The following is a 144,179-nucleotide window of genomic DNA, read 5'->3' on the forward strand; positions in this document are numbered from 1 at the left end:
AGCCCCCCTATCTAGGGGGTTTGAGGGGGGAGGGTAGCCCCCCTCCATGGGGTTCAAACCTACATTTGGTATCAGAGCTATTTTGGCTTCAAGGGGATGCCTTTGTTGCTGAGGGGTTTTGCTCGGGCCTATGGTAGACCCTGTTCAGTGTGAGATCTGCAGGATCGATTCTGGTGGTGAAAGAAGATGGTGAGCAGTGGAAAGATAGAGATGGAGAAATTTAATGGTCAGAGTTTTGAGTTATGGAAACTCAAGATGGAGGATATGTTGGTGGATAAAGATCAGTGGATCGTAGTAGATCCGAGTACTAAACCAACAGGAGTGTCTGAGGAAGAATGGAAGAAGTTGGATCGGAAGGCAAAGAGAACAATATGATTATGTGTCTTAGATTCAATATTGTTGAATGTATCAGGGGAAGCTACGGTAAAGGCTTTGTGGGACAAGTTAGGGACTTTGTCTAAGTCTCTGGTGAATAAACTGTTCCTACGAAAAAAGTTGTATAACTTGAGGATGAAAGATGGAGACTCGGTAATAGAGCATTTGAATGCGTTTAATACTGTGGTAAGTGAGTTATCATCTATTGATATCAAAATTTCAGATGAAGATAAGTGCATTAGTTTTTTGTGTTATCTACTAGATTCATGGGATAGTTTGGTTATTGCAATAGGTAGCAATGCAACTGCCTTGTAGTTTGATGAGATAGTCTCATCCTTGCTGACGGAGGAGATGAGAAGGAAAAATATGGAGAGACAGAATGGTGATGCCTCATCTGTATGAGGACAGTCCCAGAACAGAAACAAAAATAAGTCATCGAGTGGGAGATCTAAATCTATAGGGAGATCTAAATCTCCAGGAAAACCTGTAAAGGTGGTGTGTTGGAAATGCGGAAAGGAAGGGCACTACAAAAGGGACTGTAAATCTAAAGCTCCTGACAAAGGAAAGGGATCTAATGATGCTCCTTCTGCAGAGGTAAAAACCACCTCAGATGAAGGTCGGGATGTGTACTTGGCTTCTTCAAGTACACATGTATATCATGAGGCATGGTTGATTGACTTAGGTGCATCCTTTCACTTCACTCCCCATAGAGAGTGGTTCTGTGAGTATGAGAAATATGATGGTGGTGATGTCTTCTTAGGGGATGATAGGAAGGTTAGAATTGTTGGTCGTGGAAAAGTAAAGTTGAAGTTGCAAGGTGGAAGGGTTAGAACACTTCCAGGTATGCTACATATTCCTTCATTGGCCAGAAATCGGATTTCTGTAAGCAAGCTCGATGATGCAGGTGTAAAAACAATGTTCGAGAAGAATACCTACAAGATGGTTTGTGGAGCACTGGTATTGATGTGGGGATTTTGGATTGTAACTCTGTACAAGCTGCAAGGTAGCACTGTTGTTGATGGGTGCAACAGTTCTATGGTTCCTGAAAGTGGAGCAGAAAATCTAGTGGCCTCTGGAGAGAAGACCATGCTATGGCATCAAAGGCTTGGACATTTTGGAGAGAAGGGCCTTAAAATACTTCATGGTAAAGGTACGGTAGAAGGTATGAGTAATAGCTCTCTGGATTTTGATTTCTGTGAAAATTGTGTATATGGGAAGCAGAATCGGGTGAGTTTCCCCTCTGGTGGTAAGAGGGTGAAATAGGTATTAGAGCTTGTGCACAGTGATGTGTTTGGACCTGTGAAGGTTCCATCACTGGGTAAGTCTGTGTACTATGTATCATTTATAGATGACTTCTCAAGGAATACATGGATATATTTCCTTAAGAAGAAATCTGAAGTCTTTGACAAGTTTAAAGAATTTAAGGCTCTAGTGGAAAACCAAATAGAGAAGAAGATAAAGGTGTCGAGGACAAATAACGGTGGATAGTTTTATAGTAAGGAATTTGAAGACATTTGTATGAACTGTGGTATAGCATGGAAAAACACTACTCCATATACACCTCAGAAAAATGGAGTTTCAGAAAGAATGAAAAAGACGTTGATGGAAAGGGCAATAAGCATGCTCAGTGGTGTCGGGTTAGGACAAGAATTCTAGGCAAAGGCGATGGAGACAGAATGTTACTTGCTCAACAAATCACCTTCATTAGCATTGGAGGATAAGACTCCACAAGAGGTATGGACTGGTAAGAAACCCTCTCTTTCACACCTGAGGGTATTTGGATGTGATGCATATGTACATGTTCCAAAGAAGAAATGAACCAAGTTGGATAGTAAATCTGAAAAGTGCATCTTTATTGGGTATAAGGATGGTTTAAGGGTTATAAGCTTCGGAACCCAGTAACAAGGAAGGTTGTGTACAATCAAGATGTGGTGTTCAGAGAGGTGAAAGATTTTATTAAACATGAAGTCCAACCAAAGGAACCTGAGAAGATATAGTTTTATCTAAAGGAGGAAGAATCATACTCTACAATAGAGGAGGAATCAGAAGATGAAGAGCCACAAACTCTGGGTGTGAGAAGATCAGTTCAGGAAAGAAGGAAGCGAAAAAGGTATAGTCCATTTTCTTTCTGTACAAATTTTGCTTTATCTATTACTAATGATGATCCTAGAACTGTGAAGGAAGCAGTAGATACAGAGGATGGAAAACTCTAGAAAGAGGCCATGGTTGATGAAATGGCATCTTTGCACAAAAATGAGGCTTGGGATCTGGTGGTGTTGTCGGCTAGAAGGAAACCCATTAGCAAAAAATGGGTGTTCAAGAAGAAGACAAATGCAAAAGGAAAGGTGGATAAATAAAAAGCTCGGTTGGTAGTAAAAGGTTATTCCCAGGTGCCGAGAATTTATTTTGGTGATATTTTCCTCCTATTTCCAAGGTAACTTCTATTAGATTACTTTTATCTGTTGTTGTTGCTTTTGATTTTGATGTAGAATAGATGGATGTGAAGACAACATTTCTTCACGGGGATCTGGAAGAGGAGATCTACATGAAGCAACCTGAAGGCTTTGCGGTGAAGGGCAAGAAAGAACTGGTATGCAAGTTAAAGAGGTCTATGTATGGGTTAAAACAATCACCAAGGATGTGGTACAAAAAATTTGATACATTTATACGGGGACTTGGCTTCACCAGAAGCAAAGCATATTATTGTGTGTATTTTAAATTAATTGGTGACCATGTTATTTATCTGGTTTTGTATGTGCATGATATGTTGCTGGTTGGAAATGACAAAGAAATTATCCAGGATTTGAAGACCCAATTGTCCTCCAAATTTGACATGAAAGATCTTGGTGTTGCAAACTATATTTTGGGCATGGAAATTAAAAGAGATCAGGCAAAGAGGAAGCTTTGGTTAAACCAAAGGAAGTATGTCAAGAAAATATCACAGAGATTTAATATGCAGGATAGTAAACCGGTGAAGGTTCCTATTCATGTAGGTGTAAAGTTATCTGCTGAACAGTGTCCCAAGACACAAGAAGAGGAAGAGGACATGCCCCGTGTTCCATATGCAAGTGCAGTCGGTAGCCTGATGTATGCAATGGTTTGTACAGGACCAGACATTGCACATGCAGTGGGAGTATTGACCAGGTTTATGTCAAAACCAGGGAAGAAGCACTAGACAGCAGTGAAGTGGGTTTTCAGGTATTTGCGAGGCACTAGTGATTATGGTTTGTGCTACCAAAGAAGACCAGGATTGGTCAGAGTGTTGGATATTCGTGGCTTTGTTGATGTAGACTAGGCTGGAGATCTGGATCAGAGAATATCTACAAGTGGCTATGTGTTTAACCTATTTGGAGGTGCAGTCATTTGGATGAGTAAGAAAGAATTAGTGACACTATCAACTACAGAGGTAGAATACATGGCAGCCACTCATGCAAGCAAGGAAGAAGTTTGGTTGTAGAGATTGTGTTCAAATATGGGGTTAGTACAGGGAGCTATAAGGTAGACTATGATAGCCAAAGTGCAATTTTCTTGGTAAAGAACCCTGTATGTCATTCAAAGACAAAGTAAATTGATGTTCAGTATCACTTTGTGAGGGATATGATAGAAGAGAAAAAGGTGTTGCTGGTAAAGGTGGACACTTTGAAGAATACTGCAGATGCATTGACAAAATCTATGAGCTCTGAGTAATTCTCCTGGTGTAGAGAAAAAATGGGCGTTTCAGGGTTGGAAAAATGACTAAGCTCTCGTGTGGCCCCCTGTGGAAAGAAAAAAACAAGTGGGAGAATGTTGGGTTGTGTTATATTCTTTCCACGACTAACCTACGTAGTGAACCGGGGGGTTAGAGGGGGGCTGGAGCCCCCCCTTCATTGCGCTGATTGCGCAACGGGGGGGTCACAGGGGGGCCATAGTCGCCCCTATTCGTGGGGTTTGAGGGGGGCAGGTAGCCCCCTTCTATGGGGTTTAAACCTACATTACGTAGCCCACTACCCAACTTTGACCAAAACTTTGACTAGCTATTTCTCCCTCATATGAAATCGGATTTGAGTGTCATTCATACTATTGGGATTAGGGTGACGAGCAATTTGATCTGGTTTTGTCTTGGGAGCATTCTGACCACTTTGAATTTTGACCCTTTCTTAGTCCTCTTGGACTTCTGTCTGTGTCTGGAACCACCTGGATAAATAAAACTCGCTTCTTTGGAGGCATAGACCCATCCTCTACACTTCTTCTATTGATCCAAACTAAGCTTATATATTTCAGCCTCTAGTAGTCTTTGAAATGCTTGCCTGAAACTTTAGATCTAGGCCAACAATACCCTAAATTTAAGGGTAATGCCAATCCTAACACCTCCATAATTAATTATTACACTCGGTATAAAATATTATAGTTCCTTAAACACCTTTTATTTTTTACAATAACTACCTTATTTCTATTGTCTTGTTCTCAAGAGATATAGTGAGGAAAATTAGAGCCTAAACAGTGCCTAGTGTAACCCTCACTCAAGAGTTCCAGGTCAATCTCTTACCACAATCATCTGCAAAGTGTTACATATCATGGAGAGTCCCATTGTCAAGATATTCATAAATAAGAAGGGGCTTCCCATGCTCTACAAAGTTACTATATTGCCCATACTACAACTTTGCTATATGGTCTAATAAGAAAGCTCTCTATCTTCAACCTTTGAGTTAAAAATCATGAAAGATGTCCAATTATAAATCACTCTATTGTTCCATTGTTCTATGACTATCTATTGTCATTCATCTCGATCAATCAAGATTACAATCACTTATTGCATTCACATGGTTTTCCTTAGCAGAATTGAGACAATGGAGTGTTCCAAAGTGCCCCTGGTTTCAACCTCCATAAGTGATTGAAGGGGTGGAGAGGAAAGTGCTACCCTGTTCGGAACTAGGGGGTTTAGTGCACCAACTAGCCTCTAAAGGATCTTCAATGCAAACTAAACATCAATTCCTATCCTCTAAAGTGGGCATTATACTCCAAAGCACCCAAGGCATAACTAAGGAGAAGCTCCAAAGTGGAAACTTAAAGGGTTTTCCCTTCCTTCAAAAGAAGCAGTAACTAATCTCAATGTAGACCAATAGGCTTTGATAAGCCAACGCCAACCCCATGTCACCATACAAGTGTTCACATTAGTGCTACAAAAATTATTCTAAAGTATTGCTTCCTACACCAGTTCCTAAGATGGATGCCCAAAGGGGTTTAAACCATACCAAGTTTTACACTTTCACAAGTCGGCCATGTTCCTATTAGTTTATATTTTGTATTGAAAAGATAGTCCCACTTTACTTGTTCAACACTGTCAAGAACAATTATAGGTAAACTCCATAAAATTTTCAACAAACTTATGGGTTAGGTTGGCCTTGCTAAAAATACTATCACACATGTATATATAATCTCATTTTCCTTTTTATTTCTTGATCTACTAAATAAAAAGGTCTGTTGCTTGCATAATTTTGTCCCAGACCTCCATATTAGAAATCATAGACAATAATCTTCTTAATTATTCATTTGTATGCACTTTAGGGTTCTTGTTGGTTACTATATTTTGATGGAGCAATCCTTGACAGCGTGCCTTTTACCACAGCGATGATTTGTTTGATAGCAAACTCCCTAGCAGTCTTACACCGGAAATATAAATGGTTGTTATATATTGCAACAAGAAGTATTAACATATGAAGATGTGGCAGACCCTAAATTTTGTACATTCAATCCATTAGTCAAATATGTTAATACTAGAGGGCTTGCTTAGAACCATATGTGACTTTCTCCCATCTTCACATTTTGAACCATAAACATCACTTCATTCTACAATCATAATCTTCCACCCTAAATAATAATATGTGTTGGGAACTCTTCAAGGGTTTCTCCTTCTAAATGGGAAGCCTCTTCAATCATTAATCAAAACATCAACCCGTCTTACGTCTCACTTTGCATGATAAGTTGCAGCCTTCACACTAGACTTGCTAAGAAATTTTGCTATCATTTTTGTCTCTTTTCTTGTGGGTGTGTATATGATACTTGGACCCGATCCTAGTATAGGGTGTTCCTCACCCGATACAGTTTCAAAAGACCCACTTTCTGGTTCTAAATGGTGGTATTCTTTGAAAACATATCCTTCAAATTCACCAAATGTCACACCAAAGTCTTCAGCTATATGCTCATTAGCCTCATCCTCAAGGTATTCGACTGTCATACTATGACCTTTACAAGTATCTCCTCCATCTTTTATTAAAAAGGTGTTTGCAATGATATCATCATCATCAGTCTCCTCTTCATCACTGTCTGATTCATTTGAGGATGTTTCATCTAAATCAAAATCAATTTCCCTTGCAGATTCCTAGTTCCTGTTTATAGAATCCTTTTGAAAATCAACTCTTGCTTTGATATTCTTTGACGGGGCTCCTCATCGAGTATAACTATCAATTATATCTTGAAAATCCACTTTATAAGATGATGGACAAGTGGTCTGGCTATGATGCATGGAGAACCTCAAATTTGGTCTAAAAAATGATGTCAGAACAATTTTTGTGTCTGGCTTCATGCCCAGAGAATTCATAATGTCTTCTCGAACACGATGTGTAGTTGTAGCAGTAAGTTCCATAATCAGTATATGATGCTTTACCAACTCAATGTTGCTTTCCTAGAATTTTTCTCTCAATACAGACAAGCACCTATAATCAGGTCGAAAATCATGACCCCATTTTGACACACAATGAACTTCGTCAATAGCAAAAAGAGTAATACCACGACTTTCTGCAAGCTTCTGTAATGACCCAATTACTCGTAGAAGTGTCTCTGGACAAACATAAATAATGCCATACATGCCTACCATAGCTCTATCCTCAATGCTTTTTTCAACTTGCCTTGAACCAAGGAAACAAGCAGAAAATCCATTTCTTTCCAGCTTCAAGCATTGATCATGCATAAGGCTGATTAATGGAGATACCACCACTACAACTTTCCCAGTCAATAATGCAGGAAGCTGGAAGCAAAGGGATTTGCTTGAGCTTGTTGCTGCAAGAACAAGGTAGTCTTGATGACATGCCCATGCCTTCAAAGCCTCTTTTTGAAAGCACTTCAATTCTTTATAGCCAAAGCGTTGTTGTAAAAGAGTTTCTGCTTTCTGTTCCCAATCCAGTTGTGTGTCTTGTAAAGGATCAATGTGTAAACTATTGCCACGGAATTCATCTTGAAACAAATGCAGTTGCCTAGTATCATTTCCAGCTACATAATTGGAGGATAAATTTTCACAACTGTCCATAGATCGAGACTCATTGTGTCTTCCAGTGGGTTTGAATTTCTTTATAATAAGAGAATGTTTTTTTTCATAAAAACCACTATGAGAGCCATCATTTTTTTCTTCGACGTCAAATTCTTCTCTAGAATGACTGTTGGGCAAATTATTTTGACCATTCTTCATACTATTCCAATCTCTCCTAGCAATAGCAGGATTGCCTGCCAAAATGAAATCTATGGCATCACTTATTGACTGCCCAACAACTTCTAATGCTTCCAATGCAGCACTGAATTCAAAACCCATAGAAATCAATTTAGAAAGCAACACATCCTTAGATAAAACGTTTTCCTGTTCCATGTCACAATGCTGCAAGTTTTCCATACCTACAAAGGTTTGGTCTGATTACACTTCCTAGGCTATGCATCACATGCAGCTCCAAGTATGGAATCGTGTAAAACGAAGAGTGAGATTTTTGTAGTGGAAGAAATTATGTCTACTTCCACTTCATCTGACTTTTTCATGCTCTTCATCTTAGTTTCCTGTCAATCGACAGAAGAGAGCTGGGGGTTTCAAGTCTTTAGGCATTCATTATCTCCAAGCCATAAGGGGTTTCTTTCAAAGCCTAATCTTATGCTATCCACCAATCCCTAACAAGGGTGCCTAGGGTTTCCTTCAAACCCTAGTATTCTTTTAAGTTTCTACCATATTTATTTTCTTCCATCAATGATGCCTTCATAGGGGTGATATTCATGATTTTTCTTCAGTCCACCTCTGATACCACGTTAAATTTATTAGGGCTAAAGTTGTTTTTTGCTTTGATAATTACATTACATATTTATTCACCCCATAACATTATCATATCAAATGCAATTATGTAGAAATAACAATATCATCAATAATGCAACGGGAATAAAATCGAAATAAAAGTAAGTACACATAGAAACACCAAGATTTGGTCTGAGACCAAGGAAAAACCCCACAAGGGGGAAAACCCATAATTCTTCTTCTTCGATAACATTTCATCGAAAGTCCAAAAGAGAGTATCAAAGTAAAAAATTTCGTAAGGCTTTTTCACAACTTTGTTTGTGAACAAGTTACATGGATAATGCAACTTCTATCAAAATTTCATCATATAGTTAACATGGGTTTCAAAATATAAATGGCACCATAGAACAACAATGTTTCCATATATATAATTGGGATACTAATGATGCCAATAAAGCTGAACATACAACCCTATTACTGAGTGATACCATATTGATAATACTACAACGATGTATAATGGTGGATTGTGCCAAAGAATGATTGGAATCACCCAGTCATATAACATAGAGATACCATTGCAAAACCATAAGGCCATATCATATGAATCACAGAGGAACTGAACCACACATGTTGCAGAGATACATTATATCGATCTCAGATATCATCAATTCGACACCATTCATTGGATAGACCGTAGATATTATATCCATCAAAGGGATACCATTCCAGACTATTCATCACATAGTTACTTAGATCACTGAAAAGAATTAGTATTGTATGCCATAGTGGAGAGCCAATTGTGAATCTTTCTGAGCTAGTGTCATCAATAAATAAATAAATATATATATATATATATATATATATATATATATATATATATATATATATAGCAATGCGAAGACGATATTGTGTGCTAAGCAAAGTTCTGAAATAAAATGCCAAGCGAAGTTCTGTTCTGAGATGCCACGCGATGTGATGTATAGAGACTATATCAAGGTGCCATCCATGTGATGCAATAGAGAAGCTCAATCCATGCAAAGGTAACGAGTAATATATTTATTAAGTGTGAGCCATGAACAAACAGAACCAAGTTGAACCATAGAGATATATTGAAATCGAATATGTATCAAACCTCTCGAGATAGATCTTCCATTTGTAGAGATAAAAGTGAGCCCAAATAAAAACAATGATGCCCAACTTAGTGCGATGTTAAGAGGCTATTACTCCCAACTTCCAAGCTCATTCCACCAGAGCAACCTTTTGTAATTCTAAAAAAATAACTCCTTTACTATGCTAGCTAGGTTAATCCAGATTATGGTAGTTGTGGCATGTACGTACACAAATATTTTTTTAAAAGGTTTTCTATGACCCTAGGTCAAAGAGGAAATGATCTTTCAAAGAATTGATGAACTTCTTTGATTTCGATGATCCTGAAAACCCTTTCAATTTGAGACTTATAAGAGGAAACATGGAGCCTTTAGTGGACTTGTATGGGCCTAAACTAGCCACTTTCAAAGGAAAATATAGTTGTTTACTTCTATATGAAATAGTATTTGTGTCAGGAGCCTTTGTTTTGGAGTACTAAGCTATATAACCTTTTGTTTGGCAAGCTTTGTAGATGCCATGTAGTTGGGAATCCTAGGTGATCCCATAAGGCTACCATCGTCTCTCATAGAAGATGTACTTGCTACACCATTACAAGAGTTGTATCTTGGTCTTTCTGACATCAAACCATTGTAATCACTCCTTCTTTTTTTCTCATCAACAAAATCTTTTACAGCATGGAGTATTTTGAAAGGGGGGTAAATGGATTAGATATTATGCGACCAATGTTGGCCAAATCTTCATTATGCTTCTTTAACTCTATATGTGAATTTTTTTGTCCAATCTCACCTGTAGTTTGAAGATTCATATTAGAATTTTCCTTCATGGTCATCATGTGGTTTTCCCATGGCCAGGTTTCCATCTAGCAATCTAACCAGCTCCATCCCTAGTGAGGCTTCTCAGAACCAATATCCATCAACTTGGTCTAGACTAATTTTGGAGGATTCTTCCATAACTGCAAAAATGCAAGATTCACCAAAATGTGTTAAAAAAATTGTTGAATTTGGCATATAAGCAGTTTCAAGCAGCAATTAAGCACATACATGATGAGAAAATCCATAGTTCAATTCCCTCTCTCTCTTAATAACAACCTCTATTATTCTTTATCGTCTAGCCTCAAATTCTTCCTTGGTTAGCATGTTGTTGTCCCAATATTTTTAATGATCAACTTTAGACTATTTAGAAACAACATTCTTTTAGTCTTTGACAAGTGCAAATGATGATTAGACAACAAGGTGACAACAAAGAAACATGCATTATTTACATTGAAACCAATTGAATTGCCTTAAGCAAAGAACTACAGATACACAAAAATTGTTTCTTTTGTTGGACTGAAACAATTAATGCTTTCAATGATAGAATGAAAGAATATATGAAACACTAAACTTTCAACATAACATGTTTGCCATAACATAAAATAAAGTATAGATCCCAGAAACTACAAAATTTCACACTCATTGTATAAAGGCTTTGACATTAAATCTATTTCTCCAGCCAAGAATGGTCATTCCTATGTAAAACGAATTTGATAGTTTATAAATATGTTATAATACAATCATCCAACATTGGAAACAATATATCACAGGTCAAAACAACCTCTACTCGACATAACTTAGTAGTATTTATAAGTAAATATAGTTATAACTGCTGACACCTCTGAGCATAGATGTCAATTTATATGTTTCAAAAATTATCTGCTTGTCCTTTCCCTTGGATAATTCTATTGGTGAAAGGCAGAATTATGATCCTTCTACAAGTCACCTACACAACATCATGTTGTTTAAATGAAACTTTACATCTTTGTAATGCTTTGTCTCACCTTCAACAAATGGGGAAGTTAGTTGCACATTGTAATCAAATAAAAAAAAATTTGTTAACTGGAAATGGTACACATTATTATCATGATCAGTGAAACTAAAACTAAGAAAATTGTAGCCCCAACTAAAAGGAATTTATTTTTTGCAAGAACTTGTTTCCAAGAGCATTGAATCCTCAGATATTGACTTCTCAAGATATGGTGATACCTTTTTTGAGGTCAGGATTTGTTCTTTTTGTTTAATATGATTCTATATTGGACTTATTACTACCTGCTTGGGTAATTGCAATGGATCCAATGTCTGTGATGATGTCTGAGTACTGTCTTTGAGGTTGGGTTTTATTTTTAGTTAGACATCCTTACCTTTTTGGCTATATGGTTCCATGCCCTTGCATGTTGGATTTTTTTGCACACATATCTTGATAGACTGTGTTATAAGTTGGAGAGCCCTAAAGTATAAGTTTGTTGACAAGGAGTTGCCTTCATATAGTACAAGTAAGCTATGGAACCAATGTGGCCCTTCTTCAAAGGTTTGGACGTGTTTTGAGTCTGTCAAGCCCTTTAAGAGTGAATTCATGATCATCTTGGTTTTTAGATCAATTTCTCGTTGTGGTTGGTGGAGTAGGTCCATATGGAAATAATCCATTTATAGTTTGATATCTAAAACAAAATCTACTCCAACATTTGCGAGTCTACCATGGTAGGGTTCCACCTTGTGCATCGGCCCTTCACACTTAATGCTGACGAGGAAGTGTTCAAAGAGCCCAAATTCTCAACCTATTTCTCATCAGGAATGTTTAGTGTGCTATAAGGATCAAGTATAAAATTTACACATTAATTTTTGAAATCTATTTAGCTAACAATATGTATTCCTTGGTATCCATTTTGGTGAAGTTTCCAAGGGAAGGGTATGTATTTCACCAAAGTCACGTAAGACTTGTACATTCACTTGAAATAGTCTACTTGAGAATATTAAAATATAGTGTAGCTTTGTTGGATTGATGGGGCCTGAACCAGGTTCAGAGTTAATTAGCCAAACAAATCCCTATACTACTAGCCCTTTTGACAACAACCCATGGAGAACAGACTGAGGTCTCACCCGAAGCAATATGAGGGGATGCTGGAACCAAGTTTCCGCACCCTTGAGATGTCTGAGGTGTCGCTTTAGTACAACTATGAACCATATTTGTGCAAGTCACTTTGCGAACTTTCCTAACCTGCAAGGCCTTCACGCCCTATTGTATTCGCCTTCGCGCAACCCTAACCAGGGGTTGTGGAGCTTTCACACTTCTGGAGTAGCGATCTACACTATTTCCCCAAGTTACACTGTGGATCTTACTTATCTTCTTATAACAGTTAGTTATCTTCACTTAAACATATACTTTATCTTATATTAACTTATTCAACATATTCATATAAGTTCGCGCAGCAAATAAACAGTAAACTTACAATTCATGCCCAATATACTTCAACACATAAAATAGGAAATGATACACATAAATAATGTAAAACTTCTCTTTATTAATGCTTCAATCGGTCATAAACTCAACCTGCCCTGCGCACTCAACTACAGGAGATTGCACACTCAGCAGCGGACTACTAAGCCTCTGTGCACTTAGCTGCAAAGCCTTCTCCTACTCTACGATCCAAAGACTCGACTTTCGACTTAGACTTAATGCTTCATCATTAGATCTTCTATCTTCTTCTACTTCTTCTTAGATTCTTTACACTTAGAGCCTCACTCTATTTATACAATCCCATGGTCTGCGAACCATGGGTAGTTCTCTCAAGCCGACATTACATTACGAAAATGAGGGCAGACAACCCTTTGACTCATTTACAATCTTTGTGCTCTACACCCCCACATTGTGGAGTATTTACGTTAGACTTAGTCAAAACTTGGGCTCTAAGCCCCAAAACTTGCCTTGGGGGATCTCGTGCCCAACAAGCCCCCAGCACAAACATCGTGACTCACCCTCAATTCAATATATCGGTGTGGATATCTTCACGTGGAGACCTCCCAACTCTACTCGGACCGCTGCGAGGTTGGCAATGCACTGAGTCGTTGCCTGTTGTATCTCTTAGATGCGCTGTTCGGAAATTGCAAAATTTCTTTCCTGCGTTTGCACCTACATCCCTTGCATCTTCACGAGCTTGCCTTCAATTGTTGCTGTGATGACAAAGGCCATCTAGCAGGCTTCTTCAATTACCTCTACCATCTTCCTATTCTGAGACATGACCTCATTGCGCTGCAAGCTCAACTGCTCCATGTTGATCCTCTGTTCACTCAACAACTATAGCACGCGGCTTTCCCTAGCCTGCAGTTCTGTAGTAATCCCATCCTATAGAACATAGAGCGTCTCCCTAGGGAGCGCAGCCATGCTAATCCCTATTCCTTTCAATGAATTGACCATAGGCTTCTCATCCTCATTCGCTGTAACCAGTGCCCCCTCTGGCAGCACTATTGTGTTGGTCATACGAGCGTGTAGCATTTCCTCGGTTGCGGATGTTCCTATTGCGAGGCTGGTTGAGAGAGTACGAGCCTGAGGAGTGCGCACTTGCAACTCCTAAATCTATGCTTGGAGGGCCCCCAACACAATCTGATTCTCCTCCACAAAGTTCTAGAGGGCCTCTCTGGTGACGTCACACACCGTCTCTCTTATATCGTGCAGATCCCCCTCAGTAAGGGTGATCGGGTCGATAGACATCTTAGATGCTTTTACCTTCTTGCGCGACCCCACCTACTCTCTCAGGTGCTAGAACTTCAATTGTGTCAATGTTGTCTATGGGTCAGTGCTACCCTCCTCTATCTCTATCTCCATCTCTTGCTCCTACTCAAGTGAAGGTGACTTCTGGCCCTCGTGCTCCATTTCTACTGCCTTTTGTGCTTCTGTTGTTATATTGCTATCTGAGCAGCGTCCCGTGCCTCCTACACCTTTGCTTCTACTGCCTCTTTTCTTCTCTTTTCTGCCAACTGTGCCATGCACAATTTTTCCTCCTCCTTCTTTTTCTACGCAGCAAATGTTTCCACCGCATAGATGTCTAGAGCACGCCATTTCAGCAGCCACATCTCAAGTACATCAAAGATCACATCATCTATGGCTATATATGGAAGTTTGTTCCACTTCTTTGCAGGGTCCTTGCACGCCCTGAGGTGGATGTGACGAAAGTCCACTTTAAACTCTACAAAACTTTGTAGGCTATTGAAGATAGTGGGTGATAACTGCGGCTTGTGGTTAATCCCCATCTTGATGTTCAAGTCCTAGCAACAGAACCATTTGTTGGCTTGATGGGGCCTGACCCAGGTTCGAAGTTAATTAGCCAGAAAAATCCTTGTACTACTGGCCCTTTCGGAAACAGCCCGCGGAGCGTGGACTGAGGTCTCACCCGAAGTAGTATGGGGGGATGCTGGAACCATGTTTCCACACCTTTGAGATGTTTGAGGTGTCACTTTAGTCCAACTATGAACCAACTTCGCACAGGTCACTTTGCACACTTTCTTGACCTGCGAGGCCTTTGCGCCTTGTTGTATTCACCTTCACGCAACCCTAACCAGGGGTTGTGGAGCTTTCATGTTGCTAGAGCAGTGATCTGTGCTATTTCCCCAAGTTACAATGTGGAACTTACTTATCTTCTTATAACAGTTAGTTATCTTCACGTAAACATATACTTTATCTTATATTCACTTATCCAACATATTCATATAAGTTCGCACAACAAATAAATAGTAACCTTACAATTCATGCCCAATATACTTCAATGCATAAAACAAGAAAGATACACAGAAATTATGTAAAAATTCTCTTTATTAATGTTCAATCGGTTACAGACTCAACCTGCCCTGTGCACTCAACTGCAAGGGTCTGCACACTCAGCTGCAGAATACTAGGTCTCTGTGCACTCAGCTGCAGAGCCTTCTCCTACTCTACGATCCAAAGGCTCGACTTTCCACTTACACTTAATGCTTCATAATTAGATCTTCTATCTTCTTCTACTTCTTCTTAGATTCTTTACACTTAGATCCTCACTCTATTTATACAATCCCATGGTCTGCGGACCATGGGTAGATCTCTCAAGCCGACATTACATTACAAAAATGAGGGCGGACAACCCTATGACTCATTTACAATCTTCACGCTCCACGCCCACACATCGCGGAGTCTTTACATTAGACTTAGTCAAAACATGGGCTCTAAGCCCCAAAACTTGCCTTGGGGGATCCCGTGCCCAACAAGCTTGCTTATAATATTTGAGGAAGATCCCTTTATCTAATTTAGTTTTGTCTTAGAATCTATTCCCATTTCAGTGAACATCTCTCTAAAGGATTTGAACCTCATTAAAGGATATGAAATATGCCCACATTACCATCAAACCAAACCCTATTAACATCAAGGATGATTATTTGGAATGGCATAAGATTGACTAGGCTTTCTTTTTTGTGGAAACGATAATATTGTGCCATATATGGGAATGTTACTCCATTTGGTTTGGGTGAGATTGCAGCTTTTGGATTATATTTTGCTGCCCCTAAGCTAAAGGAAATATACAGTGCAGCTCCTCGGGATATGGAAATATACAGTGCAGCTCCTTGGGGGTGTGTTTTTAAGAACTTCCAACCAAAAAAGCAAAATCTCAACTGTGATCCTGCCAGAATCTTTTGTATTTGGGTTATTATTGAGTTCAATACGCTTTTTTCGATCACCTTCATTAGGAAAGGGGTCACTCTAGGGGATGGTAGGATGGTCTGACAGTTTGGGAGAAGGTATCTAGAATGCTGTAGAAATTATTAGTCTTTAATTTTTGTTGAAATATCAAGGTTGTGCCACATAATGGGATGCTACACCTAAAACCATTTGATTTGGGAAAGATTTCCATTTTTGGATAAAATATATTTGCACCTAAGAGAGAGGAAGTATGCAATGCAACTCTATGAAATGTGTTTCTCGAAGAATTTCTATCCTCCAAAAATTTGAAACCCCGACTGAACTAATCTTCTGAGAATTGGTTATTTTTTACTTCAATTCTCTCGTTTCTCTCCCCTTCACTAGGAATAGGTTATTGTTGAAATAAATGCTCTCATTTCTCTCCCTTTCACTACAATTTTTTTTTTCTTTTTCTAAAGGTGGTTGGAGGATCTGATTGGGAAGAAGTATTTGGAATTCCATAAGGTTGATTGATCTTTTTCTTTCCACAAATTGGTGATGGCATGCTACAAAATAGGGATGTTACTCCTTTTGAGTTTTATGTAAGAATGCAGTTTGTAGATTATTGTGGTTACATTATTTTCAACTAAGATGTGTAGGGACCTATCCCATAAAAAAAATTCCATACCTGATGTTTTGGCACTTTGGGAATATGGGGAATACTAGGAAATGTCCTTGAATAACTGGGGAATTTATCAGGGACTTGTTGTCCATCTCCATGATGTCCAGGACAAATTACAAGGATGTTTTGGATAGATTTTGGGGATGTTCTTGGCAGATTTCAGAGATGTTTTTGGGAAGATCCATGAATATTTTGAGCATGTATCTTCAGTTTTGACATTAATGATTGGACATTATGAACAATTTTCCCATTTTTTTTTTTATATTACACTAGATCTAAATTTGCTATGCATGTTGCATCCCAAAACATTGGTTTTGTATGATGGGATTAAATTTGGGGTTATGGTGATTTAATTATTCTCCTTTTAGTGACAACATTACAGCAAGCAAAGTCTGCATGTTAAAAAAACAAGAAATGAAACATCTCAAAGGGTTGATCCTTTTGAATTTTTCTCTTGTTCTTATTTTTGAGGTCATCTCAACTCTTACATATTGTGCATGGGTTTTTAGGAGTCATTCGATACGATTTCTTCCATCATCCCAACCTCAAACATTGTGAAAATAATCAGATAATTGTGACTTGGATTGCAAATTAAATGTTTGAATGAATTTACTATTCAATTACCCTTATAATCTCAAAAATGAATTTAATCTCTTTACAGAACCAAGGTCTTTTGTACTATTTTTCAAGATAGTTGTAAGAATCCGCAGAACCTATTGAGGAGGAAATGCCTTTAAAGTTTTAAAATAATGACCTTTAACAAAAAATATGAGGAAGGTGTTATCACTTTAAAATTTCCCTAGAGTTGTTATCTTGTGTCAAAAGAAATATTAGAGGTAACCACAACCCTACTTTCGAGATTAGGATCTAGCCTTCCTAATGCTTAGAGAGGGCTCTCTCTTTATGATTTAACTTTGTTGAGTTAATTGATTTTAGGCTAGTTATTTGAGCTTTGATTAGGTTTTGATTTTGATTTGGTGGTGGAATCACTGACTTAGATGGATAGATGGATGTCCTTTACCATTGGGCTATGGGGTCAAATGCCAAGAAAATAGGACTAAATCAAGTTCTAAAGATAGTGTTTACAGGGTAAGGTAGCTGAGTAAATTCAGATATTTTAGGCTATAGGATGAAGTGGTTTTCAATTGAGGTCAATGAGTAGTTAAGGATTCCTCAAACCGGATAATGAGGGAAATGATAGAGATCAATCGAAACTAGGGAGCAATGAAGGATTCCCTACTCTGGATATCAGAAGAAAACATTAAAATGAATCAATGTTTAGGAAAAAGTGTACTTAAACAAATTCTATAATAATATTCCAGTTATTTCATTCAATTTAGATAACATGCAATTATGTGAAACACTTAAGTAGATAACAATTTGACAAACAATAAATACTTCACTGAAGTGGCCCAACACATGAATCTTGTAATGCAATGTCTTTATTACTCAGTCCAGTTTGCTGACTTGAAAAAATGGTACAATGAACCCTTAGGTTTTAGATCAATACAACTATATAAATGTTAAGCAATCCACCCTCTTTACTTCGAATTATGAAGTATTTATACAAAAACTTATTACAAAATATCCCAAACTTTTTTGGGAATTATTCAAGGAAAAAGAAAAATCTTCATGCAAGAAGATAGAGATAGATATGTAATTGTTGCAAGTTGTCCCTGTTTGTTTGGATCTGCTGTTAGATATTTTGTTGCTTTTTCTCCTTTGTTGTTGCTTTATGTTGGCTATCTCTTTACTTTGCCTTTTGACCGATACTCTTTCATATGATACTCTTTGACTTAGTTGAGCTGTAGCATTTCTTCCACTACTCTGTATCCACTGTTTACCTTGCATTTTCACAGTAATTCATTTAATTTTTCCCAAGTCTCTGTATCTGGTAATTTAATATTTACCATTCTTTTATAGACTTCATCATCTTCTGTGTATTTTGCAAAGGTGGGCTTGTTTACAAAAATATGTTTTACCTCATGCTGGAGGTAAAAGAGGTTCTCAAAAGTTTGGTAAAGAACCTTTCCTATAGGAATCCCTTTCATAGAGGAACTATTGGCTTGCTCCCTTGCTGCTTCTCTGATTTTCTTGTTATAGTATTCAAGTGGCATTAACCTATCATTTATTACCAATGGATTTAGCAGACCTTTCTGCCTCAAAGCATCAAATTTGACCATGAAACTGCCTATAGCTAGCTCCATGGTTTGACATTTGTCCTCAAGCTGCATCATTAAGTTCCTCTTGGTGATTACTTTCTTCACCTCTAGTATAGTGCCAATCCTGTCAGCTATGTCAAGCTCCTGCAATTCATATTTATTCTTTGAGTTAAGGAATTGGATTATTCTTGAGGCTTCTTCAGGCATATTTCCAAGTTCGGCCTTAATTCTTTGAATTGCTTCAGTAGCCTCTTTGACTAAATCATTTTGTTCAAAGATAACTTGTATAGATGGCCAAATATCATTGACAAAGTCAATGATATTGGCCCATAGTTGCTCCTTTACTTGGGAAAGTGGCTCCTTAAATGTTAATTCCTTTTCCAAGTTATTTATCCTCTCAGTCAACCTGTTTGACTTCTGTACTTCATTTTTATGCATAATTTGAGCCAGTTTCTTCTCATCATCTAGACTTATTATTTGTTCTTTAAGTCTATTTATTTCAATGGTCTGAATGGACATGTCCTCCATGGCTTTGACCAATTTACTTGCTTCATCACTTGGATGAGTTGCTGCTCTTGTTGAACTTGTTGCTAATGTAGTTTTTGTTGCAGCTGGAAGTGTTGTAGCTAGTGGAGATGTTGGGGCCAATGAAGCTGCCAAAGTTGAAGGGACTGTTGTAGTAACTGTAGGGATAGCAGTGGCAATAGCTGTCTCAAGGCTGGTTTGTTTCAGTTGTATTAAATTGTCCAATTCATTCTCCATTTCTTTCAATTGAGCATTTAATTGAAGAATGAGATCGATCATTTCCTCCTGCTGGGTTTTACTCTCTAGGACCTCCTTGGTCTGTGGATGTTCAGAAGGAGGCAACTTCAATTGTTTCTTCAAAGCATAAATATCCTCATTTTTCTTCTTTATTAGAGTTTTTGCAACCTTGATATCATTTGGATTATATCCAATTTCAATTACCAAGTCTTCCAGTGACTTGATTTTGTTATCCTTGGCCTGTGAGGATAACGTTTCTATCTTAAACTATATTGTGATGTTGTCCAGAGAGCTTTGAAGTTTTGGCACAGTCATTGCCTTGTTAGTCATTTTGGAGTAAATCATTTCACCCGCCTGCTTATGGAATTCAATTTGATCAATAGCGTGAACATCACTGGCCAAAACTTCAAACTCTGTCTTCCTATAGTTTGCCGATGATCTAGGCTGCTGGACTGTAGGTTGCATAAAGGTCATTTGCATTTTACCAGTTTTAATGTCAAAGGCTGACATTAATCTATTCTGATTGGCAGGTGTCTATTTGAAGTATTGGGCATATGTTTCAGCCTTTAATGCCTCATACCTCAACTTGATTTCTTTGTAGTTCTCTTTTATATCTTTCTCTTTATCCACTAGTTTGCTAGATGAAGAGACTTCAATACTAAGATGTTCTTCAATAATTTGAGTATTTGAGGTAGAAGGTTGATGAGTTTCCTATGAAACTATTGGACCTTTACTCTTTTCAACCATTGTTTCAGTGTCAATGATTTCAACTGTCTCAATTGTGTCCTCTTACTCAGTTACAGGATTAAGCTTGGGATTCTCCCTATAATTGATTTCAAACCTATCATTTGTAGTATCCATTCTAGAGCTAGAACCTTCTTCCCTAGTTCTTTTTAAAAATTTTGTCTTGCATGGATGGCATCTGTAGATTGGGACTAATACCCATATGTTCATGTAGGGTTGGAACCTATAGAAAGGAACTAGTATCTATTTGCTTTTCCACATCTATTAAGGTATTTTCCAACCACTTTAATTGGTTGGCATATCTTTCAATGTCTGGCATGTCCTCATGTATGAAAGGACTTAATTTGAATTTGAGCCTTAGTTTTTTTATGACTCCATTAGGGACATTCTGCCACATAAAACTGCTATTGAAGTCAATTTGTTGTAATATTTCCATCTTCCCTATTATTACAAATAAAAGGGCGCAATTGGTTTTTGATCTTGAACTGATTTTTCTTCCTAGCTGACAGAAAATTGATCTCATCTGAGTTTAAGATCTACTTGAAATACTCTAATTCAAATATCCTCATTGGGAGGTATTTGAGCAGCTTGTAGGGAGTGAGTTGGCATCCATATATCTTGATTTGAGTGTGGTCCTGGTATAGATACGAGTCTCCCACTCTACTATTTTTAGACAACTGTAAAACTCTCTTAATCTCATCATTTATCTTGGGTTGATTGCTACTAGTTATCATGTTTACAACTGGATGAACAAAGGAATCAATGAACTCTTTATAACTAAAAATATTGGAATATCTTTGGATCAATGGTGTCCAAAATATGATAGATCTTGGATGGCCCTTAGTGTCTAACTTTTGGATACTGACTGGAAACCTGTCTGACTAAAAATATAGGACATGTGAAACAATAATGAAGAATACTTGAATACTCTTTCATTCGGCAATCTGATAAACTACTCATGGATTCTATCTACCAAGAACCGAGCAAAGTTAAAATCTATAACTGGAGGATTGCCTAGGAAAAAAATAGAAAGGTAAGCAAGTATAACCTCATCTACATGATCATCAATGGTGTATCCTAGAATACAAGAGAGCATGGTTATAATTTGTTTAGCTCTCTCAGATAAAATGGTGGTAGCATATGGAGGACTATCTGTAGGAGTATGAGACTCTTCTATGATGAAAGTTTGAAAGCTTTGAGCTCTCTTAGGAAGGTCCAACTTTGTGTAGAGTTCAAGAAAGGCTTCAATGGAAAGTGGGGTCTCATTTGGGTTTGGATGGATCTACATCATTTGATTTATTGACGCTGCAGTAATGGTGAATAAAATCTTTTGGTCTAGAGAGACTATGGCTCTATGACTTGGGACATAGAAATCTTGGCAGAAGTGGATGATTTTTGGGAATAGGTATACCTATGGGAACAAGTATTTGGGCAAATTTAATTCCCATAGGTGAATTTCATCATTCTGGTTCAGGAATTTATCTTTAATCTAGCAGTGGAGTTTCAGTAGGTTGCTAGGGGAAACAGTGTCTTTAATTTGAAAATCTCTGTCAGCCAATGGGAGGTGGTCAATATCCAGGTGAGGGGTTTGCAGGGGTCTTACATCTAGAGTGCTATGGGAACCCATAATTTGGTTTATTCAACTGAATTACTTTCTCTCTAGCTTTAGGAGTAAGGTTAGAAGCTCTGGAACAGTGGGGAGGGTAATTACAGTCTGTAGAAAAGGGCTTTGATGCACATTAAGGTTTTCTTCAGTCTATCAAGGTTATTTAATTAATTTAAACAATTAACCTTTTGATAATTACTATGGCTTAAATTATAGGGTCGTTCTGGTTCTTTCAAGAATACCTGGAAAATGATGATTTGGTGTGCAGACAGGGTTCTGTGGTAGCAACAGACATTTTTGAGGCTTCAATTATGTATTTGTTGCTTTAGTTTGGTGTTTGCAGTGTGTTCTAGTTGCAAAAGGTGGTTAAAATGGTTGCGCAAAGGTTCAAGGTTTCAAAATTAGTTAACAGAGGTTTCTTGTAGAGAAAATGAGTGAAAAGAGTGAAAGGGGGGTTTTTCGTCTTTCTAACCAACAATAGTTACATTTTGGTGCAAGATTTGGTAAATGAATAGTGGGTAGTTTTCTTTTACGCGGGGAGGTGGTTTTATGCCATATTGCACCACTTTGGGTGGAGGGAGGTATTTTTCACAAGCACACGGTATAACTTGGTGCCACCATGTAGCGAAATAGTGCTCAGCCAAAACCGTGAATCTCGTGTGCTTTTGGACCTTTAACTGTCAAATGATGAAAGTGCACGATATCGATATGCACAGTTGGATATGGAGGTGGGATATCAGAGAGCTATCGCACGACAAAGTTGCACAGACGGAGTTGGGATGTGGTTGGTGGGGCCTAGGGATAAATGACACAATGGGTTTAATACTTTCTAAGGTTTAGTGAGGGTCAGAAAATTATAGTGGGGGTTTCAATATATAAAGCGAGAGTTTAGGAAATAACTTAGGATAAAGGGTTTAGTGGGTTCTTAAGGGGAAAAAGGGAAATTAATAAGGGGGGAATGTATTATTTGTGATGGGAATTGGTTTCACACTAGGGAAAGGGGTTTTGGTAAGGGGGGATGATTTTTAAAGGGTAATGTCTAGGGAAATATGTGAAACAAAGGGAAAAAAGCTCAAAATGAGGGAAAGGGTTTTTACAAGGGGAAATGAAGAAGGAAGGGGTACTTTGGAACCAAGAAGGGGATAACATTGAGGATGAAAAGTAATGAAGGGATAATGAGGGGAAATTAATAAACTAAGTGTGTGGGGGTTTAGTGAAATGAGGGGAAATTAGTAAACAATATTTAGTGAATGTCCTTTCTCTTTGACAATTCCTCCTGCACATGAAACATAGGATTAAGCATGATGTAAGTTCTTTTGACTTAGCAACCTTGTGCACTTGAAAAACTTATTCCACCTAGCATTTTCTCTTCATTCATTGTGTGCATTTGAGCTTGTTGACCCTTTATTTTTTTTCTTTGATAAGTAAACTATCTAATTCTAACCTTATAACTTCTAATGGCTCAGATTAAACTGATGAGATTATTATTATTCTCTACCTAACTACTGATCTTCCAAGATTAAACAATTTGGCTAGATCTTTCTTCTCTCTCTATCAACATGAAATTTAAAGCATGAACGAATCAAGATTAAACTATTTGACCATCATGGATTGTGGCATTTTTTTGACAAGCTACACACAATCTTATTTTACAAAGTAAAGTAAACAGTAGTGGAATTTGAATTTGCACACTTTCATGATCTATTATCATCTCTTTTTTGGGGTTCATATTTTTTACTTTTTTGATCCTTTTCTTTATTTTAGTCCTTTGATTATTCTTTTAGGACTTACCCTCTTTACATTTTTTATTTTTAATATGGGAAAACATTTTGCAGAAAGCAAAAGTATGTACAATATTACAAGACTAACCATAGCCAACTCAAAATTATGAATCCTATTATTATAGGACCCTAACAGTGGCTCCACATGGGGATGGCATTTCCTGGTGAAATGTCAAGAACTTTAAGATCAATATCCATTGAAACTTTGACTATGGTTGCCTTGTAACTGCTCCTTTGTGATCTACTTTATTCCTACATATGATGGTACACCTTTCAAAGCTCAGGGCCTTCTCTTTGGGCTTCAACCTCAAAGATTATCATTCAATCCAATCTAAACTTTGAAATGTTATGTACAATGAGCAGAGTAAAGAAATGAACTAATGTTAATCTAGGGACAAGTAATGCTTCAACATTCTACCATTGACTGGTCTACTTGGTAGATCTGTTCCATCTAACTGTCTCAAGAAAAATGCATTGTTACCTTTGTAACCATAAATGATATAAGGGACTTGCCATAGAAAAACAAATTCACCATGTTTACCATTTTCTTCTCTTCTAGAATCCCATTTGAGTACTTTATCACCTATGTAAAAATCATCAGCTTTGGTTTTCTTGTCAAAAATCTTTTTGATTTTATCCTGGATCACTTGTGATTTGACATAGACTTCTTTTATGGTTTGCTGCAAATGTATTGTTTGATTTATCCTCCTTTGGATATCATTGGACTCTACCCGCAGTTCTTGAATCATTTTCATCACTAGTACTCCTAAAGAGGATGGAAAAACAACATCCATTCCATATACTAGTTGATAAGGAGATGTACTAATGGACTTTTTGGTAGTTAGTATGTCTGCCCATAAGGCATTAACCAATTTTTTGTTCTAGGTCTTCTTATTGTCTTCTAGTAGTTTCTTGATGATATTAACAAGGCTTTTGTTTGAGGATTTTGCAAGTCCATTACCTTGAGGGTAATAGGTAGTGGAATGGCCAAGGGTAATGTGATATCTATTACAAAAGTATACCATTTTCTTGGATTTGAAAGAAACTACATTATCAGTAATGATCTTTTGTGGGCATCCAAGCCTATAAAGGATGTTGTTCTCAAGGAATGAAATGATGACAGAGTCTGTGGCTTGTTTAGAAAGGATGGCTTCTATCTGTTTAGTAAAGTAATCAGTGGCTATCAAAATCCATTTATGATAGGCTGAGGAGGATGGGTGAATTTCCCCAATGAAGTCCAAACCCCATTGTTGAAAAGGCATTTCTGTGGAGATGGGTTTGAGAGGTAATGGTAAGAGTTACTTTTTACCTTCAAATATTTGGCACTTGTGACAAGAGGTCACATATTTCTTGACTTCTGCAAAAAGGGTGTGCCAGTAAAACCCTACCCTTTAAATCTTATCAGCAGTTGTTTTCTAGTATAGGTGTCATCCACAATCTCCTCCATGAAATTCTTGCATAACTTTGTCAGCTTCATCTTTTAATAAACAATTCAATAAAATTCCACCATTATCTTTCCAAAATAAAGCATTGTCTATGATACAATATTTCATTGATTTCATTTTCAAAAATCTACCTTTAGTTCTAGATAAACCAAGAGGATCTTGTAGGTTTAGTAAAACAAATATGATATATGCATACCAAGGTGAATCTATGAAAGCTTCACTGATCTCTGGAGTCGCCATATCTTCCTGATCATCTAGGGCACCAATGAAATTTATATCTAAGGCTTGACAGTTCGATTCAGCCATGAGTTTAGCCAAACCTTTTCCTTTGATAAGCTTTGTAGGATTTATTTCAATGTCATATTCCAAAATGGTGGAAATCAATTTGCCTCTCTTTCCTTTTGGCCCATTCTCTGTTAAGATGTCCTTTACTACTGAATTTGGAACCTATGCAATGATGCATGAGTATAAGATGTACACTCTGAAATATTTAATAGCTTTCACTAAAGAAAGTGCTTATTTTTCCATTATGTCGTACTTAGTGTAGCATCTCTCAAAAATTTGCTGAAAAATGCAATAGGATGCTCATAACCTTGATCATTCTTTTGCAACAAGATTGTTGCAATAGTATGTTCTGTAGCAAAAGAAAAAATTATAAAATATTTTTTGAAATCAGGACTTATGAGGACTGGAGTTTTAGTAAGGGCTTCTTTGATTTCCTCAAAAGACTGTTTAGCCTCTACTGTCCACTTAAGTGTTGATATTTCTTTAACATGTTATTTAATTCTGTAATTAATTCTGCCAGGTTAGAAATGAATCTTCTAAGAAAAATTATTTTACCTAAAAATGATTGCAATTCTTTAATGTTCCTAGGATGACTAATGTTTAGAATTGCCTATATTATAGCTGGATATATTCTAATTCCATCTTTTTATATTACGTGTCCCAAGATTTTACCTTCTTCTAGCCCAAAGAGTGTCTTTTTGGAATTCAAGGAAATACCAAATTTTCTACATTTAATAAAAACTCTTCTTAGGTGATCTAGATGTTCATTATCTGATTTGGAAAACACTGTGATGTCATCTTTGTAAACAACTAGAAAGTCATGGATTCTTTTGCAAAATCTATGCCCATTACTCTTTGGATTGTTGCTCCAGCATTCATTAATCCAAAATGCATCTTTAAATACATGAAAGTACTCGAGGGAGTGGTAAATGCAGTCTTTACTTGATCTTCTGGTTGAACTAAGATTTGGTTGTATCTAGGGAATCCATCAAGCAATGAAATTTTGGATGACCCTACTATCCGCTAGAGAATGTGGTCCATTTTAGGGAGGGGGTAGTTATCTTTTAGTGGTACTTTGTTCAAGTTTATGAAATCAACATAGAGTCTAATTTATCATGTTTTCTTTCTTGTGGTGACTAAATTAGACACCCAATCTGAATATCTAATTGGTGCTATGATTTGTGCATCATACATCATTTTTACTTCTTTTTCAATTAATGGCATAAGAACTCGATTAATTCTCCTAAGCCTTTGTTTAAAGGGTTTCTAATCTTATTTGACGGGTATCTTATGTTGAATAATGCTGGTATCATAAAACTTGAGGTCTTCACAACTCCAGGCAAAGACATCTTGAAATTCTTTAAACAGACTTATGTATTTCAGCTTTTCATCTGGAGGTAATGCTTTGGATATTTTAATAAGCTTGGGTTTTTCTTCTGTTCCTATGTTACATTCTTTTATGTCTGATATTAAAGGCTCCATTTTGGTTTTCTGGCTACATCATTTGAATCAAACAAATCTTCTAATGGGACTAATCCCTTATGCAAAAAGTTTTTTTTAAGGTTTAAAATCTCAGAATCATCATTGATTATTTCTTCTATTTCTACTTTTTGTAAATTACCTATTTCTACTTTAGTGAATTTTGTGGGTTTATTTACATCTAAAGAATTTATATCTATCTCACTATTTATGATGTTATCTATTGTACAATTAGTATCTATGTTACATTTTTGGAATTGTCCCTCTGCATTCATAAAATCATAGATCTAAGAATCTTGTGAAAAAATCTGCCAATATTTTAGATTATCAAGTATAACAGGTCTGTGTCTTACTTCTGCAGTGTACTGGTGGTTGGGCTGAAAAGGTAATCTACAAGTGCTAGCAAAAGTAGCCAAACTATGAGTTTGCATGTTCTGTTTCCTAGGCATAGTAGCAAAATCGGTTTCAAGAAGTTCCTTAATCATATCTAGAACAATTTCTCTGTATTGGCTAAGTCTAGGATTATTCACAGAATACTCTTCTTTAATTTGATCAATTCTGAGTCTCCATTAATAGAAACTCTCTTGGGTCCAAGTTTTATTACAATTTGTAGTCCTAAGATTAAAGCTTTATACTCTACCATGTTGTTTGTGCATTTAAATTTTAATCTAAAGGCATGACCTTTAGAATGATTATTTTCCATGTTGTGAATCCAAACTCCTGCACCTGCTCCTAATCTGTTCACTGAACCATCAAAGTCTAAGTGCCACCTTGATTCATGAAATATGTTTTCACTATCAGGTGCTTTGTATTTTTCTTCTAGAGCCATGATTTCATTTTTTCCATTGTTTGAATTATACAAGATAAATGAGTCCATATCAGAATGCATGGAGTATATAGGGTAATTCTGTGGTTTTTCTAAACTACTTACCATGTATTTCATCAAGGTTTCTCTGTAAATATTTCTTTGCTGACCAAATACAGAGATGGTAGCATATGACATGTCTAACTATAGAGATCCCTGCAATTTTTCTCCCCATGAGCGAGATAACAACATTCCATACTTGGGTGGGATATCAACAACTACTATGTCCATAACAATACTCTTTACTGAGCACTGGACTAGAGTTATACACAAATCTTTAATCAAGCCAAGGCATTTGACTTAGCTATAATCAAAGGAAAACAGGTCCTTGTAGAGTCTGGTGATACCTAAATCTAATCTTTCCATGATTGCTTTAGGTATCAAGTTATGGGCTACCCCTAAATCTAGCATAGCATTATGTAAGATTTTATCATGAACATTTAAGCTAATGTAGAATGGAGGGATACCCCCTTGTTGATGTTTGCCATTTACTTATGGACCAAATAATAACTCAAGTTGATCATTGTTAAGGTTTACAACATCTTCGCCTTCACCTATGTTTAGTGTTTCAGCGATTTGTGCTTTGTATGATTCATTTTCCACCAGCTCTGTCAAAGGAACTAATATTTTCAATTTGGCTATCTCATTCTTTATGTTGAATGGCAATTGCGTTTTTCTTGATTGTATGAGATCTTCCTTAGCAAATGTGGTCTGTATACTTTTATCTTCTTTATCAACACTTGGCAACTAAGTTTGTGTACCAACAATTTTGTTTTGAATTTTCTTATTTGGAATAGTTTGAGTAACAGTTGAAGTTTGAGTTTCAGCTGAAGTTATGTCTACAATTTTTGGGCTGGAAGTCTCTTGAGTTCCTCTAGGGATAATTTGTAGAACTTTGGTCACAGGAGCTTCTGCTAATTTTTTAGTTTGGGTTTGCATTGATTTCTTAGTGGGAACTTTTGTATTCTTTTTTCTTCTAAGGCTATATTATTTATGAACTTCATAGATAGTAGATTCATAGCCTTGTTTGTAGTCAAAGGACTCTCCAGATTCTAATTGTAATTATTGTAACATGTACAATTCATGTTCTTCCTTAGTAAGAAAAACATCATCTTCGTTTTTAATCCCCAATAGGTTTATCTGGGTGTCCTCCTCTTCTTCATGGTTTTGTGAACCTTCAACATAATTTTCCTGGAAAGGTGTTCTAATCTGTTGATCAGGTATAACATCTCTTGTTTTTCTAGTATTAGGATTTTTCCTAAAGTTGGGTTTTCTTATTGGGGGTCCTTGTTGATTTTCCCACTGAGCTTTTCTTTCAATATTTTCTAATATGTCCACTATTCTTTCTACACTTTAGTTAAACTGTCTATCTTACCATCTGAAGTGGATGGTTCCTCTTTAATGGTAACTCTTTTCTCATTTCTCATCCTAGCTTTCGTAGATAATAAATTGACTTCTACACTAACAACATTACTTTGCATATGTTCCAATTTTTTAGGGTTTCTTTCTCTCAATTGGTAAGACATATCAGTGTCAAAACCATTAGGAAATTTGATTAGTGTTAAGTCTGGTGGAGGTTTGGTATTTGTAGGGATTTCATTATAGATACTGTTGAACCTAGTACAATAGTCCTGAATAGATTCATTAGGAGATCTTCTAATGTTTTCATATTCAAACAATATTTGTAAAGGGTTTTTCTTTCTTTCCCATCTATTGATAAACAATATATGGAAAGCAACTAAATCAATAATATGATTAGCAGGTAAACATTTAAACCATTTTTTGACATCTCCTGCTAGTGTTTAGGAAAATAACCTCATTTGCACATCAGACTCATTAATCTCATGTAACTCAAAATAATTAGTCATTTTATTCACATGTTGTTGGGTAGTATACTGACCAATAGCATCAAACAGAAGGATTTTAATATGGTAATATTGGGTCATGGCATGTAGTTGAGCTGGTAAGACCAAAAGTGCATATCTATCTGCCATGACTAAGGCTTTGGTTTGATTGGGGGGTAAAGTAGTGATGCTTGAAGAAGAACTTGAGATGGCTATAGATGAACTAGATGAAATTGAGATGTTTGGTTGGAGAGGAAGTTGAAGTATGAATGGTTTAAGGGAATGAAGTGTGGTGGATATTATAGGTGAGGTGGTAGCAAATGAAGCTATATTTACAGTTTTTGAAGACTGTGTAAAAATTTCAGGGGTAGCAATAGTTAGGGCAGCTAATTCAACTGATTGTTGAAGATAGGCTTCATTTATATGCCTTATCAAAGTTGAGGTTAAAGCTTATAGTTTGTCAAAAGTATCCAAAACATGTTGATCTAAATTAGGATGTATAGGAACCTTTTCTGATTCAATACATTGAATAAAATTGGGGTCTATTACAATATCATGAATTGAATTTTCAGATTTGGCATGAAACAAAGAAAGCTGAAATGATAAATCAAATTGAATATCCTCTAAACTTGATAACTCTTTAGGGAGTGAATTTGATTTAATTAACTGACTACTACTTCCTTGAGCTTCTACCTTTTTTGGTTTTCTTAAAATTTTGTCAGGATCATCAACTATTGTAGTAGGGTTTGGATCTAGATGTGCCCAGGTGTAGTGTGTCCTTTTGGAAGCCAGAATTTTAATTTTTTATTGAAACTTTTTAACAACTCTAAAATTGACTTCAAGTAAAGTGATTAGTTTTTAAGATTTTCTTTAAGGTTTATCAAACTGAGGACTATTTCCCCAGTATGGTCACCACTATGTTATCACTCTAAAATTTTCCTAGAGTTGTTATCTTCTATCAAAAGAAATATTAGAGGTAACCACAACCCTACTTTTGATATCAGGATCTAGCCTTCCTAATGCTCAGAGAGGGATCTCTCTTTATGATTTAAATTTGTTGAGTTAAGTGATTTTAGGCTAGTTATTTGTGCTTTGATTGGATTTTGATTTTGATTTGGTGGTGGAATCACTGATGTAGATGGATAGAGGGATGTCCTTTACCATTGGGCTATGGGGTCAAATGTCAAGAAAACAAGATTGAATCAAGTTCTAAAGATAGTGTTTACAGGGAAAGGTAGTTGAGTACATTCAAATCTTTTAGGCTGGAGGGTGAAGTGGTTTTCAATCGGGGTCAAGGAGAAGTTAAGGATTCCTCAAACCGGATAACGAAGGAAATGATAGAGGTCAATTGAAACTAGGGAGCAATGAAGGATTCCCTACTCTGGATATCAGAAGAAAAAATTAAAATGAATAATTGTTCATGATAGAGTGTACTTAAAAAAATTCTGTAATAATATTCAAGTTATTTCATTCAATTTAGATAACATGCAAGTATGTGAAACACTTAAGTAAATAACAATTTGACAAATAGAAAATACTTCATTGAAATGGCCCAACACATGAATCTTGTAATGCAATGTATTTATTACTCAGTCCAGTCTACTGACTTAAAAAAATGGTACAATGAACCCTTAGGTTTCAGATCAATAAAACTATAGAAATGTTAAACAATCCACCCTCTATACTTCGAATTATGAAGTATTTATACAAAAACTTATTACAAAATATCCCAAACTGTTTTGGGAATTATTCAAGGAAAAAGAAAAATCTTCATGCAAGAAGATAGAGACAAATATGTAACTGCTGCAAGATGTCCCTATTTATTTGGCTCTACTGTCAGGTCTTTTGTTGCTTTTTCTCCTTTTTTATTTCTTTACGTTGGCTGTCTTTTTACTTTTCCTTTTGACTGATATTCTTTCATCTGATACTCTTTGACTTAGCTGATCTGCTGCATTTCTCTCATTGCTTTGTATCCACTTTTTACCTTGCATTTTCATAGTAAATCATTTAATTTTTCCCAATTCTCTGTATCTGGTAATTTAATATTTACCATTATTTTGTAGACTTCATCAGCTTCTGTGTATTTTGAAAAGGTGGGATTGTTTACAAAAACATGTTTTACCTCATGCTGGAGGTAAAAGAGGTTCTCAAAAGTCTAGTAAATAACCTTTCCTGTAGGCATCCCTTTCATAGAGGAACTATTAGCTTTCTTCCTTGCCACTTCTCTAATTTTCTTGTTACAATATTCATGTGGCATTAACCTGCCATTTATTACCAATGGATTTGGCAGACTTTTCTGCCTCAAAGCATCAAATTTGACCATGAACCTACCTGTAGCTTGCTCCATGGTTTGGCATTTCTCCTCAAGCTGCATTATTAAGTTCCTCTTGGTGATTACTTTCTTCACCTCTAGTATATTGCTAGTCCTGTTAGCTATGTCAAGCTCCTGAAATTCATATTTATTCTTTGAGTTAAGGAATTGGATTATTCTTGAGGCTTCTTCTGGCATATTTCCAAGTTCGACCTTAAATATTTGAATTGCTTCACTAGGCTCTTCAACTGAATCATTTTGTTCAAAGATAACTTGTATAGATGGCCAAATATAATTGACAAAGTCAATGATATTGGCCCATAGCTTCTCTTTTTCTTAGGCAAGTGGCTCCTTCAATGTTAACTCCTTTTCCAAGTTCTTTATCCTCTCAATCAACCTTTTTGACTTATGTACTTCATTTTTATGCATACTTTGAGCCAGTTTCTTCTCATCCTCTAGAATTCTTATCTGTTCTTTAAGTCTATTTATTTCATTGGTCTGAATGGACATGTCCTCCATGGCTTTGACCAGTTTACTTGCTTCATCACTTGGATGAGTTGTTGTTGTTGTTGAACATGTTGTTGATGTAGTTGTTGCTGTAGTTGGAAGTGTTGTAGCTAGTGGAGTTGTTGGGGCCAATGAAGCTTCCAAAGTTGAAGGAACTAGTGTAGTAATTGTAGGGATAGCAGTGGCAGTAGTTGTCTCAAGGCTAGCTTGTTTCAGCTGTATTAAACTGTGCAATTCATTCTCCATTTCTTTCAATTGAGAATTTAATTGAAGAATGAGATCGATCATTTCCCCCTGCTGGGTTTGGCTCTCCAGGACCACTTTGGTCTATGGATGTTCAGAAGGAGGAAACTTCAGTTGTTTCTTCAAAGAAGAAATATCCTCATTTTTCTTCTTTATTAGTTTTTCTACAGCCTTGATATCATTTGGATTATATCCAATTTCAATTACCAAGTCTTCCAGTGACTTGATTCTGTTATCCTTGGCCTGTGATGATGCCTTTTCTAGCTTAAACTATGTTGTGATGTTGTCCAAAGGGCTTTGAAGTTTCTGCACATTCATTACTTTGTTAGTCATTGTGGAGTAAATCATTTCACTTTCCTACTTATGGAATTCAATTTGATCAATAGGGTGAACATCCCTGGCCAAAAATTCAAACTCTGTCTTCCTATAGTCTACTAACGATCTAGGCTGCTGGACTGTAGGCTGCATAAAGGTCATTTGCATTTTACCAATTTTAATGTCAAAGGCTGACATTAATATATTCTGATTGGTAGGTGTTTGTTTGAATTACTGGGCATATGTCTCAGCCTTTAATGCCTCATTCCTCAATTTGATTTCTTTGTACTTCTCTTTTATATCTTTCTCTTTATCCATTGGTTTGTTGGATGAAGAGACTTCAATACTAAGCTGTTTTTCAATAATTTGAGTATTTGAGGTAGAAGGTTGATGAGTTTACTCTGAAACTGCTGGAACTTTACTCTTTCCAACCATTGTCTCAATGTCAATGATTTCAACTGTCTCAATGGTGTCCTCTTGCTCAGTTACAGGATTAATCTTGGGCTTCTTCCCCTAAATGATTTCAAACCTATCATTTGTAGTATCCATTCCCAAGCTTGAACCTTCTTCCCTGCTTCTTTTTCCATTTTTGTCCTGCATGGCTGGAGTCTATATAATGGGACTAATACCCATTTGTTCCTGTAGGGTTGGAACCTACAAAAAGGAACTAGTATCTATCTACTTTTCCACATCTATTAAGGTATTTTCCACATCTATTAAAGTGTTTTCCAAGAACTCTAATTGGTTGGCATATATTTTAATGTATGGCCTGGGCTCATGTATGAAAGGACTTAATTTGAATTTGAGCCTTAGCTTGTTTATGACTCCATTAGGGTCATACTACCACATAAAACTACTATTTAAGTTCATTTGTTGTAAGATTTTCTTTGATTCTTGTCCAGCTTCCCTATTATTACAAATAAAAGGACCCAATTGGTTTTTGATCTTGAACTGAGTTTTCTTCCTAGCTGATAGAAAATTGATCTGCTTGAAATACTCTAATGCAAATATCCTCATGGGGAGGTATTTGGAAAGCTTGTAAGTAGTGAGTTGGCATCCATATATCTTGATTTTAGTGTGGTCTTGGTATAGATACCAGTATCCCACTCTACTATTTTTAGACAACTGTAAAACTCTCTTAATCTCATCATTGATCTTGGGTTGATTGCTACTAGTTAGCATGTTTACAACTGGATGAAAAAAGGAATCAATGAACTCTTTATAACTAAAAACAATGGAATATCTTTGGGTCAATGGTGTCCAAAAGATGACAAATCTTGGATGGCCCTTAGTGTCTAACTTTTGGATACTGACTGGAAACTTTTCTGAATGAAAATATAGGAACATGTGAAACAATACTAAAGAGTATTTGAATACTATTTCATTTGGCACTCTGATAAACTACTCATGGATTCTATTTGCCAAGAACTAAGCAAAGTTAAAAACTATAGCTAAAGGCTTGCCTAGGCAAAAAATAGAAAGCTAAGAAAGTATAGCCTCATCTACATGCTGATCAGTGGTGTATCCTAGAATACAAGAGAGCATGGTTATAATTTGTCTGGCTCTCTCAAAGAAAATGGTATCTATAGGAGTATGAGAATACTCTATGATGAAAGTCTGAAAGATTTGAGATCTCTTGGGAAGGTTCAACGTTGTGTAGAGTTCAAGAAAGGCTTCAATGGAAAGTGGGGTCTCATTTCGGTTTGGCTGGATCTACAGCATTTGATTCATTGACTATGCAGTAATGGTGAATAAAATATGTTGGTCATGAGAGACTATGGCTCTGTGACTTGGGAAATTGCAAGCTTGGTAGAAGTGGATGATTTATGGGAACAGGTATACATGTGGGAACAAGTATTTGGGAAAATTTGATTCCCATAGGTGAATTTCATCATTCTGGTTCATGAATTTATTTTTACTCCAACATTGGAGTTTCAGTATGTGGCTAGGGGAAACAATTTCTTTAATTTGAAAATCTTTTTCGGCCAATGGGAGGTGGTCAATATCCAGGTGAGGGGTTTGCAGGGGTCTTACATCCAGAGTGCTTTGGGAACCCATAATTTGGTTTATTCAATTGAATTACTTTTTTTACGGCTTTAGGAGTAAGGTTAGAAGCTCTAGAACAGTGGGGAGGGAAATTACAGTCGGTAGAGAAGGGTTTTTGGATGCATAGTAAGGTTTTCTTTAGTCTAGCAAGGTTCTTTAATTAATTTAATTAATTAATTGTTTGATAATTACTATGCATAGTTTAAATTACAGGGTCGTTTTGGTTCTTTCAAGAATACCTGTAAAATGACGATTTGGTGCGCATACAAGGTTTAATTGTAGCAGCAGAGATTTCTGAGGCTTTAGTTATGTATTTTCTACTTCAATTCGGTGTCTACAGCATGTTCTGGTTGCAAAAGGTGTCTAAAATCGTTGTGCAAAGGTTCAAGGTTTCAGAATTGGTTAAAAGAGGTTTTTTGCAGATAAAATGAGTGAAAAGAGTGAAAGGGGGACTTTTCGGCTTTTTAACAAACAATAGTTACATTTTGGCATGAGATTCGGTAAATGAACAATGGGTAGTTTTATTTTATGCGGGGAGGTGGTTTTATGCCATATCGCACTACTTTTGGGTGGAGGGCAGTATTTTTCATGAGCACGCGATATAACCTGGTGCCGCCATGTAGCGAAGCAGTGCTTGGCCAAAACTACGAATCTTGCATGCTTTTGGACCTTTAACTGTTAGATGATGAACTGCGTGATATGGCTATGTGCAGTTGGATCTGGAGGTGGGAGATCAGAGGGCTATCGCGCGATGAAGTTGCACGAACGGATTTGGGATGTGGTTGGTAGGGCCCGAGGTTAAATAACATAGTGGGTTTAATACTTTCTAAGGTTCAGAGAGGGTCAAGAAATTATAGTGGGGTTTTAAATATATAAAGTGGGACTTTAGGAAATAACTTAGGATAAAGGGTTTAGTGGGTTTTTAAGGGAAAAAGGGAAATTAATAAGGGAGGAATTTATTATTTGTGATGGGAATGGGTTTCACACTAGGGAAAGGGGTTTTGGGAAGGGAGAATGATTTTTAAAGGGTAATGTCTAGGGAAATGTGTGAAACAAAGGGAGATAGGTCAAAATGAGAGAAATGATTTTTACAAGGGGAAATGAAGAAGGAAGGGGTGATTTGGAACCAAGAAGGGGATAAAATTAGGGGATGAAAAGTAATGAAGGGATAATGAGGGGAAAATAATAAACTAATTATGTGGGGGTTTAGTGAAATGAGGGGAAATTAGTAAATAAGCTTTAGTGAATGTCCTTTCTCTTTGACAATTCCTCCTGCACACGAAACATAATATCAAGCATGATGAAATTTATTTTGACTTAGCAACCTTATGCACTTGCAAAACTTCTTCTACCTACCCTTTATTTACCCTAGCATTTTCTCTTCATTCATTGGGTGCATTTGAGCTTGTTGACCCTTCATTTATTTTTATTTGATAAGTAAACTATCTAATTCTAACCTTATAACTTCCAATGGCTCAGATTAAACTGATGAGTTCATTATTATTTTCTACCTAACTATTGATCTGCCAAGATTAAATAGTTTGGATAGATCTTTCTTCTCTATCTATCAACATGAAATTTAAAGCATGAACAAATCAAGATTAAACTATTTGACCATCATGGATCGTCACATTTTTTGACAAGTGTTGGCTTGTTGGGGCTTGACCCAGGTTCAGAAGTATTTTAGCCAAACAAAACCCGAAACTACCAGCCCTTTCGGCAATAGTCTGCGGAGCGCAGACTGAGGTCTCACCCGAGGTAGTATGGGAGGGTGTTGGAACCAGGTTTCCGCACCCTAGGGATGTTTGATGAGATCTGGAAAGGTCGTGAACTGATCCTACGCACCTATGCAGCTCCGTGCAATTGTCTAACCTTTGTGTATATTTGTACAGAGCGCGAACAGGTGCTATCTAGATACTCTAACCTTACTGTGCTATTCTTATAGATCTAACTTAATTTTGTGGGCCTAGTAATCTTTATCAATCATTCAACATTTATAACTAGTGCGCACAACCATAAACTGTAAAGAGATGCATAAACATATAACATAAGCATAAACATACATATCTGTGAAGAGATGCATGATATTTCAAAATCAACTTAGATTTTATTAACTTCTGTCCCCTTACAATCCCAACTCCACCCTACGCACACAGCTGCAGGGGTCCGCACACACAACTGTGGACTCTACCAGGCCTCTGCGCACACAACTGTAGAGCCTCCTTCTACTATTAGCACCCGAGACTCAGAATTACAAAATCAAAGCAAATATCACATTAAAAAACCCATAACCCTTAAGATCAAGACTAACCAAAAACTTCCTTCTACACTTAGAGCCTCACTCTATTTATACATTCCCAAGGTCCACGGACCATGGGTAAGTCGACACATTTTATATTAAATTACAATATTTTAGGGCGAACAACCCTAGAATCTCGCACTTCACTCCTACATTTCACAAGGTCTTACATTACTTTTGACCAACATTCGGGCTACAAGCCCCAAAAATCTGCTATGGGGGGATCAATTGCCCAACAGGCCCCCAACACAATCATCGTGACTCATCCCAAGTCACTCAGCTAGTATGGCGACCCTTGCACGAAATCCATTCAACAGTTCCTATATAGCGTGATGGTCCACAACTCACCATGTTGTCATTGTCTAGATTTTCTCCCTTTTTGCTTCAAAATTGTCTACATCTGACTCGATCCTCTATGGTGATGCCGGCCACTAGCACCTGTGTTTATAGTCCCACACCTCTGTCCGGCTCCTCGAGTTGCGCAGACTGTGCCTCGGTTGATTAGTTAGATAGTTGGCCCACCCGTGTAGGGCTTCAAGTGACTGCCATTTACTCTTCCTCGGAAGGGCTCCCCATTAAGTTTGACTAGTTGGACCGCACTACTGTCTGTGACCTCTTTTACCACATATGGTCCTAACCAATGCATTCTGAATTTTCTAGGAAAATTTTCAAACTTGCTATCATGCAACAACACTAAATCATTTATCTTGAACGTGTGCAACTTGATATGGCAATCTTGCCAAGTTTTTTTGCACTATTTCTGTACCTGCTGATGGAATCCCACCAAAAACTATTATTCCTCAAGTTCTTCCAATTGCACGAGTCTCTCTTCCAAGGCTTCACGGTCTAACATGATTGTCATCGCTGCAATCTGCAAACTAGGTACGATGTATTCCATTGGCATGACTACTTCCATGCCATAGACTAACCTGAATGGTATCTGACCCGTCAACTTCTTACATGTGGTCCTATATGCCCATAATACAACAGGTATGTGCAAGTCCCAGTCATTTCACTACGTGTTACATACTTTGGTCAGCGTAGTTTCTAGGATCTTGTTGAATGCTTCTACTGTCCCATTAGCTTGTGGATGGTATGGTGTACTTTGCTGATGATACACCTGGAACTCCTCGGTGAGTGCGGTGATAGTTTCATTTAGGAAGTGCATTCCGTGGTCACTCATTAAAATTTTCGGGCATCCAAACCTTGTCAATGCATTGTCGAACAAAAATTTCACTGTTGTGGTAGCCGTGCAATCCTTAACCGGTCGTGCTTCAGCCCATCGGGTCAGGTACCCTGTCACGGTGATGATGTAGCATGCACCTGTCTTCCACTGAGGTTTGATTGGCCCCACAAAGTATATCACCCATTTTTTGAATGGTTGTAGCATCATCTATGGATTGAGTGGCATCTCATCCCTTCGCGATGGTTTCCTAGTCCATTGATATACGTCGCAGGCCCGATAGTACGCTTTCGAATCTTGATGGGGGGTTGGCCACCATAGTCCAGCGCGAAGAATCTTATGTGTCGTCGCCTATCCTGCATAGTGTCCTTGTGCAGCCCCTCCATGTGCTTCAACGAGGATCTGCCCTCATTGAAATTCAGGTACATACCTTCATAATATCTCATCGTTTCCCATTTTGTAGAGGTGCCCCACGATGACAGAAAAATCCACCGTGCGTACCACTAATTCCTTCTTCTTCTGGACTGAATATCTCTGCGATGCAGTCCCTGTGGTTAAGAAATGGATTATATCTTTGAAGTGGTCATCTGCGACGCGCACTACATAGAGTTGTGTGTCAGGTAGTCCTTCCTCCAAATTTGTTGGCTCCTCGCTGTTCTCTATTTGTGATAGGTGACTTGGTTATGCATTTAGTCGTCCCGAATTCACGATGATCTCGAAGTCATATTCTTGAAATAGTAACAACCATCTTCATATGTGCCCCCCCAACACAAGCTTATTCACAAGATATTTCAACACAGAATGATCGGTATACATCTTGAAGTGCCCCACAAGTAGATAGTGGCATTACTTCTGAAGCACGTATACCATGATAAAGTCTTTGCGCTCAGTAGTAGAATAGCTCTTTTCTACTTTGGACAATCATCGACTTGCAAACGCAATCGGGTGATCCAGGCCTTCCATGCCTTCCTACATAAGTACAGTGCCCAACGCGATACATGACGCATAGACATGTACATGAAATTAAATGTCAAATTTTGGGAAGACCAAAATGGGAGCGGATGCCATTTTTTCCTTGAGAACATCCAAACTTTTCTTAAAATCATCATTCCAACAATATGTAGCATCCTTTTTCAATAATTGTTCCATTGGTGCTGTGATTTGTGCATAGCTCTTAATAAACTTCTTATAGTAACCAGTGTGCCCCAACATGGCGCGTAGTTGTTTGACACTTCGCGGTGCTTCCAAATTGAGAATAACAACAATCTTCGTAGGGTCTACCATCAAGCCCTATTTACAGACCATATGGCCGATCACATTTCCAAAGGGAACTAGGAAGGTGCACTTCTTAAGATTCAGCACAATCTGGTGTCGTCGGCAAGTATCCAGCATCAACCATAAACTCGCTATATGGTATTTACCTAACCCAAATATAGTTCAATCATCCAGATAGACCTCTAAGAACTTGTGGATGTATTCCTTGAATGTGACCACCACTATGCGCCAAAATATCACTAGCGCATTGTTTAGTCCAAAGGGCATAACGATGTATTGAAAACAACCCCATTTGGTTGTGAAGGTTGTCTTGCTCCTATCTTCCAGCGCAATCTTGATCTGATGGTACCCTAAGAAACCATCCGTGAATGAGTAAGTTTCCTGTCCGCCAACATTCTCCAACACTTCATCTACAAATGGTGTCAGGAATGGATCGTGAACACAACTGTCGTTAATCTTTCTGAGGTCTGCGCAATTCTAATTTCGCCCTTCTATTTTTTCTCTTGTACTACCATAGGACTCACCCAGTCTAATTCTTCCACTGGTTCAATAATTCCAGCTGCAAGCATTTTGTCTAATTCTTCACAGAACTTTTCTTTATACTTAGGATTCAAATGGTGAGGTCGTTGTTTAACTGGCTTCACATCCAGTTTTAGAGTGATATTCATCACCCCTAAGTCGCCAATGATCCCCTTTAAATTCTTGATTTTGGTCAGGAACGAATCTTGATATTCGCGGAGTAACTCAACAACCTTATCTACTGTCGCATCGTCCTAATAGTTCCCAAGCATTGCGTACTTCGACTCCGTGTCTGTACTCATGTTTACCTTCTTTGTCTTTAGTGGTGCAGTGATGTCGGGGTCCTCAATTGATGGTCCTCAAACTTCGTGACACCCTTCGATTTCTAGAATATTAATGTTTCAGGGGTCATCATCATCCTCCTCTACTTGTACATTATAACATTCTAGGGCATGGCTTAACTGGGTTGCCCATGCTGGTTGAACTTCTTCCTGTGGTTCCTATGGTATAGTGAAGATGGTGGCTTTCATAGCTTGCAGCGTGTCGTCAACAATATCTGGCATCGGTCCTCAAATGTGAATGTTAACAAGAATCCTTCGCGTAAAACATCCCATTTTCCCATACCATGTCAGAGTTCCGTCTCAGCATACCAATTCATGGGTATGACATCTAGCGTATGATAGAATAAGTGTTCCCATTCAGGCTGAGGCTCTTCTCCATAAGCCTTGGTCCATTTTGCGAGGTGTGTGCGCAGGTCATCGCATCCATTGTATTTATCTACTATCCATAGTTTTGGTTTCCCAAATCGTAGCCGCATCGTCCTCCTGTAGCCAAACCAGTTCTCAAAATTTCCTTGATTTATTCCCCACCAACATGCATGTGTCGCACGCAGCGCCCACTTCAATGCATCGAACCATTGTTGCTCCGGTACTATGCTTTAAAACTTTCTCAAGAATTCATCCACCACTATCAATCCATCATATGTCGGTAGATCTCGGTCTTGGGCTGTTATGCAACGTAGTGATTTAGTCATCATGTTGAAATTCAGCTTTGTCACTTCGTTCAACCGATTGTGCTAGCGTTTGTTTTCTTCGTTTGAATCTGAGGTGCAGGAACTTGTGCGCTCCCATGAGATTCTTCCATCTACAGTCCAATTCACCCAATCCTAATCATGTGTAGTTATCTTGTAGATACAATCCAGCTCATCGTCACTTCCATCGTCGTGGACAGGTTCAGTGTAGTGTGCTCCTTCAGCTGGATCTAGTGGAATGACTACGTGTAAATACATTTTCTCAAATATCATCTTCTGCTTCTTCAGGTTTATGACTCCATTCATATCAGTGGCCCAATTTATTCCTAGCAATGTGGGGTAATGGTTTCTGTCATCCACAATCTTGATCACCTCAAAGTCTTTCTGCGTGCTCGCACCTTCGACATCAACTGTCACCCCTTGCAACCTCCCCATGGGAAAGATATTTTGTTGGTTCACCATCCGTAATTGAATAGGGGACCACTGCAATGCGGTTCTGCCCATGCGTTCCCACATCTGCTTCGGTAACACATTTGTGTCTGAACCCAGGTCTAGGATTACCTGATCCATTTCATATTCACCAATCTGCGTCGTTAATCTCATCTCCCTCCCGGTGCGCAATGTATGATTTCCTAGTTTCCAAACTACGCGCAGTTCCCCTGATCCTGTGCACCTATTTATCAACTCATGTAGTCCTTTAACCACCTTATTATCGTGCAGCAGTTTCATGCATCTCTCTAAGAAGGTAGTAAGCATAGAAGGTGTTGGACACCTAATCCTAAATGGGTTGGTGTGGAAGTCAAATAGACAAAAGGAGTCCAAGAGACCTTGGGATGTGAAACCCAACAGTCAAACCATATACTATAAATGTATATCATTTGTTAATAAAAATGAATTCTCTTGTTTTATCCTTCAGATTATGTTGCTGCCCATGTGTGTTTAACATGGTATCAAAGCGGGCGAATTTTGACCCTGCTCCAATTTGAGCCTTGGTTTTGTCAGTTTTTCTCTATTGGCTCTATCCTACTTGCCAAAACTTGAGTGCTCTAATTGCCTGCATGACCTAATGCTCCACTAATTTGGCCTCTGTCAGAAACGCATTTTCTCATTTTTGGGCATTCTCTGCAATTTTCAACGCTCTTTCTTTGCAACGTCCACTGTTCGTCTGGCCATTTCATTAATTATAACCTCTATCCCTATTTTCTGTGCATTGAATGCTCTGCTATAATTATTGGTCTGACTGAACAGCGCCGGCTTGCTGCTGGGCAATCTACTGCAACTATACTGCGTACATTTTTATGGCCTTGTAACTGTTGAATTTAAAAGCCCTATCGAGCTATAATGACACTACGATATAAGCCAAAAACCCACGTGGTGCATTGAATGCTATATCTCCTCACCATTCACTATTTTCTGATCAAGGACTGTCGTTCTGATTTGTGGACTGAATTTGCCTTTACCTCCCGTTCAGTGCGATCATTTCTTTCGAGAATTTCAAGCGCGAGCTCAATGAAGCTATTATTTCTTCACCTATGCAACTCTCCTCGTTCACCCATGCTTGCTTTGACCCTATCCATTTTCTTGTAATTTATTTCTGCGTTGATATTCGCTTTGCTACTTCTGGTCGACCTATGAAATTTCTAATTTAGGCACAGGGCTTTCCATATTCTTTCCTTGTTTTGCACACGATTCTTGGGTGTAATCAAAGATATTAACCAGTCTCTCCATTGCCTGTTATTACCTTTCACTGAAGCAACATTACAAGGCAGCGGTTGATAGAATGGTGGAGGCTCGTTGGAATAGAGAGTGAAACAATGATCATTGTTGCATTGTTCATAAATTTTATGAATTATGAATTGATCATTGCTACTTTTGCAAGGAACCTGAACCTGAGTTGAATCATTCTATAAAGAGTTGAAGGTCTAAGGATTACAAAACAATTATTGCAAGACTCCTGGTGATAAGTGTCAACAGGGAATTGAAATCAAGTCTCGGAGGAGCAAGCCATGATCGAGGAAGAATTTTTGCCTCTTATATTGTAGCCCAACAAACATCCATGCCACCCATCTCTTGCAGTGGCCTCAACCCACCTATCGCGACCCTAGCTTTGGTGTAAAGATTACATACTTTGAAAATCTTGCATATGCTGTATGCAAGAACTCTCTCCATGCTAATATATATCACGCTGCTCCCTCCATGTATATATATGCTGCTCCATAATGTTGTCCTCGTATATATCACGTTCCTCCATATATATATACGCTGATCCGTTATTGTATTACGTAAAAGAATTTATTTTTGTCCCATATTTTTTTTAATGCTATCACTTCTCTTACTTTGTCCCTTTGCATTTGATCAACACATTTTCTATTGAATAATCTCTGCACTGGTCCTTTTACACTGAACCTCGTACTTTATATGCTACGTTAGTTCATATATAGCTGTACATGCGTCAAAATGCGTTGAAGCCATTGTCTGTCTTGTGAATATCGTTGAACAATGTGTTTGGATAATTCTGCTGATTGGACACATCACCACGTGATGCTCTTTGCCCTGATTCGCATCGCCGTGTTGTGTAATGAAATTATATAACACCACTCACTGCATCTGGTTGGAATTTTATGTCAAGTGGACTGTCAGTAATTAAATCCACTTAGCGCTCTAAAGCTGGTCTTACCTACAATGAAGTCTTGCTTTTAGTTGTGACTCTGTTTCTATTTCCATATCAATGATGTAATTATATGAGCCTGAGAGGTGAGAGAACCATCACCCACATAAAATGACTACAATGACGAAATCGGGCACGCAATATGGATCCTGCAGCAAGAGAGGTGGATTATAACTGGTGTTTTGCAAAAGGGTACACTAAGTTTTGTCATTCAGATTTTCAATTGTTGCATACTTGTTTTTTGTATTATATCGTTTGTTTTTGGCGTAGTCCATGGTTGTTTGAAGCGGGATATGCAGTCTCTCTTGGCTTCTAAAGGTGGTTTACATGATCCTAGCGGGCGTTGAAATGTCCATGGAGACCATGCTAGTTGTGCATTAAAATTTCTTCAAGAGATGTGCCAGATGGTCCATTGGAATGTTGCATTGAATGATGAGATGAGTTTTGGGCATGAGTGATTGATGAAGTCACTGATGAATGAAATTCAACAATATTGCATGGCTTTATTGAACATGGTCACTACTTCAGAAGAGGATGTGTTGGTTATACTGAGGTGTGGATATATGTTGAAGAGGTAGCTAATGCTGAAGCAAACTGTGAGTTAATGCCATCATAGACAGTGCATATATATATATATATATATATATATATATATATATATATATATATATATATATATATATATATATATATATATATAAGATTCTGTTTGTGTACTAGCTCTGCCCCTTATCTATTAAAATAGTTAAATCGCTGCTAGCATCTACAACATCATTGTGTAAATTCTGAACATGTATTTTAGTGAAGAGTGAAGAAATTTTCAATTGCTGCTGTCCCAGTGTGCCATTGTATTTAAAACTCATTATAGTGCATTGATTCCTTGATTTGACTGCTGCATAAGAGGTTGGTGGGTTGCATAAAGGCTGTGATTGTTTTGAAAAATAAAAGTAATCTTTTGTGGAGAAAAGTTTAGTCGGCTATATTATCAGAACATAGTGCTGGTCATTTTTATGTAATTGATTGTAATTGGTGCTTGCTAGTTGCACACTGATCATTTGCCACACATTTATGAAGGATATTGTTGTGTACTATGAGTAATATTAATTTTCTACATTGAGTAGTAGTTATGTTCAGTTTTTTAAGGTGTAATTATGACACTAAAAAAATTGGCCAGAATCAATGAAGTATTAGAGTTCCTCAAAACTCTCATATTGTCTACTACTCATGATACGTTAAAAATCAGAAAAGTTTCTCTCATAGACATTCAGGTCTGTCTACAAAATACACAAGATAAAATGAATTTTTTGCAGCTCAAATCTCAGCTACAACAAGAAGAATTAAAACAAAGGAGTCACTCTGAACATGTTTCTATTTAGAACATTGAGACTGCAACCCATCAGAAGCAAGTCAATTGTTACAGTTGGTTCAGATTTAGTACCCAATAAAGTAGCAGTTGTAGAAACTCAGTCTGCACTTCCCAAGCCCATCATCAGAAATTAGGAATAGCTTGTCCACAACAACCACAGAACTGATCTTGGATATGACAAGGACTTGTCCTTTCATATTCCGGACTACTCAAAGCCAATTCAATTTCAAACTGCTGGATTTCTTGAGGAATATTCATCTTCACCTATTCTTCATGACAGTTCACCTCTAGCTATTCCAGATTTAGCCCCTCTTCCACAGCAACGGCAACAACAACAAATTGTGAAATGCCAACACTGTGACCGAATTGGCCATCTAAAAGATCATTGTTTTGATCTTCATCCATGTAAGCACTATCACAAAACCACCCATTATTCACACAGATGCTTTAGAAACAAACATCCTGCAAGAACAAATGTTCTTCTTGGATGGATCGCTTCTTGGCAATGGGCATCAACAGCCAAGAAGATATTCCAATCACATGTCAGAACTTGTTTCAGAGTATTGAACAGTCTTGCAGTTGAGTTTTCTTCATCATCTCACCTTGTATCTGATAGGGGGGGAAATGATGGTCATCTACAAGCTTCAAAGCCACATCAAACGAGCCTGAGCCATAACCTGCCATACCAGATTTAGAGTTGTATCCAGAAACAAAGATTCCCCTGAGTAGGCCTTCAGTTGGTAATCTGGGACACTTCCTCTAGTAGAGGACATCAGCTTCTTGCCAGTTTCGGAAGAATTCCAGGAACAAAATTGAGAAAACTTCCTCTAGCAGAAGACTTCATCTTCTCTCAAGATTTGGAAGAGTTCCAGGAATTGCATTAAGCATTCTAGAGTTGTTGGTCATCCTTAAACCATCATAGGTTTAGACTTCCCTTTTTAGGTTGAAGTTCTCCCTTTTATACGGGGTGAGACCTCCCTTTTATGGTTGAAGGTTTCCCTCTTCAAAACAATAGGAGCACTTCCTCTAGCAGAAGACTTCTGCTTCTTGCCAGTTTTGGAAGAGTTCCGGGAAGTGCACTAAGCATTCCAATGTTGGTGGTCATCCTTAAACCACCACCCTTTATACCAACATTTCAGAGAGCACATTCAGCCTAGTGCTGCCATGCATTTTTGCACATTTTGTATTACAACTCTCTTCTTGGACTCATACATAACCCTTCAGATTAAGGGGGGAATGTTGGACACCTAATCCTCAATGGGTTAGTGTGGAAGCCGAATAGACAAAAGGATTCCAAGAGACTTTGGGATGTGAAACCCAACGGTCAAACCATGTACTATAAATGTATATCACTTGTTAATAAAAATGTATTCTCATGTTTTATCCTTCAGATTATGTTGTTGCCCATGTGTGTTTAACAGAAGGATCCATTCCTGGCTCTGGTTGATCCTTACTACCTGAAGTAGAGGCCTCTACAAAGCTCTTCTTAGCTTCCATAAACATCTCCTTTGTGCATTCCAAGTCAAACTTAGGTTCCTTTTTAGGAGCCTTGCGAACCCATGTATCTTCCTCAGGCTGCTTCCCCTTATCTTCCCTTGTGGTCATGCCACTTCTGGGCACCATATTCACATTTGGGTGTTCTTCGCGTGGTTCAGACCTCATCATTTGAATATTCTGTGTTGGAGTAGGCTGAAGTACCCCTTTATCGTGCATCTGTGTGATTAGCGTAGGAGAATCTACCATTTCATGATCAAACTACTCACAATATGAACAAGATAATCTCATTGGGTTGGTACAATCATGGGCATAGTGCCCTGGTCCTCTGCAATTGTAACAGATTAATTGTCCGTGGCCCCTTCCTGGCCGCATTCCTCCTCGTCCTCGACCTCGCCCTTGAAATCCAACATGTGCCATCCCCGCGGTTGGGCCAAGGTCTTGCATTTCCGTCTGCATTCTATATGCTAGGGTCCGCTCCATCATCAAATAATAGCTGTGACAAGTACACTCGTCGTGGCCCACTGATCTAAAAAAATTGCAAAACAGCTACTAGGAATTCTGTGTATACTTCTGTAACAAATGACAGTTGTCTGTCACGTGCTTTCCTCCCACCTGACAGATCGTGCACCAAAGAGCGGGTATCGTACTTGGCCCTACCTGTGCCTCTGTCTCAATGGAATTGGTCCCCCTCTTGCCAAGTAGTTTGCGAATACTAGACAGTGATCCTTATCGTGGCCTTGGCCTTTACATTTTATACACCACACTTCTTCGCGCACCTCTGGCCAGGGTGCCATATCCTACTTCAAGCTCTACATTTCTAGGCAAAGAATCTAAAGCTGTGCGTGGATCTGTCGAACTCCCAATCCCGGATCCTGTATCGGTGCTTCATGAAACCTTATTACCATTTCCAATGCTTCTACCTCAATTGAAAGCTTTTGTTGTGATAGTGTCGTCCTTAGGTGTGGTGTCAAAGACGCCACAAACCATGTGCAGTGTTGTGCATCCGTTATCATCATATTAGCATTGTGAATCATAGTCTTCAGTCTCTGATCCAGATCCTAGGGGGCCTTGCCTGGAAGCATAGCGATCTCTTTAAAGCTGATGATTGACTGTGTCTCTGATTTCGGCCAGCTAAATTCTTTGTTCAACACATCCTGGATCTCTATTATTCCTACATTTGGGTGATCATTCGAGTGCTTTATATACCATGTTAGCACACAATCTTGCAATGCACTCACCAATGTGGCCTTCTTAATGTTGTCATCCGTGACCCCTTGTGCTTCCCACACTGACTTTACCACGAACCAAAACTAGTCTGGATCCTCATTCCATACTCCTTTGAATACAGGTAGCTTCATTGCGCTCGCCATGCTGAATCGTGGGGGAGGGGGGTGGAGGTGGGGTGGGTGAAGATGGAGGTGAAGTAGGTGAAGTGGGTGATGGCATAAGTGGAGGTGATATCTGCGAAATGCGTTGTCTTATCAAATTTACTGCACTTCTCGGAGAAACCCAAGTGCGCTCTTCCTCGCTCTCTCACGAAGGTGAAATTAAAGGACTATTCCCTAATCCCTCGATCCCTTTGTAGATCTTTCTGCTTCGCATCGTTCCAACCATTAATTTATTTGCATAACCTGCTTTTCACATAACAACATCTTAATCCAGGTATTCAGGGATTTGATGTACCTACCTCATGGTCCCTTGAGAAAACGTCATTATGCTTCGCTATAGCTCACGGTTGTGTCTATCATGAACTCAGTGATAAACCCCCCTATTATTCGGTCGAGCCAATGGTCCACAGCCCGCGCGATCTTCTCTTCTGACGCCTCTAGTCTGCGCACTAACTCCAGAGTCCACACTATCATTTGATCAAGATTATACCTTCCATGGCTATCGGATAACCTCGTGATCCAATCATACAGCTCTGAAGAGAAGGACACAAAGAAAATCTCGTGGATTTCCATATATACGTAGCGATCCAACCACCTTTTCTCAGATATCTGCGGAGTTCTATTTTCCTGTGTCAAGAACTCGTGAAGCTTCTGATCCAACCACTCCTCAATTTCCTCGTAGGATTCCAATGTTCCGAAATCAGACATCCCTTAGGCAAATCCTGGTCCTGGCAATGGAACCATTTGTTGGCTTGTTGGGGTTAACCTAGGTTTAGAAGTGTTTTAGCCAAACAAATCCCGAAACTATTGGCCCTTTTGGCAACAATCCGCGGAGTGCAGATTGAGGTCTCACCCAAGGTAGTATGGGAGGGTGCTAGAACCAGGTTTCCACAACCTAGGGATGTCTTAATGAAATCTGGAAAGGTCGCAAACCGATCCTGCGTACCTATGCAGCTCCACGTAATTGTCTGACCTTCACGTAGCTCTGTACAGAGTGTGAAGGGGCGTTATCTAGATCCTCTAACCTTACTGTGCTATTATTATATATCTGACTTAATTTTGTGGACCTAGTAATCTTTATCAATCATTCAACATTTATAACCAGTGTGCACAACCATAAACTATAAAGAGATGCATAAACATATAACAAAAGCATAAACATACAGATTTGCAAATAGATGCACAATATTTCAGAATCAACTTAGCTTTTATTAACTTTTGTCTTGTTACAATCCCAACTCCGCCCTGCATACTCAGTTGTAGGGGTCCGCACACACAACTGCAGAGCCTCCTTCTACTATTACCACCCCAGACTCAAACTTACAAAATCAGAGCGAATATCGCATTCAAAAACCCATAACCCTTAAGATCAAGACTAACCAAAAAATTCCTTCTACACTTAGAGCCTTGCTTTATTTATAAATTCCCATGGTCCATGGACCATGGGTACGCCGACACATTCTCTATTAAATTACAATATTTTAGGGCTGACAACCCTAGACTCTCGTGCTTCGCGCCCGCATTCCGCGGGGTCTTACATTAATTTTGACAAACATTCGGGCTACAAGCCCCAAAAATCTACTATGGGGGGATCCGCTGCCTAACAACAAGCTGCACACAATCTTATTTTACAAAGTAAAGTAAAAAGTAGTGGCATTCGAATTTGCACACTTTCATGATCTATTCTTATCTCTTTTTTGGGGTTCATATTTTTTACTATTTTAATCTTTTTATTTATTTTAGTCCTTTGGTTATTCTCTTAGGACGTACCCTCTTTACATTTTTTATTTTTAATATGGAAAACATTTTTCAGAAAGCAAAAGTATGTACAATATTACAAGACTAACCATATCCAATTCAAAATTATGAATCCTATTATTATAGGGCCCAAACAAAAGGATATATATTTTCTTATGTAATCCTTAGAATCTGATACGATTTTGACCATAGTTATGGGATTTTGGTTTCTACATTTTCAAATCCACTCAAGATATGTTTCAGGTTTGGAAGTGTTGGAGATCCAGTCAAGATCTGTTTCTAGGAAAAATGTCCAGCGGTTAAATCCTTAAAAACCTTTTTCAAAATGTAACATAAAATATATAATAAAATTTAAAAAAGGCCAAGTATGGTGACCTAAAATCCTAATTTTTCTATCCCTCATCCAAAAATAGACAAATCCGAACCTTTCATTTCAGTCTACATTTCTAAATTTTGTGATATAGATTTGTAGTGAAACACATTTGAAATTGTGAATTTTCTATGTTTTTAATAAGTGTGGACACATGTTTTTAACACCGTTTTTTTGTATCTATATCTTAACTTGAAAAAAAATTGTTGTATCTATTTATTGTGTGTACAATTTCCCTTTATCTAGATCTTGAGTTTAAGAAATTTGGTGTATCGGTATCTGCATGTGTATATGTTTCTATGCAACTTAGATTTAGTACTTATCAAACATGGAGGTGATTTAAATAGTTATAACTTGTCATATTTCAAGAGAATAGGAATCTGTAATTGTAATTGTTAGTGTCTTGTGTATGTGTTGGAAAGCTTATCAATTTTTTGTGATGCAATTTGGACAAAAGAGACTTAAGTTTTGGGAATATGCAGCAGGTTTGAAAGAGTTAAAATGGTCAAATTTGCTACATGTAAGAGGTTGGTATTAAGAATTTGTTAGGAAACCAGCTGACAAAAAGATAGAAAAGATAGATCAACGCCTTAGAATTCAGCCTCTTTGAGGGGGAAACCTCCTTTACATTACACAAATGAACAATTCTTGGATGATACAAATGATTAAACCTCCCTTCTAAATATAGGAGTCTAAGGGGTCATAAAATAATCAAGCCGACATAACAGTAATAACATAAGGGCACAAAAATAACAATAGTGGGTTTCTATGGGGCATACTAATAACAATATGGGGACAATAGGGGCACAATAATAACAATAAGGGATACAATGACAATAGTAATGGGGGAATCAATAGTATTATAGGGGCCTAACATGCCCCTCTCCTTCCTAAAAGCGTTGTCCTCAATGCTTGAGTAGTTTTGGATGCTTATGTATAAAATTCTCATCCTCCCATGTGGAATCTTCAGCAAATAAGTTCTTCCACTTGATGAGATACTATGAAATTGATTGATATTGTAACTGTCGAGTTCTTTTTTCTGTGACTTCTTTTGGTTCCAATATGATTTTTCCTTCCTTTTCAAGTTCTGGAAATATTGTTTGAACTGGGAGCTTGTAACCTATAAGATTCTTCAAACATGAAACATGGAAAACTGGGTGCACTCGAGAAGCTGTAGGAAGCTCCAATTTGTATGCCATAGTACCAATCTTTTTCAACACCTTGTACAAACCATAATACCTTGATGATAATTTATTATCCTTCTTAGCTTGCTTGAGGGACATTTGTTTATATGGTTGTAGCCGTAGGAATACCCAATCACCTACATCAAAACTTCTTTCGTTGCGATGTTGATCTACCTGTTATTTCATTCTATTTTGCACCAATGTGAGGTTATCCTTTAAGAGTTGGAGAACTTGTTGTTGATGCTTGATGTGATGTTCCACTGCTTGAACCTTAGAATTTTCTCTTAAATATGATGTGATGGATGTGCATGATATCCATAAAGTGCCATAAATGGGGTCACTTTTGTTGCAGTATGGAAGGAAGTGTTATACCACCATTCAGCCAGAGGCAACCATTTGAGCCATTGTGTATGTTTATCATATACAAATAAACGAAGTTATCCTTCCAAACATTTGTTTACTATCTCATTTTTCCCATTAGATTGAGGATGATAAGATGAGCTATAAGCTAACTGAGTACAAAGACAAAAAAATAATTATGTCCAAAAATTTCCAGTGAAAATGGGATCTCTGTCGCTTACAATAATCTTTGGGTTTCCAGGTAGCTTTTGAATTATTTCCATAAATGCAGTAGAAACTATGTTGGCTTTAAATGGATGTGATAATGCACAAAAGTGTGCATACTTGGTAAGTCTGTCAACTACCACCATGATGACAATCTTTCCCTCGGACTTGGGGTAAACCTATGATAAGATCCATTGAAACCTCCTCCCAACATTGGCTTGGAATGGATAAAGGTTGTAATAGACTTGGGGTCTTAATTTTTTCAACTTTATTTTGTTGGAAAACCAAACATTCCACCACAAACTTTTGAATATCCAATTTAAGGCCATCCCAAAAAAAATCCTTCTTAACCTTGTGGTAAGTTTTTTAAAATCCTAAGTGCCCTCCTAATGTGCAATTCCATAAGAATATTTTGTTTGAGTTGGGAATTCTTACATAGGTATAAGCGATCTTTGTACCATAACGAATCATTTTTCCAGCTAAATGTATCAGATGTACTGGGATCTTGTTGTAACTTTCAAATGAGTGCCCATACTTCTTCGTCATTCTTCCATTCCTCCCTTGCTTCGTTTATCCAATCTATTTGGATAATAGAAATGGTGCACAACAATGCCTCCACATCCTCATCCTTTCTTGAGAGTGCATCTACCACAACATTTTGCTTCCCATTTTTGTAGATGATTTCAAAGTCATAACCCAACATCTTTGTGACCCATTTTTGTTGCTCTTCAGAGGATAATCTTTTTTCTAAAAATTATTTAAGACTATCATGATCCGTTTTTACCTTGAAGTGTCTTCCCATTAGGTAGGGTTGCCATTTCTTAAGTGCATGTAGTATTGCCAACATTTCCTTCTCATAAATAGCTTTGTGTAAATAATTTCCCTTGATTGGACGAGTTTCGAAAGAAATGGGTCTTTCATCTTGCATTAAAACAACACCAATTACATTTCCTGAAGCATCACATTCCACAATAAATGTTTTTTTGAAGTCCGGTGTAGCTAAGACCGGTGCTTGGCACATTGCCTCTTTAAGATGTTCGAAGGCCTTTGTTTCTTTTGGAGTCCATGAAAATGCATCTTTCTTCAATAATGTTGTTAGCGGTTCTACGATTCTCCCATAATTCTTAACAAACTTGCAATAATACCCTGTCAACCCGAGAAATCCTCGCAGATGCTTTATGGATGTGGGGATTTTCCATTCCTTAATGGCTTTAATTTTTCTAGTGTCTACATTAACACCTTCATGACATACAATATGACCCAAATATTCCACCTCTTGTACTCCAAAGAAACATTTGGAGCTTTTTTCGTATAATTGTTTCTCCTCCAATAGTTTGAGCACCTTGTCAACATGTTCAACATGATCCTTCCAAGACTTGTTGTAGATTAGTATATCATCAAAAAATACTAACACAAATTTTCTAAGGGTTTGAAAATGGAATTCATCAAACCTTGAAATGTAGAAGGTGTATTGGTAAGGCCAAAAGGCATGACCAAAAATTCATAATGACCCTCATGAGTTCTAAATGTTGTTTTCAGAATGTCTTCAGCATTCATTCTGATTTGATGATATCCTGAATGAAGATCCAACTTATTGAAGTAAATTGATCCATTCAATTCATCCAATATTTCATCAATGACAGGAATGGGAAATTTATCTTTAATAGTGAGCTTGTTGATCACACTATAATCCAGACACATAAGCCATGATCCGTCCTTCTTGTGCACCAATACTACTGGAGAAGAGAAAGAACTTTGACTAGCTTGAATTATACCAACCTCTAGCATTTCTACAACAATACGTTCAATTTCACTCTTTTGGGCATAGGGATATCTGTACAGCCTGATGCTTGGAAGAACACTTCCTGGAATCAAATGAATAGCATGATCATGATCACGAATAGGTGGGAGACCTTTGGGAGTCTCAAATACCTTGGAATGATTGTCCAAAACTTTTTGGATATCTGGAGAAATAGATGATTTCGATGTGGGAACCTCTAGCGAACATAATTGTGCAATTACACCTCATTGTTCCTTCTTTAGAAGCTTTGTTATACCGTTAGAGCTAATTATCTTTTCCGGTTTCCCTGAAATACCCCTTAATTCAACTTCCTTTCCTTCCGCACAAAATTTCATGAAATGTTCTTGAAAATTAAAAGTTGTATTACCCAAGGATTGTAGCCATTGGACTCCTAGTACAACATCAGCACCACCCATTGGAATGGAAAGCATTGGTCTATTCAATACATATTCTCCCATGGTTAGCTTGATATTATGGCACTTTCCAGAGAAATTTACGGTTCCTCCACTTGCAACCATCACTTGACACTCTGGTGCTGGATATAGGAAGCAATTCAATTCCTTTGCTATTTTACAATGAATAAAATTATGGGTACTTCTTGAATCAATCAACACTATTACCTTTTTCTTCATGATATGTCCTTCTATCTTGATAGTTTGAGGAGTGGTAATTCCAGCCAAGGCATTACAAGATATGGTCGGATTCATTTCCTTTTTATCTAGGGTTTGTTCCTGGAGTATATCCTCTTCTTTTGACATTTCTTGATCCTTTTATTTTTCCTCCTCACAATCTATGTAGAATAATTTCTTCTCAGCACACTTATGACCTTTAGTGTATTTTCTATCACAACTGTAACAAAGCCCTTTTTCTCTTTTTTCTTCTAATTGTTGTAGGTTGTGGAAGGCTAGCGGCAACAATACTTCCATCTTTATAGTTGTGAGTGGTAGGCTTCCTGGTCGCCATAATTTTGCTTTCCATTTTTCTTGCTAACCTAAATTCCTTCTTGTAGCAACTTATTCAAATTTATCTTCAATTCTTCCATCTTATCGTCCATGCCATTCATCTTAGGATCCATGCAATTCATCTTATCTTCCATGCCATCCATCTTAGCTTCCATTCCATCCATCTTAGCTTCCATATTAACTTGCATGCCATGCATATTAGCTTCCACGCCATTCATCTTGGCTTCATTTACCTTTAGTGAGAGTGAAATTTGTTGTACTTCGTCTTGTAATTTTGATATATCATGTTGCATTTCTTCCTCTTCTTCAAGAGTCATGCTAGAGATTTCATGTTGCTTACTAGCTATTTCCATTTTCTTTCTTTGGGGCATTAATTAATTCTAATAATTCTTCACTATTCCCTTTGAATTCCTTCAATGCAAAATTTATAAAAAACTACACACCTTGTTTTTTCACTTTGTAAGAGCTCGATATTGAATCTGTTGTATATCTGTCACTGCAGATATCTAATATCTTAAACCTTGTCTTGTGGTAGCCTTTTGAGTCCTCTATTTAACCCCGCAAGTATAATCAATATTGGATTCTCCAAGAAAGAGTTATGCCAAATCTCCCACGGTGACCTGATTATAAACTAGTTCAATATAGCAAACTTGTACGACGTGCCACATGTCACTGTTTCGACCTTAGTATCTGAAACAGATATACAAAAAACTACAGACCATCCTCTTTCTGCAAATGCTTAATAAATTTCAATCTGATTCTCAAAACGAAATTTATGAGGACTTTCCCCAGGTCACCTGTTTGGAATGTAATTCGGGAGTCTGCAAAAACCCTAACTTCCTCAGATCATATCTCCGCAAATATAGCAAGACAAACTCTGAAATTCGAACCTGAAGTTTAGAATGATTTCATCTCAAATGGGCTTTGTTGGTATCTTTTGAAACATCGTAGAAAAAAAGTTATAGCGAAAATACCAAAATGACCTATTTGGAGCAGCGAAACCCTAGAATCCAAAGCTCTGATACCAAATGTTAGGAAACCAACTCACAAAACGATAGAAAAGATATATCAACGCCTTAGAATTCAGCCTCTTCGAGGGGGAAACCTCCATTACATTACACAAATGAACAATTCTTGGATGATACAAATGACTAAACCTCCCTTCTATATATAGGAGTCTAAGGGGTCATAATATAATCAAGCCAACATAACAATAATAACATAAGGGCACAAAAATAACAGTAGTGTGTTTCTATGGGGCATACTAATAAAAATATGGGGACAATAGGGGCACGATAATAACAATAAGGGATACAATGACAATAGTAATTGGGGAATTACTAGTATTATAGGGGCCTAACAAAATTCAAAGCCAGGCACATGTTCTTGAGAGGGAATGTAATGACCTAGAAACTAAACTCTAGGAAGAAAAGAAAAGACATAACTCTACTTTGGTAGAATTAAAAAATATTGGAAGGGCAAGGTACATCCTCATATTTCATGCACTCTCATTTTATTCTACTCTAGTTATAATGATAAATATCTTATTGATATGTTATTATGGTCTCATAATGTAGAGTGAATAATGATTAACTTTGTTACTTTTTCTTTTAAGGATGGAATCATTGTTAAGCATATTTCTTCTTCCCTATCCTTTTAAGACACTGTAGGTGTGTTATTTCTTTCCAAAATGCTAAACATAATATTATTTTTATGTTCTTGTTCAACATTTTAATGCTACATTGTTCTTCTACTCTTATGTGCATGAAATTTGAAGGTATCAACTTTACCCAAACCAATGATTGTAGCAAGGGAAAGCAATGGTTCTATTGTTTCTAATGATGGAAGGGATAGGTTTTGTGTCAAGGAGTCATTATTTTTTTCTTCCAAGAAGAGTATGAGTTTCCTCTGAATGTTCATATTTAGAGTTGAATTGGTGTAGGTTATTTCCATAAAACGTTTTAGAGTGTTGGAAATGTGGCCCTTAAACTAGGGTTTAGAGGATTTACAACATTAGTTTGATGGCGAGGGCTTTGGGTTGGTTGATGACAGGTAAAGGCTTTTATTTGTGGCATGTCATGCTTTACCTCTTCCCCGGGCTTTGATTTGTGGCATGCCATACTTTCCCTCTTCCATGGCCCTCCTTTCTCAAAAGAGGCAGGTTGAGACATTTTTACCTCAATCTTGAATTATATGCTTACATTCTAAATATAGAGGTCCCAAACTAAATCTACATGTTTTGGTATTGGACTATAATTGATCATCAATTTAGCTATTAGTTGTTCAATATTTTTTTCTTTTTTGTAAAATTATAATAAGATATTAATGTTGATGTTCATTGATAGGTGGTCTTCGTTAGAGGTTGCACACAATCAGGTACCATAAAAATTGAAGAAGGGGATCAACATCATTATGCTATTTTGAATTTTGAACCTGCAAGAAAAAATATCTTGCCATTTGTTCTGAATATACAAAAGATACTTGACAAGAGCCCTTTCCTCATTAATAATATTGAAAAATTTATGCGAAGGTTTTTGCAGTTCCTTAAGCTTTTTGAGGACAATGAAAGGAAAAAACTTAAAATTTCTACTGCACTCACTCTCTCATAAATTATCTAAGCTTTCACTGAAAACCATTTTTGAACCATTTCTCAAAGACAACCTTGTCTCCAAGGGGATTGTGCTTTCATTCATCACATATTTTTTCAAGGAGTATCTAGATAAAAACAATCTTGATGATCTCATAGCATTGTTGAAGTGAGGGAAGATAGAATATAATCTTCTTAATTTGTTCTAAAGACAAAAACACACCACTGAAGATTTTGCAGAACACTTTAGGTGGGAAGACTATTTTGTTGGAACCAAACTCTCTACTTAAAGTCACATGTTTTTGTTGTCGATTGTTACTAACATATGTCTTTTTGACTTTTTGTGTGGAAGTAAGGAGGGTTTGGATTCTCTTGTCAAATATAATGAAAAGAAAATGTTTGATGTGAAATTGAAGGACATGAAGAGTGCATTAACAACTTTGATCACATAGAATGTTGATATTTCAGAAGTCATTGACTCTATAAAGCAGCACCATAAAGAGTCAACGTTACCTAATATTGAAGTAGTGTGTATCTTATGGGATGTTATTATGGATGTTGTAGTGGTATGGCAAAAACCAACAACAAAATTCAAATTTGGCATTGCATCAAGTTAGTATTTAATCTTTTTTGAACGTGTACTATCTTTTGTTTTTACCATATGTGTTATGCCTCATCATATCATTAACAATTTTATGGATTTTTACTGAATTTTGATAAGTATTTTCTTCTTGTTAAGTGTTTAATATGTTTACAACTTTTAGTCAATATTAGAATCTAATGGGAAAATGGGTCCATGGATAACTATTTTAAGGGTCATCCCCACGGCTTGCATTTTTCTACTTTTAAGAATCATGTTTTGTTACACACTTTGATCCTTTCATTGATGTGCATGAGAAAATAGAATGTTTCAATTTCATAGACAACATTTGTTAAAATATAATGCAATTGTGGATACTTTTTTTCTTGCTCTGGATATCATGTTTTTGCTTCTTGCACATGTTTGTTTTGTTTTATTGATGTATATATAAATATTTTTATCAAACTGTCAATTCAATAGATATTTTTTTTGGAAATTAATTACAGAATGTATACAGATGCAGTATTGAATCCTTCAACCTGTGTTTCCATGAAGGTTTCATTCAATGTAAAGAGTGTGTGTGTGTGTGTGTCTTTTCTTGGCCATAAATATGGTTACACTGGATTTTCTAACATATGATACATTTTTTAAAGTCTTTTGTTAATGTGTTTTCATTTTATCTCACATGGAATTCATGAGTCAATAATTTGTTCATGCTTGTGCTAGATTTGATGTTAATTCCATTTGCCACCAACGGTGCTACAAGGATCAAACTTAATAGTCAGAGCATGCATTTAATGTTAAGAACTATCTCCTTTTGTTTGAGGAAATTATTATCTTGCAATTGCATTATTTGTATGTAGTATGTGGGGATTAGTTATGCATCCAATGTTTGTATCCATGGATTTCCATCGAGCATGTACTTTTTTCCCATGGAAAATTTACTTGGGGAAATCCTTGAGGGGATTCCTCGCATTCTTGTGAATGGAAACCATGGTAAATAATGTTGGTGTATTGATCAGGAGCTCAGGACCAAGTGTCGTAAAATGGTCAAAAATGAAAGTGCTCAGAACTGATTGGAACCTGAACGACCGGAAAGTTCTCATACTCTCGATTCCGGCGCCGCAAACGGTTTGAAAAACGGTTGCCGTATGAGGAAGTTATGGCAAAAAGAAGAATTTGTCCATAACATTAGAAATTTGAATTTTTTTTAAAAAAATTAAAAAAAAATATTCCACGAAATATTCCTTTTTGGAAGCCAATCAAAAACTGCCACGTGGCCCCCAAATGACGTCAGCAAGCAATGGCGCATATAAAAATATTTTTGGCATCGGTCAGGTTTGAACACGGGACCTCCCGCAGACTAGGGAACATGCTTACCGTTGCGCCAACGCAGCCACATTTGACATGAGGGCGGCACAAAGTATTTTTGAAGTTTGAAAAACGTTTTGGGCGGGAAATGAAGGGGGCCAGCCCCTAAGCGCCAGCCCCCCACCATATGACCACAACCCGAAAACCGTGGGCTTAACCCAACCGCCAGCACACTAACCGTCGGGCATGCAATCCAAGGTAAATGGTCACATGTGCATTTAATATAACTACAGTTAAGTTGGCGGGATTCTTGGCGGACCGCCAAATTTGGCGGACCCGCCATAATTGGCGGACTTATCTAGACCTCCACTACAGTTAGCTGGAGTTTTTCTAGGGACAGACTGGAGAAACATTAAATGGCCATAACTTTGGCTAGGAAAGTCGGTTTTGGACGAATTTTTTTATTTATTTTGGGTCTCTTCGACCTTCTGAAGCCATTGGCACAGGTTTCACAGCCATCTGAGGTCATTTTCAGGTGTTTTAGCTTCGTGGAAGTTCCAAGAGCCACTAGGGCCAAATCAATTTGGGAGTTGCATTGGGAATTGTGCAGCTAGTGAATGTGGAATGAAGGTCATTCTTGAAGTTTTCCAACCTTCTGAATCCATTTCTACAGCTCGTTTTGCCTTCTGAGGCATTCTTCTCATTGTTTAGCTTCAGGGAAGCTTTCAGGGCCACCAGGGCCATTTCAATGCATGAGCTGTTTGGGGGCTATGTTCATACGTTTTTGGTGATTCAAAAGCCTATGTCTACTATTTTCGACCTTCTGAGTCTAATGGTAGAGGTTTCAGAACCAATTGAGGTCATCTTCACCTCGAAATTCTCCATTCAAGTGTAAAGGGCCACCAGGGCCAATTGGGGAAAGTACTGTATAAGGTACAAAATTCACTATTTAGTGTTTGGGAAAGAGCATGTTTGGCTAATTCCTATATTCTGATTTTGTATTTACAGTCAGATCTGTCCTTTGAGACACCCATATTCTTGTATTAGCCTTTGTAGCAATTTTAATACAAGAGGACAAGCCTAGTTGGAGAGGCTTGGTCCAGCAGATGTAGCCCAGGAGGGGGTGAACTGCTTTATCATTTTGATGTCTTTATTTGCTGAAGATGATATGCTGAACAAAACTGATATAAAGTATTAAACAACAAATAAATATAACTTGCATACACATAATCACTTATTCAGCTACAGAAAGTTACTTGTCTTATTCCGCAAGACCTTAACCTTCAAGTATGTGTATGTCAAAGACTTCTAAGTGTTTACTTTGTTATTTCTTTAGGCAGAGCCTGTAGAGGGCCAGGTAGCCTCTGGAACTCATCCTCTTTTTAGAGGTGACATGTCCGGTGAATGCCCCTACAGTCTATCTCTGTATAAGAAATAAGAAGTTTACACATTTTTAGAGGTCATTTGGAGTGTCTAGCTCACAGTTGAAATTATTGGAAATGGATACCTTGCACCCTTAAACAAGTACATTCCATTTTCAGATCATGTATATGTTGTATTCCTAATCTAGATGGAATTTGTGGGACTTGAACCCATGACTTCTCTGCCTTAAAGCTAGTTGATTTAAACCAATTGAGCTAACCCACTTGGTTACCATAATGTACTTATCAACTTTTGTGTGCAATATTTCTATTGATGGTTATCCATATGACATGGATATTTTCCTTTTGCATATAAAATGACATCGTTTGTTTTTTGGTTGGAATTTGGAATTCATTAGTTTTCTAGTTATTTTATTTCGAGTCTTAACAGTTTAGTTATTAGAAGTTTTGTACATGGTTTTTTTGGGAACTGTATGAATCTTACATATTTTACTAAAATGATTCTCTACATTGTTGAATTATCAGGTTAAGAAATGGGAAAAACGCCTTGACAATTTCTGTATAATTACAAAACTACAGTTGGAGATAATGTACAAGATTCAAATTCAATGTTATGAGGATGCTATACTCATGAAACTATTTCCTGAAATTGTGAGGTCTCTCTATGACGAGGAAGTTCTTGCTGAAGATACTATTCTAATGTGGTTTTTCAAAGGAAGTAACCCAAAGGCCAGGTATTAACAGCCTAACAATCTTTTATTCATTGTTTTTTTACCTTTTTGTTATGAGGAAATGCAATTAATTTAGGTTTAGACAAATTTTATTGTATGATTTAGAGAATTTTGAACTCTATTAAAATGAGAATTGAAATGCTTAATTAAGAAAATTTTGGGATTTCATAGAGATAATATTTTTCTTATAGTTTGAGTTTTGTGAGGGTGAAAATAAGATCTAATGTGATATTTGGCATTTTAGGCAAACCTTTGTGAAGTTGATGGAGTCTTTTGTGAAATGGTTGGAGGAATATTAAGAAGAAGAATAATGTGAATTTATATTAGAAGCCTAATTTTGACTACAATAGTTCAGGGGGGGGGTGCCGGGGAGAGGGGTTGGGAGGGGCGACCAGGATGTTGGTTGCAACTTTGATATATTGTGTTCAATTGGTTTATCAACTGCTTTACATAGGTAATAAGATTTATATTGTCAATTGATGAGATCCTAGTGCAGATATACTTTAATTGGATTATATTAGAATTTGCATCGCATATAAATTTACAATTCTTGTTTAATGTCTATAGTTTCCCATATGATTTGATTATCTTATAATTTAATTAAAGTTTTAGAATTTAGAATTTATAAAGTTTCAAAGTCTAATTATTTGAAGGGTGCTAGCTTAGTGGAAGAGCACTTGCTTTACAAGTAGGTGACTTGTGGTTCGATTCCATCATGCCCTAATATTTATGGGAAATGGTGATGATCGCTATCTATCCATATATATGTATCAACAATGACGGTGATTAAACGACCATCATCAAAAGTCATTTATATATATATGAAATGGTGATGATTAATAATTTAGCCATATATATGTATCAATAGTGAGGGTCATGAAAGGTCCATCATCATAAATCATTGTTGTAAATGTGGGATGCAAATTTGGGAACAAAAAAAGAAAAAAAAGGATGTAAGAAAAGACATAAATCAAGATGCATAATGGGACTAAAAAATGGTGAAACTAAGGATAGCACATTGGATGCCAAAAATGATGCATAATCATATGCAAATTCAGACTCAAACTTAGACATAAAATGAGATGCAAATGTGGATAGAAAATGTGGTAGAAAAATGATGCAAATTTGGATGTCGAAAATGATGTAAAATTAGACACAAACAAGATGCAAAATTGGATGAAAAACTGGACGTAAATAATGGTGCAAAATTGGACACATAATTAGACATAAAAAAGGTGCAAAAATGGGCATAAAAACTAGCTCAAAATTGGATGCAAATTGAGATGCAATGTCGTATGCAAAACTTGGTGCAGAAACAGATGAAAAAGTGGACATAAAAATGGCTCAAAATTGAATTTAATAGTAGACACAAAATGGGAAGAAAGTTTAGACAAAGCATATGGCTTAACATAGGATGAAAATATAGATGCAAATTTGGATGCTCAAAATTATATAAAATTTGATGCAGGAAATGGTGTTAAGAATGATGCAAAGTTGGATGCAGCAAATGATGAAAAATATGGTGCAAATTGGGATGTGAAAAAGGGAGACAAATCAAACGTAAAAGTGGATGTAAAAAATGGTCCAAAAAAGGATGCAAAATTTGGTGCTAAATTAAACTCAACACATGTTGTGAAGATAGGAAAAAAAGCTGGTGCAAAACTACGTACAAAATTAGAAGCAAAAACTAGTGTAAGACTAAACTTGGCACAAAATGAATGTATGGTGAAGTAAAATATAAGTGCAGACACGAACGAATTCCTCTAGCCCGATAATGGGTCTAGCCACAACAAATACATTCTATGGAAGATTTCCTTAGGTTAGAACCAAATAAGAGGGCCTACCTCTTAGTCCGCTTATCCTATTTGATGATGTCCTTGCTTTCTCGCTCTAGCTATCTCTCACTTCCTTCTTCAAACACCTGAAACAAGTAAACAACAGCAAACAACAAACATGATAATAGACAAATTATAAATCAACCTACTTAACAAGTCAAGAAACATTAAGCCATGAATGTATAATATGACAAAGCATGTAGGAAATCAATCGATAGTTGCATATATTAATATCAAAGAGAGATTACAACCATTTGTCTTAACATTGCAGTCCTCCTCTGACAAGACCAGGTTCCCACACACTTCTGCTAGCATTCCATGATGGCCTCAATCAACAATAGTTTTAAGGCTCTTCCCTTTAGGCTTCACTCCAAACCAAATCACACTTCTCCGTCACACAACTAGATAACTACAACTAGTAATAGCTTGTTGTCTACTTCAAACCAAAATAGCATAAGCACACCAACATCAAAACTAGCTTGTGCTTGGGAAGAAGGAGGTTTATATAAGAAAAAATGGATGGGAGATGGATCCTCTTCTCATGGGAGAAGGGCTTATCCCTTAAGGTAGTTCCATCATTATAGGGTAAAGGAGCCCAAGCTAACATCCTCGACCCCATCTGGCCAAACCATTTACCAGACTTCGACTACGAAGCTTCTAGAGCTCGAAGCTTTGGCTCCTAATTTAAAAAAATTTCCACAATAGGACTGGCGTGACTGGAACACAGCTCATTCGCTCCAGTCGGTGCGAGGAGTATTACTAATCTCTACTCATTTGCATGGGGGAGACAAAGGTCATTAGTGTCGGTCTTGTAAATTGGGAAAAACAGAAGTTTCAGGGGAAATGGTGCAAAAGTGAATTGATCTACTCATGAAGAGGGACACAATGGGAGTTTCTACATGAAGGAAAAGCATGCAAGGTTCACTATAGAGGTCCTCCAGGATAAAGGAACGGGGAGTACAGGGACAATGACAAAATGTTGTGTAACAAATGCCCCCTAAAGCATGGAGGTCGAGCTGGAGTGAGGGATGAAATGCTTTATAAATCAGTCCGGAGAACTGGTCTACCATCGGAAAACCTACAAGCAAGTACAAATACATATACATAAACTGAGATTTCTGTCAAATGATACATGAATCATGGCATGGACGCAACCATCCAAAAAATGATCATGTAAATGGATCCAGGTATGGGCACAACCATCCTTCAAAGAGGATCATAACGAAACCACGGTATGGTCACAGCCATCCAATAATGAGAAGGATCAAATATGTTAACTCATGGTCTGGTCGTGGCCATCCATCTGATAGAGATATGCATATCAACATAACCATGTCACATCACTTCTCAACTTGGACTTTTGTGATTTGAGTCCAGGGTCTTGCGCTTCAACACAACCCGATAAAATTACAAATTGCAACAGGTGAATAGATGTGTCGACATCGAACATGCTAGAAAGTCACTTGATTACCAGTCGATGATGTAAACTATTAACAAGCACAAGAGAAACCACCAATAATGAAAATGCTCCTCAAGGTACTATCAGCACAACCCACAAAATGTGAATAGAGGAACTGAAGTCAAACACCCATGAAATCAATCGATCGAAAGCCAATGATGTGCACTTATTGTTGAGTGCAAAGAACTTGCCATTATGGCATGCACACTCTAAGGTACTGGAAGGGAGTCTCTCGGTCAACTTCCCGGATAATGAGTTGAAGTCGATAGAAAGTGACCATGTCAAAGGAGGGCCATAATGAATCCCACATCATTGACGTAAGACGAGAGGATGCAAAATGATTTGGATAAGAATCAGAGGTAAGTGTAACTGTAGAAGGACAACTCTTGAACATATCGGCAACACAACTGAAAGTTTGGCAGCTTTTGGATCCATAGGATCAGTGGTCATGATGATGTGGTAGAGGTCAAATGGAAGGCAAAAATGAATGGCCCAACCCAGGGAGGTCAACGATATAAAGGAGGATATCCCAACCCGACACGAAGCAAAGAGTGTCATGTTCAAGAGTGAGCTGCCAACACAATTAATGAATTTCCAAATTTTCCCCCACCATTTCTGGCAAGTACGCCAATTATTTTTTAATTGTAAGCTTGAAGGGGATAACATCTGCTTTCACTGTAAGTTCATCCTTCGAATGAATCCGACCTAGTAAGTTAACAAGCCCTCGGAAGGAGAAGCTCATGTTCGTGAAGAGGGCAAATCTGATGTCATTTAATAGTTTAACGAGTCTAGCGAAGGTGTAACTCGATATCTTTTTCATGTTTAGAGAGTTTGAAAAAGACACATAAAAGAAAACCCCACATGGTCCCCTTTCGTATGTTTGTGTCTCTCGAGCCTGAAAAGGTAGAAAACAATACTTGAGAGAACCGCTTGACCATTTCAGTCAAGGAGTACCTTTTTTGTAAATAGTGCCTCCCAGCTCGAAGAATGGGTAAATTTATATTGGACGCACAACGTTTCGCATCCGTTAACAAGTTCAAAAAAATAAGGGCTCTTCCATCTTTTCGCTTTTAAAGGGTCGAAAAAGAGCTGAAATGTGACTCATCGTCATCGTTGAACATACATCACCTGTCACTGCATAGGTAAGGTAAAGTGTATTCTCGAGTCCTTGAGGCAAAATAGGTCAAAATATTTACAAAAAACATGATATTTTCATGAAAAAATGAATTAAAAGGGGAAAAGTAAATATATTTTTACCATTTACCATTTTACCTTTGCTGTGAAGAATTTTTACTCACTTTTGCCCTAATTGTTCCAGAGTATATTGTGGGAGATTCGGGAGGTCAATCGATGAGCCACTAGTTCTAAGTAATAGCCGAAGCCCTGAGCTCCGTTTTCATGTTCTTTATTTATGCTTTAGCCACTTTTTTAGATTTTTAAGGAGGTTTTTGAAAATCTTTTTCGCCCTCGGTCGGTGCGATTTCCAAGCGGGAATCACGCCAGCCGAGTGTGATTAACAAAGCCATCCACACGAATCAATGCAACTATTTTTAAAACAAATTTGCCAACACCGTGGATAGGGAAAAACCCTATTTTCTCAAAAATTGACCGTTGAAACTTAAATTTTATGTGCAAAGGATGATTATTGACTCAAATTAATGGCTTTTGCAGGAGAGAATCATTGAAAATGGTGCACTAGAAAGAATGGCAACATGAAGATGTTGAAACCTAGGCAATGAATGACCCAAATTTCCTGGAGGCTTTGAGGGCTTGCAGGCTCCTCAAATTCTTTCTTACGCCACTGATGTGGGCCCAACCTGAGTTGCTTTGGTACCTAATTAGTATTTGGGACATTAATTGAGAGATCTTTGTCTTTGGTGATCAGGAGCTGAAGTTGGAAACTTCAAATATATACTTCATCATTGGACTGTCCCGCAGAGGGGAGCTGGTGAATTTGTATGGGTCATGCTCGATTGGGGCAAGCATCTCTTCCTTTCTTGTCGAACACTACCTGGAGGCCCTGAAATCTAAGAGTGGGAAGATAGAGATTTCCAGTGTATGGGATCTGACACTGAGGGTGCTTCTGTTGACTATCAACAAAGTGGCAGGGTCCCAAGTGGAACATGAGACTAACAAGTCGAATTTCCTTTATGCTATTGACTGCACAGCTCCTACGACCTTCAACTGGGCAGAGGCCATGAAGATGAACATCAAGTGCCAGCTGTCCAAAGCTAATGTGGGGAATCTGAAGCAATTTAGCTTCGGATCAATGCTTGACCTTCTTCCTAAAACGAGTACCATTGTTCCAGTATCAACTAACTGAGGTAGATCCTCCTATGCCATGTGATCCACAGATGGCCCGTTGGAGCCATTTTATGCCCAGGATCACTAGGGGTCAGTACATGTCATACCGACCTGCATTATTTTCATGGCTATGATGACAGAAGATTATCGTGGAGGACTTGCCATATAGAAGCACTGATTTCCAAGGAGATCCAGACATGCCCTTACCAGATGGAGAGGACTTTGATGATGAAGGTAAAATACCAAAATTTTATATTTTGATATTTTTTTAATTGTTTTTGGTATATATGTACTTATAACATTTCTGTTTTTAATGCAGACGTTGGACCAGAGAGGCATGCTGGGATGTCCCCAATAGCTAGGCACATCCCCTACCCTATCGATGTTGTTTCTCCTTATCAAGAGGGGAGTATCAACGAGGAGGATATTGCGAGGAACCTTGAGGGGTTGACTCGTGGTATCCCCGAGTATGCTCGGGTTAGGAGACATTCCTCGTCAATACCAGAGATACGCGGTCGAAGTGTCAGAGCATATCTGCCAATTGTTGACTCGTGTTACACGAGTTGTATCATGCTACCATGATCACCATGTCGATTAGTTCCTAGGTCTTGTAGTTACATATTTTTTGAGGCCTGTGCGCCACAGATATATGAGGCCTGCGAGCCGCCGATGTTATTTTAGACACACGTATTATTTTTTGGGATTCTGATGTATCAAACATTATCACCATATATATATGTTGTATTTTACTGTCTACTATGGTACTCATGGTTTGTTTTAACTTTTACATGTTTCGTAAATGTCTGTCCAACACATGATTAGCTAATGCATCTGTTAATGTATTCATGCATCTAGGAATATGATGATATGTAATGTAATCAAAATGCCTTTCCAACAAGTGAATACGAAGATAAATTCTCAATATTTAAGGGTTTTTCACGAAAGATTTCCTGTTGAGTTGAAGAACAACAAGCTGTGAATCCAGGTTGACAACCAGTTCTCTGATTCCCAAAGCGATGACTTCTGACAATAGTTTGATGACTGCACTGTATTCAACAATGTTGTTGGTTGTGCGACCTAGGTAGATACCTTGAAGGTCAATCAACTCACCATTAGGGTCATAAATATCCCATGCCGCAGATGATAGGTTCCAGGTAATATGGCAAGCACCATCTGTCAAATGAACGTGAGGAGTCGTAGACATCTGGAAAGCAAGAAAATCATAGTAAACAGGAAAGCTATTTGAAAACTATCATACAAAACCATGTTGTACAAAAATGAATCACACACTAATGTACACAAGTAACCATGTAAGATGACCTAAGCATAGTACTCCTTGAGGTGGGAGTCCATGCTGGGGGTCGGGTAATCAATTAACACAGAAGGACACAAGAGTTTTACTGTTGTGGTGAGCACCAGTATTGCAGCAATAATGTTGCAACTGCTGGGGCTTCCTACTTTACTTTTATCAACCCAGTAGTTCGTAACAAACTTGGAAGTGACGGTGCTATATGAAAAAGTTCTAGTTCTTATTGTAAGCTATCACTTGGTCAGCTGGCGCAAGATCACTAGGAGCTCAAGCTAACTTCTATGGATTCCAGAAGAAGCTCTATATTGTTGGAAATAATACTGAGAGGGGGGGGTGAATCAGTATTATCTAGCAATTTAATAAATCTTCCTTATTTGATCTTTGAATTATTTTTGCATGTCAGTACCATAAAATAATGAGCATGAACAAAGACAACAGATAGTCACACCAAAGAACACAAGATGTAAGGTGGAAACCCAATGTGGGTGAAAACCACCTGCTGCAATATGTCTCTATCTTCTTTCAAATTAGAAACTCCTTTTACAATGATTTTGTACTGGTGCAGTCCTTTACCAGTACGCAGGCTGCAACCTGCAGAGAGCTACAACTCTCTCTCGTTTTCCAGTCTTCTCCTGGAAGAGAGCTACAACCCCCTACTTCTTTTCATAAAGCATCAAATGATCATCAAGTACATAACAGTTACAGTCCACTACAGTTATCAGATCAGTAATAACAGAACTAACCCAGAACACCTTATCAACAGAGAAATTCAATCAACAGAACATCTTAAGACAGAGACGCAGTTTTCCCTTCTAAGGACTGCGACCAGACGCAGTTAACCTTCTTCTCCCCTGTGTCCACACGCAGAGATCCTTCTGCTGCGCTGCGTGCCCACGCACTGTTCCTTCAACTGCACTGCGTCCTGTTGCTGCAGGGACGCACCCAGAAATACTATCGCGCCGCGTCTTTTTGCTCAGAGACGCACCTGATCCTTATTATTCTCCGCGTCCCCACGCAGTGCGCCTGTTACTGTACTGCGTCCCGGACGCACCTGAATCTAACTCTGCCCTGCATCCCCACGCAGGTCTCTTCTTACTGCACTGCGTCCCGGCGCACTTGCCTTTCACTGAACCTGCGTACCTTCGGGTATGAATGATTTCAAGACTTTAAGAGTAACCCAAACAGTCAGATCTACAGATCTGATCATGCGCCAAAGAGATCTCAGTCTTTCAGAAGATTCGCCTTTTTAGATCTAGACCAGATCTAGCCTCATAAGATATTCAACCAAAGACATGCTCAAACCAAATGATCTCCTTTGCTTTATATAGGCGAGCTCCTCCTCAAATCATGGAACAATACCACGAGCCGACACCATAATAACACAATACCGTCGGCTAGATACCAAGAGTAAAACACAAGAAACCCCCACGTGAGCTTTTCTCTGCCTTGAAATGTGTGCACTGGGTGGACGCACCTCCTGAATGGCTGGCCTGCGTCTCTGGACGCAGTCCCTGCAAGGTGTACCTGCGGGTACGCACCTTCTGAACTGATTTCCTGCGTCCTTCTTATTTTTCAATAAATTGAGAGCCTTGTCATGGGAGTTGCCATCAAGTACAACATCTGTAACATATAGCCATACCAGAGAACATAATGCCAACAATCTCCCCCTTTGGACTTGATGGCAACCTTACAATCTTCAGCTTCATTCTCCCCCTTTGACATCAAGGGCAAAGGGGTATGCTCCCCCTAAGATCATGCTCCCCCTGAAAAAGAACCAGATCTGTAACAAGGAACCATAATCCACCATGAAAGAGATAGAGACATATTGCAGCTATTTCCAAGATCTCCTTCTGACCATCCTCCATAATGCCAACAACGCATTATATGCTCCCCCTGAACCTGTACCATCAATCAGAAAAGATTCAACAATAAGATGATGCATCAATAACCCCCAGCTTTTGCCTGAGGTATTCAAAAGTGTCCCTGGGCAATGGTTTGGTGAGAATATCAGCAACTTGTTCCTTAGAAGGAACATACTCCAACTTGACCTTCTGTTCAAGCACTTGTTCCCGGAGAAAATGATACTTGATTGGTATGTGCTTGGTTTTTGAATGCATAACTGGATTCTTTGAGATGCTGATTGCACTTGTGTTATCACATAAGATGGGGATAGGTGGTGTACAAGTGATTTGAAAATCTTGCAAAGTCTTCATCATCCAAAGGAGTTGGGTGCAACAAGATGCAGCAGCAACATATTCCGCTTCAGCTGTAGACAAGGCAATTGAACTCTGTTTCTTGCTGAACCAAGATACCAGTCTAGAACCCATAAAGAACGCACCACCACTTGTGCTTTTCCTGTCATCCACACTTCCGGCCCAATCTGCATCTGTATAAGCATGAAGAGTAAGATCTGTATCTCTAGGATACCATAAGCCATAATTTTGAGTCCCTTGAAGATATTTGAAAATTCTCTTCACTGCCTGAAGATGAGTCTCCTTCGGATTTGCCTGAAATCTTCCAACTATTCCAACTGCATGCATGATGTCCGGTCGGGTACCTGTCAAATAAAGTAAACTTCCAATCATAGATCTGTAGGTTGGTTGATGTACTGCTGCAGATTCATCATTTGTACTGAGACTACATCCTGTGACCATGGGTGTACATACTGGTTTTGCATCTTCCATGCCATATTTCTTCAAAATCTGTTTGAGATACTTGGTTTGAGATAAAAAGATTCCTCCTTCCTTTTGTTGGATTTGCAAACCAAGGAAATATGTCAGTTCTCCTAGCAAGGACATTTCAAATTCTTTCTGCATGACCGAGGCAAAGCTTTGACTCATAGCTTCTTCATTGCTGCCAAAAATAATGTCATCTACATACACAACAAGTATTAGCAATTTGTCATTTTCAACTTTTATATAAAGATTGCTATCTGTTGAACCTTTTGAAAAACCTTGTTGATGAAGATATTTGTCCAAGCGGTAGTACCAAGCCCTTGGAGCTTGTTTGAGACCATAGAGGGCCTTTTTCAATCTGCATACAAGGTTTGGATCATTTCCAAGAATGAACCCATCTGGCTGTTCAATGTATACTTCTTCTTCCAAGTCTCCATTCAGAAAGGCTGATTTCATGTCCATTTGAAATACTTTGAAGTTTTGAAAACTTGAGAGAGCAAGAAACATTCGGATGGCCTCAAGTCTTGCAACAGGAGCAAAGGTTTCTTCAAAGTCTATTCCTTCTTGTTGCGCATACCCTTTACAAACAAGTCTGGCTGTATTTCTAATTACTTCTCCATTTTCATTCAATTTGTTTTTGAAGACCCATTTTGTCCCGATAACATTCTTATCTTTTGGTCTAGGAACCAGCTCCCAAGTGTTGTTCTTTTCGATCTGCTCAAGTTCTTCATCCATTGCTTTCACCCAACATTTATCTTTGCATGCGTCTTTCACATTTTGTGGTTCAGTTGAGGAGAGTAATGCTAAATAGCTTGAAGCTTCTGCAATTGTTCTTCGAGTTTGTACACCTGCTTCTTTCTGTCCCATAATCTGAGATTCTGGATGGTTCTTCTGAACATATCTGGATGGAGTCTTTTCTTCTATTCTTGTTTGCTCCTCTGGTTCTTCTTGAGGTTCTTCTTGAGATTCTTCTTCTTCATCATTCTGTCTTTGAGGGTAGCCTTCATCTTCTTCGATGTCTTCACGATGTACTTGCCTAGGAATGTATCCCTTCTCATCAACCACTACATCAATGCTGTCAACAATTCTGCCAAGTCTTTTATTGTAGCATTTGTATGCTTTGCTATATGGAGAATAACCAAGAAGAATGCCTTCATCTGCTCTAGGTTCAAGTTTGCCAAGTTGCTCATCAGTATTCTTGATATAGCATTTGCTCCCAAAGATTTTGAAGTGCTTTACCAAAGGAGTCCTACCATTCCAAAGCTCATGAGGAGTTTGAGTGCTGTTCACCCGGACATTCGTTTTGTTGAGAATAACAACCGCAGCATGTGCAGCTTCACCCCAGAAAGTAGCGGGAGTTCCTGATTCATCAAGCATAGCACGAGCCATTTGTTGGATTGTTCTGTTCATTCTTTCCACAACTCCATTTTGCTAGGGAGTTCTTGCGGTAGAGAATTCTCTTCTTATCCCATGTTCTTCACAGAAATCGAAAAATTCATTTGATGTAAATTCCCCACCTCTGTCGGATCTGAGGCACTTAATTTTGTGACCTGATTCATTTTCCACCAAGGCTTTGAAGGATTTGAATTTTTCGAATGCTTCATCTTTGTGCTTCATAAGTCCTAACCAGACAAACCTGGAGAAATCGTCAATGAATAATATCAAGTATTCTTCTCCTCGAGGTGTTCTTTTCCTGAAGGGACCGCATGTATCTGTATGTACTAGCTCAAGAGGCATGCTAGCTGATCCTTCTTTCTCTGGAAAGTTAGTTCTGGTTTGTTTTCCAAACTGACATGATTTGCATATGGTGTTGTCAGGAATTTTGATATCTGGAAGATCGCAAACTGCCTGATATTTGCACGCTTTCCTTATTTGTGAGAAGCTTAGATGTCCCAACCTTCGATGCCATAACCAGTGCTCTTCATCCTTGCTCAGATAGCATTGTTGTTGTCCTTCTTCAAATATGTACAGATTATTTGGAGTTCTTTTGCCTTTGAGCACTGTTTTACCCGTATCAAGATCACGAACAAGACATCCATTCGATCTGAATATAACCTCGGTTCTTTGATCACACATCTGGCTGACACTTAGAAGATTATGCTTCAATCCATCTACATACAAAACATTTCCAGCCTTGACCTTTTCTTTTAACTGAGAAATGCCTTTTCCTTTTATAGTTGCAGGAGTATCATTTCCAAAAGAGACTTTCTTTCCCTTTTCTAGAGCAGAATAAGATTCAAGTTTTTCTTTATCACCTGTCATATGCTTCGAACATCCACTGTCAATGTACCATAGATTTTCCTGTCCCTCTGCATAAAAAGCTATCCCGCATCTTTCTGTTTGAGGTTCCTTTATTCTCCATGTTTTGGTGCTTGAGGCTTGTTCCTTTTTCTGTTGAAACCTGCTCCTGCATTCAGAGTCTTCATGCCCAAAATTATTGCAAATAGAACATTCAACTTCATTTTCAAGAACCGAAAATTTGTTATAGGTCCTTTTTGTAATCCCTGTCATACTTCTTTGTTTTTGAGCTTCCCTAGTCATGATTGTTTTATATGCAACACATTGAGCTGCTTTGTGACCAAAGTTATGACAAGAAAAGCATTGTCCATTGAAGAAACTTCTGCGATTATCGAATCTACCAGCCAACTGATTGTAATTTCTATTTTCATCTATTCTTGAACCAAATTGAGAAGATTTTACCTGTGGCTGGTTCACCCTTAAGATGGATTGCCCCTGATAGTTTCTGTTTGTAATTCGTCCCTGCTTTCCCTGATGATCTTCATTGTTCTTTTGCTCATTTCTTCTTGCTGCATCAAGATAACTCTTAGAGGTGGATGCTTGAGAGGTTTCTCCATTGTAGCCCAGACCTGTCTTGTTTAGAGGAGACCACTGCACATTGATAATCTTATCCAAAGTTTCAGATCCTTTGACAAACTTAAGATTAATAGTTTTTGTTTTCTCAATCTCTTTTCTAAGACCAACAATTTCTCCTTCTAGTTTTTCAAGATGTTTTTCCTTTTCATCAATTTGAAATTGTAAAGTATCAATGATCACATTCTTTTCTTCTATACATCTCTTGAGTCTAGTAATTTCATCATAAAGGTTATCCACATCTATAGCATCCATATAATCATCATCTTCAAATGCCATTAACAACTTATATTCATTACCTCGTTCATCTTCATCACTGTTCGATAGACCATCACTATCTTCATGGGTGTAGTAGCTTTTCTTATTTGCACTTTGTTTCTTGTTCCATCTAGCAGGTTCCTTTCCTTTATCCTTATAAGGACATTTTGCAGCATAATGACCTACTCTTCCACAAGCAAAGCATTTAAAAGGTAACTTACCTCTGAATCTTCCAGAACCTCTTTGAATTTTTCTGACAAAATTTGATTCTTCTTCCTCTTCTTCTGGGACGTGGATTGCTTCATAATAATCTTCTTTACCTGATGCCTTGAAAGCAGCTTCTCTTCTGTCTGATGGACCTCCCTTTCTTATTTCATAAGCAGTTAGAATTCCATGTAGCTGAGACATGGTGAGAATTCGTAGATTTTCCTTTTCTTCTATAGCAGATACTTTAGATTCAAACTTGGGGGACAATGATCTTAGAACCTTTTCAACCACTATAGCCTCTCTTATTTCTTCACCCAATTTTTTCATACAATTAACAATCTCATCTACCCGAAGAAAATAGTTAGCCACACTTTCATCATTATACATCTTGAGAGTCTCATACTGAATCCTGAGAGTTTGAAGTTTAGCACGCTTTACCTGTTCATCTCCTTCATAGCTTGTGACAATTTTGTCCCATATCTCTTTTGCGGATTTGTAGTGCATTACCTTCATGAATTCCGTTTGGGATATACATCCTAACAGAGTACTGACTGCTTTTGCATTTGTTTCATACTTCTTTTTCTCAGCTGGATCTGTAGGAGTAGCTGAAGGAAAAGCGTAGCCTGTTTCAACAATGTCCCAAACTTCTGTACCAAGAGATTGAAGATATGCAGTAACTCTTACCTTCCAATAATTGAAGTTTGTCCCATCAAAAACCGGTGGCCTGATTGATGCTTCTCTCTCGTAGTTGCTCATGATGAACAATCTACCTTCAAGCGATCAAGCTTCTCTGAAGGACCTGCTCTGATACCAATTATTGGAAATAATACTGAGAGGGGGGGGTGAATCAATATTATCTAGCAATTTAATAAATCTTCCTTATTTGATCTTTGAATTATTTTTGCATGTCAGTACCATAAAATAATGAGCATGAACAAAGACAACAGATAGTCACACCAAAGAACACAAGATGTAAGGTGGAAACCCAATGTGGGTGAAAACCACCTGCTGCAATATGTCTCTATCTTCTTTCAAATTAGAAACTCCTTTTACAATGATTTTGTACTGGTGCAGTCCTTTACCAGTACGCAGGCTGCAACCTGCAGAGAGCTACAACTCTCTCTCGTTTTCCAGTCTTCTCCTGGAAGAGAGCTACAACCCCCTACTTCTTTTCATAAAGCATCAAATGATCATCAAGTACATAACAGTTACAGTCCACTACAGTTATCAGATCAGTAATAACAGAACTAACCCAGAACACCTTATCAACAGAGAAATTCAATCAACAGAACATCTTAAGACAGAGACGCAGTTTTCCCTTCTGAGGCCTGCGACCAGATGCAGTTAACCTTCTGCTCCCCTGCGTCCACACGCAGAGATCCTTCTGCTGCGCTGCGTGCCCACGCAATGTTCCTTCAACTGCACTGCGTCCTGTTGCTGCAGGGACGCACCCAGAAATACTATCACGCCGCGTCTTTTTGCTCAGAGACGCACCTGATCCTTATTATTCTCCGCGTCCCCACGCAGTGCGCCTGTTACTGTACTGCGTCCCGGACGCACCTGAATCTAACTCTGCCCTGCGTCCCCACACAGGTCTCTTCTTACTGCACTGCGTCCCGGCGCACTTGCCTTTCACTGAACCTGCGTACCTTCGGGTATGAATGATTTCAAGACTTTAAGAGTAACCCAAACAGTCAGATCTACAGATCTGATCATGCGCCAAAGAGATCTCAGTCTTTCAGAAGATTCGCCTTTTTAGATCTAGACCAGATCTAGCCTCATAAGATATTCAACCAAAGACATGCTCAAACCAAATGATCTCCTTTGCTTTATATAGGCAAGCTCCTCCTCAAATCATGGAACAATACCACGAGCCGACACCATAATAACACAATACCGTCGGCTAGATACCAAGAGTAAAACACAAGAAACCCCCACGTGAGCTTTTCTCTGCCTTGAAATGTGTGCACTGGGTGGACGCACCTCCTGAATGGTTGGCCTGCGTCTCTGGACGCGGTCCCTGCAAGGTGTACCTGCGGGTACGCACCTTCTGAACTGATTTCCTGCGTCCTTCTTATTTTTCAATAAATTGAGAACCTTGTCATGGGAGTTGCCATCAAGTACAACATCTGTAACATATAGCCATACCAGAGAACATATGCCAACATATATGTGATGGAAGAAAGGAAAGCTTACTCTACAGAGGCTACTCTACTTGCATAAACGAAAAGAAGGCTGAAATGTAAAGTGAACCTAGCAAACCCTACTTAACCAACTAATTCTACTTTTGCAGAAGAGAGATGAAAAACCATGAAATGAATTCCATTACCTACTCAGGAAGTGAACAACATCTACTCAAGCTATTTCTTGAAGAAAATGAGAAAAAAACATATTTTTAGATTTTTATGTATTTTTAGGTGAAATTATCATGCATGTAATTTATTTGTTTGTGAATGTGGCAGTGATTAGGTGGTGATGGAGGGAGACTTTGGGATTTTCAAAGGTGTAGGAAGGTGTGGATGGGTCCTAGGAGGCCTCTGATGGCCTTCTAGAGGCTTTTCCTACAATTGAAATTCAAAAGGAAGCCTACAATAAAATCTACAGGAGGATGCAGGGGATCTACAGGAGGTCTATAGGAGGATGCCGAGAGTCGTTTTGGAGGTTTTGAAGGTGGGAAAGTGGGTGGAAAGTGTAGCTGAAGGCTAGGATGATGTGTTAAGGTGTCTAGGGTTCACCAAGAATTATTAGGAGAGGGAAAATATGGTTGGACTGGTTCAAGGAAGGAGAGGAAAGTCTATGGGAAAAGTGCAGAAAATTAAGGCAGATTTGTGATGAAATTTGGGCGACCTGTGGAATGTGGATCAAAGAGAGATGGTTATGGCTGATTCGTTGACTTGTTTTGAGGAGATATTTTCTACAAGAGAACTGAAAATCAAACAATGAGATTAAGAAAGCAAGGAACTAGATACATCAAAAAAACATAATTGTACATCAAGCTAGTCTAAACTCTGATCTAGGGAAGTAAATGTTGAGAAATGCTACATGGAAAGAAAGCATGGAAGGAAATTTATTGCAAAGATAGAAATGAGCATGATGAAATAGACCTAAAGCAAAGCATTAACCTCTTAACAAACTACAGCACTAGAAATCCTATAGAGAAGGAAAATTTGTGTTTTTGTGGTAGCAAGAGGGTCTTAGCCTCAATTCATGGTCCCAAGGGGAAGAAAGGAGGCCAAGGCTCTATTGATGGCCTTTTTGTATCTTCTTTCTATCACTTTTCAACCCGCTGTAGAAAACTAAAATGGAAACAACCTTATAAATCACCAAAAGCAACCTATTCTTAACCAAGAAAGAAATTTATCTCACAACAACTAATTCATAAACTAAAATGAAACATAAAAGTACAGGAAAAGAGGAGCTTGGCTGCTTGGATCGGGACCTAACCAAAGAGCTTCATCCCTCTAAGAAGACTCGATTCTAGCTCAAAAAGAATCTCATCTTTATTATCAAAATAATAATAGGATTACATGAAACTGTCAACAAAAGTAAGCTCAAAGTTGAGCAGAGCAAAGCTGCAAAAAAATTCGAAAATTTGACCAACTTCCTACTGAGGCCCTAGGACTCTCTACTTATACAACTAAAGCTCCAAACAACTTCCTAAAAATCAGGGAGGCTTGGCTCCCAAAACTTGAGATAAACAAAAGTTATCCTCCACTTGCTCAGTTGCCTCCTAATGCATTGATTTGGTTGTTTGTGCTCTGAGCTTCATGAAGGAGAATTCGAAGTGGGGAGTCATAAATGAGGGGAACACCCTCCTATAAATCCTCTCCCTTGTCTTCTTCGAATATTTGCTACCAATTTTCCATTAAATATTTGACTTTGTCTCCAAAATTTAACAAAAATCTGCATTAGACATATATTAGACTCCATGGCATAATAACCAACCCAACTCACTCTACAAGCATAAATATAACAAAAAAACATGTAATAAGCTAAGATAATGGTGGATTAAACTAAGTTAGGAGGCAAAATGAGCCCATATAATTACCCATTTCTGGGGCTTATCATCACCCCCCTACTGAAGGTGTTGCTCATCCTCTAAGCAACTAGTCCATCTCCTCATCTTTGATGGCCCTAATGGCCTCCCTGACATCCCATGCTTCTAATCTGAGCTCTTCTTCTTTGTCATGGAACCCTACCTTTCTGTCCACCTCTTCCCACTACTATTGCTCTTCTTCCTCTTTCCTTCCCTCTAGCAGGCCTAGCAGCAATGGGGGACTCAATTTGAGGCCAATCCAATTGACCTTCAAACTCTACATAAATTGCTTGTACAGTGGCACTCTCCTTAATTCTTCTTTCATCCTTGTTGGGGAGTGATACTCCCTGATCTGCAAGCTGTGTGGTAGTTTATTCCACCTCCTCATACAAGCAAGATTACAATCATCCCCAATTAATCTTTCCATGTCCTCAAAATGTGTGATGGCTTGAGCCTGATCATTGATATACTTAGGGGCAATTTGGGGTTTACTTGCAAGCAAGTGATGTGTGCTGATGAGTGCCATGGGATCTGATGGCTCAGGTCTGATCATTAAGGGCTCATTCTGCTCCTTTATCATCAACTTTCTTATCTATGCTGCCCTTAATGCCTCATGATTCATCCATGATGCCATGGCCATTATTTGCAGGTCCCCTAGTCTAGCATTGGGGTCCCACACATTCATGTCTATGAGGGCCATGTTATGCAAATAGAACTTTGTTATTTTTTCTTTGTCTTCTGAAGAGCTTTGGTCACATAGGTCCATGAACTGTCTGTAATCCTAAAAAGACGTTGTGCCTCTCTGTGCCAAAGTCTTGATCTGAAACTGTAGTCATTGGTCCTTGAGGTATAATCCATATGATTTTGTTGGCGCTTTGCACTGCTGTTATAGACATATTTGGGCATTGCAACCCCAATCACATGTATCCATAAACCAAGGGCTTATAAGCCCCTAAAAGTGTTTTTTTCATACCCTAAAGGAACAAGGTAAGCTGATTACATCATCTCCCAGAAGTTCTCCATGAAAAACTACTCAAAACTCGTCAAAACAGGACCATACAGACTGCTCCATGCATAGGGTGTGATTCATCTCACCTATTACACACGGGGGGTGCGATGCATACTGGAAATCCCTTCTATAGGGTGCGATGAGCAAGAGCAGACAAATGGCAGAAGTAGTGTGCTAGGTGGAAACCTAGAGAATCTTCTAGAAACTGCTCATATGACACTTGCCTCTCTGAGTTCACCCAGGGATGAGTAAGAAATCTAAGATCTCCAAGTGGAACCAAGAACTATCAGTGAAATGACACTAATAAAAATCCTAGAAGTTGACTCACTCTCCGGAAAACATCTATATATGGATCCCGCATCCAAGAGATCCATAGGCTGGAATTTTGTAATTTGCAAGGAAGTGTTGTTGGTTTCTCTTTAAAGACATTGTTGGGTGATATTGCTTTGTATGAGGTGAAGAGGGCTTTCATGCTGGGAGGATGATCCTGGATCAAAAAGCATGGTTGTAATCCTCTCTTCTACTACTTCTATCAATAAAACTATTTGAGTTTTCCTCCATATTCTTGTATATCTCTGAATCTTATTCATGTATACATTTATATGGTTAATGTACATCTGATCCTACATTATTTATGGTTATAGATCTCTATGCTTTGATGGTATTTTGCTGCCTTAACTCTACAGGTGTTCTTTGAGGCAGCACAAGCGAGAAAAAGAGTGGTGAAAGCTTCATCAAAGGAGAGAGGAAACAAGCAAGGAGACTAGCAAAAGACTGAGGTTGGTGCTCTCTGCTTCTCTCTCATCTATCTCTTATAAAGGAAAACACAAGTAACTTTAATATGTTTGTTTCTAAGATAGCTACCCGTCTTAGTGGGACTAGCAGCTCTGAATGGACACTAGTTTTCCCGATTAAAAATTGGTGACTCCACTGGGGAATGAATAGTTTGTTTGTTTTGTTACTATTGTTTGCTTTATAAACCACAGACGGAGCCTGAAGTCAAACCAGCTAGCCTTCGAACTGCTTTTGCTATGCAACTGCAAAGTAGATCAACGTTGCTTCAGTCAATCTTTGGGTTGCTTGATGAACTGAAAATCTAGCTTGCTAACATCCTAAGTGCCCTGGTGGTGGCTCAAATAACCTCATTAGATCAGCCCTTATATTTTGTGTTTACTGACAATCATTAGCTCAGCCTAAATCTCTGAACTTAGCTGCAAATTATGAGAAAAAACCAAGCTCAGTCTCATCCCTGGACCATCGCACTGTCTCTTCTTGGCAGTCTGGATGCATTGCACCTCCCATGTGTTGTAGATGAGATGCATCCCTGTTTCCCTATGTTACAGGTGCGATGATCAGATGAGACTGTTTTTGCCTCCAGATTTTGGTTTTTTCTTCATTGTCTTCAGATTTATTTAATAGTTTTGTTGTCTGTGATCAGTATATCTCTGTTGAAACCATCTTCCTTTGCAATATTCATCCTCCATCAATAAAGAATTGTGAATGTTTTTTTATGTATTTTTGTCATTTACAATTCTCTTGTGCAAATAGTAGCTTAATCGAATTGTCGTCTTTTGATTTGAAAGTGTCGCAAGTGTCGTTTTCAGTCAAGAAAAAGAGTATTACAAATCATTCCTCTTTTAGATAGTCGATTACACTTTTGCCATTGTATTTGATTTGAATCATTAGTATTTCAAGTGTCGAAAGCAGTTTAAATTCAAAATCGCAAAGTGTCGTCTTGACATTACTTTTGTTTTTTGAAAAGAAAATTGTTAGTACTGTCGCTTTGAAAGAAGATAGTTCATATCTATATTTTGTTTTCTTTTTGTCATTTTCACATTAAGGAAACTGAAAAATAATACATGCCTGTGCATTTTCATTAAGACTGCATGCTGAAGTTGATTTAGGAAAAGTGCATCTAGTGTGTGCTCTCTGATCTATGTTGAAAGAATTTCATTTCTCTTTCCTTAGTAGCTAGGATTTTCATTGCAAAAAGAAAATAAACAACTGCTTATCATCTTAGATTGCATATTTAGGAATCGTATATCTACATCGCATGGTGAAATTTAAACGCAAACTTCTTAAGAAAGATCACTGTAAAATAAAATTCAATGAACATAAAAACGCTTTGGAACCTAACGCACAACATTTAGAAGTCTAGGCTAGAGACATATTCCGGCGTTGTAAAGCCTGGTAACTATCGCTTTCATCGTAGGTTGGATGATTCCTTCTCTTTGAGATGACAAGTGCCAGTACAGACTTGTGCTCCCACGTACCATTGAGTATATATTGGGAGACCACAATAGGCTACATCCTTTATCCTCAGGAAGCCGTGTCTGCTGCCCTATCGATCAATGCACTGAACACATCATTCGGGAATATTGATTGTCGTACCATAAAAAGTATTCTGTAGTTTTGCAATTGGTTTGGTAATCCATCTGTCTAGATTTCTAGAGTAGTCACTTTCTTTCCTTTTCAGACTCCTTAAAAGAAAAGGTCCATCTGAGCACTTGTCACTTCAAGCTCATTAAAAATCGAAGGTGACTAGAGTCATCTTTAGCTTTTTCTCGACTCTTAAAAATTGAAAAAGAAAGTTGTGTCAAAGCGTCATAAAATTTAATTTAATTGGAATAACATCATTGTTTCCTCATTGGTCTTTAGGTTGAGAAATGGAGTCTACCAATCAAGGATTTCCCCTTGGGGGAAATCCTAGTCCCTTCTCCTCTTGGGGGGATGTTGGTGCTCCACACATGGCCACATTGTCCCTTCTAGGACTCACAATTGGCCTGCCAGTATGGCTATGCTTAACCTCTGTCATTCAAAACATCACAATTCCTCAACAATCCAATAAGCAACCAGATGAAGTTGCTCCCCAACCTTCTACTTTGTTTGTTTCTCCCTCTCCTTCTTCCTCTTCGCTTGTTGAAGCTAGCAATGCTAAAAACCAAGTAACTGAGAAGAAGAAGAAAGGGAAGGTGAAGAAGAAGAAGAACCCAACAGCAAAAGGGGGCAACCATACATCATCTGTTGAAATTCCACACACCACACCCTCCAAACCTAAATCTCCATGTGTCATTTGCAAGGGAGACCACTATCATCGATATTTTCCCTGCATCCCATGGATCTTGAGGGATTGGTCTCCCCTCTTGCACAATCTGGTGTCTTCAATCGCTGACGATCATGTTGAAAGCACACCATCAACTAATGAAAACAAAGTCAATGGACAAAAAGGAAGATCCAAATTTCCTTGTAGACTGTGTGAAGGTGATCATGCCCTCCACCATTGTCCCTTCTTAGACAAAGCTAAAAGAGTCTTGGATAACCGTCCTGCATCACCGCAGCAACTTCCTCCTGGATACAAGAAACTCTTGTCGAGTCCATCGCTAGTTCAAAATCCGACTGACACACCATTATTGTCAGTCGAAGCACCTTTCATTGAGGATAGACTCTCTAAGTCCACACCAAACCAAAGTCAACAGATCAAGATGGCAGTCGACCCAATCTTGTCTTCAGAGGACCCACCTTCAGATGATACTGTCACCAAAGAGAATGAGAACAACACCATTCAAATTCTTTTCATAAACACAGACTCTGATGAACATGGGGTCAATCTACCCATTCCTTTACCACAGGAAGGAAGTTTGTCAGAGATGTATCTGACCATTTATTCGGTCCCTCCTCCAAGCAATCTAGTCATTTCCTTCGATTGGAATCTACTAGGTAGACCCCGCTTACCATCTAATGTACCATTCCGAATCATAGTAAAAGCCTACTGAATGATCATGGTTGGTACTATTATATATTAAGGGTCTTCTATGAGTATCCTTTCCTCAACTGCTTGGAAAGCACTTGGTTTGCCATCGCTTTTGCCTGAGATTCGAAATCTGACAGGCTTCAACAAAGGAACCAATCGACCGTTAGGGATCCTTCTAAATTTTCCTATAACTTTGAGAAGGAAAACTGTTCATCTAAACGTGATGGTAGTTCAAGGACCTCTAGATTACAATCTACTCCTTGGGCATGACTACATTTATAGCATGGGAGCTATCATTTCTTCACTCTTTCGAGTGATTTGTTGTCTGCATGAAGGCAAAGTGGTCCATCTCGTTGACCAGCGTTCATTCCCTGGTTCAAACATAGCTATTAGTCAAATGCCATCCCTAACTGGTCTTTTTTCACAAGGAATGTCTCTTCAATCTCCAGTCCGTCCACCTGATGATCGCAAGTGATTCGGTGATTGTCACTGAAACCTAAGAGGCATGCACCCTGGTCTGCTTCGTTAGAAAAACCCTAGATATAAGATAGGTTTCTGCGTAGGAATATGACTAGTGTGACAATCTTGTCCATTTAAGATAATGGATCAGTCTGGAAAAAGATTCCTCCGTCAAAGGTTAGGTGATTGGAGCTAGAATCACCTTCGTCCATTTCGATGGATAGATCCAAGGAAGTGTTTTGTCTACACATGAACAATCTTGCTAATGCAAGAACTTCTGAATGGTAACCTGGGAACTCTATTTCATTATACCTGGGGACATGCAAACCTTTTTGCATGCAAGTGAAAAGCAACCATTTATTTTCTTAGTTTGTAGGCTCTCAACCCTTTAGACTTGTAGGTTGGTTGTTCCTAGCTTGCATAATGAAAGGCTCAGGAGCAAAGTTGTGCATGGGGCAGGCTCCCTAAAAAATGAACCTATTGATGGTACATCCTTATTATACAACTGGCATGAGCAGTTTTACGCAAAGTTCAAGCTCGGTAAAAATAAACCTTGCCATGAGCAGTTTTACGCAAAGTTCAATCTCGTCAAAAAATAAACCTAGCAATGAGCAAATGTTTCCATAGAGTTCAAGCTCATTAAAAAATGAACCCCACCTCCAGTAAATAACCATTTGCATGTCTATCAGATTTTGAACCTTGGTTGCGTTCTTACCATCACCTCCACTCTTTTTTAGCCGATCATACGCCTCCATTTGATTGTTTACCCTTTTGAGGAACAGCTGCGATGAGTGATTTTATTTGCCACCCTCTTTCCACTACCATGATTGAAAAGTTCCAAGCCTTTCCTGGAACTAGTTTCTATCCAAAAACATCACTCATTCTTCAAAAAATGAGTCTCCTTTAAGCTCTTTTCGTCTGACTCGTAAAATATGAAAATATTACTGAGAAAATGGCCTCTCCAGCTCGTTAAAGCAACTGGAAGTGCTATCCCTCCTCTAGATTTTAATCTTTTTGGACTTGAGGGATTATTACACAAAAATATCAAGCGCTTGTCTTGATCGGCTCATTAAAAATATCGAAAAGTCATCCCTTTTGTATTATTTTACACTTTTTTGGACTTATGGGATTGCATTACAAAAAAGGACCACTGGAGTTGCCTTTCCATCCCTTTTTAGACTCTCTAAAATTGAAAAGGACTGAGTTATCTTTGTCGTTAAACTCGTTAAAGCAATAGCGACAAACTTGTCCATGCAAACAAGAGCGAGTTTCACTGTTGCTAGGCTCATTAAAACATAGCGATAGGTTTGCCCGAAGGGAAAATTATAGAACAAGCATATGTTATCCTCCTCAAGCTTGACAAAAATAAAGAGGTACTGGTCAACAATGACTGGGGAAAAAGGGAAGAAAACTTAAATAGCTTCATTGGTAGCAGGTCGCTCTTGAACATGACACTTTCACTCCATCACCATGATTGAGTCGGGTTGGGTTATTCCGTTCACCGGTCACATCACCATTGGTCCATCATACCATCCACCTTGGGGTTAACGCTACCAATCCATTTCAGTGTCGTCGGTATGTTCAAGAGAAATCGCTCAGAGAATTCACCAACCTAGTCAACATCTCATCACTGCAATACCTTCACTCTCCATTTTTCATGACCGCCACCCTCAACCTTATATCATCAGATCGTTTTCACCTCCACAAAAATCATTTGCTCCGTTCTGTGTCGTAGATGTGGGATTCGTTAAGGCCCTCCTATGACGGGTCACTTCTTTTTGACATCAGCTCATTATCCAAGAAGTCGAATTAGGAACAACCCTTTTAGTACTTTGAAGCTTGCATGCCTCAATGGCAAGTTTCTCACATCCGGCAACAGGTTTACATCAATGGCCTTCGACCGAAAGATTTTACATGGTGTTCGACATAAAATCATGTATTCACACCACGTGAATTGTCTTGCAGTACCTTGAGGGTCATCATCATTATCGGTGATTCCTCTCGCACCTATTAACAACTCACATCATTGGCTGGTAATCAGGCGATGTCTTTCCATGTTCGACATCAGAACATCTTTTCACATGGATCGACTTGTACTTCGAGTGAAGATTGAACGAGTTTGAAGACCCCAGATCTAGTTTCATCCATCCGAGCTGCGATATATTTAAGAAAATAAAGACATCAAATGTACATCACAGCTGCATAGATAATCATCCAAACTAAAAGATGATGGCTCTACCAGAATCATCAGTCTACCACACAGACAATTGTCTGTCTTATGTACATGAGTATGAATTTATAAATATGAGCATGGGAATACCCGCCTCAGCTAGATCATGAAAATATTACAAAGATAATGTATTGTATTGTATCTTATTATAGGTCACCTTCTAGTTTGAAAAACCTTAGGTCCTCATTATAAAGCGTTTCACCCGACATCAAAAGGATTTACGACCTCATGCTTTAGGGGGCAACTGTTATAGACATATTTTGGCACTACAAACCCAATCACATGTGTCCATAAACCAAGGGCTTCTAAACCCCTAACATTTTTGTTTCATATCCTAAAGGGACAAGGTCAACTGATTACATCATTTCCCAGAAGTTCTCCATGAAAAACTACTCAGAACTGGTCAAAACAGGACCATACAGACTGCTCCATGCATAGGGTGTGATGCATCTCACCTATTACACATGGTGGGTGCAATGCATACTGGAAATCCCTTTTGTAGGGTGTGATGAGTGAGAGCAGACAAATGGAAGAAGCAGTGTGCTAGGTGGAAACCCAGAGAATCTTATAGAAACTACTCATATGACACTTGCCTCTCTGAGTTCGCCCAGTGATGAGTAAGAAATATAAGATCTTCAAGTGGAACCAAGAGCTATCAGTGAAATGACACTAATCAAAATCCCAGAAGCTGACTCACTCTTTAGAAAACATCTATATATGGATCCCTCATCCAAGAGATCCAGAGGCTGGAATTTTGTAATTTGCAAGGAAGTGCTGTTGGTTTCTCTTTGAAGACATTGTTGGGTGGTCTTGCTTTGTATGAGGTGAAGAGGGCTTTCATGCTGGGAGGATGATGCTGGATCAGGCAGCCTGGTTGTAATCTTCTCTTCTACTACTTCTATCAATAAAGCTATTTGAGTTTTCCTCCATATGCTTGTATATCTATGAATCTTGTTCATATATGCATTTAATGTACATCTGATCCTACATTATTTATGGTTATAGATCTCTATGCTTTGATGGTATTTTGATGCCTTGACTCTATAGGTGTTCTTTGAGGCGGGACAAGCGAGAAAAAGAGTGGTGAAAGCTTCATCAGAGGAGAGAGGAAACAAACAAGGAGACTAGCGAAAGACTGAGGTTGGTGCTCTCTGCTTCTCTCTCATCTATCTCTCATAAAGGAAAACACAACTTTAATCTATTTGTTTCTAAGATAGCTACCTGTCTTAGTGGGACTAGCAGCTCTGAATGGACACTAGTTTTCCTGATAACAACTGCAGTGCCTCCATAGACTAGCTGGCCATGCATGCCAATTTTGTCTCTTTTTCTTGCAGTGGTCTTCTTAGCAACTCATTTTCTGTTTCAAGGTGAGTTCTTGTGATTGCCTCTCTATGTCTTACGGCACTTAACTCCATGCCCATTTCTCTAAGCTTGTTCTCCATGTGTCCAATATCCTCTACCCTCTTAGATTTGGTGATTTGCATCCATCTATGGCTCCTTATTCTTTCTTTATCCAACTCAAAGAAAAGTGGCATTGAAAATTTCTATGGAATGATTCTTCCCCCCTCAAGAAGATTGTAGTAAGAGCGCAAACTAGGCTAGGGGTCAGGTTCTTGTGGCCCCATAGCTTCCTCCTTTCCCTTTGGCTATTCTTCTACCCTTTTCTCAAGTTTTTCAGTGTCCTATAGCTTTGTCAGGGTCTCCTGTAGAATAGTCTGTGACTCTTGTAGAACTGTTTTTGAGTCCTGTAGTTGCACTCTTTCCTTCTAGGTGGAAGATATGGGAGTTCCTCTTTCATAGGTGATGCGGGTTTTAGAGGGAGTTTCTTCCCCTTTGACAGTGGGTGAATCTTCAATTATAATGGGCACTATTGAAGATGGCTGCAGTTTTCTTGTTTTTATCCTTGTGCTTTTCCGAGCCCTGAAATACATTGATGTCTACCTCTTCTTCTTCTGTTTTGGTTTAATTGGGGTGTTGAGGGTAGTGAGGGTAGCTGCTACCTCTCTTTCTAGGATCTCAGGAGATACTTCTGTCTTTTCTGCCCCTTTTTCCTCTCATTCTGTCCTTTTCTTTGTCCCTGCTGGTTTTGTTTCCTTTTGTTCTATTTTGGTTTCCTCCTTCTCTTTTTTGGTTTCCTCCTTCTTCCCTTCTTGTTCCTTTGTTTCCTCCCTTTCTCCCCCTTGTTGTTCTTCCTCCTCACTATCAGAAGGACTGAGATCATATGTGAGGGCCTTTATATCATCTTCTTCTGTCATGTTTCTGAATATTTCCCATGCTATGGGGATTGTGAAGGTATGGAGGGCTTCTTCCACTAATAGTTTAATTAACCCATGGTGATCCAACCGATCAGGGCCTCCTACCTTCAACTTAATGCTGGAGTCTATGAGGGACTACAAGAGAAAATAGGGGATGCTGAGTTTCTGGGGCGTTGGAGTGTCTATGCCATATCTAAGCTCATGGAGAAGTCTAAAATGGTAGCCATAAACTATGATATACCTCCCTTCACAAGAAATATATTTGATAATTTGGTAACTGACCTCATCCCAAGGGTAGGGTATGCTTGTCCTTCTAATTCCATTTTTGTCTTCTACAAGATGTTCATGGGGTTGGAAGAAGTTTTTCTTGGCAGATTGTCCAATTGGCTTTTCATCTTTGCTCCAAGGTAATCCAAGAGGAAGGGTGGTAACCCTACTAATAAATTCTAAGGTGATTTCCATGGAGATACCTCTAAAAGTAACAGTGGCATGGGTCCTTGAGTGACAGAATAAAGAAAGGGCAAACTCCTGAGCCACTTCTTCATCAAACCCTTGGAATTTTTCAAAAAATTGGATCCAATTTGCTCTGGTGAAATTGGCTACTACTTTAGGATGTTCATGGAGCCTGGTTGAATTTGTGGGCTCCTTCCTCATGAATCCCCCTGTCATTTTGCTTATAACTCTTCTGAACACCCAAGGTAGAGATGGAGACAAGAATTTTGAAGAAACAGGAAAACAGAGAAAAACTGTGTTTTTTTTAAGAAAACAGGTAGAAAAATTTTGTGGAATTCCTCTTCTTCTATGGACTCAATTCCTCGTTAAAGTTATATCATTCCTTGCACATATTGATAATCAAGGTGGGTATGCATAGAACCTACCTCTTCAGGCCAGAAATCGAGCAAAAATCCCGTGTTTTCTCCTTAAAAATTGCTTACTGCCCCTCCTGTAGAACTAGCTGTAGGTGCTCCTGTAGAACCTATTACTGCTCCTGTAGAACGCCGATAGCAGGAGGATGGATGAAAGTGATGGAGAATGATGGTTTTGAGGCTATGGTGGTGACAGAGAGCTTGCTGCAGCTAAGTGGATGAGGATGGAATGAAAGAAAAGGTGGTGAAGGAGTTTCGAGGAGGAATACTTATTTCTTCTTTTAGATATTTCCGATGATGGGGTGAGCTGGAAAAAATGTACGTTGCCATATTTGGACCATTGGTCCCCACTGCCTTGTCATCATGGCTCTTTCCTGCAATCACTTCCCATCATTTCATCAGATTTTGTATACCCTCCACTACCTATCCTTTGGATTTTTCTGTGAGTTGACTAGGCACACGTGTGGTGGCATCTCCGGATGAGCGTAGTAAACTGGATGAGGGTGGCCAGTTAACTGACCACCTTTTCTTGTTCAAACCTAACCATCTCATTCACTTATGCATATTTTTCAATTACACAGATGCAACAAAGGAGAGGGTTAGTCACTTACCTGGGAGTCGAATGTTCATGCTGTGAGCCATTTTGGTTCCTTTTACTGCTGCATGCTTTTATTTCATTTGTTGCATGCCTATATTTCCTTTGTTGCATGCTCTATGCTTTCTGATATGTGGCTTGTTTGCTTTGTGCAGGTATCCTATGGCTGGATCTAGCTTCAGATGTCCCCTTCAATCCCATGGTTTCACTTCTTTTGCTGCTGTGACTTGATTTTAAGGGGATCAACTGCTACAGGAACTCCTACAAGAGCTCTTGTAGTTGCTTCTCCCTTTAAAATTTTTAGTTGATTTTGGTGCTAGGAGCTATGAGGATGATGCTAGAGATGCTGATGAAGATGGAGAGGTACTTGGTAAGCTGCAGGTGAGATTTGGAGGTGTTGTTCCCCTTATTTTTTGTTTTTTCTTCTAAAACTAATTTATGTGTTTTTCAACGGGAAGGAAAGAAATCGATGATGATGAGGTGGTGCAGGTGTGTGATGGATGGCAAGGAGGTTGGATAGATGTAGAAGGGTCTACATTCTCTTCATGAAATCTCCCAGCCCCTCAAACTGCTCTTTGGAACCATTTTTGGCTCTCTGTGATTACTACAGGAGCCTATTGTAGGATACACAATTCCCAGAAAAAACACAGTGGGCTGGAAGAAAGGTTAGAAATGATAGAAAAGAGTGTGGAGGAGATGAAATAGGCTTTGTGGCATCTTCCCTTGCTCCCTGTGGTCCACCTGTAACCTGCAATGCACATTAAAAGTCAATTTTCTTTTCCTTCTTTTCTTTGTTTTTTTTTTCTTTGAAAGACAACTAGGGTGCCTCAAGGAGGTTTTCACCCTAATTGCCTGCCCTGGTGTTATCAGGAAAACTAGTGTCCATTCAAAGCTACTAGTCCCACTAAGATGGGTAGCTATCTTAGAAATAAACAAACCAAAGTTACTTGTGTTTTCCTTTATGAGAGATAGATGAGAGAGAAGCAGAGAGTACCAACTTCAGTCTTTCACTAGTCTCCTTGCTTGTTTCCTCTCTCCTTTGATAGAGCTTCGCCACTCACTTCTCACTTGTCCCACTTCAAAGAACAACTATAGAGTCAAAGCAACAAAATACCACCAAAGAATAGAGATCTATAACCATAAACAATATAGGATCAGATGTACATTGACCATACAAATGCATATATAAATACAAGATTCAGAGATATACAAGTATGTGGAAGAAAACTCAAATATCTTTATTGATAGAAGTAGTAGAAGAGATGATTACAACCAAGTTATATGATCCAGCATCATCCTCCCAGCATGAAAGCCCTCTTCACCTCATAAAAAGCAAGATCACCCAACAATACCATGTCTTCAAAGAGAAACCATTAGCACTTCCTTACAAATTACAAAATTCCAGCCTCTGGATCTCTAGGATGAGAGATCCATATATAGATGTTTGTAGGAGAGTGAGTCAACTTCTAGGATTTTGATTTGTGTCATTTCACTAATAGTTCTTGGTTATACTTGGAGATTTCATGATCTCTTACTCATCCCTAGGCGAATTCAGAGAGGCAAGTCTCATATGAGAAGTTTCTAGAAGATTCTTTGAGTTTTCACCTAGCAAACTGCCTCTACCATTTGTCTGCTCTCGCTCATCGCACCCTGTAGAAGGGCTTTTCAGTATGCATCACACCCCCTATGTGTAATAGGTGAGATGCATCGCACCCTAAGCATGGAGCAATCTGCATGGTCCAATTTTGACCATTTCTGAGTAGTTTTTCAGGGAGAACTTCTGGGAAATGATGTAATCAGTTGACCTTGATCCTTTAGGTTATGAAACAACACTTTTAGGGGTTTTAGAGCCCTTGGTTTATTGACATATGTGATTGGGGTTGTAGTGCCCAAATATGTCTATAACACCTGGGTGCCTCCAAGGGAGGTTTTCACCCAGGGATCTTATTCTTTTTCTTTTTTTTGTTTTTGTCATCACTAGGCTACCTCAAAAGAGGTTTTCAACCCAATGATGGGACTCAAGTGCCTCATGGAGGTTTTCAATTGGGTCCTTATTATTATTATTTTTTATTTTTTTTCTTCTTCTTCAATGAGTGGGTGAAGTGGAGGCTAAGACTTGCTCCACTACCATTACTGTATTATTCAGATCTTCAATGAACTCTTGCTTGGAGAGGGGCTTCTTGTAAACTTTCAACCTATGTCCATTGAAAAGCATGGGGATGGCTTCCTCATCAATGGTTCTTATCAAAACTGAACCATTGTCATTACATTTTTCCACAGTGTAGGGTCCTAGCCATCTTGTCCTCAGCTTTCCTTTAAAGTCTTTATACCTTGAGTCATAGAGCAGGGCCTAATCTCCCTCTTGGAATTGCTTCTCCTTGATATTTTTGTCATGCCATATCTTCCTCTAAAGCTGAAATTCCTCTGTGTGGAGAAGGGCCTGCAATATTTGTTCATCCAATCCATTGAGCTGGAGTAGTCTTTCCCTCAGTGCATGGCTGAGGTCTAGGTCCAGTTGAGCTTCCATCCTTAGTGTGTTGAATTCAAATTCTATTGACAGCCTTCTTCCCATAGATCAGTTCATAGGGTGTGAACCCTGTGGTGGTCTTCCATGCTATGTTGTAGGCCCAGGTGGCCTCAACTAATCTATTCACCCAATCTTTTCTGCTACTGCTCACTACCTTGGTCAGAATTCCTTCCAAAGCTCTGTTAGTGACTTCCACCTGCCCATTGGCTTGTGGATGATAAGGGGTGGAAGTCTGGTGCTTGATTTTATGATGTGTTGTTAAGATTAGGTATGTTCTATGCTAGAGCAATTTATTTAAATTTTCATAGTTAGCAATCACATCAGCATTACGATAAACTGCAGATAGAACATAAATATAAAACGCAGAAGACAATCCAAGACAAGAGGACACAGGATGTGGCGCAAGCCAGGGACAAACCCCACAATGTGTGGGGAAACCCTTGATCAATTCTTCTTTTATGTTCTTCAAAGTTCAGCAGAGAAAGTGAGAGAGAGATAGTACATTTACAATAGAAGTCAACATTTTGACTCTTGATATCTGTATGAGATCAGTTGAAGACATATTGCTTCAACTGATTCTCTAAGGTGACTCCTTCACCTATCATAGAGTTATATTTCGTCCATTAGCTACCGCTTACCATGCAGCACCATGCTATACCATCGCAGTGCTGGACCTTGATGACTGAGCTGCTCTCATCATCATGCTGCCCATTATGTTTCATCTTAATTGCTGCTATAATACCATAATCTTCATCACGGCTGCAACATATTCCTGCTGCAACATAGAGGCCTTTACCATAGTATCAATAGGATCACTTGCTGCACTGAGTTCCTATGAGACTATGAGATCACATCTATGTATGATCATTACAGTCATGATCAAGACTATGATCATAATCACTCTTCTGAGACTGCCTCATGCTGTGATGATATAGTCTCCTATGTGTCGGAGGATCTCTTCATCAAACCCTTGTTTCATTATCAGGTCATGGCAAGACTGTAATATATATGTATGGAAGAGACAACATATGACATTATCTTCATCGAGCTGATAAAGTAGATCTATCATTGTTGTCCAATGACTAGTCTGCTACAAGAGTTCCATTTAATGTCAAGACTAATCCTTGTTATGCCGAGATTGTCCAGACTTCATGCTACCTTATCCAATATTCTCTCTGCTATATTAACTGAGATTATACCGAGAATATACCTTTATCTGCAATCTTTGTTGTGTCCTCATTTATGCTGAGACTACAGAGATTCGTGGGCTTTATCATGACATATGAGATCTGGTCTGTCCGCATGAACAGGTCTCCTTTGACTGCGTGAACAGATCTTCCTTTGCTGCGTGAACATGTCTCCTTTGCTGCGTGAACAGGTCTTCCTTTTCTGCGTGAACATGTCTCCTTTGATGTGTGAACATGTCTCCTTCCTGTGTGAACGGGTTTTCCTTTGCTGCGTGAACATGTCTCCTTTGATGTGTGAACATGTCTCCTTCCTGCTGCGTGAACAGGTCTCTACTGATCTACATTTAGGCTTCTATAGGTAGCGTATGAGGGCCTTTTGGATAGCGTATTAGTTGACTGTATAAGGGCTTCTTGCACAGCGTATTAGGGCCTCCATCTTTGCTGCTAGGATCATCATACTACAACCAGGGCTTCATCTGCGGCTCTGCAGCTAGGGCACATTTGTATTGCAGCTAGGGCATTATACACTAGCATATACTCTCAACGTTTCTCCTTTTCCAAAAACCCAGACGTGGAGAGGAGATCACATGAAGAGTGTGTCTCAATGACATAAAATCCTCTTATATTTATACTAATGTGTAGATGATGAATAGACATGATGATTGGGCTTCTAGAGCCTACATAAGAGTTGGTTGGCTTGATAATAATTATATAAACAAAATAAATTCATATCTCCATAAATACTTATCGGAATCGGATGATCTTTAGATCAATCCTACACCTCTCGACGAGAGGGATCCAATAAAATTATCATCTTCCATAAATAAGCTGATCCACATGGATTTTTGCCCTAGTTGCCAATTTAACACTCCCTCTCAACTAGGGGGAACTCCATCTGCTGATCCATATGTCCCACTGTACTATCTCTGCCATCAGTGCCCTGCACTGCTCTGCCCATCTTTGCTCAGCTATGCTGGCTCTGCTCTACTCAGCTCTGTTGGTTCTACTAGCTCTGCTCTGCTCAGCTCAGCTCAGCGTTGTTGGTTCTGCTAGCTCTACTCTTCTCAGCTCTGTTGAACTATGAAGAAGAAGAATTGATCGAGAATGTCTCATACCATTCTCCACTGACCCGAAGTCAGACTCAGAGTGCGTACCACTGGTCCCAGACCAGTCTCAACTGACTCGAAGTCAGCATCACAGTATGTACCACTCTCACTGGTTCTAGACCAGTCCTGCACTGACACGAAGTCAGTCTCGGAGTATGTACCACTGGTCCCAGACCAGTCTCAGCCGACCCGAAGTCAGCGTCATAGTATGTACAACTCCTACCACTGGTCCCAGACCAGTACTATTGATCCCAGATCAATGGAGGACATCCTAGCGTAGGGAGTACGGTAGATACAACGATGCATCCATCGGTACTACTATGGTCCCTAACTTCATTTCCCTGCTCATTGATCAGATGAGAGGTACTTCCCATGAGTCCCATACTGCATGGGTAGGATGCCTCGATAGGAGAACTTAATCAATCCTGTCCTCACAGGAGAACACATCAATCCTGCTGCAATCGCCATGGAGAACACATCAATCCAGGCCGCCATGGAGAACACATCAATCCAGGCCTCACAGGAGAACACATCAATCCTGCTACACAGGAGAGCAAATCATCATGTTCCACAAGAGAGCGAATCATCTTGTCCCACAAGAGAGCGAATCATCTTGTTCCAGTGCACACCACCAGAGGAGGGTGAGTCACCCTGTGGTCGTATGTTGCTCCAGTAGATTCTGTAAGCCCCACAGAGCTCCCAGAGCTCAATGTATGCAACATGCAGGACCCTTTTACAGAGGTCTCTTGATGACTCCAAGTCATTCGGGAAAATCACAAATTTGATCTTTCCCTCGGGGTTTTAGCGACCTGTATATCATCTCAGTGCGATGGAGCCTCCTTGCTCATCGACTTTCCATATCCCAGATAAGGCAGTATCTGATGTCTGTCCGCTGGAGCAATTGTCGAATACAGGATTCCTCAATAATCGAAAATAGCTAAGAAATTCCGCAACCATGCAGCTTCATACAAGATCATACTTGTAGCCATGTATTCGGTCTTGGCGGTGCTTATAGTGACCGACTTCTGCTTCCTGCATCGAAGTAGAATCCAAAGAGAACCAACACTGAAAAGTGCTCTAGTGATCCTCCACACTGCCTGCCCACTCATCATTCGAATAATCATGTGGTTTCATATTTTCGGCAGTGTATCTCAATCCATGAGAGATTGTGCCCCTGAAGATATCTTAGAAGATTCTTGGTACCAATCTAGTGAGGCTCAACCAAATATGAGCTCACCATGCTAACTGCAACACATATGTTCGAATGGAGGTTCTCCAAGAACATCAATGCGAATGAGTTTATGAAACTCGAAGGCATTTCCCAAATCCGGTCCGACATCATTACCATATAACTTCTGAAAGTTAAGATCCTCAAGGGAGTCACAAGCTTGCAGCTTATCTTCCCACATTCTGAATCCAACTCCCTCTGTCTCCTATAAATGAGAGGGTTTGCACCTGTCAGACATAGGTGCTGGTACGAGAGGTTTATCATCCACAACCTTCGAGTAATGGTTTGGATCGGTTTCACTCCTAGTGAATCTCAGTTGTATTAGACAGCTATCAATCCTCTCATACTATGCCCGAGGTGTTTTTCTTCAAGCCATAGAGGGCTTTCTTCCACCTGTATACATGAGATTCCTTGATCATGATTCTCAAACTCCTCGGGTTGTTCCAAACCTGTGAACCTGCTGCATGAGGGGAATGGTCCCCTTATAATATTTTCCTTCGGTACATTTCAGACATGTACCTTCATGCTTCTTTTTGAATTCAGGCATCCTAGTTACCATCTGTCTCACAAACCTCCAGTGCTGAGTCAATGGACATGGTCCCCAATGGACTTCCTACAACTTGATACAACCCTAAACTCAAAAACATCTTTAAAAGATCTATTTTCAAACACGTACCTTTCCATCGATAAGTGCCACCTTGTAACCTTTGACTTCCATTTCCGAGATGGACATCAGGTTCAATCAGGTACATAAAAGAGATTTTGGGGTTCCTTGCTTTCGTGGAAGAGTCGACCATTGTCTTTGATGACCCGCATCTCTGTCATTCGGGCACTCCTTTGCATAAGGGCCAAACTCATAACCAAGACATCTACCTTTCCTTCCTACCCTTAGATCTGAACTTCCCATTGAAGTGATGCCATCAAAAGTTTTGCTACGCCATTCTAATAACATTCTCTGCTTCAACTTCACCCTAGGTGAATTATGAGGAACCCATTGATCCTTTTGTCTTGTCCCAACTGTATTTGGTGATTGCTCTTTCACTCTTGCTTGAGCATTGTCTTCACCTCAGCTCCGATACCATGTTAAGATTAGGTATGTTAGATATCATTTTTGGGATTCAACTGCGTTAAGTAAGTCATTAACGTATGACCATTTCCATGAGAGGTAGTCATAACTGACTAATTTCTCATGATTTTGAATTGTTCACTTAGCACTCATTGCATTGGGTGATGCTTAGAGGGGTGAAGAAGTGGGATTGAAACTAGTGAAATGAATCACATAGCGTCAATCGTCACTTCCGGGGCTTGCACCCGGTAACCAGGACTTCCCGGGAGGTCACCCATCCAAGATCTCCTCTGGCTCAAGCGCGCTTAACTGTGGAGTTTTCCCCACAATCAAGCCCACTTAGCTTGCTACCCCATTTGCAAAACCTTAGCAAGTATTAGGTATGTTCTATGCTAGAGCAATTTATTTAAATTTTCACAGTTAGCAATCACATCAGCATTACGATAAACTGCAGATAGAACATAAATATAAAACGCAGAAGACAAGCCAAGACAAGAGGACACAGGATGTGGCACAAGCCAGGGACAAACCCCACAATGTGTGGGGAAACCCTTGATCAATTCTTCTTTTATGTTCTTCAAAGTTCAGCAGAGAAAGTGAGAGAGAGATAGTACATTTACAATAGAAGTCAACATTTTGACTCTTGATATCTGTATGAGATCAGTTGAAGACATATTGCTTCAACTGATTCTCTAAGGTGACTCCTTCACCTATCATAGAGTTATATTTCGTCCATTAGTTGTCGCTTACCGTGCAGCACCATGTTGTACCATCGCAGTGCTGGACCTTGATGACTTAGCTGCTCTCATCATCATGCTGCCCATTATGCTGCATCTTAATTGCTGCTATAATACCATAATCTTCATCACGGCTGCAACATATTCCTGCTACAACATAGAGGCCTTTACCATAGTATCACTAGGATCACTTGCTGCACTGAGTTCCTATGAGACTATGAGATCACATCTATGTATGATCATTACAGTCATGATCAAGACTATGATCATAATCACTCTTCTGAGACTGCCTCATGCTGTGATGATATAGTCTCCTATGTGTCGAAGGATCTCTTCATCAGACCCTTGTTTCATTATCAGGTCATGGCAAGACTGTAATATATATGTATGGAAGAGACAGCGTATAACATTATCTTAATCGAGCTGATAGAGTAGATCTATCATTGTTGTCCAATGACTAGTCTGCTACAAGAGTTCCATTTAATGTCAAGACTAATCCTTGTTATGCCGAGATTGCCCAGACTTCGTGCTACCTTATCCAATATTCTCTCTGCTATATTAACCGAGATTATACCGAGAATATACCTTTATCTGCAATCTTTGTTGTGTCCTCATTTATGCTGAGACTACAAAGATTCGTGGGCTTTATCATGACATATGAGATCTGGTATACCCGCATGAACAGGTCTCCTTTGACTGCGTGAACAGATCTTCCTTTGCTGCGTGAACATGTCTCCTTTACTGTGTGAACAGGTCTTCCTTTGCTGCGTGAACATGTCTCCTTTGATGTGTGAACATGTCTCCTTCCTGCATGAACAGGTCTTCCTTTGCTGCGTGAACATGTCTCCTTTGATGTGTGAACATATCTCCTTCCTGCTGCGTGAACAGGTCTCTACGGATCTACGTTTAGGCTTCTACAGGCAGCGTATGAGGGCCTTTTGGATAGCATATTAGTTGACTGTATAAGGGCTTCTTGCACAACGTATTAGGGCCTCCATCTTTGCTGCTAGGATCATCATACTACAGCTAGGGCTTCATCTGCGGCTCTGCGGCTAGGGCACGTTTGTACTGCAGCTAGGGCATTATACACTAGCATATACTCTCAACGTTTCTCCTTTTCCAAAAACCCAGACGTGGAGAGGAGATCACATGAAGAGTGTGTCTCAATGAAATCAAATCCTCTTATATTTATACTAATGTGTAGATGATGAATAGACATGACGTTTGGGCTTCTAGAGCCTACATAAGAGTTGGTCGGCTTGATAATAATTATATAAACAAAATAAATTCATATCTCCATAAATACTTATCGGAATCGGATGATCTTTGGATCAATCCTACACCTCTCGACGAGAGGGATCCAATAAAATTATCAGCTGCCATAAATAAGCTGACCCACGTGGAGTTTTTCCCTAGTTGCCAATTTAACATGTGTGAGCAGATCTTCAATCAAATTAGAAGTGAACTAACTGCCTTGATCTATGACCAGTTCTCTTAGATACCCAAACTTATAGAATATGTTTTCTCTTAAAAACTCAGCTACTGTTTCCTTTGTTGGTGCTTTGATTGCTTTTGTTTCTACCGATTTTGTCAGATAATTGGTGCACACAATGATGTCTTGCTTCTATTTTGAAGGAGGGTTGATAGGACCCACAAATTCCATGCCCCACTTCTAAAATGGCTCAAAGGTCACTTGAGGCTGCATCGGCATCTCATCCTTTGGAGTAGGTTTTCCCATCCTTTGACATTGATCACATTGGCTAGTATATCTCTTCACATATTGATGAAGAGTGGGCCAATAGTAGCCTGCCTACAAGATTTTGAAGGCAGTCCTCTTTGCTGCAAAGTGGCCTCCACAAGTCCAGTCATGACAGGTCAGGAGAATGTCAAAAAATTCCTCCTCCCTGACACATCTTCTCAAGATCTGATCTAGGCCAAGTTTGAAGAGATTGCCCCCAATCCAGGTGAAAGGGGCACTTTTCCTCACGATTTTTCTCTTCTCTTTTGAGGACAGGTGTGGTGGGAACTATGTTGAAACCAAGTAATTTTTTATATCAGCAAACCATGGAGAGAGTACTGAGATAGCAAATAAGTGTTCATTTGGAATTTGATCATCCACCATTCCTTCTTCACCTGCAAGAAAATTTACTCTAGACAAAAAGTCAGCAACGACATTTTCTTTACCAGGCTTATCAACAATGGTCAAATCAAACTGCTGCAGTAAAGGCAAGCATCTAATAATGTGAGCATTTACATCTAGTTTGTTCATTAAATATCTAATTGCAGCATGATCAGTGTGTATAAAGGTTTGATATCCTTTGATGTAATGTCTGAATTTGTTTAAGGAATGCACTACAACTAGGAGTTCCTTCTTGATTACTGTGTAGTTTAACTTTTCCTTGGACAAATTTTTACTTATAAAGTATATGGCATAAGGTAACTTTTCATCAATTTGTCCTAAGGCTACTCCTATTTCTTTGTTCAAGGCATCTATGTGAATGTGGAAAGGTAGGTCCCAGTTTTGGCCTCTCAAAATTAGGGCAATCACAGGTTTGCTTTTTAAGGTATCTAGGGCTTCTTGATAGTTTTCAGTCCATATGAATTCGACATCTTTTCCTAAATGACTAATAGTAGGGAGGCTAACTTATTGAAATATTTAATGAATCTTTTGTAATATCTAGATAATCCTAGGAAAATTTGGACATCTCTCACTTTTTGAGGAGGTGGGACCCTTTGGATGATGGAAACTTTGTTGGGGTCCACCTGCAATCCTTGTTGAGATATTGCATGACCTAGCACGGTCCCTTCAGTCATAAAAAATTCACATTTTTCCAGACTGAGGGACATGTTCATTTCAATACACTTGTCCAAGACTTTTCCTAAGTTAGATAAAGCTTCCTGAAAGTTAGAACCATAAGGAGTAAAATCATCCATATATATTTCCACTGCATCATGAACTAGTTCAGAAAATATACTCAATACTACTCTCTGGAAAGTGGCTGGAGTGTTGCAAAAACCAAAAGGAAGGGCCTGATATGCAAAGGTACCCCAAGGACAAGTGAAAGTGGTCTTATATTGGTCTTCCGAGCTGATTTGAATTTGATTGTACCTGCTAAACCCATCTAGGAAGGAGAAAAACGTTTTACCCGCCAGACCATCTAACACTTGATCTATGAAAGGCAAAGGAAAATGGTCCTTTTTAGTGGCTTTGTTCAGTTCTTGATTATCGACACAAATTCTCCACTTACCATTTTTCTTTGGTATTAGCACCAAAGGAGAGACCCATTCACTGTCAAAGATGGGGTAGATGAATCCTGCATCAAGTAATTTTTGCAATTCTTCCTTAACAAAGTCTTTAAGGGCTAGATTCATCCTCCTTTGAAGCTGCCTGATTGTTTTGCAATCTTCCTTAATGTATATATGATGAGTACATACTAAAGGGTGTACTCCCTTCATCTCCTTATAACTCCAAGTGAAGGCATCTAAATGCTCCTCAATAAACTACACAACTCCTTCTCCTGGGAAGTGGATAGGGATGGATTGATTTTCAAGGTTCTTTCTGGGTCGAACTATATTCTTAACATGATGAGAGGGTGGGTTGACCACACAGAGATCAATCAAGGGATTGTCTTGGGTTTCTTTCACTAGATCTTCAAATGGAAAAGTACTAGGGGGTGGATTCTGAATTAAATTTTCAATGATATCATCCTCATTTTGCAGTTCCCCCCCATGACAGTTTCTAACGCATAAAGTGATGCATAATAGACTTCATCCTCATCCTCCTCCTCCAACTAGAGAGGTAGATCATGTTATAGCAAGGGTTGGGTAGGAGGGTATAGGATTAACTGTTTGGACATATGCCCGTTCTTGATGGTCATGTTCCCAGCTTGATAGCTGATGTAGGCATCGACAGTAGCCAACCAGGGTCTCCCCAGGATGAGAGGATACCTAGTGAGCTTTGCCTTTGGCTGGAGAACTAAGAAATCAACAGGATACTCCCAAGAATCAATGGAGACCATCACATCTTCCACAATCCCCTCAAGGGTCATGGTGGAGCGGTCTACTAGCTGCAGTACTATCGTGGTCTTCCTCAAGGAGCCCTAGAGGTTAAGTTTGAGCATGGTGTCCTTTTTCATCACATTAATGGCAGCTCCTAGATCAATCAAGGTATGTGGGATCATGGTGCCATTGATGTGGACATCAACTACTGGGCTTATAGGGTCCAAATATTTCAGACAGATTACTTGCCCCAACATTAGGTCGGACAGTTGTCCTATGACATTGATCATTGGGGCATCTCTCTTGCACTTGCCTGGATGCCTAAAGCACTTCTCTTTGATCATCTTATTATATATAGGCACATCCTTTATGGCTTGGAGAAGTGGTATCTTTACACATAACTATTTCAATTCTCCCAGAAGTTCAGTTTCTTTTGGGGTGGGTTATGTTGTCCCAGATAGTCTCTCAAGAAAGGGTGGAAATTATTTAGGTTCACTTTCCTCTTTATCTTCCTCAACCTCCTTAGGGAGAGGCTGGTTATCTGGGAGAACCTTCTCAGATCGCAATTTAATCTCCTGAATCTCCACAGCATAGGTTGGGCATCAGGTTTCCCCACTATATACTTGCTGGGCCTGTTTGTTGTTCGGGTTCGGGTTCGGCTGGGCAGGAATTTGGGGTTGCCTTTGTGGAGCAAGAGGCAATGGTTGCAGTTGAGCAGGTGGTGGAGGCAAAAGAGTGGCAGAAGATTTTTACTGTGGCCTCCACCCCTGATGAGATGCATTCCACTGAGGTTGTGGCTAAGCACAAGATTGAAATGAATGGGTGGCTAGTTGGGCATGATATGGAGATGTGAATGACCAAGGAGGAGATGTGGACCAAGAAGGATGAGCAGGGGGGCCCTAAGAAGGTATGGAAGTGACTTGGTTTGGGTTGTACTATGCCTAAGATGTCCCTTGCATCCCCTGTTGGTATGGTCTAGGTCTATGCGGTCTCCTCTGGTTCATGAAATAGAGTGGTTTAGTGGCTCCCTTGGCCCCCTGGTATATAGCTTTCAGTCTGGGCAAGGAAGGGAACTTATCTATCGAATGATCTTCTTCACAGACTTAACAAACCTCTATAGAGTTCAATTGAAATCCATTCCTAGGATGCCTCCTAGTGCACCTAGGACAAAAAATGGCCAAAGCCCTCCCTACTTCCTCCTATTTCCTTTTGATATGAAAGGTATCCATTTGCATGGCAAGAGTCTATAGCATCTCACTCTTGAAGTCTTCCCGCATGTTTCCAAGTTCATCTTTGATGGATGAATTGGATGAGGAGGTACTGGCTATGGGTTGACTCCCCCTACCTCTCTTTCTGGCTACTCTAGAATGGTTTCTAAAAATAGTCTTTATGTACTCATAAGGTAGTTGGTAGATGTCTCCCCCAGCCAGTGGATGGAGGATGTCTAGAAGGTCTTCCAGGTCTTCCAGGATTCCTCTGAGAAGGACCAACTTCAGAGACTCAGGGTCAAGTGTGCACCTGGCCCTCTTATAACTGAGTTGGAACCTCTCTTCATAATCTTCCAAGGATTCATCACTTCCCATGGTCATTCAGAAGATTTCTTCCTCAGTATCTTTTGATTTGTAATAGTATCAATATTTTTTATTAAAGGCCTGTTGCATCTGAGCCCAAGTTGTGATGCTTTTGCCAGGTAACCCCATGAACCAGTGCAATGCTGCATCCTTGAGGGTAGAAGGAAATTTTTCAACTTTTGCTCATCTTCTGCATAATCATAGCTTCAACAGATGACAACAAACTCAAACAACAAGGTGTCTGAATCTTCTGTGGTAAAACCATGGAAGTGGGGTAGGGCTGAAGGGCTTATGTTCTTCATTTTGGTGTCCACATTGGTCTCCCAGATAGGGAAGGTACCTTATACTCTTTCTCCATTCCCCCTAACATTTTTGTTTTCAACCATTATCTCAAGAGGGATGTTCTCTTCTTCTTCTTCCCCTATAGGTTCTTCAAATATCTCTGGTTGTTCACTTAAAGGTTCTTCTTGATCACTACCACCAAAGAAGAGAGAAGGGTGGATATGTGATGTAGTGGGGTGTTGGGCAAGAATTTTCTTGAATTATCTTTGTTCCTGCAAGGAATGAAAGGAAATCCTTTTGGTTGGTTTTTATTTTTTCACTGATTGTACCTGCAAAATTTAAATTGATTGAACACCAAATTACAACTAATTGAAATGAACTTGCTAAAATGAAATTGCATAACTGAAAAAGAAAGCAAATGAAATGCAGAAGTGAAAGCAAGGAAATGACTAATCTACTTTTGCTGAAATGGAAATTGCAGAATTGAAAAGGAAATCAAGGAAATGCAGGAACTGAAAGAAACAAATACTCTACTTTTGCTAAAATGAAATTTGTAGAATTGAAAATGAAAGCAGGGAAATGCAAAAACTAAAATAAACAACTACTCTACTTTTGTTGAAATAAACTACTTAGCAGAATGTTGCGATAGAAAATAGAATAAAGCAATAATCACAAAATCCTCTGACACTTCCCCAGCAACGACGCCAAAAAGTGGTGAGCACCAGTATTGCAGCAATAATGCTGCAATTCCTGGGGCTTCCTACTTTACTTTTATCAACCCGGTAGTTCGTAACAAACTTGGAAGCAACGGTGTTGTATGCACAAGTACTAGTTCTTACTACAGGCTGTCACTTGGTCAGCTTGCGCAAGATCACTAGGAGCTCAAGAAAACTTCTATGGATTCCAAAAGAACCTCTATATATGATGAAATAAAGGAAAACTTACTCTACAGAGGCTACTCTACTTACAAAAAGGAAAAGAAGACTGAAATGTAAAGTGAACCTAGCAAACCCTACTTAACCAACTAATTCTACTTTTACAGAAAGAGAGATGAAAAACCACGAAATGAATTCCATTACCTACTCAAGAAGTGAACAACATCTACTCAAGCTATTTCTAGAAGAAAATGAGAAAAAAACATCTTTTTGGATTTTTATGTACTTTTAGGTGAAATTGTCATGCATGTAATTTATTTGTTTGTGAATGTGGCAGTAATTAGGTGGTGATGGAGAGTGAATTTGGGATTTTTAGAGGTGTAGGAAGGTGTGTATGGGTCATAGGAGGCCTCTGGTGGCCTTCTAGAGGCTTTTCCTACAATCGGACTTCAAAAGGAAGCCTACAGGAAAATCTATCGGAGGATGCAGGGGATTTACAGGAGGTCTATAGGAGGTCTACAGGAGGATGTCGAGAGCAGTTTTGGAGGTTTTGAAGGTGGGAAAGTGGGTGGAAAGGGTAGTTGGAGGCTAGGATGATGTGTTAAGGTGTCTATGGTTCACCAAGAATTATTAGGAGAGGGAAAAGATGGTTGGACTGGTTCAAGGAAGGAGAGGAAAGTCTATAGGAAAAGTGCAGAAAATTAAGGCAGATTTGTGATGAACTTTGGGTGACCTATGGAACATGGATCAAAGAGAGATGGTGATGGCTGATTGGATGAATTTTTGTGAGGAGATATTTGTTGTAAGAGAACTGAAAATCAAACAATGAGATTAAGTAAGCAAGGAACTAGATACATCAAAAAAATAGAATTTTGCATCAAGCTAGTCTAAACTCTAATCTAGGGAAGTAAATGCTAAGAAATGCTACATGGAAAGAAAGAATGGAAGGAAATTTATTGCAAAGATAGAAATGAGCATGATGAAATATATCTAAATCAAAGCATTAACCTCTTAACAAACTACAACACTAGAAATCCTATGGAGAAGTAAAATCTATGTTTTTGTGGCAGCAAGAGGGTCTTGGCCTCAGTTCATGGTCCCTAGGGGAGGAAAGGAGGACAAGGCTTTGTTGATGGTCTTTTTGTATCTTCTTTCTATCACTGTTCAACCTGCTACAGAAAACTAAAATGAAAAAAACCTTATAAATCACCAAAAGCAACATATTCTTAACCAAGAAAGAAATTTATCTCACAACAACTAATTCATAAACTGAAATGAAACATAAAAATATAGGAAAAGAGAAGCTTGGCTACTTGGATTGGACCTTAACCCAAGAGCTTCAACCCTATGAGAAGACTCAGTGCTAGCTCAAAAAGGATCTCATCTTTATTATCAAAATAATAATAGGATTACATGAAACTATCAACAAAAGTAAGCTCAAAGTTGAGCAGAGCAAAGTTGCAACAAAAATTCGAAAATTTGACCAAATTCATACTGAGGCCCTATGCCTCTCTACTTATACAACTGAAGCTCAAACAACTTCCTTAAAATCGGGGAGGCTTGGCTCCCAAAACTTGAGATAAACATAAGTTATCCTCCACTTGCTCGGTTGCCTCCTAGTGCATTGATTTGGCTGTTTGTGCTCCAAGCTTCATGAAGGAGAATTTGAAGTGGGGAGTCATAAATGAGGGGGACACCCTCCTATAAATCCTCTCCCTTGTCTTCTTTGAATATTTGCTACCAATTGTCCATTAAATCTTTGACTTTGTCTCCAAAATTCAACAAAAATCTGCATTAGACACATATTAGACTCCATGGCATAATAACCAACCCAACTCACTCTAGAAGCATAAATATAATCAAAAAACATGTAATAAGCTAAGAGAATGGTGGATTAAACTAAGTTAGGAGGAAAAATGAGCCCATATAATTACCCATTTCTGGGGCTTATCACGTTGTCATGACGAGTAAGCATCAACTCGGCCAAATAATGGAGTAGAACTCATATAAGGTTGTGCCCCATGCCCCCTGGGTGAGGGAGAGTTATGAGTCAGAGGGAAACACCGTCGAAATAATGGGAAATTAGTAAAAACTCAGGGAGGGATAAAAATCCTGAATCCATGAAGGGATAAAGGTGCCCTTAGTTGAAATATCTTGATCATTTCAGGATAAACTGACACATCAATAGATAACAGAGAAGAGAACTCTTCAAGAGCAGTAGACATGACCGCCGGATGAGGCAGGAAAGAGGAGCGACGATGAGTATCGATCCAAGGTGGTTGTTGGATTGTTGGGGCCTGACCCAGGTTCGGAGTTAACTAGCCAAACAAATCCCTGTACTACTAACCCTTTCAGCAACAGTCTGTGGAGTGCAAACTAAGGTCTCACCCGAAGTAGGATGGGAGGGTGATGGAACTAGGTTTCTGCACCCTTGAGATGTCTGAGAGTTTTGACTGGTCCAACTGTTTGTCCCTAAACACAGGTTACTTTGCGCACTTCCCTGTTCCTTGTGCCCTGATACCTTTCCTTTGCGCAGCACTGACCAGGAGTTGTGGAGCTTCTGCACTACTAGAGTAGCGCTCTACGCTATGCCCTTAAGACACACTCGAGATCTTACTTATCTTCTTACACCAGTTATTTATCTTCACGTAAATGGATGTATTATGTTTATACTTAGTGATACAACACATTCATATGACTTTGCGTAGAAAATAAATAGTACACTTGCAATTTATACCCAATCATACATTGAAATTGGAAAAGATACATAGAAATATGGTAACTTCTCTTTATTAATTCTTCCAATGGTTACAAACTCGACTTACCCTACACACTCCACTACAGACTACTAGACCTCTACGCACTCAGCTACAGATCCTTCTCCTACCCTACGACCCAACAACACACTTTACACTTTGAATCAAGCACTTAGACTCATCATGCCTCCATTCTTCCTTATCTTTTCTCTTTTTTCCCGTACTTTAGAGCCTCGCTCTATTTATATAATCATATGGTCCACAGACCATGGGTAGGTCTATCAAGCTGAAATTACATTACAAAAATGAGGGCGGACAACCCTGTGACTCTATTATGACTTCGTGCTCCACGCCCACAATTCATGGATCTTTTACAAAGGACTTGGTCAAAGCTTGGGTTTTAAGCCCCAAAACATGCCTTTGGGGGATTCCATGTCCAACAGGCCCCCAACACAAACATCATGACTCACCCTCGAGTCACTCTGTCAGTGAAGATATCTTCACACGGAGTCCCTCCAACTTTATTCAAACTGCTGCAAGTTCGGAAACACACTGAGTTGTTGCCTGTTGGATCTGCTATATGCGTTGTTCCTAGACCGCGGTGTCAGAAGTGCTTCTATGCATCTATGCCTATTTCCCTTGCATTTTTTTTATAGTACCACACCTTTTTCCAGATTCTTGGAACACGGGTCACCCAGTGTAGGGCTTCAATCGACTGCCATTCACTTTTCCTGGGAAAGTCTCTCCATTTAGTTTGACTAGCTACACCCCACCTCCATCTATGACCTCCTTAACAACGTATGGTCCCACCCAATGCATTTTGAACTTTCACGGTAATTTATCAAACACTGTCATACAACAACACTAAATCATTTACCTTGAATATGCGCAACTTAATATGGAGATCGTGCTATGCCTTCTCGTGATGCTTTTGCACCTGCTGATGAAAGCCAACTAGGAACCATTCCTCCTCAAGTTCTTCCAACTGCATGAGCCTCTCTTGCAGGGCTTCACAGTCTGTCATACCTGTGAGTGCGGCGATGCACAAACTAGGTACAATGTACTCCATTGGCATGATAGCTTCCATGCCATAAACCAACTAGAAAGGTGTCTGTCCCATCAGTTTCTTTCACATTGTCCTATAAGCCCATAGTACTGTAGGTACGCGTAGGTCCTAATCACTCCGTTGCGCGTTGCATACTTTGGTCAGTGCAGTCTCCAGTATTTTGTTGAAGGCTTCTCCTGTCGCATTGGCTTGTGGGTGATACGGTGTGATTTTCTAATAATACACCTGAAACTCTTTTATTATCATGCTGTTAGTTTCGTTCAAGAAATGTGTACCGCAATCACTCATCAAGATTTTTAGACATCCAAATTGAGTCAACACGTGTTCAAACAAAAATTTTGCAATCGTCGTGGTTGTGCAATCTTTGACCGGCTGCGCTTCTTCCCAATGAGTCAGGTACTCTATCGTGGTGATAATATATATTGGCTTGTTGAGGCCTGACCCAGGTTCGGAGTTAATTATCCTAACAAATCCCTGTACTACTAAACCTTTAAGCAATAGTTTGTAGAGCGCAGACTGAGGTCTCACTCGAAGTAGTATGGGAGGGTGCTGGAACCAGGTTTTCGCACCCTTGAGATGTCTGAGAGTTTCAACTAGTCAAACTATTCATCCCTACACACAGGTTAATTCATGCACTTCTTTGTTCCTCACGCCCTGATACCCTGCCTTCGTGCAGCCCTAACCAGGGGATGTGGAGCTTTCATGCTGCTAGAGGAGCGCTCTACGCTATGCCCTTAAGATGCACCCAAGATCTTACTTATCTTCTTACACCAGTTAATTATCTTTGCGTAAATGAATGTCTTACATTTATACTTAGTTATACAACACATTCATATGAATTTGTGCAGTAAATAAACAATACATTTGCAATTTATACCCAATCATACATTAAAATAGGAAAAGATACATAGAAATATGATAGACTTCTCTTTATTAATTCTTCCAACAGTTATAGACTCAACCTGCCCTATGCACTCAGCTGTGGACTACTAGGCATCTCCACACTTAGCTGTAGAGCCTTCTCCTACCCTACGACCCAACGACACACTTTACACTTTGACTCAAGCACTTAGACTCATCATGCCTCCATTCTTCCTTATCTTTTATCTTTTTTTCTATACTTTAGAGCCTCACTCTATTTATACAATCCCATGGTCCACAAACCATGGGTAGGTCTATCAAGCCGACATTACATTAAAAAAATGAGGGCAGACAACCCTATGACTCTATTATGACTTCACACTCTGCGCCCAATTTTCGCGGAACTTTTACAAAGGACTTGGTCAAAACTTGGGCTTTAAGCCCCAAAACATGCCTTGGGGGAATTGCATGCCTAACAATGGTTCCTCGAGAGACATGACTTCCATGATACCTTCATCAACAAGGAAAGTCTTAGCTAAGGGATCAGGCGATTCCAAAGTGCCAAGCCACGGGGATTGAGAGTACGTATCGAAATAGGTCTTTGACATATGAGAATCAGAGGATGTAGAGCCCGAAGTTGAAACAATTTCCATGTAATTAACTTTGGTGGTACTAAGCAGCATAACCTCACCCAGGTATCAACAAGATCTGGTGAAGGTATGACCCAAGGATTAGATTTGATGGAGATCATGTTGACAGAGGCAACATGAGGAGGTGGGAGTGGAAAAATTCCCATTAAGGAAAAATCTTTGAAAAGACTTGCCCCCACACTGTCATAGGGAGCACCAGTGTGCTTGACGTACGAAACATTTCCATTCGAGGAGGAAGAGGCAAAGAAAGATATCTGGTCAACGGTGACAATCTTCCCTTGATGGGGAAAACGAATCACGCAAAATAAAGAGGAGGCCATGACATGCATGGCATGAGTCCAACTTCGGTCGAGTAGTAGATTATAATTGAGATTGGCGTCAACAATTTCTACTTCAACTTGCACTATCTTGCCTTCCAGGGTGATGACAAGGTTAGGTAAGACACCGAAGCATCACGAATCGCGCCCATCAAAAGCTTCCAAAGTGTTCGGAGATTGGTTAAGTGAAGGAGAAACAATAGCCTTCCAACATTCGGTTGACATGATGTAGGTGGAAGAACCTTCATCAATGACAGTTCAGTGGATGGTTTTCTCATTGATGATTACCTGAATAGGAAAGGAAATATTATGAGGGAGCCAAAAAACATGGTTTTCTAGATAAAAACATATCAAATTGGAATTTGTGGGATCGATGCCCCTAATAGCTGACAATAAAGATTTCCACTACAATGGGCAGCTTTGGAGTACTTTGAGAGCCGACATGGCTGACGGTGCCTGAGCCAAATCCTCAACAATATTGTAATGTTGAGAAGCTCGGGCATTGGGATTATACGAGGATTTCCGCAGAACAACTCAAGAGGGTGGCCACATAGTGGAATCAGGGTTAGGGCGCTCAATATGTAGAGGGCCAAAACTGAGGGTAGAAGAAGAAGGTGGAACTTCTTTCTTTTTCCCTACTACCAGAGTAGGAGTTTTAGAGTCCTTCGACCTAGTATCCACATTTATAGGCGTACTCATCATGAACACTTGAGATCTGGAGGAAGTAGATTAGGGTTGGTCTACCATTTGGGTCTGTTGAGACCGAAACAGCTTTTTGAGGACAGAAGGGTTCCCTTTGAGTAGGTTACTAACTTCAGATCATCGGTGACAATCCTTAGTGTAGTGATCTTCCTCGCAAATGGGCAGGGATACTTAGGTTTTTGTTGCGAATATTCACCAGCAGATGACTTGGGAGGACCCAGTTTTGGGGCATCGACTTTAGCTTTTCCTTCTGCTTTCTTATTTCCTTTTGAGGATTTATCCACTGTGGTAGAATGGATAGCTTGGACCTCTGAGGTTTTACCAGGGCTAGGTGGATTATGGTATGAACTATTAGGAACAACATTTGAGACCGACTTTTGTTTGGAAGAAATTTTAGCAGGGGTCTAGGATGTTGAACCAATAACTCCATCGACGGGAGGAACATCTTTGATGATGCAGGAACAGATGATGGCCGCAGATCATTAGGTAATAACTCATACAAAGTTCTAGACTGAGAGTGTTAGGAAACCAACTCACGAAAAGATAGAAAAGGTACATCAATGCCTTAGAATTTAGCCTCTTCGAGGGGGCAACCTCCTTTACATTACACAAATGAACAATTCTTTGATGAGACAAATGACTAAACCTCCCTTCTATATATAGGAGTCTAAGGGGTCACAATGTAAACAAGCCGACATAACAATACTTTCATAAGGACACAAAAATAACAATAGTGGGTTTCTATGGGGCATACTAATAACAATATGGGTGCAATAGGGGCATAATAATAACAATAAGGGATACAATGACAATAGTAATGGGGGAATCACTATTATTGTAGGGGCCTAACATGCCCCTCTCCTTCCGAAAAGCATTGTCCTCAATGCTTGAGTAGTTTTGGATGCTTCTGTATAAAATTTTCATCCTCCCATGTGGAATCTTCAGCAGATAAGTTCCTCCACTTGATGAGATACTCTGAAATTGATCGATTTCGTAGCTGTCAAGTTCTTGTTTCTGTGAATGCTTCCAATTCCAATATTATTTTTCCTTCCTCATCAAGTTCTGGCAATATTGTTTGAACTGGGAGCTTGTCACCTATAACCTTCTTTAAACATGAAACATGGAAAACTGGGTGCACTCGGGAAACTGTAGGAAGCTCTAATTTGTATGCCATAGTACCAATATTTTGCAACACTTTGTACGGACCATAATACTTTGGTGATAATTTATTATCCTTCTTAGCTTGCTTGAGGGACATTTGTTTATATGGTTGTAGCCATAGGAATACCAAGTCACCTACATCAAAACTTCTTTCGCTGCGATGTTGATATGCCTGTTGTTTCATTTTATTTTGCACCAACGTGAGGCTATCCTTTAAGAGTTGTAGAACTTGTTGTTGATGCTCGATGTGATGTTCCACTGCTTCAACCTTAGAATTTTCTCTTAAATATGATGTGATGGATGGTGGATATCCATAAAGTGCCGTAAATGGGGTCATTTTTGTTGTAGTATGAAAGGAAGTGTTATACCACCATTCAACTAGAGGTAACCATTTGACCCATTGTGTTTGTTTATCAGATACAAAGCAACGAAGATATCCTTCCAAACATTTGTTTAGTATCTCAGTTTTCCCATCAGATTGAGGATGATAAGATGAGCTATGAGCTAACTGAGTACCAAGACAAGAAAAAAATTATGTCCAAAAATTTCCAGTGAAAATGGGATCTCTATCGCTTACAATAATCTTTGGGTTTCCATGTAGATTTTGAATCGTTTCCATAAATGCAGTAGAAAATGTGTTGGCTTTAAATGGATGTGATAATGCACAAAAGTGTGCATACTTGGTAAGTTTGTCAACTACCACCATGATGACACTCTTTCCTTCAGACTTGGGTAAACCTATGATAAAATCCATTGAAACTTCCTCCCAACTTTGGCTTGGAATGGATAAAGGTTGTAATAGACCTGGGGTCTTAATTGTTTCAACTTTATTTTGTTGGCAAATCAAACATTCCGCCACAAACTTTTGAATATCCAATTTAAGGCAATCCAAAAAAAGTTCCTTCTTAACCCTGTGGTAAGTTTTTTAAAATCCTGAGTGCCCTCTTAAGGGAGAAGTGTGCAATTCCATAATAATATTTTGTTTGAGTTGGGAATTCTTACATAGGTATAAGTGATCTTTGTACCATAACGAATCATTTTTCTAGCTAAATGTATTAAATGTACTGGGATCTTGTTGTAACTTTTGAATGAGTGCCCACACTTCTTCGTCATTCTTCCATTCCTCCCTTGCTTCGTTTATCCAATCTGGTTGGATAATAGAAATGGTGCACAACAATGCTTCCACATCCTCATCCTTTCTTGAGAGTGCATCTACCTCAACATTTTTCTTCCCTTTTTTTGGAAATGATTTCAAAGTCATAACCCAACATCTTTGTGATCCATTTTTGTTGCTCTTCAGAGGATAATATTTGTTCTAAAAGGTATTTAAGACCATCATGATTCGTTTTTACCTTGAAGTGTCTTCCCATTAGGTAGGGTTTCCATTTCTTAAGTGCATGTAGTATTTCCAACATTTCCTTCTCATAAATAGCTTTGTGTAAATACTTTCCATTGATTGGACGACTTTCGAAAGCAATGGGTCTTTCATCTTGCATTAAAACAACACCAATTCCATTTCCTAAAGCATCACATTCCACAATAAAGGTTTTTGTGAAGTCCAGTGTAGCTAAGACCGGTGCTTGGCACATTGCCTCTTTAAGGTGTTCGAAGGCCTTTGTTGCTTCTGGAGTCCATGAAAATGCATCTTTCTTCAATAATGTTGTTATAGGTGCTGCTATTCTCCCATAATTCTTAACAAACTTGTGATAATACCCTATCAACCCGAGAAATCCTCACATATGCTTTATGGATGTGGGGATTTTCCATTCCTTAATGTCTTTAATTTTGCTAGGGTCTACCTTAACACCTTCATGAGATACAATATGACCTAGATACTCCACCTCTTGTACTCCATATAAACATTTGGAACTTTTTGCATACAATTGTTTCTCCTTCAATAGTTTGAGCACCCTGTCAACATGTTCAACATGATCCTTCCAAGACTTACTATAGATTAGTATATCATCAAAAAATACTAATACAAATTTTCTAAGGGTTTGAAAATGGAATTCATCAAACCTTGAAATGTAGAAGGTGCATTGGTAAGGCCAAAAGGAATGGCCGAAAATTCATAATGACCCTCATGAGTTCTAAATGTCTCTAGTCTTCATTCTGATTTGATGATATCCTGAACGAAGATCCAACTTGGTGAAGTAAATTGATCCACACAATTCATACAATAATTCATCAATGAAAAGAATGGGAAATTTATCTTTAATAGTGAGCTTGTTGAGCTCCCTATAATTCGGACACATGCACCATGATCCATCCTTCTTGTTCACGAATACTACTGGAGTAGAGAAAGAACTTTGACTAGGTTGAATTATACCAGCCTCTAGCATTTATGCAACCGTACGTTCAATTTCACTCTTTTGGGCATAAGGATATCTATACGGCCTAATGTTTGGAGGAACACTTCCTGGAATCAAATGAATAGCATGACCATGATCATGAATAGGTGGGAGACCTTTGGGAGTCTCAAATACCTTGGAATGATTGTCCAAGACTTTTTGGATATCTGGAGAAATAGATGATTTCGATGTGGGAAACTCTAACGAACATAATTGTGCAATTACACCTCGTTGTTCCTTCTTTAGAAGCTTTTTCATACCGTTAGAGCTTATTATCTTTCCCAGTTTCCCTGCAATACCCCTTAATTCAACTTCCTTTCCTTCTGCACAAAATTTCATGAAAAGTTCTTGAAGATTAAAAGCTATTGTACCCAACGATTGTAGCCATTGGATTCCTAGTACAACATCAGCACCACCCATTGGAATGGAAAGCATTGGGCTATTCAATACATATTCTCCCATGGATAGCTTGATATTATGGCACTTTCCAGAGCAATTTATCGTTCCTCCACTTGCAACCATCACTTGACAATATGGTGCTAGATATAGGAAGAAATTCAATTCCTTTGTTATCTTACAATGAATAAAAGTATGGGTACTTCCTATATCAATCAACACTATTACCTTTTTCTTCTCGATATGTCCTTCTATCTTGATAGTTTGAGGAGTGGTAATTCCAGCCAATGCATTACAAGATATGGTTGGCTTCATTTCTTCTTTATCTAGGGTTTGTTCCTGGAGTATATCCTCTTCTTTTGACATTTCTTGTTCCTTTTCTTCCTCCTCTTCACAATCTAAGTAGAATAATTTTTTCTCAGCACACTTATGACCTTTAGTGTATTTTCTATCACAATCATAACAAATCCCTTTTGCTCTTTTTTCTTCCAATTGTTGTGGTGTCAACCTTGTAGGTTGTGGAAGGCTTGGGGCAACAACACTTTCATTTTTATAGTTGTGAGTGGTAGGCTTCCTCGTTGCCATAATTTTGATTTCCATTTTTCTTGCTAACTTGAATGCCTTCTCCAATGAATCAGGTTCCCAAAGGAAAACCTCATGTTGGATATTATTCTTTAAAGTCCTGATAAACACATCAATCCTATGCTCCTCTGGAATATATTTTACGCTTATGTTCAATTTTTGGAATTCCTCAATGTGCTCCATCATTGAACCCTTTTGTTTGAGATTTATCAATTGGCTAAAAAAGGTGTTGCTTTTTGTATCCTCATAATGTGCTATCATTTATTCCATAAAAATTTTCCAAGTGATAATTTGTTTACGAGAGCAAAGCCATCGATACCAAACAAACTGATTTGGTTCCAAATATAATGTTGCAATACGTACCTTTTGTGTGTTTTGCACATTATGGAGATCGAAAAGTTGCTCCATCTGTAGTATCCATGTTCCGAGATCTTTGCCATCAAACATCCTCATATCGATTTTTGGAACATGGTGGGTCTTCAATCCAACATTAGAGTCTATGAAATCATGATTAACATTTCGTTTGTTCTCATCATTAGTTTCCTTTACTACCCTTTCACCATTAGTGACCATTTCTTGTAGCAACTTATTCAAATTTATCTTCAATTCTTCCATCTTATTGTCCATGCCATTCATCTTAGCTTCTATTCCATTCTTTAAACCATCCATCTTAGCTTGAATTCCATTCATATTAGCTTCCACGCCATTCATCTTGGCTTCATTTACCTTTAGTGAGAGTGAAATTTGTTGTACTTGGTCTTGTAATTTTGATATGTCATGTTGCATTTCTTCCTCTTCTTCACGAGTCATGCTAGAGCTTTCAAGTTGCTTACTAGGTGTTTCCATTTTCTTTATTTGAGGCATTAATTAATGTTAATAATTATTCACTATTCCCTTTGAATTCCTTCAAAACAATTTTTCAAACCAATCTTATGCAAAATTCAAAAAAAATACACACCTTTTTTTTTCACTTTGTAAGAGCTCGATATTTAATTTGTTGTATCTCTGTAACTGTGGATCTTGAATATTTGAAATCTCATCCTGTGATAGCTATTTGAGTCCTCTTTCTAACCCCACAAGTCTGATCAAGATTGGATTCTCCAAGGAAGAGTTATGCCAAATCTCCCACAATGACCTGATTATAGAATAGTTCAGTAGAGAGAACTTGTATGATGTGTAACGTGTCACTGTTTCGACCTTAGTATCTAAAACTGATACACAGAAAACTACAGTTCGTCCTCTTTCTAAAAATTCTTATGAAATTTCAATCTGATACTAAAAAAAAAAGTTATGACGATTTTCCTCAGGTCACCTGTTCAGAATTTAATTCAGGAGTCTGCACAAATGCCAACTGCCTCAGATCATATCTCTGCAAATATAGCCAGACAAGCTCTGAAATTCAAACCCGAAGTTCAGAACGATTTCGGTCCAAATGAGATTTTCTTAGCTTCTGAAACATCGCAGAAAAAGGATATAGCAAAAATGCCACGATGACCTGTTTGGAGTAGCGAAACCCTAGAATCCAAAGCTCTGATATCAATTGTTAGGAAACCAGCTCATAAAAAGATAGAAAAGATAGATCAGTGCCTTTTAATTTAGCCTCTTCGATGGGGAAACCTCCTTTACATTACACAAATGAACAATTATTGGATGATGCAAATGACTAAACCTCCCTTCTATATATAGGAGTCTAAGGGGTCACAATGTAATCAAGCCGACATAACAGTAATAACATAAGGGCACAAAAATAACAATAGTGGGTTTCTATGGGGCATACTAATAACAATATGGATGCAATAGGGGCACAATAATAACAATAAGGGATACAATGACAACAATAGTGGGGGAATCACTAGTATTATTGGGGCCTAACAGAGAGTAAACTAGATCCAAGTACTGGGCATGAGCGATGGCCTGCTCTTTAGTGACGCATCCACCCATAGATATATCACAAGCAATTGAGGCTACGAATGATTTGGTAAACCATTCAATGAGAAACTGATCAACAATCTCAAATTTGATTAGGCATCATCTACGTCTCCATTCATGGATATGATCAGAGATGTGTGTCGCAGTATCTTTCTTAAGCGATGCGAGAAAATAGGTGGCAGTTTCATAGCGAACTGGCAACTGAAAATGTGTGAGGAAACCATGGCTAAAGAGTTAAATTCATGGTAAGTACTTTAAGGTAGCTCGATGTACCACTTTTTTGCAGCACCCATGAGGGTTCGTTAGAAAAGACAGAGATGAATGGAATCATCCACGTACGAGTTCAATGAGCACTAGAGGTGATATGTCATTACATGGGCCTGACGATATTCTTTAGCTTTCCCATTGAACTTTGGGAAATCACTAGGTATATTGGATGGCATTAGATGCCAGTATGGTGAATGGAGGATCAGATCATTCGTAAGGTGAGATACATCTGGCAACTTGAGTGTAGCCAAGAATGGAAATTGGGTGTTAAAAGGCATGGGAGGTCAATAAGCAGGCCCATAGGGAGGAGCCCATCCTTGCTGGTAAGGATTTTGGCCCCATAGTGGGGGATTTTGTCCATATGGCACCTGACGTTGCCCCCATTGTGAATTACCTTGACCATAGGGAGGATTTTGACCTTGAATACCTTAGAACTATCCAGTCATAGGTTGTTGCTAGGAAACGTACGGGTTAAAAGGTTGTTGAACCTGTTGACCTTGGACATATGGATATGGGACCTGTTTTCCTTGAACATACGACTGATGAACCTGTTGTCCCTTAACAAGAGGGTTTTGGACCTGCAATCCTTAGGTATAAGGTTGATACACTTGTTGCCCTTGGACATAGGGATTTTGTACCTGATGCCCTTGACCAGTAGGATTCTGAACCTGTTGACCTAAGACATGAGGATTTTGAGCCTGCTGCTACAGGACTTGACCTTGACCCTACCCCTGCAAGGGTTGACCTTTTTGATATGTATACAAGGGTTGCTGCTACCCTGGTTTGTTTTTCTATTGCAAGGGTTTACCTTGTGGTTGAAACATTTGTCCCTGGGGTTGTAGAGGTTTGCCCTCCAAGGACATGGGTTGAGAGGTCTGAATAGCATATTGCATCTGCTATTGCGCGGTTTGCTGCAATTGTTGCAAGGATTAACCTTGTGGTTGTTGCATTTTACCTTACTGCGAGATAATTTTCCCTTGCTGTTCAGAAGAGAGACTTCGCTGCAATAAAGGTTTCCCTTGCGGTAACAAAGTTTTCCCTTGTTGTCGTAGAGGTTGTCCTTGCTGTTGCAAGGGTACTTGAACAATGCCCGGGAAATTACCAAACTAAATCTGGCCATAGCCAGGCTGGATGTACTGCCTAGATTAGATGGTGTAAGGTTGATTAACCATTCCTTGAGAACCATAGGAATGTAAGGATTTTGGTATTGAACTTGAACCCCATAGGGCTACGGATACTGAAAATTTCTCGATCCAGATGGACCACTGGGATTCTAAACCTGATAGTACTGGACATTGCTTGATCTAGTAGGATCAGCAGGGTTATAAATAATGCCAGAAGAAGGCTTGTTTATACCAAGCATTTGAGCTTGTGAGCTGCTCACATTAGTTGCACCTGACACCATAGAAAAATTTAGGTTCTTCCCCCTAGGCAGTGGCACAACCTGGCCACTGACTAGTAAGATAGAGGAACTGACGGAGACAATCTTTGAAAGTACGGGTTGTCCCTGACGGGTAATTGGGATCGACGATACAAGAGTATTCTGAACAGTGGATTGCACTGGGACTGAGGTAAAAACCTGTTGGGAATTCGTGTTCGTAACAAATGGACCTGAAGTAGGCTTGACGCATGACGCCCATACAGGATTATGGTAAATGGATGAGGCACTAGGTGTACCTGAAACCAACTGCACCAAAGACACATAGTTGGGTGGAAAACTGGCGGGAATACCTTCTAAAAAAGGGAAACCCTCAGGAGGAAATTGCAATTGCAATTCTCCCCCCTCAACAGTGTGTGGAGTAGAAACTTTGAACTCATCTGAAGATTTGACTAGAGCATCACCTTCGGGTTCCATGTCTGAAAACAAGTGACGATGAATGGTCGAACAAGTACGAGGGGATAGTTCCAAAGGAACACCCGGCTGGTCATATAGACTATAAGGACGTTGCAGTGATATCACAACACGGTCAAACATAGGGTTCAAAGGGTAGATAACCAGTCCAAGCTGACTGTCAGTGGTCAGCGAGTTCTCTGGAGTTTGAATGGGATTGTCCAGAGATTCTGGGCCAAGTTCCGCAGATGACCCAGTATCAAAATTAGGCAGAGGACGAGATGAAAAGGGTTGAATTCTCACAAAAATTATGAGTTCAACATCTTAATCTTCAAGTGACTCTGGTAACTCAGGAAATGGCTCCTCAGACAATCTTTCAGACGGAGGAGAGGAAGAGGAATTGGGTGAACCAGATGGTTCAACCATGATGACCTTGTCTTAGCTGACAGAATAATTAATTCAAGGCTGTAAAATGTTATTTTAAGGGAAACTCACAATTTGGTCTTAGAAAATACTAACAGGGTGTTTTTGGATCGTGGGCAATCTATTATTAATGCGCTTAAAATATTGGTGCTCTTTCATTTTTTAAGAGTCGAGAAAGAAACAAAGATGACTCTATTGCTTTCAATTCGAAACAAGCTCGAAAGGAAAAGTGTTTGAATGATCTTTTAATTTTAATGACTCAAAAATATCAAATGACTACTCTAGATGATCTAGGTAAATAGGATTACCAGGCAACTGTGAACTACATAATACCTCCCAATGAACCAAGAAGTACGAGTAGGAAATCTCCCTGAATGTTGTGTTCAATGTATCATGTTTGCAAGGCGGCTGACTTGGCTTCCTAAGGATAAAAGGATTGCAACCTAGTAGGGTCTCCCATTATATACTCGACAGTATGGTGAGCACAAATCCATACTAACATTGTATAATTCCAAAGCTAATGACAGCTACTAGGTTTAAAGATGTTGGAACACATCTCTAGCCTAGACCCTCTGGATATGATCGTTAATGTCAAATGCGCCTTAGGTTAATTGAATTCTTTTTAAAGTTGATCTTGAGTTATGTTTCAGTTTTTCAGGTCTTAGCAATGCAACTCGAAAAACCTTAAATGCAACTAAATGAGACAAGACCCTTTCAATTCGATGAAATGCCTACACTAGATAGAGTAGAAACTACTCAATCAGATGCAAACAACCAAGAAAATTTAAAAAAATGATCTTTCACTACATTACTTTTTCAAAAAATAAACTAATGAAAAATGCATTCCAATTCCTAATTTCCTGATAAGCACTTATCTATTAGTCCTTTCAAAATCAAACAAGTTCTCTTCCTTTTTCAAATATTGATGCAATCCTAGTCTTTTAATGATGCAACAAGCTATAATTTCATACTCTTTCATGAAACCATGAAACAAGCTTTTTGCATATTAATCTTTCAGTGAAAAAGTCCTCAAGACAATAAGCTCTTCAAGCAAATGAACACATGAAAAGATAAACTCATTCAGACCAATGGAACACCGACTTTACCAATCACAAGACCAACAATGTAATCTATGCCAGAGAAGAAATGTTTAAGCAAGCAAACGAAATTTTTTCAAACTTGTGTAAAGGAGGTCAAAGTCATAAAAGGACCAAAAAACAAAATGCAAATAGTAAGTACACCTACAACCCGACTTACTGAGTTACTACTGAATGGATGAATAACTAGATTGCCTAGTGTCGTTGGCCACTAAATTACTCAATTAATCAAGCAGAAGGTTGATAAGACAACAAGCAAACAAAAACAAATGAAAAATAGCTTTCTAATCAGGGAGAAAATGGTCCAAAAGGCTAATGGGGTCAAAACCACAAGAGAAGAACACAATGGCCAAGATTGGGGTTAAGCCCTAATCTTCACTTACAGGCATCGACGCAACTGCCTAACTGACAAAAAGCACCAAAGGCTAGTCAACATGTCCGTTTCTCAACAACTCGCACTGGTCAGCGTGACTATCAATGGATTAAGCGCGTTGATTGAGGGAGATAAGGAAAAATATTTTTTTTGAAACACGGACCAAATTTGCTACTATGAATTTTAGACTCATACCAGTAAGTAAGAGAAAAGAAACAGAACCAAAGGGAAAAGGTGGAACTAGAAAATCTCTCATGAAATCATCAAATCCAAGACAAAAAAAAGTATTGGGATCCCTAGTGGAGTCGCCAATTTGTGGTGAAGTAAAATTATAAGTGCGGACATGAAAAAATTCCTCTTGCCTGATAATGGGTCTGGCAACAACATATACATTCTATGGAAGATTTCCTTAGGTTAGAACCAAATAAGAGGGCCTACCTCTTAGTCTGCTTATCCTATTTTATGATGTCCTTGCTTACTCACTCCAGCTATCTCTCACTTCCTTCTTCAAACACCTGAAACAAGTAAACAACAAACATGATAATAGATAAATTGTAATTCAACCTACTTAACAAGTTAAGAAACATTAAGCCATCAATGTATAATATGACAAAACATGTAGGAAATCAATTGATAGTTGCATATATTAATATCAAAGAGAGATTACAACCATTTGTCTTTGTTGGGTTGTGTTATATTCTTTCCACGACTAGCCCACGTAGTTAACCGAGGGATTAGAAGGGGGGCGGAGCCCCCCTTTTGTTGCACCAATTGCGTAGAGATGGGAGTCATAGGTGGTTTGAGGGGTGCAAGTAACCCCACTCTATGGGGTCCAAGGCAGCGCCTCGGAAAATTTTGGTTTTGGACCCTTTATTAGGTTGAGCGAACCTACCTATGGTTTTGTGCATGATTTTTACACATGGTTTTGGACGCGATGGTTTTTGGTCCATGTTATTGGATGCTTTAGCATGTATAAATATGTATTGTAACATTGAAAGGAACATAATGAAAAATCAAGCTGGTAGTCCCGGTTTTGGGATCCAGGGGAAAATCTATGTGTATATGTGTTTTATGTGTTATTGTCTTGCATTGTTTATTTTCTGTGTTTTAGAATTTGTATGCAGCTAATTTCTGTACGAGGTTAAAACCTACATTTGGTATCATAGTTGTTTTGGCTTCAAGGGGATGCCTTTGTTGCTGAGGGGTTTCGCTCGGCCCTATGGTAGACCTCGTTCAATGGGAAATCTGCGGGAGCGATTCTGGTGGTGAAAGAAGATGGCAAGCAGTGGAAAGATAGAGATCAAGAAATTTAATGGTCAAAGTTTTGAGTTGTGGAAACTGAAGATGGAGGATTTGTTGGTGGATAAAGATCAGTGGATCGCGGTAGATCTAGGTACTAAACCAACGAGAGTGTCTGATGAAGAATGGAGGAAGTTGGATCAGAAGGCAAAGAACACAATAGGATTGTGTGTATCAAATTCAGTATTTTTGAATGTATCAGGGGAAGCTACGGCGAAGGCTTTGTGGGATAGGTTAAGGACTTTGTACCAATTTAAGTCTCTGGTGAATAAATTGTTCCTATGGAAAAAGTTGTATAACCTAAGGATGAAAGATGGAGACTCAGTGATAGAGCATCTAAATGCATTTAATACTATGGTAAGTCAGTTATCATCTGTTAATATCAAAATTTCAAATGAAGATCAATGAATTAGTTTGTTGTGTTCTCTACCAAATTCGTGGGATAGTCTGGTTATTGTAATAGGTAGCAATGCAACTTCCTTTTAGTTTGATTAAATAGTCTCATCCTTGTTGACGGAGGAGATGCGACGAAAAAATATGGAGAGCTAGAATGGTGATGCCTTGTTTGTATGAGGAAGGTCTCAGAACATAAACAAAAATAAGTCATCGAGTGGGAGATATAAATCTAGAGGGAGATCTAAATCTTTAGGAAAACCTGTAAAGGTGGTGTGTTGGAAATGCGGAAAGGAAGGGCACTACAAAAGGGACTATAAATCTAAAGCTCCTGATAAAGGAAAGGGATCTGATGATGCTCCTTCTGTAGAGGCAAAAACCACCTCAGATGAAGGTGGGGATGTGTACTTGGCTTCTTCAAGTACACATGTAGATCATGAGGCATGGTTGATTGACTCAGGTGCATCCTTTCACTTCATTCCCCATAGAGAGTGGTTCTGTGAGTATGAGAAATATAATGGTGGTGATGTCTTCTTGGGGGATGACAGGAAGGCTAGAATCTTTGGTCGCGGAAAAGTAAATTTGAAGTTGCAAGGTGGAAGGGTTAGAACACTTCCAGGTGTTTTGAATATTCCTACATTAGTCAGAAATCTGATTTCTGTAAGCAAGCTAGATGATGCAGGTGTAAAAATAGTGTTCAAGAAGGATACCTGTAAGATGGTTCAGGGGGCACTGGTATTAATGCGGGGAGTTTGAATTGGAACTTTGTACAAGATGCAAGGTAGCATTATTGTTGATGGGTGCAACAGTTCCGTGGTTACTGAAAGTGGAGCAGAAAATCTAGTGGTCTTTGGAGAGAAGACCATGCTGTGGCATCAAAGGCTTGGACATATTGGAGAGAAGGGACTTCGAATACTTCATGGTAAAGATATGGTAGAAGGTATGAGTAATAGCTCTCTGGATTTTTATTTCTATGAAAATTGTGTATATGGGAAGTAGAATCGGGTGAGTTTCCCCTTTGGTGGTAAGAGGGCGAAATATATATTAGAGCTTGTGCACAGTGATGTGTTTGGACCTGTGAAGGTTCCATCACTGGGTAAGTATGTGTACTACGTATCACTTATAGATGACTTCTAAATGAATACATGGATACATTTCCTTAAGAAGAAATCTGAAGTCTTTGACAGGTTTAAAGAATCTAAGGCTCTAGTGGAAAACCAAACAAAGAAGAAGATAAAGGTGCTGAGGATAGATAACGGTGGAGAGTTTTGTAGTAAGGAATTTGAAGAATTCTATAAGTAGTGTGGTATAGCATGGCAAAAGACTACTCCATATACACCTCGGCAAAATGGAGTTGCAGAAAGAATGAAAAAGACATTGATGGAAAGGGCAAGAAGCATGCTTAGTGGTGTCGGGTTAGGACAGGCATTCTAGGTAGAGGCGGTGGAGACAGCATGTTACCTGGTCAACAGATCACCTTCATCAACATTGGAGGATAGGACTCCACAAGAGGTATGGACTGGTAAGAAACCCTCTCTTTCACATCTAAGGGTATTTGGATGTGATGCATATGTACATGTTCCAAAGGAGAAACGAACCAAGTTGGATAGTAAATCTGAAAAGTGTTTCTTTATTGGGTATAAGGATGGTTTAAAGGGTTATAAGCTTTGGAACCCAGTAACAAGGAAGGTTGTGTACAACCAAGATGTGGTGTTCAGAGAGGTGAAATATGTTATTAAACATGAAGTCCAACCAAAGGAACCTGAGAAGATAGAGTTTGAGCTAAAGGAGGAAGAATCAGAATCTACAGCAGAGGAGGAATCGGAAGATGAAGAGCCACAATCTCTGGGTGTGAGAAGATCAGTTCGTGAAAGAAGGCAGCTAGAAAGGTATAGTCCATCTGCTTTCTATTCAAATTTTGCTTTATCTATTACTGATGATGATCCTAGAACTGTAAAGGAAGCAGTAGATTTAGAGGATGGAAAACTCTGGAAAGAGGCCATGGTTGATGAAATGGCATCTTTACACAAAAATGAGGCTTGGGATCTAGTGGAGTTTCCCGCTAGAAGGAAACCCATTGGCAGCAAATGGGTGTTCAAGAAGAAGACAAACGCAGAAGGAAAGGTGGAGAAATACAAAGCTTGGTTGGTAGCAAAAGGTTATTCCCAAGTGCTGGGAATTGATTTTGGTGATATTTTTTCTCCTGTTTCCAAGGTAGCTTCTATTAGATTACTTTTATCTGTTGTTGCTGCTTTTGATTTTGAGGTAGAACAGATGGATGTGAAGACAACATTTCTTCACGGGGATCTGGAAGAGGAGATCTACATGAAGAAACCTAAAGGCTTTGTGGTGAAGCATAAGAAAGAACTGGTATGCAAGTTAAAGAAGTCTTTGTATGGTTTAAAACAATCACCAAGGATGTGGTATCAGAAATTTGATACATTTATACAGGGACTTGGCTTCACCAGAAGCAAAGAAGATCACTGTGTGTATTTTAAATTAATTGGTGACCGTGTTATTTATCTAGTCTTGTATGTGGATGATATGTTGCTGGTTGGAAATGACAAAGAAATTATCCAGGATTTGAAGACCCAATTGTCCTCCAAATTCGACATGAAAGATCTTGGTGCTGCAAACTATATTTTGGGCATGGAAATTAAAATAGATCGAGCAAAGAGGAAGCTCTGGTTAAACCAGAGGAAGTATGTCGAGACAATATTGCAGAGGTTTAATATGTAGGATAGTAAACTGGTGAAGGTTCCTATTCCTGTAGGTGTAAAGTTATCTGTTGAATAATGTCCCAAGACACAAGAAGAGGAAGAGGAATTGTCACGTGTTCCATATGCAAGTGCAATCGGTAGCCTGATATATACGATGGTCTATACTAGACCAGACATTGCACATGCAGTGGGAGTATTGAGTAGGTTTATGTCAAAACCAAGGAAGGAGCACTGGATAGCAGTGAAGTGGGTTTTCGGGTATTTTCGTGGCACTAGTGATTATGGTTTGTGCTAACAAGGAAGAACAGGATTAGATAGAGTGTTGGATATCCATGGCTTTGTTGATGCAGACTAGGCTGGAGATCTGGATCAGAGAAGATCTACAAGTGGGTATGTGTTTAACCTAGCTGGAGGTGTAGTCAGTTGGATGAGTAAGAAACAATCTGTAGTGGCACTATCAACTACAGAGGTAGAATACATGGCAGTCACTCATGCAAGCAAGGAAGCAGTTTGGTTGCAGAGATTGTGTTCAAGTATTGGGTTAGTACAGGGAGCTATAAGGATAGACTGTAATAGCCAAAGTGCAATTTTCTTGGCAAAGAACCCTACATATCATTCAAATACAAAGCAAATTGATGTTCAGTATCACTTTGTGAGGGATATGATAGAAGACAAAAACGTGTTGTTGTTAAAGGTGGACACTTTAGTGTATTTTCTATCACAACTGCAACAAAGACGTTTTTTTATATTTTTTCCTCCAATTGTTGTGGTGTCAACCTTGTAGGTTGTGGGAGGCTAGGAGCAACAACAATTCCATATTTTTAGTTATGAATGGTAGACTTACTTTTTGCCATAAATTTTATTTCAACTTTTTTGCCACCTTAAATGCGTTCTGCAATGCCTTAAGTTCCCAACGATGAACCTCATTTTGGATTTTATCCTTTAAATTCCCTATGAATACATCAATAATATACTCCTCTAGAATAGAATTTACCTTGATATTCAATCTTTATAAGTCCTCAATGTGCTCCCCAACTAAACCCTCTGGTTTTAGATTTATCAATTGGCTAAAGAAGGTATTGATCTTTTTTTCCTCATAATGTGCTATCAATTCCTCAATAAATTTTTTTCGAGTGACAAATGGTTTACAAGAACAAATCCATTGATACCACACAAATTGATTGGGTTCTAAATATAAAGATGCAATTCGTACCTTTTGTGTGTGTTGCACATCATGTAGATCAAATAACTACACCATTTGTAGTATCTATGTTACTGGATCCTTGTCATCAAACTTCCTCATATCAATCTTCAGAATGTGGTTGGTATTCAACCCAAAGTTGGAGTCTCTAAAATAATGATTTGATTCTTTTTGTTTTCTCATGAGTCTCATGGGATACCTTGTCACCATCAGGAAGTCTTTCTTGTAGCTGCTTTGTCAAACCTTGCTTCAAACCTTCCATGTATGATTTTAAACCTTACAGATCCCCTTTTAAACCATCCATGTTCTCTTTTAAACATCCATGTCCCATTTTAAACCATCCATGTCCCATTTTACTTCATTTTTGGAGGCTCTTTGTGAGAGTGAAATTTGTTGCACTTGGTCCCGTAAATTTGATATATCATGTTGAATTTATTCCTCTTCATGTGTCATAGTGGAGCTTTCTAATGGATTAATGGGTGTAGAACATTTTTGTTTGGGAGGAATTTTGGAACCAATTAATGAAATATATCCTTCATTATTCCCTTCTAATAATTTCAAACTGACTTTTCAAACCTAAGTTATGAAAATTTAAAAATACACACCTTTTAAAGCTTGATTTTGAGCTTGTTTATAAGGCTTACCTTGAAATTGTTGTATCTCTATGATTTCAGCCTCCCAAGGTCTAAAATTATGTCTTGTGGTATCCCTCTGTGTCTTCTTTCTAACACCACCATTTATACTTAGATTAGATTCTTCAAGATAAAGTTAGGCCAAATCTCCCAAGATGACCTGATTATGGACTAGTTCAGTAGAGTGAAATTTTACGAAATGCCACATGTTACTCCTTTAGCCTTTGGCCCTAAAAATGACCCAAGAAACTACAGTTTGTTCATTTTTGGCAATTTTTTATGAAATTCAATTTGGATTCCCAAAATGAAAGTTATGATGATTTTTCCCTAGACACCTATTTGAGACAGAATTTTAGAGCATAGAAAAACCCTAACTTCCTTGAATCATATCTTTGAGAATATAGCGAACCAAGTTATGAAATTTTTACAATATGTTCACTAAAATTTTGGCTCCATGTGGTAGAAATTTTAGCTTCTGAAACCTCACAAAATTTATATATATATATATATAGCAAAAATTCCAAGATGGCCTTTTGAAGCAGTAAAACCCTAGGATCCAAAGCTCTAACACCAAATTTTATGTGATCAGATAAAATAAATAGAATAAAAGATAGATCAATGACTAGAAATAAGCCTCTTTAAGGGGGAACCTCCTTTTAAATCACTTAAATGAACAAATCTTTGATTATTCAAATGAAAATACCTCCTTCGTATATATAGGAGTCTAAAGGGTCAAAATATAATTAGGGCCTACATAACAATAATAATGTGAGGGCTCTACAATAACAATAGTTGGTTTCTATGGGGCGTAACAATAATAATATGGGGGTTCTATGGTGCACAACAATAATAATATGGGGCTATACTAGTATTATAGGGGCCTAATAATTACATATCTCATTCTATTCCAAAATAAATATCATCATGGAATCCTCATCAACACTAAATAAAGAAAATTCTAAGTCTGTTGGTAACGTGCCCACTCCCCATACTATAAATAAGGCAAAGGTTTTGATCCCAAAGGTTTCTATCTCAAAAGCACCAAAGTAAAAATTGATCACAACTTCAATTCCAGATTGAGTTATTGAGGAAGTATAGATGCTAGGTCTAGTAAATAACTTAAAATACCATGATCACGATGTGATGGAACCATGGAAAATTTTAGGGGCTAATATTCACAGGTGGGCTAATTTTCCATGATTTTTCCAAAAAAAAGATTCACCAATTTCCATTTTTTATAAAAATGATTCGCCCAAATTTTACAATATAAAATTATTTAACCTTAAAAATCGCCTACATTATATAGAGAGTATATATAAAATCATTATAAATTTTAATAATTTTACAAATACATCAATAAACATTTTATATTTTGCATATTACAGACTAGTGAGATTCGCCAATGTTTATAAACTTCAATATAAGTTTCCATCCTTAAAATTCTCCCTGGACGGAGCTGAAGAAATTCCTAGAGTTTGCACACAATATCTACACCCAAATAGTCAAACAAATAGGACAACTAATGGAATTTGAGGTGCGACAATGGTTTGAAGGATTAGAAAAATATAAAATCCTTAACCTCCTTAACATTCCTCACTTTGGGCAGAGTGACAAGGTAAATATTTGTGTTACATTTTTATTGAGTTGTGTACATGGAGGATTTATATGGCTCGATGAGCCCATAGAAACTGACACTAGGTTAATTATGAGAATATTGGGACTCTTGATAGACGGGAAGGACCCAAAACCTTTGTTTGATAAGAGGAATGAGAAAATTATGGCCAAGGAGGTAGAGGAGAACTTCAAGGTTGTGCGTGGGAAAAACAGTATGGAAATTTCAAGTATTGAGTAGGTCGATGTGTGGTTTACAACCAAAACGATGGGTTTTAATTTATTTTAGAAGTTACACAAAGACTAATGTTCAACATGGGTGGTCACCATTGCCACAAAGTGTGTGGAGGGCATCCATATGAACTGGGAAAATTTCCCAGTGAATCAGTTCATGTAGGACAACATAGGTGTACAAGATAAAAATACATGTTTCCATTACGTGTGGCTATTAATTCCCATTTCTCGTAGCATGTGGAAGCTGAAAAAGGAGACACCTTCCCCAACCTTGATAAGCCCAATTTGTTTTCCCCAGGTTTGGAAACTTATGGTTTAAATCTAATAAAGCATAACAACAGAATAATAATATAATCTTCTATGTTTAGAAAGAGGTTATCACTCATGTCACCTAGAAGGTACTACAGGTAACCATTCAGATTTCTATAGCATATGGCCTAGTGGAAAACTTCCACACCATCCCCCACTCAATGTATATCCAGGCTAAAGTAGACCATGTTGAAACATGGCTAAAATGAAGGTATAAGATTAATGAGGAGGATGTTTCACAAATTTTCAGTGACTAGCCAGTGGAGTGGAGAGTTCTAGTGATGGAGGCATTAGTATCGAACATAATTGTGTTGAACACACAGATATAAGTTAAGGATGTTGATTTTGAGATATTAGAGATAGAGCTTGAGATCATCCATACCAATGGCCAACTAGGTGGGAAGACTATGACCCAAATAAAGACTCAATTGAAACTGCCACCTAAATAAATGAAACAATAATGTCCATACATTCCACCACACGATCCAAAACAGGTATACCTAGTGATCAAGAAGGAAAATATGCCCATGATAGGCCAATAGAAAAGAGCTAGGAAGAAGATGAAGACCGCTAAGTCGACTGACCCTGGTTTGTTGCACAGGAGATTTACTTAATGAACCTTTGACCTATCATGTTCATTCATGGCCTATTAAACAATACCCTTAATTTGAATACATATTGGAAAATATCCCTAAAAATCACATTATTTAACCCCCTATCAATGCGAACCCAATACAACTTCCCAATTTGAAAAACCCCTATTTCCACTAGATATTGTAGATATCCATTTTTCATTAACATTTTTTATACCACTTTATATTTTTTCATTAAATTTGAGCTCCATTTTTTATATCTACCAATATAAAAACCCTTCACCCCCTATATATCCCCCAATATATTATACCATTTTTTACTCAATATATATCCCCCAATATGAACCCACGTGGTATGGTATTGATCCCCTAGTGAAGCCCCCATGGTCTGTTGGAAGATGAGATCAAGAGGTTGGCCACGCAGATGAAGGAGGTGACCAAATAGGGGATTTTTCCCCTCATCACCACTATCATACAAGTAGCTTAGGAGTAGAAGGAACAACATGACGATACACCACAATGGTTAGAAAAATTGTGATTAATGATAGAATCCTTGAGAATCATGAAACTTGTGCCTAATGCGCCAGATCCAGTAGCGATCACAGAGGTTACAATTCACCCCATGTATCAGATATTCAACAAGAACCATTTCACCCTCTATAACATCTTCAAAACCATGCACTCTCACCATGTCACTAGTAAAAATTCATTTTGTAGACACCAAAGTTTAGCAGTCGGTGCAAGTTTTACCACCGATATATTTGATAATATCCTAACTACCTATGTCCTTTCTTAATTATTTACATTATTCCATTTCCCAAGATATACATATTAGAACATAGTCAATATCTATGGACTTGCTCCAACTAACTACAATGGACCAAGAATTACAAGAGGCATAAATTCAAATACAGAAAGCCAAGCACAAGGTAGAGGCTAGGGTAGAGATGCTTCGACGAGTTTTTGAATATGCATATAAAAAAATTCCTAGCATTCCTATGGAGATGGATGTTCCACGAGAGGAAATATTATCTAAAATTGAATAGGCAGTTCATGACCTAGAGGCATGGGTAGAAGAACTAAAATTACATATTCAACCTACTACCCTACCTGAGGAGCTTGAAAGAATAGAAAAAGAGTATACCATAGCTGAGTCTCCTAATAGTATAGTTCCTGTGAGATTGAGAAGGAATGCACTCAGTTGTATGAGTCGAGGGTTGAGCTATGGAAAACATTGAAGGAAAATTCCAAATTGAAATATTTTAGTGTGAATATATTTCATTCCCAATAGTATAATGAAACCATTCACAATAGTTTTTTCTCCTTTCCAGTATCATAGCGCAGTGCCGCAATGTTGGAAATTAGAACACTAGGTCGGTAGATCAACCAATGGAAGGTGGAACAAAAATAATTGGCATGAAAAGTAGAGAAACTATAAGTGGAATCCATATAGGTTATCAATGACCTTTTTTTTTCCAAGGCTTGACACACAATACAACAACACGAAGTGAACCATTCTTCCAAGATAGGCCTAGTACAATTAGACATTGATGCTAACATTCTAGCCATAGTAACCAATCTTGAGACCACTATGCACCAAGCCAAGGACACGTTTGAGAAGTTCATTTCAAATACTACAGAACTCCTCCCCTCCATCACTATAAAATAGTAGCATAATGGCTCAGGCAAAGGATATAATTTGGAAAAGATGTGTCTTGGAGAAAATTTTTTATTTTTTTCCTATGTATGGAAGTACCATGCAAGAAGGATTAGGTTCGATGATAAAAATACCACGCAAAGGATACATAGGTTTGTGTTTGACATATTGCACAAAGGCTCGAAAAAAGGATGCATAGTAACTATTTTATACTATATCCAACAAAGTATCTACCAGCAATACAGAGTAGTTAGACATGGGGTAAGGTGGCAGATTCAACTTTGAATGGAGTGACAAATAGTTAAGGAGGGAACGTGTAAGAAAAAAATATATGGGTGAGTTAGCAGGTTGAGCTAGCAAAATATTCTCATGTTGGATCTGGGAAACAAATGTGATAAAAGAGATGATCACTACTAACCAAGGGTTCTGAAGTATATTCCCAATTCTATTCTATTTCTTTGTTGGGTTCTTGTTTTTTTCTTTCTGAGCACTCTATATAAGCATCATATATCCCATTTTGTACATTATGAGTTAGATTAGGAATATAATGGACATTTATGAGATGATGTCTTGTATAAATGTTGTATGGATCTTAATTCTATGGAATTTTCCAGAGGTATCAACTGGGAATGATTTTGTGAAGTTTTTTTGTTAGACTCATGTATTGTGTATAATTATTTGTTATGAATCTAAGATATCAACAGGATTTTTGGCCTCATATGTATGTTTCCAATGTGTAATTTTGTGTTTAATGGTGAATATCACGGATGGAATTTGGGTCAGCATGGATTTTTCTGTTACTGTGACTATTTTGGTTGTTGTGTATATTTAGACCAATGTATAAAGAATGAACCCAATTTTTGTTGTTTCTTGTCGAAGTTATACTATGCATATGTGTTAAAGGGATGTTGAAGAATGGCCTTCTCGTATAATTTGTATGATACATGCAAATGATAATATATAGAGTTTATGACTATTGAATTACACGTGTAAAAATTCAGGAACATGTATGTTTAAGCCATGGAAATATCTACAACACACTACAATTTTGACATTCTAGGTTGGGTCTTTAGAAGTTGAAATAGCCTCCTATTCCCCTAAATCCGTACATGACCTAAACAGGTTTTGTAATCCCATTGCATACCATAGGTGAGATCTCACTTGGTTGTAGGTGTTTCCAATGCCAATATAATTGGGTGTTTTGTTAGAAAACTCTTGAACCTTGGGTATTCCCCCTTATAGCACCAATACTTCCTTTTCTTCTCTCCAGAGTTTCTCCTCTCACTTTATCTTCAGTTTCTTGTCTATACCTTTTCTTATATTTTCTACTTTTTGCACCATTAGCTTCAAATTCATGCTTCCAAAATCTTGATGTACTCTGCTTGGATTTATGCCTTCCTATATAGTTGACACCAAGTTCATGTTACTTCTACCTTCGTATATTTGATAGGCTCTGCAGTGTTACTTCACTTACCAAGGTCTGCTTCTCTTGAGCTTTGAAAATCCTTTCATTGTCAACCTTACAACTTTTCAAGTCATCCCTTAAGATTCTAAGGGTGTCCACCCAATCAAGGGAGTCTTCCTCTCTCCTTTTCCCAACTAACTCTTCTTCCTAGTAATGATGGGATTTATTAGTGTTGGTGTCCACCACCATACTACTCATCACTTTGTTTTCTATATTGTTCCTTGATGTCTTCTTATGTGTTGTTACACACACATAGTTTTTAGCCAAATCAAAATACAAGTAAAATTATTTACCCATCACCTTGGTATATTTGTTACAAGCATGTTTATGTGAAGTTATTTGAAACATCAAATCTCATGTTAGTATGCCTATTAGAAGATGAAATTAACACATCAAAATCCATTATGCCAGCCATATTACCATTTTACAATTCTAACATCAACACATATATGCATACAACACACAATCAAGTCAAAATTCTACGATCAACACACATATGTATCCAGAAACCAAATATCATCTTAAATATTTTAATCTATTATCCTAACAGAGCTTCTAACATTGTCTCCCCCAAAGTTCTATTGTAGAACCTTTTCCCTGAGATCACTCTGTAATTTATTCCCCAAGGGTCCAGTAGTGAACCTTCATTCTAATGTTACACTATAATAGAGCTCTAAATTTATTTCCTAAATATCCATTATTGAATCTTTGCTATGATATTACAACATAATAGAGCTCCAAATTTATTTCCCAAAGTTCTAGTATTGGAAATTCACTCCGGATATTAAACTATAGTGGAGCTCAAAATTTATTTCTGGAAGGTCTAATATTGAACCTTCTCTATGATATTACACTACAACAAAGCTCCAAATTTATTTCTCAGAGGTTCAGTATTGAACATGTTATCACTCTAATATTTCTTTCGAAGTTAAATAAGGAAGAAAATTCAAAGGTAACCACAAACCACTTTTGGAGATTAGGACCTAGCCTTCCTGATGCTCAAAGAGGGCTCTCTCTTTATAATTTAACTTTGTTTTAGTTAAGATGATTTTAGGCTAGTTATTGTTTGCACTTGGGGTTTTTTTTTGAATTTGGGTGGTGGGATCACTTTACTTGGATGAATGGAGGTTTTCTTTTACCATTGGTCTATGGGGTCAAATGTCAGACAAACAAGATTGGATTCAGCTCTAAAAAACAATGTATATAGGGAGAGATAGATGGGTTACTGCAGATCTCAGAGGCTAAATGGTGAAATGGTTTCAAATCAGATCCAGGGAGAAATTAAGAGTTCCCTAGTCTGGACTCTGGAAGGAATTAATGAGGTCAACCAGGATGGGAGAGAAATTAAGGGTTATCAAATCCGTGTATCAAAGGAAAACATGTAAATGACTAACTGTGAAAAACAGAGTGTACTTAAACAAATTATGAGTGATATCTCCAGTTAATTCATTCAAATTTAGAACACATTTAAGATTATGAAACACATAAGAAGGTAACAAAATAAAACAAAGAAGATAATTCACTGCAAATATCTCATCTCATGAATCCTGTAGCGAAATGATTTTATTACTTGCTCCAGTCTGTTGACTTGAAAATTGTACATTCACCCTTAGGTTTTAAGATCAAAAGAAACCTACAAATGTAAAATAATCCACCATCATATTTCAAATTATGAAGTATTTATACAAAAAGGAATTACAAAATATCTCAAACTGCATTGAGAGCTAATCTAGGGAAAAGAAAAATCTTCATGCAAGAATATAGAGACAACTATTGAACTGTTTCTTGCAGTCCCTATTATTTAGGTTCTGTCGGCTTTGCTCTTTGATCTTTTTCCCTTTAAGTTGGTTGTTTGTTTGGTCTTCATGCTGGATGTTCTATTTTACTTTAACCTTTCATATGATACTCTTTCATCTAATACACTTTAACCTTGCTGACCTGACAATATCCTTTTACTATGTTGTTTTACTTTTTACTATACATTTATACTTTTATTGTGTTTTTACTACAATAAATCATTCAGTTTTTCCCATCTTTCCTCATATGGTAATTAGATATTGAGAATTTTTCTGTATATTTCATCTGCCTCTATATATTTGGCAAAACCAGTTTTATTAATAAACAGGTGTTTTACCTCATGCTGGAGGTAAAACAAATTTTCAAAAGTTTGATACAACACCTTGCCTGTTGGTAAGCCCTTCATGGATGAAGTGATTACCTATTCTCTGGCCACTTCCTTGATATTCTTATTGTAATCCTCATGTGTTGTTAACTTATTACTTATTACTAAGGGATTAGGTGATCCCTTTTCCTTCAAAAGTTCGAACTTGACCATGAACCTCTCAACAACTAGTTGCATGTTTTGACACTTATCTTCTAAGTTCAATGTCAAATTCCTCTTAGTGAGGACTTTCCTGACTTCCAAAATTTTACCTGTCTTGTCATGTATCTCAAGTTCTTGCAGCTCATACTTATTCTTGGAGTTGAGGAAGTGGATGATTCTTGTTGCTTCCTCTGGCATATCTCCAAGTTCTGCTTTAACCCTTTCAATGGATTCTGTAGCCTGCTTTATTAAATCAATCTATTAAAAAATGACCTGGATGGATGGCCAAATATCATTGACAGAGTCAATGATATTGGCCCACAATTGCTCCTTAGGCTTACCTATAGTTTCATTGAGTGCCAATTCTTTCTCCATGCTTTTTATTCTTTCATTCATCCTGGTAGCCTTTTGTTGTTCTTCTTTATGCATGATCTGGGCAGGTCTCCAATTCATCTCTAGGCTGGTGAATTTCTCTTTTAGTTTGTTCATCTTAGTGGTCTGAATGGACATTTCTTCCATTGCTTTGACCAGCCTATTTGCTTCATCACTTGTGGAGGCTGTTGTTGTTGATCCTGTTTCTGATGTAGTCGGTGCAGATTTCGGTAGTGTAGTGGCCATTGGAGCAATGGGAGCTAATGATGCTACCAAAGTAGAAGGTACAATTGTGGTCACTGTTGGAATGACATTTGTAGGAGAATTATCAATACTAGCTTGCTTGAGCTGAATCAAGTTATCCAACTCTTTCTCCATCTCCTTTAATTGGTCATTCAGCTGCAACACTAAGTCCATCATTTCCTCATGATTGTTATAGCTTTCTAGGACTTCCTTTGTCTATGGGTGTTGTAAATGAGGCAACTTGAGTTGTTTCTTGAGGGATGCTTTGTCCTCATTCTTATTTTTTATTAGTTTCTATATGGCCTTAATATCACTTGGGTCATGGCCCAGTTCAATAACCAAGTCCTCCAAGGACTTTATCATGGTGTTTTTAGCCTGTGAAGAGGCCCTCTCCAATTTGTATTAAGCTGTCACATTGTCCAATGAATCCTACAGCTTGTAAGCAGCCATGGCCTTTGTTGTGAGGGTGGAGTAGATCATTTCTCAAGCCTTCTTGTGGAACTCTTTCTGATCAATGGGATGAACATTCCTGGCCAAGACCTCAAAATTAGTCTTTTTATAATCTGCTGAGGTCTTTGGTTGTTGTATAGTGGGCTACAAAAATGACACCTGTATTTTTCCTTCTCTGGTGTCAAAGGTTGACATCAATCTGGTTTGTTTTATGGTGTAAGCTTGAGGTATTTGGCATATGCCTCTGCTTTCAACTTTTCATTCCTCATTTTTATCTCTTTGAATCTGTCTTTCATATCCTTTTCCTTGTCAGCTCGCCTGACAAAGGAAGAAACCTCCATACTCTGTTGTTTCTCTATCATCTGGTATTGGAGGTTGATGTCTACTCTGTTTCACCTGGTGCTGTCATTTTGGTTGTTTCTTTACTTCTCTGCCCCATTGCATCACTGTCAATTATTTCCTCTGATGCAATATTTTCCTCCTGTTTAAACACAGGATTCAACTTGGGCCTTTTATTTAGCTTAAACAATTCATCTGAAGTCTCCATGGTAGAGTTGGATGCCTCATCCTTATTCCTCTTAGGATTCTTCTCCTCATTTGTTGGGGTCTATATGACAGGAGGAATGTTCATTGGCCCTTGTAAATCCAAAACCTACATGAAATAGCTCTGGTCAAATTGCCTTTCTAGGTCAATGAGTGTGTTCTCTACATCCACAACAGTGTTGTCCATATCAATCAAGGTGTTCTCCACCCACTCATCCTAGTTAGCAAACTATTCAATGTCAGGTCTTGGGTGGTGGATGTGCGCTCCCAACTTGACCTTGAGTCTAAACTTGTTTATGACCCCATGAGGGTCATAGTGTCATATGAAATTGTTTCTAAATTTCATTTGTTGAAGTAACTTGTCGACCTCTGGTCTAGCCTCCCTGTTGTTTCAAATGAATGGGCCCATTGGGTTTTTCACTTTGAACTGGGTTTTCCTCCTATAAGCTAAGAAGTGGACCTCATCAAAGCTAATGATTTGTTTGAAGTATTCAAGAGAAAATATCCTCATAGGGAGGTAAATGGGCAACTTATAGGGGGCTAGCTCACAGCCATAAATTCTAATCTCGGTGTTGTTTTGGTACAAGTACCAATCTCCCACCTTGTTGTTCTTGGCCAATTGCAATACTCTCTTGATGTCTTGGGTGATTCTAGGCTGAGTAGTTGAAGTCAACATGTTGATGACTAGGTACACAAAGGAGTCTATGAAGTCTTTGTAGGTGAATGTTGTGGAAATCTTCTAGACCAAGGGTGTCTAGTAGATGACTAATCTCTCCTTTCCCTAGTGTCCAATTTTTGGATCCTCATAGGTAACTTGTCTTTCTAGTAATATAAAAACATATAAAACAACACTGAAGAGCATTTGAAAACTCTTTCAGTGGGCAGCTTGGTGAATTGTTCATGCATTCTATCTGCAATGAACTAGGAATAATCAAACATGATAGTTGGAGGCTTGCCAGGAGTGAAAATGGATAGGAAGGCCATGATTACCTCATCCACATGCTCATCTGATGTGTATCCTAGGATGCATGAGAGCATGGTGATTATGCACCTTCTAATCTCTGAAAAAATAATGGCAGCATAGGGTGGAGTGTCTGTATGAGTATGGAATTCCTGAATGATGAAATTCTGGAAAATTTGCTTGATTTTGGTTGGGTCTAGTGTTATGTATAAGTCCAACAAGTTTCCAATGGACAGAGGGGTCTGATTAGGGCTAGGTTTGATTTGTAGCATCTAGTTTATGGATTCAGTAGTAATGGTGAATAGCAACTATTGGTTTGGTGCCACAATAGCCCTTTCGCTAGGGATATAATAAGCATGACAAAAATGTACTATGTCTAGGAATGGATGAACTTCTAGGAATGTATACTTGGGCAAATTGGATTCCGAAAGGTTGATGTCATCAGCATGGTTTAGGAACCTATCTTTACTCCAGTAGTGGAGCTTCAGAAGGTGGGCTAGAGTTGCAGTGTCTTTAATTTGGAACTCCCTGTCTGGTAGGGCAAATGGTCAATGTCCAGGTGAGGGGTTGAGATCGGTCTGACATCTAGAGGTCTGCGTAGCCATCTTGAGGATAAATGTAGGAATTAAGCTCATACAGGCTAAAGTAGTGAGGTTTTGAAAACTCAGGTGCAATGATAGGATAATGGCAGTTTGTAGGATAGGGGTTTGGGTATTCAAGGGGGAAATACTCTCAATTTGAGGGGAAAATCAATTAAATTCAATTAATTAATCTGTTAATTAAATGTACGATTTCAAATCGAGAGGATCATTCTAGTTTTTCCAAAAATACTAGGAATTTGAGGTTCAGATTGCAAATTGGTTTTGATGGTGGCCGCAGAGGGTAATGTGGCTTCAAGTATGCTGTGGCTAGCTAAATTAGGCATCCACGACATACTTGGAAGGTACATGGCAGTTGAATTTGGTTGCAGAAACTAGGGTTTGTGCAGGAAGGCTTGGAAGCTTTCGTAGAGCAAATTGAGCAAAAAGGGTAAAAATGGGGGTCTATGGCCTTTTAACCGACAATGGTTAGAAGTTGGTGCAAAACTTCATAATGAATAGTGATGGTTTTGGTTTATGCAGGGAGGTGGTTTAGGAGGCCATCATACTACTTTTGGTCATCGGGCAGTATTTTCCTGTGAGAACATGAGTTAACGTGGAACTACCACGTAACCAAAAGGGGCCCAGGCAAAACCGCTCATATCACATGCTCTTGGGCAGGTAAACTTAGGGAGGTGAATGGACACGATATGGATGCACATCGTCAGATCTGGGGGTGATAGATCTGACAGCTATCACACTGTGAAGTTGCATGGCAGGAAATCGGGGTGGAAAATAGCTGGGCCTAGGGGTTAATTACGAATGATTCGTAATTAAATTATGAGTAATGGCAGGATTGAAAATATAACGACTGGGGTTTATGTAGCGGGGTTATTTTACCACACCTAGGTGGCAGGTTAAATAATTTTTTACAGGAAAATTATATTTGTAGAGTTAATTAATAATGTGGGGGGGGGGGGAATAAAACTTAGGATAAAGGGTTTTTGGGTTTTTTGGGCTTTTTAGGGAAATTTATCAAGGGGAAAGTTATTTTTTAAAGGGGAAAGGGGTTTCACACTAGGGAAAAAAGGGTTTTTGGGTAGGGGAATGAATTTGGAGGGTAATTGCTAGGGATGTGTGAAACCCACGGACAAGGGTAAAAATGAAGGGAAAATGTGTCTTCATAAGAAATGAAAGGGTAAAAGAGGAAGTTAGTAAGTATTTAGTGGGGGGTGAAATGAAATAAAGGGGATGTTAACAAAATCATCTTATAAGCATCCTTTTACTTTGATAACTACTCCTGCACACTGAAACACATGATTAAACATGATAGATGTTCTTATGCTTCAATCAACTTTTTACTTTCTGCAACCTTTCTTCTACTTAGCCTAACATTTTTTCTTCACTTTGTTGGGTGCATTTAAGCTAGCAAACCCTTTCTTTCCTTTTTCTTTTGAAAAGTAAACTATCTACTTCTAACCTTATATCTTCTAAGGGCTGAGATTAAACTGATGAGCTCCTTTTATTTCTCCACCTATCTACTGACCTGCCAAGATTAAACAGTTTGGCAAGATCTTTATTCTCTAACTATAAACAAGAAATTTAAAGCATGAAGTAGTCAAGATTAAATGGTTTGACTATCATGGGTTGTGGCATGTATGACAAGTTGCACACAACCATTATTTTATATAGTAAAGTAAAGAGTAGTGGCACTTGGACTTGCACACTTTCATGATCTGTTTTTGTTTGGGGTTCATATTTTTTCACTTTTTTTTATATTTTTTCTATTCTTTTTGTCCTTTTATATTTATTTTAGGACATACCCTCTTTACATTTTTTAATTTTTTATTTTCATTTAATATGGAAAACATTTGCAGAAAAGCACAGGCATGTACAATATTACAAGACTTAATCACAGCCAATTCAAAATTATGAATCATATTATTGTAGGACCCTAACAGTGGCTCCATATGGGAATGGCATTTCCTGGTGAAATGTCAAGAAATCTAAAGATCAGTAGCCTTTGAATTGTGACTGTAGTTACCTTGTGAATTGTCCTTCTAGGTTTCTACTTTATTGATAGTTATGATAGTGAATCCTTCAAAGCTCAAGGCCTTCACTCTGGGCTTCAACATCAAAGGATTACCATCCAATCCAATCTGCACTCCGCAATGTTATGTACAATGATGCAAAGTAAAGTGAAATATTATTAGTCAGTTGAAAAATAATGCTTCAGCATTCTAACATTAACAGGTCCTCCTGGTAGATCTAATCCATCTATTTCTCTCAAGAAAAAGGCATTGTTGCCCCTATAACCATAAATGACATAAGGCCCTTGCCACAAAAAATCAAATTTTCCATGCTTGCCTTTGTCTTCTCTCCTTGAATCTCGCTTAAGGACTTTATCTCCTAAGTAAAAATCATTTTCTTTAGTCTTTTTATCAAAAACCTTTTTGATTTTGTCCTGGATTACCTGTGATTTTACATATACTTCTTCTCTAGTCTGCTGCAGGTGTATGGTCTGATTTATTCTTCTCTGAATATCATTTGGTTCCACCTGTAATTCCTGGATGATCTTCATCACTGGTACTCCTAAAGATGATGGAAAAACAACATCCATCCCATATACCAGCTGATAAGGTGATGTTCCAATGGATTTCTTAGTAGTTAGTCTATCTTCCCATAAGGCATTGACTAAGTTCTTGTTCCATGTCTTTTTTTTTATCTTCTAGCAATTTCTTAATGATATTTACCAGGATTTTATTAGATGACTCTGCAATTCCATTACCTTGAGGGTAATAGGCAATGGAGTGGCCAAGGGTGATGTGGTATTTGTTATAGAAGTCTATCATTCTCTTGGATTTAAAGGCAGCTGCATTATCAGTAATGAGATTTTGGGGGCACCCAAATCTTGACACGATATTATTTTCTAGAAATGAGATTATGACATTGTTTGTGGCTTGTATAGAAGGGATGGCTTCTATCCATTTGGTGAAATAGTCAGAAGCTATCAGAATCCATTTTTGTTGAGCTAAAGAGGCTAGGTGTATTTCTCCATTGAAGTCTAACCCCCATTGTTGAAATGGAATTTTAGTGGAAATTGGTTTAAGAGGCAAGGGTAAAAGTTTTCTCTTTCCCTCAAATATCTAGAATTTATGATAGGAGGTCACATGTTTCTTAACATCTGAAAACAAAGTGGGCTAGTAGAAACCAACCCTCAAGATTTTGTTAGTAGTAGTCTTCCAGTACAAGTGTCCTCCACAATCCCCTGCATGAAACTCTTGCATGATTTTATCAGCTTCATTTTTCAGTAAGCAATTCAAAAGAATACCACTATTGTCTTTCCAAAACAATGAATTATCTATGATACAATACTTTAATGACTTCATGTTCAAAAATCTAGCTTTAGTTCTTGTTAAACCAGGAGGAGCTTGTAAATTTTGTAATACAAATATAATATCTGCATACCAAGGTGAATCAGTAAAAAGTTCACTGATCGGTGGAGTTGCCATCTCATCCTAATCATCAAGGGCACTAATGAAGTTTATATCAAGGGCCTGACATATTGATTCAGCCATGATTTTGGCTAAACCTTGGCCTTTGATAAGCTTAGTTGGCTTTATCTATATGTCATATTCCAATATTGTGGGAATCCATTTGCCTCTTTTCCCTTCAGGCCCATTTTGTGTCAAAATGTCCTTATACATAATTTGGAACATAAGCAATAATGTGAGAATACAGAATGTATACTCTGAAGTCTTTGATAGCCTTAACTAAAGCTAATGCTTGTTTTTCCATAATATTTTATTTTAGTGTGGCATCTCTTAAGGATTTACTAAAAAACGCAATGTGTTGTTCATATCCTTGGTTGTTCTTTTGCAACAAGACTGCTTCAATGGTGTGTTTTGAAGCAAAAGAAAAAATTATAAAATCCTTGTTAAAATTAGGACTGGAGTCTTGGTTAAGGCTTCCTTGATGGCTTCAAAGGATTTTTTGGCCTCCACTTTCCATTTAAGTGTTGAGTCCTTTCTTAGCATGTTATTTAATTATCTAATCATTTCTGCTATATCTGAAATGAATCTCCTAAGAAATTTTATCTTGCCTAGAAATTACTATAATTCTCTAATGTTTCTAGGATGGGTAATTGTCAAAATGGCATCTATTCTAGTAGGATCTATTCTAATCCCATATTTAGATATGATATGTTCCAATAGTTTTCCCTCTTCCAGACCAAAGAGTGTCTTTTGTGGATTTAAAGAAATCCCAAATTTTCTACATTTGATAAATACTCTTCTCAGGTGGTATAGGTGTTCATTGTCAAATTTAGAGTAGACTGTGATGTCATCTTCATATACTACTAAGAAGTCATGGATCTCCTTAGCAAAAGCTATATCCATAGCTCTTTGAAATTTGGTACCTGCATTCATTAATCCAAAAGGCATCTTCAAATACATGAAGGTACCCCAAGGAGTAGTAAATGCAGTTTTGGCTTGGTCCTCTAGTTGAACCAAGATCTAGTTATACCCAGAGAATCATCTAACAGTGAAATCCTGGATGAGCCTACTACCCTCTACAAGATGTGGTCCATTTTTAGTAGAGGATAGTTATATTTTAGTGAGACCTTGTTTAAATTTCTAAAATCTACACAAAGTCTAATTTCACCAGTCTTTTTCCTAGTAGTGACTAGGTTTGAAAACCAATCTGAGTATCTAATGGGAGTTATAATTTGGGCATCAAACATTCTTTTAACTTCTTTCTCAATAGACGGCATAAGAACTTGGTTTATTCTCCTAAGTTTCTATTTGAAAGGTTTATGATCTTCTTTTAGAGGTATTTTGTGTTGGATTATGCTGGTGTCATAAGATTTTAAGTCTTCATAAATCCAGGCAAATACATCCTGGAACTCTTTAAGCAAATTGATGTATTTAACCTTTTCCTCCAGAGGTAAGGCTTTTGATATTTTAATGAGTTTTGGTTTATCCTCAATTCCTATGTTACACTCTTCTATGTCAGCTCTCAAAGGTTCCATTTTGGGTTTCCTAGCTACATCATTAGAGTCAAATAAATCTTCTAAAGGGACTAATCCCTTAGGAAAAAAAAATATTTTTGAGATTGAGAATTTCTTAATCATCATTCATTATTTCTTCAATCTCTACATTCTCTAAACTATCTATTTCTACTCTAGTAAATTTAGTTGGTTTAGCTATATCTAAAATATTTACATCTATGTTACTTTCTATATTATTGTCTACTATACAGTCTGTATCTATCTTACAATTCTCAAACTCACCTTCATTGTTCATGAAATCAGAAATCTGAGAATCCTCGGAGAAAATTTGCTAATACTTTAGGCTGTCTGGTATAATAGGCCTTGTTGGCATTATGATATAGGTATTGTCCTTGATGGCGACTCACTCAGATGAAAGATCATAGTATAGTAGGTGAACAACAAAGAATTACAGATCAGTCTTCACAGAATGAAGAAAGGGAGGTATATGAAATTTCACCATCAACCAAGATGTGTATACATGTAGGTTCACTATATACAAGTCATGTATACGTACACGCACACTTTCATATAAGGAAAAGTGCGTATACCTTGGAAAACTAAGTTTTTGGTCTGAAGTATTTGGTCCATGGTAT

The 144,179-nt window shown here is 38.5% G+C and overlaps 3 pseudogenes; 1 reads left to right on the forward strand and 2 right to left on the reverse strand.

Annotated features, from left to right (window-relative positions):
- Positions 1-6,319: 6,319 nt before the first annotated feature.
- On the reverse strand, positions 6,320-8,122 carry LOC149158281 (ATP-dependent DNA helicase Q-like SIM pseudogene; annotated as a pseudogene).
- Positions 8,123-9,760: 1,638 nt separating this feature from the next.
- LOC149158282 (protein IQ-DOMAIN 13-like) lies at positions 9,761-10,960 on the reverse strand (annotated as a pseudogene).
- Positions 10,961-11,286: 326 nt separating this feature from the next.
- LOC149158283 (uncharacterized) lies at positions 11,287-61,804 on the forward strand (annotated as a pseudogene).
- The last annotated feature ends 82,375 nt before the right edge of the window (positions 61,805-144,179 follow it).

This window comes from Pinus tabuliformis, chromosome 5_2, assembly GCF_031772625.1.
Source record: "Pinus tabuliformis cultivar Carrire ecotype Pingquan chromosome 5_2, CPIR1, whole genome shotgun sequence".
Lineage (NCBI taxonomy): Eukaryota > Viridiplantae > Streptophyta > Pinopsida > Pinales > Pinaceae > Pinus > Pinus tabuliformis.